Raw genomic sequence first — 144179 nt, 5'->3', positions numbered from 1 at the left:
CACTGACACGGAAGACAATCACCCACAAACAAACGGTGTGAACAGCCTACCTTAATATGGTTCTCAATCAGAGGAAACGTCAAACACCTGCCCCTGATTGAGAACCATATAAGGCTAAATAACAATGAACCTAAACATAGAAACAAATAACATAGACTGCCCACCCAGCTCACGTCCTGACCAACTAAACAAAGCTAAACAAAGGAAAATAAGGTCAGGAACGTGACAGATGGTCATACTAAGTATTATTTAGCTATTTGATGGAGAATGTTTAATTATGTTAAATGGATTTCCGTGGTGCTACGGACATTGTAGGCTAAGGTTATTTACACTTCCTAATAAACTTTAAAATGGTATTAGCTAAATGATACCTACAGTGCCTTACAAAAGTATTAATCCCCCATGGCGTTTTTCCTATTTTGTTGCATTACAACCTGTAATTTAAATGGATTTTAATTTGGATTTCATGTAATGGACAAACACAAAATAGTACAAATTGGTGAAGTGAAATGCAAAAAATTACTTGTTTCAAAAAATTCACGGAAAAGTGGTTTGTGCATATGTATTCACCCCTTTGCTATTAAGCCCCTAAATAAGATCTGGTGCAACCAATTACCTTCAGAGGTGACATAATTAGTTAACCCTTTCATGCGCGAGTTCCAAATACCTCTAATGGTCGCCCCGGCATGAGTTTTTTTATGCACGTGATGTTAGAACTTTCTCTCCATTCCAGAATGTGATTGTTACGCAACAGTACATTTAATCCGCGCTGCCTTCAAACCAAGGCACGCAGCCTTTTTTTATTTATAGGCCGTATTCAACTTGTCAATTTCAAATAATTTTAAAACAAGTTTTTTATTGTCTAAGAACAGTTTGAATTGAGGTGTGTTCCGCCTCATTCATTCACATAAAAGTAGTCATTTTTACTTTTGCGGACCAATTTTTTTTTTTTTACGTTTCTGACCCGGACAAAGTTCCCCAAACACTTCCCAATTGTTTTTGCAGTTCAAGTCTGCAGACATTTGTCATCTCCTGTCCTGCACACACGTGTTCCACATTTCCGTCTGTTGCCTTCATCGCAGTCATAGTTGTTTTCGCAACCAATAATAACTTGTGTGAAATGTGTGCGTTTCTATCAAAGTAAGTTCCTTATTACGTTATAATAGTTTCTGCATGTTGTGTTATGTCGTTTCTACTGTAGCATAATATTTTCGTGTATATTCCTTATAACCGCGGACACGCAAGGTAACGTTACTCATTTCATAACCTTTATGGTGTTATACTCAATGCTTAGGTAGCTAGCTACATTCTTCTATTAGCTCTGGAAAACAATGCTAATTGCGTCAGGGAAGTATTAGCATGTGTTGTATTTTGAAGCTACCCTGGCCTTATGACTCCCAAGTGGCACAGCGTCTCAGTGCTAGAGGCGTCACTACAGACACCCATGTTCAAATCCAGACTACGTTTCTATCAAAGTAAGTGCCTTATTACGTTATAATAGTTTCTGTATGTCGTGTTATACCGTTTCTACTGTAGCTCACTGTGTGTATGGAACATAATATATTTGTGTATATTCCTTATAACCGCGAGATAGCGTTACTCTTTTCATAACCTTTATGGTGTTATATTCAATCGTGCTCATGTAGCTAGCTACATTCGTATATTAGCTTTGTTAAACAATGCTAATTGCGTCAGAGAAGTATTGCCTTGTTGTATTTTGAAGCTACCCTGGAAAAATAGAAACATATCTTCTTATACCACTTGGTCATTTTCTGAGTGCATTCCACAAAGCTGTTTATCATGTCCGCCTTATTCATTGCCCCCATTTTGAGGTCAAGCACGCAGTCTGGTTTGATATTTCTTTCTCCCATCATGTGGTCCACCTTCCCTATCGTCGACGTGGTTGCTGTATGGACAGTGGAGAGGACATGGATGTCTCGTTTGTCATGCCACTTTACTGCCAGCTGTTGACATTTCTTATTTTGTTTAACGGGTCATTTAGGATGGCAGTAGCATTGTTGATGAAATGCAGTCATCGCAGCAGAACTAGGAACCAGACTTGGGAAAAGAGGGTGGCAAAGAAGGGAGTTGTAAACATAGGATCTGTGCTCCAGTATTCTCTTAGGGAGTTATTCTTTACTATCCCCATGAGAAGGACTGTCACCAGGAAGGTATACATTTCACTAATTGTGATTGTCCCCCCCACTCCTGGCTCTCTCTTCTCCTGTAGCTCCAAGGCATAGCGATTGGTCTCTGCTCTGTCTCCCACCAGCTACTCTGTCAGAAACAACTTGAAGCACTGCCTCAGATGGAAATGGGAGGGGCATTGCACTCCAGACTGGGACTCATCAAAGCAAACAGCAGGGCCAGGAGGGGTGAAATGGCTGGCAGCCTTCCAGCTACCACAGAACTCCTGTACTTTATCTACTGTCGGTCTGCCTCCATCACCACCAGCATCTTCAAAGGGAACTGGGACTTTGTCAGTGGACAAAGGGTCCTCAGATTCAGGGTTCTCAATGGTTGGGGGGCAGCTCCTCACTGTCACTGTCAGAATCTTATTCCTGACTTTCAGACTCATTGTCAGAATTTTTTAAATCTCATTTGTGAGTTGTCTCCTTTTGAAAGACATTGCTAATGCTACAGATTAGCTCACTAGCTACATACAAACAACACCACTGAATGGCTCAGAGTGGGAGTTAGAGGTTACGTGATTGACTGCCTGCATGCGTCATTTGTATCAATAAATCACTATCAGAAAATGTCTTGTGTGGTAATTATTGATAAATTGACTGTTTAATTCACATGTTTTTCAATTACCGGTGATAAATCATGCATTCCGATTCTTGCAGAAATTGTAATGGGCACGTACTATGTGTATAAAATACTTTTTTGAAGGTTGTACTGATTATGATGAGCTAAGCTAATTCCAGCTATGTGTGGAGCCATGTTTGTTGACATACAATGCATTCTGGGTTTCACGTAATCGTCTGTCGGACCAAAGATGCTACAACAAAATGAGGATGTGAACGATGGTAGACGACACACACCTTCAACATGCATACTATAAACAGACCAAACTCATCTTGTCTTCTCTTATTATCTTTGGTTTCTGTGAGGAAAAAAAGCATGGCTGCGAGCTGAAACTAATCATCGTTGGATTACTTTCGATTTCTAGAAAGTGTTTTACTCAATTATTTTGATCAACGGTGAGCTCACCCATGATGTGTTTAATTACACATAGTAATTGCTATTAGCTAATTCATATTGTAGTTTGTCAGCCGAGAGTTAGAAAATATGACCGCTTGTGTCAATCTTTCTTCAGTTGGCACTAGATCATATCTAGCCTACATTTTTCCGGTTAGGATGATTGTGTTATGCTATAGATACTTCTGTGAATATCTGAACATGGCATCCAAAAATAAACTGCTCACATTCTGGACATAACTTTGTAAGGACTGTGTTTGTGTAAATAGTTTCTGAAAGAAGTGTGGCCAGCTCAAATGCTGATTGTTGCGTCATTCGAAACTGTCCGTTCTAAGTAAGCATTCTAAATAAGCGTTCTAATCACACGAGTGTGATCGTACGCTTCAGGGACCACTGTAGAACCATCACTCACACCCATGTGATGGTATATGTGAAAGGGTTAAGTAAAGTCCACCTGTGTGCAATCTAAGTGTCACATGATCAGTCACATGATCTCAGTATATATACACCTGTTCTGAAAGGCCCCAGAGTCTGCAACACCACTAAAGAAGGGGCACCACCAAGCAAGCGGCAACATGAAGATCAGGGAGTTCTCCAAACAGGTCAGGGACAAAGTTGTGGAGAAGTACATACAGATCAGGGTTGGGTTATACAAAAGTATCAGAAACTTTGAACATCCCACGGAGCACCATTAAATTTATTATTAAAAAATGGAAAGAATATGGCACCACAACAAACCTGCCAAGAGAGGGCCGCCCACCAAAACTCACGGACCAGGCAAGGAGGGCATTAATCAGAGAGGCAACAAAGATAACCCTGAAGGAGCTGCAAAGCTCCACAGCGGAGATTGGCATATCTGCCCATAGACAACTTTAAACCATACACTCCACAGAGCTGGACTTTACAGAAGAGTGGCCAGAAAAAAGCCATTGCTTAAAACCTCTTAGCGCTAGGGGTCCGAATTTTTTATTTTCTTAAAATATCGTTCCCAAGGTAAACGGACATTTTCTCTGGCCCAGATCGTAGAATATGCATATAATTTACAGATTAGGATAGAAAACACTCCAAAGTTTCCAAAACTGTCAAAATATTGTCTGTGAGTATAACAAAACGTAATCTGCAGACGAAAACCTGAGAAAAGATATCCCGGAAGTGATATATTTAAAAAAAAGAATCTGTGTTTCCTGGACCGTCTTTCTTCCATTTAAAGGGGTATCAACCAGATTCCTTTTCCAATGGCTTCCTCAGGCTGTGACCAGGCTTTAGACATAGTTTCAGGCTTTTATTTTGAAAAATGAACGAGATTTTTCAAAACTAGTCAGGTGTCCACCGTATAGTTCCTGCGCGCACGAGAGGAGCTGTCCATTTTCCTTTTGTCCCTCAATGAATAGGTTATGGTCCGGTTGAAATATTATCGATTATGTTTGTTAAAAACAACCTGAGGATTGATTATAAAAAACATTTGACATGTTTCTACGACCATTACGGATACTTTTGGGAATTTGTCGAACGGAACAAGGCTTTGGTTTTCTGAACATAATGCCCAAATGGCATTGTGATAAAAGTAATATTTATCGAACAAAAAGAACATTTGTTGTGTAACTGGGAGTCTCGTGAGTGCAAACATCCGAAGATTATCTAAGGTTAATTATCTAGATTAATTTTATTGCTTTTCTGACTTTCGTGACCATGCTAATTTGGGGCTAGCTGTTGTAGCATTGATTGCTACACTCACAAAAGCTTGGATTTCTTTCGCTGTAAAGTATATTTTCAAAATCTGACACGATAGGTGGATTAACAACAAGCTAAGCTGTGTTTTGGTATATTTCACTTGTGATTGCATGATTATAAATATTTTTAGTAATATTTTTGCATTTGGCGCCCTGCAATTCTAGCGGTTGTTTAGGAAAATGATCCCGTAAAAGGGATCCGTAGCGCAGAGAAGTTAAGGTGTTCGCCAAAAGGCATGTGGGAGACTCTCCAAACATATGGAAGAAGGAACTCTGGTCAGATGAGACTAAAATTTAGCTTTTTAGCTATCAGGATAAATGCTGTCTGGCGCAAACCCAACACTTCGCATCACCCCGAGAACACCATCCCCACAGTGAAGCATGGTGGTAGCATCATGCTGTGAGGATGTTTTTCATCGGCAGGGACTGGGAAACTGGTCAGAATTGAAGGAATGATGGTTGACACTAAATACAGGGAAATTCTTGAGGGAAACCTGCTTCAGTCTTCCAGAGATTTGAGACTGGGACGGAGGGTCACCTTCCAGCAGGACAATGATCCTAAGCATACTGCTAAAGCAACAATTGAGTGGTTTATGGGGAAATATTTACATGTATTGGAATGGCCTAGTCAAAGCCCAGACCTCAATCCAATTGAGAATCTGTGGTATGACTTAAAGATTGCTGTACACCAGCAGAACACTTCCAACTTTTATATAACTAGGCATGGCAGTTAAGAACAAATTATTATTTTCAATGATGGTCTAGGAACTTGTCAATGATTGGGTGCAGAGATGTAGCGGAGTCAGGCGCAGGACACAGTTTAGAGCAAAACAACTGAGTTTACTCAGTAAAACAAACAAGCAATATTCCAATAAGGAAAATACAAACTAACACCTACAACAACCACTAAGACACCAACAATCACGGACAGAACAGAAAGGTATGCGAGAGGGTTAAATAAGGAACATGATATGGGGATTGAAACCAGGTGTGTGTAATACAGAAAAAACAAAACGAAAATGAAACATGGATCGGTGGTGACTAGAAAGCCGGTGACGTCGACCGCCGAACACCACCTGAACAAGGAGAGGGGCCGACTTCGGCGGAAGTCCCGGAGGACGGGACGCAGGATCCGGGTGGAGACGGTGAAACTCCTGTAGCAATGAAGGATCTAGGATGTCCTCCACCGGTACCCTGCATCTCTCCTCCGGGCCGTACCCCTCCCACTCCACGAGGTACTGAAGGCCCCTCGCCCGACACCTTGAGTTCATGATGGCTCGTACGGTATACGCCGGGACCCCTCGATGTCCAGAGGGGGCGGAGGAACCTCCCGCACCTCAGACTGCTGGAGGGGACCAGCCACCACCGGCCTGAGGAGAGACACATGGAACGAGGGGTTAATACGATAATCAGGGGAGAGTTGTAACCTATAACAAACCTCGTTCTGTCTCCTCAGGACTTTAAATGGCCCCACAAACCGCGGACCCAGCTTCCGGCAGGTCAGGTGAAGGGGCAGGTTTCGGGTCGAGAGCCAGACCCGATCCGCCTCACTGCGGTGGCGGTCGGCACTCGCCTTTTGCCTCCTTACAGCTCGTTGTAGCCGCACATGGGCAGCGTTCCATGTCTCCTCCGAGTGCCGAAACCATTCATCCACCGCAGGAGCCTCGATCTGGCTCTGATGCCATGGTGCCAGGACCGGCTGATAACCCAGCACACACTGAAACGATGATAGGTTGGTAGAGGAGTGGCGGAGGGAGTTTTGGGCCATCTCCGCCCAGGGGATGTAAACCGCCCACTCCCCCGGCCGGTCCTGGCAATAGGACCGCAGAAACCTACCCACACCCTGGTTGACTCTCTCCACCTGCCCGTTACTCTCGGGGTGGAAACCTGAGGTAAGGCTGACCGAGACCCCCAGGCGTTCCATAAACGCCCTCCAGACTCTAGACGTGAATTGGGGACCCCGATCAGAAACTATATCCTCAGATACCCCGTAGTGCCGGAATACGTGGCTTAACAGGGCCTCCGCAGTCTGTAGAGCCGTAGGGAGACCGGGCAAAGGAAGGAGACGGCAGGATTTAGAAAACCGATCCACAACGACCAGGATCATGGTGTTACCCTGCGATGGGGGAAGATCTGTCACGAAATCCACCGATAGGTGTGACCACGGTCGTTGTGGAACGGGAAGGGGTTGTAATTTCCCTTTGGGCAGATGTCTAGGCACCCAGACATCTGCCCAGAGGGAAATTACAACCCCTTCCCGTTCCTCCGAACAGGAGGGAACATAAACCCTCACGTCCTTAGCTAAAGTGGACCACCAGTACTTCCCAGCAAGGCAGCGCACCGTCCGACCGATGCCAGGATGACCAGAGGAGGGTAAAGTGTGAGCCCAACAGATCAAACGATCGCAGACATCAAACGGAACGTACAGACGCCCAGCTGGACACTCAGGGGGAGTGGGCTCTGCATGTGACACCCGCTCGATGTCCGTGTCCACCTCCCATACCACCGGTGCCACCAGGCGAGAAGCTGGAATTATGGGAGTGGGATCCGTGGACCGCTCCTCTGTATCATACAGCCGGGACAGTGCGTCTGCCTTAACGTTCTGGGAACCTGGTTTGTAGGATAGGGTGAAAACAAAGCGGGTGAAAAACATGGCCCACCTTGCCTGGCGAGGGTTCATTCTCCTCGCCGCCCGGATGTACTCCAGATTGCGGTGGTCAGTCCAAATGAGGAAAGGGTGTTTAGCCCCCTCAAGCCAATGCCTCCACGCTTTCAGAGCCTTGACAACGTCCAACAGCTCCCGGTCCCCCACATCATAGTATCGCTCCGCCGGCCTGAGCTTCTTTGAAAAGAAAGCACAGGGGGTGGCGCTTCGGTGGCGTACCCGAGCACTGAGACAGCACAGCTCCTATCCCAGCCTCGGACGCGTCCACCTCTACTATGAATGCCAAGGAGGGATCAGGATGAGCCAGTACGGGAGCCGAGGTAAACAGAGCCTTCAGGTGACCGAAAGCCCTGTCCGCCCCAGCTGACCACTGCAGTCACACCGGTCCCCTCTTCAGCAAGGAGGTAATGGGAGCCGCTACCTGACCAAAGCCCCGGATAAACCTCCGGTAGTAGTTGGCAAACCCTAAGAACCGCTGCACCGAGTCGGCCAATTACGCACAGCTGAAACGCGGTCATTTTCCATCTCCACCCCTGACACGGAAAAGCAGTACCCTAGGAAGGAGACGGACTGTTGGAAGAACAGACTTTTCTCCGCCTTGACGTATAGGTCATGCTCCAACAGTCGACCAAGCACCCTGCGCACAAGGGACACATGCTCGGCGCGGGTAGAGTATATTAGAATGTCATCTATATACACCACTACACCCTGCCCGTGCAGGTCCCTGAAAATCTCAACCACAAAGGATTGGAAGACTGATGGAGCATTCATTAACCCATACGGCATGACGAGGTACTCATAGTGCCCAGAAGTGGTACTAAATGCCGTCTTCCACTCATCCCCTCCCCGGACACGCACCAGGTTGTAAGCGCTCCTGTTTTGTGACCAATTTTGTGAAAAAGCGCGCCCCGTGCAAGGACTCTGTCATACTGGCGATGAGAGGTAGCGGGTAACTGTATTTTACCGTAATCTGATTTAAACCTCGATAGTCAATACACGGGCGTAAACCTCCATCCTTCTTCTTCACAAAAAAGAAACTCGAGGAGACAGGTGAAGTGGAAGGCCGAATGTATCCCTGTCCCAGAGATTCGACGACATATGTTTCCATAGCCGCCGTCTCCTCCTGTGACAGAGGATAAACGTGACTCCTGGGAAGTGCAGCGCCTACCTGGAGATTTATCGCACAATCCCCCTGTCGATGGGGTGGTAACTGAGTGCCAAATCGGCATATTCGGGAGGAATGTGCATGGTGGAAACCTGGTTTGGACTTTCCACCGTAGTGGCACCTAAGGAAACACCTACACACCTCCCTAAACACTGACAGGACCATCCTTTGAGAGCCCTCTGTTGCCACGAAATAATAGGATCATGAGAGGCCAACCAGGGAAGGCCCAACACAACAGGAAACGCAGGAGAGTCTATCAGGAAGAGACTAATTCACTCCTCGTGACCCCCCTGCGTTATCATAGTAATGGGAGCTGTGACCTCCCTAATTAGCCCTGACCCCAAAGGACGACTATCTAAGGCATGTACAGGGAAGGGAACATCAACAGGAACAATAGGGATCCCTAATCTATGTGCCAAGGAGCGGTCAATAAAGTTCCCAGCTGCGCCTGAATCTACTAGCGCCTTATGCTGGGAATGCGGGGAAAACTAAGGAAATTCTATAGGTAACCACATGTGTGCAACAGGGGGCTCTGGGTGAGTTGTGTGCCTACTCACCTGGGATGACCCACCAGTGCTACGCCTGCTACCTCGACTTCCTGGAGAACCACCCCAGCACCGACCAGCAGTGTGCCCTCTGCGGCCACAGCTGGTGCAGGGAATGGTCCCCCCTCCGGCCCCCCTCATAGCAGCCCCTCCCAACTCCATCGGTGTTGGATCCAAGGTGCTGGGAAATGGAACGGACGGACCCCGATCCGGACGTCCGCGGGAGGCCAACAGGTTATCCAGCCGGATAGACAAGTCCACCAGCTGGTCCAGGTTGAGAGTGGTGTCCCTGCAGGTTAGCTCCCTACGAACGTCCTCTCGTTAACTAGTTTCTTATGACAAATGTCAGGAGTACTTCAAGACTTAGGTGTTAGCCAGACAGACTAGTGATTAACTGCAATGGAAAAGTAATTATTTGTCTGGCTACAACATAACACAATTTGAAATCATATGGGGCAGTCTCACAAGCATTAAAAACAGCATTGGGTGTGAATACGGTGGGAACAATTGGATCTGAGCAAGTGTTTGTGGATATGTATGTAAATATTAATTGTCTATTGTTTTTGTCAATGCATGTTTATGTTTTGTTTACAAAAAAGTAATTGTCTGATTTACTACAGATTTCTCTGGACTTCTACATTTTAAACCAGACTGCTCGGGGAAACTCACTGATAAGGACAAAAAACGTTGTTTTGCCAGCCCAGAGAGAAGCAGGCCCAAGAGCTTCTCTTCGAAGTGCAGGTATAGTTTGAAATGATACTGCTGTTGGTGCCTCAGATGCTCATTTCTTTTTTAGCTTTAAACAATAAAGTTATTCACAACAACAACAACAAAAAATCCCTAGATACACAAGGTGACATCGCTACAAGACTTCTGCAAGCGGTCCTCCCAACATCAGTCTACAAGATAGGCAGGAAGACATTTCCCGACCCAGCTTCCCGACCCAGCTTACTGATTTTCAGCCAGTAAATTTAAATGGTGGATAGGCATAGGGAGATTGATGAGGAAATTAGATTATGGCATTTTGTAAATCCTGAATGAAAGGAACAGCGTTCCAAAATCTGTTACTTATAACTGCAAACTCCAAGACATCAGAAAGGTTTCCATCCAATTTGCAACAGATTTTCATGCAAATATTCTAAAATCTGCATAAAACAATGTGTATTTTTCCACCAGAGATGTTTCCAGCAAACTTATTTTTTGTGGATAAAAGGCTGTACATGATGACGTAGTGCACATGATAATTACTTTTGACGTTAAATTCCCATGTACCGAATAAAAAAATACAGGTTTCCATTGCATTTTCAACTCTACTGATGGTTTTGTCACAAACTGTTACATTATATAGCAAATGTGCCCACTTTGGTCTTGGCACATGCACTCTAGCCAATATCTCGAACATACAGTAGTAGTAGGCTATCTACATTATGAAATTATTATGGATCAGAGCGATATTGTTTGTATATGTCAAACGGCAGCCAAGCATCGATCATCAGAAGACCCTAAATATTTATTTGAAAGGAGAATCAAGCTCATCACCTTGCACCTTCACCATCCTGTGAAGTTCATCATAATTGTTTTAATCTGTAGTCTATAAACTAATACATGACATGCTTTCCCGAGTCGTACTGGGAGCACCACACAACATATCATTGTGTGACTCCAAGTTTACTTTGATATGATGGTTATGATATCAATATTTGTGCACAAAGGAGTTTCCACCACCATTTTTAGCATAATTAACGACACAAAAAGATACCACCAAAAATTGTCTGTAGGCCTTTATAAAATTGTACCGGCATTTCATGTTTCCATCAGCCTGGTTGTGACTTTTTTCATGCGTCAGGTAATTCATCTATATGAAATGGTTGGATGGAAAGGTTAGTGTTGTGTAAAAAAAATTATGAGTCCCAGCCCCAAATGGAAGATGTAGGCATCAAACAGAGATTGGGTGTTGATTGATGTAAATGGATATAAAATTTACAAAATAAATTGTGTGTGTGATGGTATTGTCAGTGTGCTGTCGTGCAAATTCATGTATACTGAGAGAGACTTTGTCATTTCTTCAAACAATCATCTTTATTTAATATTGATTAATTATTGCAATAATGAAGCCGGTCGACCACAAACTCCGAAGTGTGTGTTGCCGAGAGCCTAACCTTACAGACATCGCAGAGTTCATGGCTTGTTCCACCCCTCCCATGCAGATCGGGGGGCATCACAAGCCACCTCGGGTTCATCTCGTCGTTATCTGCACCTGATGTTGTTTTGACCCCCCCCCGGCTTAGTTTCGCAAATACAAGAATGATTAGGAACAGGTAGGGATTGCTCTACTCTTATACTATCTCTATCTTGGTTTCACCCACCACATCTTGTCTATGGAATGCAGTGGTGTAAAGTACTTAATTAAGTAAAAAATAATTTAAAGTACTACTTAAGTAGTTTTTTGGGGTATCTGTACTTTACTATTTATATTTTTCACTTTCACTTCACTACATTCCTATAGAAAATAATGTGCTTTTTATTCCATACAGCCACACATTTTACCTACATTTTGAGTGCTTAGCAGGACAGGAAAATGGTCCAATTCACGCACTTATCAAGACATCACATGGTCCTCCCTTCTGTCTCTGATGTGACGAACTCACTAAACACACATGCATCTTTTGTAAATGATGTCTGAGTGTTGGAGTGTGCCCCTGGCTATCTGTAATGATGTCTGAGTGTTGGAGTGTGCCCCTGGCTATCTGTAATGATGTTGGAGTGTGCCCCTGGCTATCTGTAATGATGTCTGAGTGTTGGAGTGAGCCCCTGGCTATCCGCCAATGTTAAAAACAAGAAAATGGTGCCGCCTGGTTTGCTTAATAGAAGGAATTTGAAATGATTTATACTTTTACTTTTGATACTTAAGTATATTTTAGCAATTACATTTACTTTTGATACTTAAGTATATTTATAACCAAATACTTTTAGACTTTTACTCAAGTAGTATTGTATTGGGTGACTTTTACTTTTACTTTTACTTGAGTAACTTTATATTAAGGTATCTATACTTTTACTCAAGTAGGACAATTGGGTACTTTTTCCACAACTGATGGAATGCAGGCTCAGTCAGACCGGAGACATCTTCACATGCATCACAAATCATAGAATGGAATGTGGCTGTTAGGTTTTATCACCTAATCATCACTTAATCAGTTGCCAGCCCAAACTTAAGAGGCTCTTCTCAGTTCACACAGACAGATGAGAGGGTTCTAAGAACCCTATTCTATAGCATAAAACAACCATTCAATGGTATAAACAGTATTATAACATACTCTTGTAATTTGTCTACCATAGTGCCTCCATGCATTGCGCAAGTCCTCATATTATTTTAAATACAAATATGACATTTTGGGGATTGTAAAATGTGCTTTGTGAATTAAGTAATGAGTCATTAGTCCATGGCTTTAGTAGCGTGACCTTCAAATGTAACATTTTACACTTGTTCTGTGTAACAATGTTTTAACTCGCCCCAAATTTAGACCATTATTGTATGGCAAAACAGCATGGTCTGTTTGTGTGTGCTGTCACCTAAGATAGACAAAGTGTGTCAGTGAATGTGAATACCTATTGATTAGCTCTGGCACTGTCTGATAGACAGATCTGTGTGAATAACACTTGAGACAGACGCACGCAGGCTTTGTTTTTCTCAGATTGCAATCAAATATTATTAAATAATATGAATAAATTCTAATGTTCAATCTTATTTTATGAAATCTTATCTTGTGAAATAATACATATTTAGACTAGGGCTTTGTTTCAATGTGCTATTTCAATTTTTTTTTATATTGTATGTTCTGAAATGCAGGCAATATAAATCATTATTTGAAACACAACATTGTATCTTGATTGTGTGTGTAGGAAAGGGAGGGAGGGGGGGTGGTGTCGAAGGCAAAAATATGCAAAACGAATTGAAATTAGGATGACACTGAAAATAACTCAAGGATTACATTAATTAACCAGCTGCTGGGTCAATTCCTCAACCCAATGTGCTGGGTTTATGTCACAACTGAACACACTGGGTTGTTTTAACCCAGCTTTTTACTAAGCAGTTGGGTCAAGCGCTCAGCCCAAGGCACTGGGTTAGAAGCACAACCCAAACCTGCTGGGTTTAATTAACCCAATGCTGAATTTGTCTAATATTGACCTGACCCAGTGCAGGGTTGTCAAAATTACCCAAATTGGGTTATTTTTAAGCCAGCATTTTTTAGAGTAACAATAATTCATTTGGAAAAATAATATGAATTGCCATATAAGGCATAACTCAATTTCTGCCTTTTAAGATTACAAAATTGTCACGCCTGCTCCCGCTCTCCCTCCCGCCTCGATCAGTACGGACACCTGCCTTTCCCCGTCACGTGCATCAGCATATTATTGGACTCACCTGGACTCAATCACCTGTTTATTACATCCCCTATATTTGTCAGTTCCTTGCCCCGGATGGCTCGGTAGGCGTCCATCCCACGTCGGGCCTGAATTTTGCAGGTATTTCTGATGAAGAAACAATGCCATGCTGGTGGGTGGTAACATTCAAATAAAATCCAGCCTAGAAAAGAAAGGTAGACTGAAAAGTATTACCACATCATGTCATAGGGGAAAACACACAGCATTGGCACAGATTTCCCACTTTAACCCCAAATATACAGTATCATACTTTGACTAAAACGATGACTAAAGGACTTAAATGTTAAAATGGCGCCGGAAGAAATGGCAACAGTTTTACGGGCGCCCAACCAATTGTGCTATTGTGTTTTTTTTTGCGTTATTTGTAACTTATTTTGTACATAATGTTTCTGCAACCGTATCTTACGGCAAAAAAAGAGCTTCTGGATATCAGGACAGCGATCACTCACCTTGGATTAGACAAATATATTTTCTTCAATAATCAAGACGCACAGGACATTCTCCAAACACCCGACACGGCCAACATCCATGTTATTTGCAAGAGGAAGCGACACAGGTACAGAGGACAAAAGCCAGATACCTGTTTAGGACCCAGAAAAGGCGAGTGGGAAAGCTGCCGTTACCGTCAATACTAATCGCCAAAGTGAAATCATTGGACAATAAACTAGACGAGGTACGATCACGAATATCCTACCAACGGGACATCACAAACTGTATTATCCTACGTTTCACGGAATCGTGGCTGAATGACGACATGGATATTCAGCTAGCGGGATACACACTGCACCGGCAAGATAGAATAGCACACTCCGGTAAGACGCTGGGGGGCTGTCTGTGCATATGTGTAAACAACAGCTGGTGCACGAAATCTAAGGAAGTCTCTAGATTTTGTTCGCCTGAAGTAGAGTATATTGTGATAAATTGCAGGCCACACTACTTGCCTAGAGGGTTTTCAGTTATACTTTTCATGGCTGTTTATTTACAACCACAGACAGATGTTGGCCGCACTCAGGCAGCTGTATAAGGAAATAAGCAAACAGGAAACCACTCACCCAGAGGCGGCGCTCCTAGTAGCCGGAGACTTTAATGCAGGGAAACTTAAATCAGTTCTACCAAATTTCTATCAACATGTTAAATGTGCTACCAGAGGGGATTTTTTTTTAGATCACCTGTACTCCACACACAGAGATGCGTACAAAGCTCACCCTCCATTTGGTAAATCCGACCACAACTCTATCCTCCTGATTCCTGCTTACAAGCAAAAATATAAGCAGGAAGCACCAGTGACTCGGTCTATAAAAAAGTGGTCAGATGAAGCAGATGCTAAACTACAGGACTGTTTTGCTATCACAGACTGGAACATGTTCCGGGATTCTTCCGATGGCATTGAGGAGTATACTATCAGTCACTGGCTTTATCAATAAGTGCATCGATGATGTCGTCCCCACAATGTCTGTACGTACATACCCGAACCAGAAGCCATGGATTACAGGCAACATTCGCACTGAGCTAAAGGGTAGAGTTGCCGCTTTCAAGGTGCGGGACTCTAACCACGGAAGCTTACAAGAAAACCTGCTATGCCCTGCAACGAACCATCAAACAGGCAAAGTGTCAATACAGGGCTAAGATTGAATCATACTACACCGGCTCCGATGCTCGTCTTATGTGGCGGGGCTTGCAAACTATTAAGACTACAAAGGGAAGCACAGCCGTGAGCTGCTCAGTGACACGAGCCGACCAGACAAGCTAAATCACTTCTATGCTCGCTTCGAGGCAAGCAACATTGAGGCATGCATGAGAGCATCAGCTGTTCCGGACGACTGTGTGATCACGCTCTCCGTAGCCGACGTGAGTAAGACCTTTAAACAGGTCAACATACACAAGGCTGCGGGGCCAGACGGATTACCAGGACGTGTGCTTCGGGCATGTGCTGATCAACTGGCAGGTGTCTTCACTGACATTTTCAACATGTCCCTGATTGAGTCTGTAATACCAACATGTTTCAAAGAGACCACCATAGTCCCTGTGCCCAAGAACACAAAGGCAACCTGCCTAAATGACTACAGACCCATAGCACTCACGTCTGTAGTCATGTAGTGCTTTGAAAGGCTGGTCATGGCTCACATCAACACCATTATCCCAGAAACCCTAGACACACTCCAATTTGCATACCGCCCAAACAGACCCACAAATGATGCAATCTCTATTTCACTCCACACTGCCCTTTCCCACCTGGACAAAAGGAACACGTATGTGAGAATGATATTCATTGACTACAGCTCAGCGTTCAACACCATAGTACCCTCAAAGCTCATCACTAAGCTAAGGATCCTGGGATTAACTTCTTGCCACTATAGGGGGTGCTGTTTCGCATTAGCATAATTTGCTCTCCAGATTAAACTGCCTAGTACTCAATTCTTGCTCGTACAATATGCATATTATTGTTATTATTGGATAGAAAACATTCTCTAGTTTCTATAGCCGTTTGAATTATGTCTCTGAGTGAAACAGAACTCATTCTACAGCACTTTTCCTCCCAGTGTGTGAGATTTCAGCTATCTTGGCCTCTGGTTCCAGATCAGTTTTAAAGTCCCTGTAAATCCTATGAGGATACAAACACTGCCCACGCCTTCCTCTAGATGTCAGTAAGTGGTGACAATTTGAATGGAGTCGATTGCGCAATCAGTGCCTGTATAAAACGGCAAAGACCGGATGTACCGTCCCTTTGCTCCCTGCGCCTGACGCAGGATGGACGTTGGACCTCCTCTCTTTCCAAGCTGTTGTTTAGCCACTTATATATCGCCGGTCATGTTTTTACTCGTTATTGGTGTTAAAAACATCATAAGGTAGTTAATTTAAACCGTTTTATAGCAATTTATATCCGTTTAGTGCGATTTTGAGGCAGTTCTATGTGACGCCCATCCAAGAGCTGGGCACGTTTCGGGGTCCCGGTCGAACGTTAGTGGGCATTTCGACGGACAGAAGACATCTTTCGACCAAAAGAAGATTAGACCCAAGAAAGGATACATTGCCCAAGATTCTGATGGAAGATCACCTCATAGTAAGAAATATTTAAGATGATAAATCGTTGTTCTGTCGAAAAATTTTAAACGCATATTCCGCCATTTTGTTTGGTATAGCTTCGCTTGGCGAACCCTGTATTGCACAGTAAGGATAATTTTAGAAATGTAATTCAGCGATTGCATTAAGAACTAATTTGTCTTTCGATAGCTGTCCAACTTATATTTTTTTAGTCAAGTTTATGAATAGTTATCCATGAGACAAGATCACTGTGAAAGATGGCGTCCGACATTTTCAGGCTAGTTTTGCTAGTATTGTCATTGTATAACCACAGTTGTTTGTGGCTAAATATGCACATTTTCGAACAAACTCTATATGTATGTTGTAATATGATGTTACAGGAGTGTCATCGGAAGAATTCTGAGAAGGTTAGTGAAAAAATTTATATATTTTGGCGATGATAACGATATCGCTCTCTTTGGCTTGAATCAATGGTCGGGTAACGTTTGCATATGTGGTATGCTAATATAACGATTTATTGTGTTTTCGCTGTAAAACACTTAGAACATCTGAAATATTGTCTGAATTCACAAGATCTGTGTCTTTCCATTGCTGTGAGTTGTGTATTTTTAAGAAATGTTTTATGATTAGTAATTAGGTAATACACGTTGCTCTGTGTATTTATTCTAGTCGAGTTGTGATGGTGGGTGCAATTGTAAACTAGGATTTATACCTGAAATATGCACATTTTTCTAACAAAACCTATCCTATACAATAAATATGTTATCAGACTGTCATCTGATTAGGTTTTTTCTTGGTTAGTGGCTATCAATATCTTTATTTGGCCGAATTGGTGATAGCACCTGATGGAGTAAGAAACTGATGGAGTTAGGAAAGTGCTGTCTTTTGCTAACGTGGTTAGCTAATAGATTTACATATTTTGTCTTCCCTGTAAAACATTTTAAAAATCTGAAATGGTGGCTTTATTCACAAGATCTGTATCTTTCATTTGGTGTCTTGGACTTGTGATTTAATGATATTTAGATGCTACTATTTAATTGTGACGCTATGCTAGCGATGCTAATCAGTGTGGGGGGGGTGGGGGGTGATCCCGGATCCGGGGTTGAGAGGCGGTAAAAGTTAAACACCTCCCTCTGCAACTGGATCCTGGACTACCTGACAAGCCACCCTCAGGTGGTGAGGTTAGGTAGCCACACATCTGCCACGCTGATCCTAAACACTGGAGCTCCCCAGGGGTGCGTGCTCAGACCCCTCCTGTACTCCCTGTTCACCTACGACTGCATGGCCAGGCACAACTCCAACACCATCATTAAGTTTGCAGACAACACAACAGTTGTAGGCCTGATCACCTACAACGATGAGACAGCCTATAGGGAGGAGGTCAGAGACCTGGCCGGGTGGTGCCAGAATAACAATCTCTCCCTCAACGTAACCAAGACTAAGGTGATGATAGTGGACTACAGGAAAAGGAGGACCGCGCACGCCCCCCATTCTCGTCGACGGGGCTGTAGTGGAGCAGGTTTGAGAGCTTCAAGTTCCTTGGTTTCCACATCAACAACAAACTAGAATGGTCCAAACACAAGACAGGGGTGAAGAGGGCACGACAAAGCCTATTCCCCCTCAGGAAACTAAAAAGATTTGGAATGGGTCTTGAGATCCTCAAACGGTTCTACAGCTGCAACATCGAGAGCATCCTGACTGGTTGCATCACTGCCTGATACGGCAATTGCTCGGCCTCTGACAGGGGGTAGTGCATACGGCCCAGTACATCACTGGGGCAAAGCTGCCTGCCATCCAGGACCTCTACACCAGGCGGTGTCAGAGGAAGGCCCTAAAATTTGTCAAAGACCCCAGCCACCCCAGTCATAGACTGTTCTCTCTACTATCGCATGGCAAGCGGTACCGGAGTGCCAAGTCTAGGACAAAAAGGCTTCTCAACAGTTTTTACCCCCAAGCCATAAGACTCCTGAACAGGTAATCAAATGGCTACCCAGACTATTTGCATTGTGTCCCCCCCAACCCTCTTTTTACGCTGCTGCTACTTTCTGTTTATCATATATGCATAGTCACTTTAACTATACATTCATTTTTTAAATTTGTTTTATTTCACCTTTATTTAACCAGGTGGGCTAGTTGAGAACAAGTTCTCATTTGCAACTACGACCTGGCCAAGATAAACCAAAGCAGTTCGACACATAAAACAACACAGAGTTACACATGGAATAAACAAACATACAGTAGAAAAATCTTTATACAGCATGTGCAAATGAGGTAGGATACGAGAGTTAAGGCAATAAATAGGCATGGTGGCAAAGTAATTACAATATAGCAATTAAACACTGGAATGGTAGGGTGTGCAGAAGATGAATGTGCAAGTAGAGATACTGGGGTGCAAAGGAGCAAGATAAATAAATAAATACAGTATGGGGATGAGATAGTTGGATGGGCTATTTACAGATGAGCTATGTACAGGTGCAATGATCTGTGAGCTGCTCTGACAGCTGTTGCTTAAAGCTAGTGAGGGAGGTAAGAGTCTCCAGCTTCAGAGATTTTTGCAGTTTGTTCCAGTCATTGGCAGCAGAGAACTGGAAGGAGAGGCGGCCAAAGGAAGAATTGGCTTTGGGGGTGACCAGTGAGATATACCTGCTGGAGCGCATGCTACGGGTGGGTGCTGCTATGGTGACCAGTGAGCTGAGATAAGATGGGGCTTTACCTAGCAGAGACGTGTAGATGACCTGGAGCCAGTGGGTTTGGCGACGAGTATGAAGCGAGGGCCAGCCAACGAGAGCATACAGGTCGCAGTGGTGGGTAGTATATGGGGCTTTGGTGACAAAACGGTCAGCACTGTGATAGACTGCATCCAATTTTATGAGTAGAGTGTTGGAGGCTATTTTGTAAATGACACCGCCGAAGTCGAGGATCGGTAGGATGGTCAGTTTTACGAGGGTATGTTTGGGAGCATGAGTGAAGGATGCTTTGTTGTACATACTACCTCAATTGGGCCGACCAACCAGTGCTCCTGCACATTGGCTAACCGGGATATTTGCATTGTGTCCCACCCACTACCCCCTCTTTTACGCTACTGCTACTCTCTGTTCATCATATATGCATAGTCACTTTAACCATATCTACATGTACATACTACCTCAATCAGCCTGACTAACCGGTGTCTGTATGTAGCCCCGCTACTTTTATAGCCTCGCGACTGTATATAGCCTGTCTTTTTACTGTCGTTTTATTTCTTTACCTACCTATTGTTCACCTAATATCTTTTTTGCACTATTGGTTAGAGCCTGTAACTAAGCATTTCACTGTTGTATATTTGTACTGTTGTATTCGGCACACGTGACAATGATTGTGCAACATCATGGGCAAGCTATGGGCATCTTCTTTCAGCTGAATTATTATTTTTTTCCTTATGTGCGTTTAAAACTCCAAAAATGTCTCCTCCACCCAATGGCAAAAAAGGGTAGAATTGCAGGTGATTAGCTGTGAAACTGCTACTTTTTTCTCTCTTCCCCAAAATGAATAGAATAGTAGTAAATTCATTACAAAAATGCTAAATTTTATCTCAGCCCCATGGTAAAATGTGTAGAATTGAAGGAAATTAACTTTAACCCTTTGACATGTAGGAACATACGGGTGTGATCATTCTACAATGGTCCTTGCAGCATACGCTCGAAACGGTGTGATTAGATAACTTATTTAGAATGTTCAGTTACGATTGAAGCTACAGTCAGCGTTTGAGCTGGCCACACTGTTTTTTCACAGAAAGATTTTGAACAAATTCAGTTTTTACAACATTATGTCCTCAATGTGAGCAGTTTATTTTTGGATGCAATGTTCAGACATTCACAGAAGTGTTTTACAGCATAACACAATTCTCACCCAAACCGGAAAATGTAGGCTACATTAGTCGTAGCGCTAACTTAGGAAAAATTGACCTGACATAAGCTGTCATACTTAGCTATTATTTACAGTTTATCACATCACGGGAGACCTCACCAGTGATCGAGAATCTAAATTAATCCGACGACGGGTCGTTTGTGTGCGCCGCTGTGTTTGTTTCTTTGCTTCACCAGAAGATAAGAGGTTACACGATGAGTTGGGTCTGTTTTCAGTATGAATATTGAAGGGGGTGTGTCGTCTACCATCACTCACATCCATCATTCACTTCCGGAAGTTTACTCGAAAGACGAGTGAACCATCCCTTCACTTCGTTTTGTAAAAACATCTTTGGTCTGACAGACAGTTATGTGACAACCAGAATGCATTGCATGTCAACAAACATGGCGCCAGACATAGCTGCCAATTAGCTCATTGTATTTAGTACAACCTTCAAAAAAGTGTTTTACAAACATCAAATGTGTCCATTAAAATCAATGCAAGAATCGGAATGCATGGTTTGTCACCAGTACTTGAAAACATGAATAAAACAGTAAATACATTTTGCCCCATACATACATACAGTTGAAGTCGGAAGTTTACATACACTTAGGTTGGAGTCATTAAAACAAATATTTCAACCACCACTTAACAAACTATAGTTTTGGCAAGTCAGTTAGGATATCTACTTTGTGCATGACACAAGTAATTTTTCCAACAATTGTTTACAGACAGATTATTTCAATTATAATTCACTGTATCAAAATTCCAGTGGGTCAGAAGTTTACATACACTAAGTTGACTGTGCCTTTAAACAGCTTGGACAATTCCAGAAAATGATGTCATGGCTCTAGAAGCTTCTGTTAGGCTATTTGACATCATTTGAGTCAATTGGAAGGGGTACCTGTGGATGTATTTCAAGGCCTACCTTCAAACTCAGTACATCTTTGCTTGACATCATGGGAAAATCAAAAGAAAATCCTCAGAAAAATAATTGTAGACCTCCACAAGTCTGGTTCATCCTTGGGAGCAATTTCCAAACACCTAAAGGTACCGTGTTCATCTATACAAACAATAGTGCGCAAGTATAAACACCATGGGACCACGCAGCCGTCATACCACTCAGGAAGGAGACACGTTCTGTCTCCTAGAGATTAATGTACTTTGGTGCGAAAAGTGCAAATCAATCCCAGAACATCAGCAAAGGACCTTGTGAAGATGCTGGAGGAAACAGGTACAAAAGTATCTTTATCCACAGTAAAACGAGTCCTATATCGACGTAACCTAAAAGGCCACCCAGCAAGGAAGAAGCCACTGCTCCAAAACCGCCATAAAAAGCCAGACTACGGTTTGCAACTGCACATGGGGACAAATATCATACTTTTTGGTGAAATGTCCTCTGGTCTGATGAAACAAAAATAGAACTATTTGGCCATAATGACCATTGTTATGTTTGGAAGAAAAAGGGGGAGGCTTGCAAGCCAAAGAAGACCATCCCAACCGTGAAGCACAGGGGGTGGCAGCATCATGTTGTGGGCGTGCTTTGCTGCAGGAGGGACTGGTGCTCCTTCACAAAATAGATGGCATCATGAGATAAGAAAATTAATTGGATATATTGAAGCAACATCTCAAGACATCAGTCAGGAAGTTACTTCCAAAGGCAAAATGGCTTAATAAGGACAACAAAGTCAAGGTATTGGATTGGCCATCACAAATCACTGACCTCAATCTTATAGAAAATGTGTGGGCAGAACTGAAAAATGTGGGCGAAGAAGGAGGCCTACAAATCTGACTCAGTTACACCAGCTCTGTCAGGAGGAATGGGCCAAAATTCACCCAACTTATTGTGGGAAGCTTGTGGAAGGCGAAATGTTTGACCCATGTTAAACAATTTAAAGGCAATGTTACCAAATACTAATTGAGTGTATGTAAACTTCTGACCCACTGGTAATGTGATGAAAGAAATAAAAGCTTAAATACATAATTCTCTGCTATTGTTCTGACATTTCACATTCTTAAAATAAAGTGGTGATCCTAACTGACCTAAGACAGGGAATTTTACTAGGATTAAATGTCAGGAATTGTCAAAAACTGAGTTTAAATGTATTTGGCTAAGGTGTATGTAAACTTCCGACTTCAACTGTACATACATACATACATACATACATACACACGGTGTGCTACAGTTGAAATGACAACACGATATACACTATAATGAAATCGTAATAAGTCACTTTCTTTGATAAGAACGCACACATGTCCAAAGTTATTATTAGTTGTTAAGGCAATGCGGGTGCAGGCGGAAAATGTGCCAGGGAGGAAAAGGTTTGTGCTTGGGCTCTCATCGAAGAGAGAAGTTTCCAGCACAGTAATACCACAAATGTAAATTGTCCGCAACAGTGAAATGTGTTTCTTCTATGTGAATTAATGACAAAGTGGAACGACACCTCAATTCAAACAGTTATTAGAAAATAAAACTTGTTAGAAAAAAAAATCAAGTTCAAACATAGCCTATAGATAATTAGCAGGCAGCGTGCCTTGGTTTGAGGGCAACGCGGGTTAACTGTCCTGTTGTAACAATCACATTTTGGAACAGTGAGTACATTTGGACATTTACGAACATAAAAAAACTCCCACTGGGGTGACCGTTAGAGATTTGGAACTCACCAGTGAAAAGGTTCAAATGTATTTAAAAAAAAATTGCAGTCAATAGAGGGGCCACTAAAATGCTTTGCCTCGAGGTGGCCCCCCATCCAAATCTCAGTTAGGGCCCCCAAAAGGTTAGAGCCGGCCCTGAGTATAGCGAGACCTTCCATGCCTGGATAGAGGTACTGTACGTTTTCAAAACACTTCACTTGAAGTTCCCCGAGGTGCACATATATTGGCAAGTGTTCTTACGATTAGAAGGAAGACCATTCCATTTAGTTGTATTGTTACGGCTAGTGTTGTATGTACCGTCTGTCAAAGCCAATTCATACAACTACAATCTGTACAATATAAGAAATAGAGTCAGAGAAATGACCTGACAATGGCACAGTGATTTAAGTTGTTCCTTGAAATTAGAATCTAATGTTATCCTACTAAACAACATCCTGTAAGATGTCAAGTGGAGAGGACAGCCAACAAAGAAAGTAAACAATCAAGCAAATGCATGACATATTATTGTCACTGGTCCTGAAACCTGTCCTCCCACTCACTTAATATGCTAACTCGCCTACTCATACTGTACACGGTTACCATGGATACAGTGGAAACATTGCCGGTCTGCATCTCGCTTGGCCAGAGCAAGAGCCCAGTTCGTTGCTTTAGCCAGACCTGGGTCCTTCTGGAAATTTCTGTGATGAAAAAAGTGACCGCTCCCTGACTTACCTCGCCAAATAGTGGAAAAAAGGAAAAGAAAATCAACATAGAAGTGTAAATGATCCTGCTCCAGTATAACTCCAGGGATGTGTTAATTTAGGGCACACCCTAGCAAAATGTTTTGCAACGGAAAACAATTGTTTCTTGTTGGAAAAGCACATAGTACTTGCCTGTTTCACTCCGTTGCGGCGCGTTATCGTCCATTCCGTGCCTACTAATCACAATCCAGTATAATATGATCTGGCCCTTTGTGCTTCTCTACTTCTGTTTCTCTACAGTCAGTGTAGTAATACGCTGGAACTGAGACAGAACTGACCAGAACAGAGGCTATTCGTCTGAGGGTCACAGCTCATCGCCTGCTCTGTCACTTAGTCCTGGACACTGGGCAAGTCTGTCAGTTCCTAACAGCTGGAGGTGGCTGAGGTAATGCTATGTTGCCAGTAGAGAATTCCAGCGAAATACCGGAAAAATACAGGAAGAAAACAGGTTTCAGTTGGGGAATGACAGGTTCATTCCAGGTAGAGACTGCAAGGCTCAACCTAAAAAAGATAATTGTAACAGTAGTATACTACTACTATAGAATATATGTTAGCATCACTATTGCTACGTTTTGTAGTTGTGGTTGTTAATGGTGTTAGTGGTGCAGTAACACTGGTGGTACCATAGGAAGTGGTAATGATTGGAAAATTAGTCTTAGTGGCTGTTGTGGGGTACACTTAATCTTTGTCTGGGAAACTGGCCCATAAAGTTTATTGAGTGAACCTTCTAACTGCATTCTATCACATTATTAGACAGTAAGCGTTAAGTGCTAGAACCAAGTTATTGCCACTATAGGGGGTGCTGTTTTCGCATTAGCATAATTTCCTCTACAGATTAAACTGCCTCTTATTCAATTATTGCTCTTACTATATGCATATAATTAATACCATTGGATAGAAAACAATCTATAGTTTCTAAAACCGTTTCAATTTTGTCTCTGAGTTAAACAGAAGTCATTTGACAGCACTTTCCCTGACCAAGAAGAAGAATGCAAGATGTGTATGCTCGCTTCAACGCTCTGCCTATATATGGTCACGCCACCTATGACCCGAAACACACTTCATTCGTCTTCCTCTGGGTGTCAAGAGGACGTCAGAGGAGAAATTTTTTGTTTACCTTGTACTGACGTGAAATAAGACCTATTTCTTTGGCGTGACCGACAACTTCCGGTTCTCTGATTCGCGCTATTTGGAGGTGCGATTGTCTACTGTTTTGCTGCCGTTACGGATGAAAACTATCTCCGTCTCGAAGTTTGTTTGATACATGTGACCATATCATCTTAATGTATGTTTTTTCAATATAGTTTAATCAGATTATTTAAATTTTTTCGGGAGTTTTGCCGTGTTCCGTTCTGTGACTTTTTTTACTTTGGCCAGTCGACCAGTACATATGCTAAATGAAGAGGGAAAGTTGCCATTATGAATGGATTGAACGACTCATCAGGACTAAGGACACATTGATCAACATTCTGATGAAAGATCAGCAATAGTAAGACCCAATTTACGATGTTATTTCATATATCTGTCGTGCATGTGAACTGGTCGGGGGCGCCCAGCTGGTTCTGGCTGGCGTGGCTATGCTAATTTAGCGCTACATTTTGTTTTCGCTATAAAACATTTAATAAATCTGAAATATTGTTTGGATTCACCAGATGTTGGGCTTTCAATATCTGTACGCTGTGTATTTTTCTGAAATGTTTTAAGATAAGTAATTAGTTATATGACGTTGGTCTCTGTAATTGTTCTGGCTGCGTCAGCACTATTTCAGATTGCAGCTGCAATGTAGAACTGTGATTTATACCTGAAAAATGCACATTTTTCAAAAAAAAACTATGCTATACCATAAATATGTTATCAGACTGTCATCTTATGAAGTTGTTTCTTGGTTAGTGGCTATATATATTTTTATTTAGTCGAATTAGTGATAGCTACTGACGCAGGAAAAAACTGTTGGAGTAAAAAAATTGTGTCTTATGCTAACGTGGTTAGCTAATAGATTTACATATTGTGTCTTCCCTGTAAAACATTTTAAAAATCTGAAATGGTGGCTTTATTCACAAGATCTGTATCTTTCATCTGGTGTCTTGGACTTGTGATTTAATGATATTTAGATGCTACAATTTACTTGTGACGCTATGCTAGCTATGCTACTCAGTGGGGGGGGAGTGGGGGGTGATCCCGGATCCGGGTTGGTGACTCGTTAAAGGTTAATGTTCTGTAATCATGTCTGGCATACGGAGAAGTGTAGGGCACAACATCACCCAATAAACTCAACAAGCCCTGTACAGTACATGTACATACATACCGGACAGTACAAATAAATGTACATACACATTTAGGCCTACAGTATGCCTTCTCATGTTTGGAAAACTGTCATAATGCTATAAGACGATATGCTGATATTGTGATTATCGATATTGTAGCGACTACGATATGCTGGTTCATTTTGTTGGAGTACTCTGACCACCATGATAAAATCAAGTCACTCCTTCATCCACAGGTATACGTGCTACAGTTACCTCTGCTGTCTGAAGCAATGTAGTCTAATGCTGTGTGATATGGCCAAAATATCATACTGTATCACAATATTTTTAAATTTTTTGACAGTATTTTATGTTTTTGAATACTAAAAGTTCTAAATATGCTTCATGAGTATTTTATTCCCTTAGGGTGGCAACACATATAGTATGAGTTAAATCCAACTTCAACCCAAAATTAGTTTCAGTGTTTTTCATACATTTCTGCATTTCCTGCACTTTTGTTGTGATTTCCACACTGTGCCAGGGCTGCATAATACGGGCAAATAATCTAGGCCTAGATAATTGGTGAACTGTTAGAATCATGGAAATAGAATGATTATTCAAATTCTATAGTGGGAAGCACCTTGAATAGATTTTTGTTTGACATAACAAGGAATACCATCACGGTCACTGTCGTGTCGTTGACTATCATTAAATGTGAAGACTATATTTTCAAATCAATTCTCTGTGTAATTTCATTACGTAATTAAACTAGTCATGTAACTTTAGTTAACTAGGAAATCGGGGCACCACAGGAACTGGTTGTTTAATAGATTGTCAATTTCCCGAATATAACTCTTCAGATATTTTCATATCTTATCGAAACAGTTGCTTATTAATGAATTTTACCTCATCAGTTTCATTATTGAATGTCGCAAACTCTTGGATATCTGCATGCTGTCTGGTCTAATGGCCTATAAAATTGTAGCCATTCCAATGTGGGGACTCAAGTCCCGGTGTTCTCTGACTTAATGTACATTTTGTAGGAAGTGGGTTTTATACTCTGTGAAAGAAGGGGGCGTTCCATGACACCGACCAAGTCTACGCTCACGTGGGCGTGGCCACTGACTAGTTAAAACTTTACATCTTAACAAGTATCTTGTTTAGAAGGCCAACATCACATTACATTACATCTTCTCACAAATAGTTTCGTATTCAATCATATATTTTATACAACATTTAGATGTAAACTCCATAATTGAGAAGTGGACACAACCAAAGACATTTACATTACATTTACATTTACATTTAAGTCATTTAGCAGACGCTCTTATCCAGAGCGACTTACAAATTGGTGCATTCACCTTATGATATCCAGTGGAACAGCCACTTTACAATAGTGCATCTAAATCTTTTAAGGGGGGGGCTACAAAGACACAGTATATATTGTTCCACTGTCTTTCCTGGTGTCACACAATCAAACCAATTCGACAGGATTGTTCTTTAAATACCCACGGACCATTCCCACATTCAATTTTTTTTAATATTGTTTAATTATTCAAACTTTTGATTGTCCAAATGTCTCTCTGTGTTCCACAGTTTACATTCCAAACTCAAACACTACAGAGCATAGAGATCCTTCAGATCGTCACAGAAGAGTTACGACAGTCCCCCTCTGGTGGGTTCAATCTCGTAATTATCCTGCAAATTGCAAACCAACATAAGAATAATGACCACGTGATGTCCTGGTTGTGGATCATCATTGCAGTCCCCCTCTGGGGGTTGATCTTGGTAGGCTCTCTGAAAGCGGAGCAGTCCACCACAAGGATGGGCAGTGGATGTCTGGTTGGTGTTTGCCGTTGCGGTCCCCCTCTAGTGGTTTACCTTGGTAGGTTTCCTGGAAGCTGCAAAGTACCACAGGAATGGCCAGGGGATGTTCTGGTTGGTGATTGCCGTTGCGGTCCCCTGGTGGTTTACCTTGGTAAGCTCTCTGAAAGCGGAGCAGTCCTACTCAAGGATGGGCAGTGGATGTCCGGTTTGTGATCGCCGTTGCAGTCCCCCTCTGGTGGTCAACCCGGTTAGGATATCTGCAAATAGAATAGGCCGCCACAAGGATGGGCAGCGGATGACCGGATTGGGATCGCCGTTCCGGAACCGTCGTCTGGTCGTCCAGACAGGAAGATCTGGGCAGTAATTCAGGCAGATGTTAAAACTTCTTATGGGCAGGTGGGATGGTAGCGTCCCACCTGGCCAACATCCGGTGAAATTGCAGAGTGCGAAATCCAAACTACAGAATTATAAATATTTAACTTTCATAAAATTACAAGTGTAAGACATCAAAATAAAGCTTAACTTCTTGTTAATCCAGCCGCTGTGTCAGATTTCAAAAAGGCTTTACGGCGAAAGCACACCATGCGATTATCTGAGGACAGCGCCCCACATACAACATCATGAAAAACATATTTCAACCAGGCAGGAGCGCCACGAAAGACAGAAATAGCGATATAATAAATGCCTTACCTTTGATGATCTTCTTCTGTTGGCACTCCAAAAGGTCCCAGATACATCACAAATGGTCCTTTTGTTCGATAATGTCCTTCTTTATATCCATAAAAACTCAGTTTAGCTGGCGTGCTTCAGTCAATAATCCACCCAGTTTCCCTCCATCAAAATGCATACAAAATGAATCCCAAATGTTACTAATAAACTTTTCCAAACAAGTCAAACAACGTTTATAATCAAACCTTAGGTACCCTAATACATAAATAAACGATCACATTTAAGACGGAGAATCGCTATTGTCTTTACCCGGAGAAAAATACCAAAGAACGCACTTTCTTCCACGTGCTTGGAAACACTACAGCCAAAATGGGAGCCACCTAGAAATACTACAATTTCTGGCTAATTCTTCCAAAAACCAGCATGAAACTCTTTCTAAAGACTGTTGACATCTAGTGGAAGCCCTAGGAACTGCAATCTGCGAGGATTTCGCCTTATAATAAAAGTCACAACCATTGAAAACAGTGGTAGGCTGAAAAAATAAATAAATTGGGATGGTTTGTCCTCGAGGTTTCGCCTGCCATATCAGTTCTGTTATACTCACAGACAAAACCTAACCCTAACCTCCAAAACAAATGGCAAAAATAGTAATGCCTTGCCAAGTGTAGGTTCAACTACAATACAACTAGTAAAGTGCTCTAATCATCTGTTCCGGTAGGATAATATTTCAGAATAAATCGGTAGGATAACTGGTCCCCTTGAGTACCAGTATCAATGTCAGCACAGTCAGTCCAGCAGCAATCAGTAAGAGGATTAGAGACCTCACAAGTCAAATTGCTATTGATAACAGCGACAAAGGAGTTAGTAGTCACTCAGACTGCAACACGTGCAAGGGAATCTCCGGAACATTCTTCTGATGGTCAACACATATGCCACTAATAAATAGAACCCTACATTCATGAGGACAGTTATTAGAAGTCATGAACCATGATCACAATGCTTACGGCTGGTTCAGTGCTTAGAGAGTACTTCCGTCGTGAGGTTTGCACCTCCATGGATAACATAGCGATGAAATAGACTCATTTTATACCTACCACCGCTACAATGGTGTAAGACACATTGACGTGTAGTAAAACTACTACATGTCCCCTTAACATATGGCTTGAGGTTGACATAAATTCTTACTGACCTCAAGGCATTGACCTGGAAATTATCTGATGACGTCAGACTCATTCTGAACAGGTTACAGCCTACCAGGATAATTGGTTTTCTTTCCCTTGGCATGTGCGCTTGTGTAAGCATAAGTGCACACGTACAACGGAACATTTAATAAGGATTCATGCTTGGATCACTTAAGGGTCCGAGCAAAATACCAGCCTCAGTAAAGTTGAACATTTACTTTCAGACCTTTGACTCTACAGCTACAGCACTCACCAGTTTCTCCACAGAGGTCAATAGGTCATCCCTGTAGACTGCACTAAAGCTGGTGCCTTGCGCCTGTAGACTTATCATGTAGTTATCAACTTAGGATATTGTCCTAAGCAACACACTGCAAATTAGGAACGCCCTAGATATGACATTAGACAATGCCATGATAGGGTAATTTTGCCAAGACCTTGAACGTATGTAGAATACAGTCCAATTGGATGATTAAGGTGTGATAACTATATTTTATATATCTTTTGTTTATGCTTTTATTCCATTTAACTTCCTTTGACACTTAGGAAGTGATAGAGCCATAAACAAAGTCCCCATACAACCATCACTTAGCGCCACAACACTGCTTATTTGAGAATAAATATAATTATGTATTTCGTGAGTGTGTGTGCGTTGTTAACCTCTCTTGGGTAGGGGGCAGTATTTTCACGTCCGGATGAAAAGCGGGCCCAAAGTAAACTGCCTGTTACTCAGGCCCAGAAGCTAGGATATGCATATAATTGGTAGATTTGGATAGAAAACACTCAAAAAATTCCAGAACTGTTAAAATAATGTATGTGAGTATAAAAGACCTGATATGGCAGGTGAAAACCTGAGGAAAATCCATCCAGGAAGTGGGATATTTTTGATGTGGGTATTTTCAATTGAATGCCTATACAGTATCTAATGGGTTAGGACCCAGGTTGCAGGTCCTATGGCTTCCACTAGATGTGAACAGACTTTAGACATTGTTTCAGGCTTGTTTTCTGAAAAATGAAGAAGAATGAGACCTTTTTGCCAGTGGACTGAGGAAGAATGCAGAGCTGGTTTGCGCGCGTGACCGATTGCGCGCCCTTCGTTGTTTTTTCTTTCTATTGAATATGCTATTGTCCGGTTGAAATATTATTGATTATTTAGACAACTGACAACCTGACGATTAATTATAAACATCGTTTGACATGTTTCGACGAACTTTACCGGCACTATTAGGATGTATTCGTCTGCATGTTTTGACCGCCTTGAAGCCAGTGGATTACTGAACAAAACGCGCCAACAAAACTGAGTTTTTGGGATATAAAGAGGGACTTTATCGAACAAAATAAACATTTATTGTGTAGCTGGGACTCTTGTGACTGCAACCATATGAAGATCTTCAAAGGTAAGTGATTAATTTTATCGCTATTTCTGACTTTTGAAATTCCTTTACATACATAAGGGAAGTCTGGGACGGGAGCCGTATGGTTAGTGAAGAAAGTCCCATTGCAAATGTACGGTCCCTTACCTGACGTCTTAATACGTCGCAGAAAATCGCGGACGGCGTCGGGCCGTGGGCGGCGGAGAGCTCTTTCAGGAAGTCACTCAAAAAAACGTTTCGGAATTTCGGTTTCCGTTTTATAAAAATGACAAATTTTTGACTTTTTTCTGCATTCTCGAAAATTCCCACAAGAGGGAAAATAAATCATATTGCAGGCGCACGAGCACGTGGCAAACGAGCGCGGCCTTTTCTCCTAAACTGAAAATATTTCGAAGACGAAACTCGGCGAGCGTAGGTTTGGAGTAATGGGCAGTTGGCCCCGAACAAGATGGCGTCGAGACCTCGGCGCTTTTTGAGTTATGGCCATTTTTCTGGGATTAAAGGGTTAAAACGCAAGTAGGGTGCTAATTTGACCGCTTCATGTCAAAGTACATAAGCATACGGTGTCAGGAAAAAAAGAACCAGCCATTTATCTATCGTAATTTAAGAGAAATCGTACATTGACCGTTTGGTGATGTTCACAAAGAGGATTTTTTTTTTCAAAAAAATCACAGATCCAGTTGCAGTGTGTTCAGACGTACATTTTTAAAGTGGGTCTCGAAGCTCTGCGAGAATCCTGTGATTTTATATGATTTTATGAAATAACACACACTCATTTAACCCTCTTTAAATAAGTCAGTTCTTAACATAAAGACTTAAAACTCAATATTATATAAGAGCCTACACCAAGGAGGGTATGTGTTCAATTTCAGCTTCCTATGTCAACTGGAAGTACCTTAAAATGGTGCCACAGGGTCAGGTTTGAAGGGTAATAAAGGTCAGATCTTTTCAACACTTCACTTGTGTGATTAGACAACCCTCATGAACTGTAATCAGTCATTTTTCCCAACAGATGTCAAAGAAAATCTCTCTCACACAATCACACACACACAAAAAGGAAAGATGGAGTAAAAAAGTACGGTGCTTAACGACACACAAAGCCCACAATGGCATTACTATTATCTCTAGGCCGTGCCGAGTTCAACGAGATGCCCCGCTTGACCGTAGCTCGCTCGGTTTGAGCACAGCGACCGTTACAAGAGAACGGACACAAATGACCTTTTGACCTCAATGTCAATTTCATTTGCTTTTGGGACACAGAGAGAGAACCGTTAAGGTTAGAAACACAATTTCACCTCAGGAGTGTTCTTAAGGTCCTCCCGATCTGTGCAAGCCTAACCCTGACCTTGTGGCATTAACCCTTCACAGTTAAAAGAAGGTGTTTACATCAAATAGTTTACAATGAAATGTCTCCCCATTGGAATACATTGACTGCACCTCTAAATTCAACCTAAAGCCTATGTGGGTTATGATTGTCTTATGAACCTGTCTTTGATGTCAGTCCATCAAGCCACCATGAGGTCTACCTGTGTCGATTCTAAGCTTCCTGGAGCAACCGGAAGTGGTTAAATCACCCTAAAAGTGTTTGCCATAGCCAACCTGCAGTTTGAGAGAAATAGTGCATTCAGCCCTATGTAAATCAGTCAATTTTTAACATACAGACTTAAAACTCAGGATTCTGTAACAGCCTACTCCAGTGATGATATGTGTTTATTTATAGCTTCCTGTGACAACCGGAAGTGCCATAACTGGTGTCAAATGGGCTGTTTCGAAGGGTTAAAAATGTCAAATCTTTCCAAAACTTCATATATGTGAATAGACAACCCTCCTGAACTGTAAATCAGTTCTTGATCCCATCAGATTTCAACAAAAAAAAATACACACCGACACAGAAATGATGGAGGGACACACTGAGGGGCTAAGAGGCAGACAGTGCCTGCAGTAGTTACTTTTGTTCCAACTTTTAAAGAACCGTCAGACCTAGAGTTCTGAAAATTTACAAACCTGTTCTAGACCTCAGGTCGATTGTGCACGGTGAATTATATGACTCTAGAAGGTTCTCGGATCGATAAAAAGCCTCGTGTATTTGCCATGTTTTCAATTCATTTTGACCTCAACGAAACGGACGACCTTTAGAAAAGTCCCAGAGTCTCAAGACTAGGTGCGTTGAAACCGGCTCGGCCCATAGAGACAGACCCCAACGAGCCTGTTTGATTGCTCATTCAAGGACCCCGTAGCAAGGCAATGAAAAAAGTGGAATTTCAGCACCAATTAGGGTTTTGCTCGGGCACCGAATGACCTATCGAGGCGAAACTTGGGATTCGAGGTCGCTTCACATAGGGCTAAACATAATGTGTGAACTGGACCCGCAGCTAGAACATAACTACGTATTATTTGTTTTATTATGGTTTAAATAGAAGGCGCTGTGAATTTTGGGCCTGCTCTGAAATATGTTATAGTTGGCATCTAAAGGAGTTGGAAAAAGTGAGTTTGGAGTCAGATGGTATCAGTTTGGTGTCTGAAAATATCTATTTGACTGATGGACACTGACTTGCTCGTTGACTTTTGTACATTTGCAATATGTTTCAACGGGGAGGTACCATGAGGAAAAAGCGACATGATGAAATTTCACGAAACGAGCGATGGAGAGGAACCACTATCACTGCCCGGCCATCCTGAGGTCATCAGACCGTTGACTTTTGCATTTCTAAAGTATTTAAGAGAATGTACGTTACATTTGCAATATGATTCAACATCACATCATATTGCAAATGCACGTTAGATTTGCAATATGATGTGATGTTGAATCATATTGCAAATGTAACGTGCATTCTTTAAATACTTTAGAAATACAAAAGTCAACGTCCTGATGACCTCAGGATGGCCGGGCAGTGATAGTGGTTCCTCTCCATCGCTCGTTGCGTGAAATTTCATCATGTCGATTTTGGTGATGGTACCCCCGCGTTGAAACATATTGCAAATGTACAAAAGTCGACTAGCAAGTCAACTAGCAAGTGTCAACAAAAGTCAACTAGCAAGTGTCCATCAGTCAATTGGATATTTTCAGACACCAAACTGATACCATCTGACTCCAAACTCACTTTTTACAACTCCTTTAGAAGCCAACTATCACATATTTCAGAGCAGGCCCAAAATTCACAGCGCCTTCCATGAATGCACCAAAATAGCATTCTGAAATCACCACTAAAATGACATTGCCATATTCTCCAGGCCGTGCCGAGTTCAACGGGATGCCCCGCTTGACCGTAGCTCGCTCGGTCTGAGCGCAGCGACCGTTACAAGAGAACGGACACGAATGACCTTTTGACCTCAATGTCAATTTCATTTGCTTTTGGGAGACAGAGAGAGAACCGTTAAGGTTAGAAACACAATTTCACCTCAGGAATGTTCTTAAGGTCCTCCCGATCTGTGCAAGCCTATCCTTGAGCTTGTGGCATTAACCCTTCACAGTTAAAAGAAGGTGTTTACATCAAACAGTTTACAATGACATTTCGCCCCATAGGAATACATTGACTGCTCCCCTAAATTCAACCTGAAGCCTATGTGGGTTATGAATGTCTTATGAACCTGTCTTTGATGACAGTCCATCAGGCCACCATGAGGTCTACCTGTGTCGATTCTAAGCTTCCTGGAGCAACCGGAAGTGGTTAAAATCACCCTAAAAGTGTTTGCAATACCCAACCTGCAGTTTGAGAGAAATAGTGCATTCAGCCCTATGTAAATCAGTCAAATTTTAACATATAGACTTAAAACTCAGGATTCTCTAACAGCATACTCCAGTGAGTATATGTGTTTATTTTCAGCTTCCTGTGCCAACCGGAAGTGCCATAATTGGTGTCAAATGGGCTGTTTTGAAGGGTTAAAAATGTCAAATCTTTCCAAAACTTCATATATGTGAATAGACAACCCTCCTGAACTGTAAATCAGTCATTCATCCCATCAGATTTAAAAAAAAAAATACACACCCACACAGAAATGATGGAGGGACACACTGAGGGGCTAAGAGGCAGACAGTGCCTGTGGTAGTTACTTTTGTTCCCACTTTTAAAGAACCGTCAGACCTAGAGTTCTGAAACTTTGGAAACCTATTCTAGACCTCAGGTTGATTGTGCACGGTGAGTTATGTGGCTCTAGAAGGTTCTCAGACCGATAAACAGCCTCGTGTATTTGCAGTGTTTTCAATTCATTTTCAGCTCAACGAAACTGACGACATTTAGAAAAGTCCCAGAGTCTCAAGACTAGGTGCATTGAAACCGGCTCGGCCCATAGAGACAGACCCCAACGAGCCTGTTTGATTGCTCATTCAAGGACCTCGTAGCAAGGCAATGAAAAAAGTGGATTTTCAGCACCAATTAGCGTTTTGCTCGGACACCGAATGACCTATCGAGCCGAAACTTGGGATTCGAGGTCGCCTCACATAGGGCTAAACATAATGTGAGAACTGGACCCGCAGCTAGAACATAACTACGTATTATTTGTTTTATTATGGTTTAAATGGAAGGCGCTGTGAATTTTGGGCCTGCTCTGAAATATGTTATAGTTGGCTTCTAAAGGAGTTGGAAAAAGTGAGTTTAGTGTCAGATGGTATCAGTTTGGTGTCTGACAATATCCAATTGACTGATGGACACTGACTTGCTAGTTGACTTTTGTGCATTTGCAATATGTTTCAACGGGGGGGTACCATCACCAAAATCGACATGATGAAATTACCACGCAACGAGCGATGGAGAGGAACCACTAACACTGCCCGGCCATCCTGAGGTCATCAGGACGTTCAATTTTGTATTTCTAAAGTATTTAAAGAATGCACGTTACATTTGCAATATGATTCAACACATCATATTGCAAATGTAACACTGTGTGTTATGTTTGCAATATGATTCAACACATCATATTACAAATGTAACACTGTGTGTTATGTTTGCAATATGATTCAACACATCATATTGCAAATGTAACACTGTGTGTTATGTTTGCAATATGATTCAACACATCATATTACAAATGTAACACTGTGTGTTATGTTTGCAATATGATTCAACACATCATATTGCAAATGTAACACTGTGTGTTATGTTTGCAATATGATTCAACACATCATATTACAAATGTAACACTGTGTGTTATGTTTGCAATATGATTCAACACATCATATTGCAAATGTAACAGTGTGTGTTTGCAATATGATTCAACAGTGTGTTATGTTTGCAATATGATGTGATGTTTTTCACTGTTGAATCATATGCAAATGTAACGTGCATTCTTTAAATAAACCCTATGTGGGTTATGAATGTCTTATGAACCTGTCTTCAATGACAATCCATCAAGCCACTATGAGGTCTACCTGTGTTGATTCTAAGCTTCCTGGAGCAACCGGAAGTGATAAAATCACCCTAAAAGTGTTTTACCCAACCAGCAGTTTGTGATATATAGTGCATTCAACCCTGTGTAAATCAGTCAGTTCTTAACGTATAGACTTAAAACTCAGGATTCTGTAAAAGCATACCCCGATCAGGATAGGTGTTTACTTATAGCTTCCTGTGCCAACCGGAAGTGCCTTAAAATGGGGTCATAGGTGCTGTTTCAAAGGGTTAAAAAAGTCAGATCTTTCCAAAACTTTAAGTGTGTGATTAGGCAACCCTCATGAAGTGTAAATCAGTCATTTCTCTAATCAGATGTCAAAGAAAAGCTCACACACACACACACACAGACACACACAGCAAGGATGGAATGAAAAAGTATGGTGCTTAAAGACACACAGAGCCTTAAATGCTTTTAGGGGGGATCCAGACTTCCATACCCGCTCTGGGAGCACTATACTACGGGCAAAAATCAATGGGTGCTGGCCTGAGTGATTTATGGAGGTTTTCAAAAAAAGTCAAAAAATATTCTGTTTCATGTTTTGGGTTACCACGCACGATTTTCAATACAGTTTTAAATGCTTCATTTTGGCCTTTTAAAAAAAAATGTTATTTTCGACTATGAAGGGGTGATACGTTTTTTCCAAATTTTTGACATTTTTGACTTTTGACTTCCTATGAAATCACATTCCAAATGCACAAAACATATTCCTTAAGTACAAGTAAACATTTATAAAAAATTATGATAATAAATGTGACTAAAGTATTTTCATACAGTTCTTACACATGTGTAATTGACATAAAACTCGAAAGAATTTCAAAAAACGGTCCAGAAAGCACTTTTTTAAAGGGGGTGATACGTTTTTTCCAAATTTTTGACATTTTTGACTTTTGACTTTTGACTTCCTATGAAATCACATTCCAAATGCACAAAACATATACCTTAAGTTCAAATAAAATTTCAAAAAAAATTATGTTAATAAAATTTGAAAAAAGTATTTTCATATAGTTCTTACACATGTGTAATTGACATAAAACTCGAAAGAATTTCGAAAAACGGTCCAGAAAGCACTTTTTTAAGGGGGTACAAAGGGTTTGCCAAAACTTTCAAAATCTCAAAATTTTACTCTTGGGTCTTGACTTGCGTTACATAAAGCCTATGAAAAATTTAGATAGAACAAACTCGCCCACTATAGGAATTTTGGAGTGTTACACAGCTCATTTGCAATATGGCATTTGCCATCAACTTTGGATGAAACACCGCCAGAAGTAGTGTACTTGTCCATCGTGTATATGCTGCGCTCGGTGCCAATAAGTTGCCATGTTATTTTGTACAATTGGGGGGGGACTTCCCTTACTTGGTTGTAAAATGTTTATATGCTTTTGTAAGCGAGGCGCTGTCCTCAGATAATCGCATGGTATGCTTTCGCCGTAAAGCCTTTTTGAAATCTGACAAAGCGGCTGGATTAACAAGAAGTTAACCTCTCTAGGGTATGTGGGACGGTAGCGTCTCACCTCGTCAACAGCCAGTGAAACTGCAGGGCGCCAAATTCAAAACAACAGAAATCCCATAATTAAAATTCCTCAAACATACAAGTATTTTACAACATTTTAAAGATACACTTGTTGTAAATCCAGCCACAGTGTCCGATTTCAAAAAGGCTTTACGACGAAAGCACACCAAACGATCATGTTAGGTCAGAGCCAAGTCACGGAAAAACAGACATTTTTCCAACCAAAGAGAGGAGTCACAAAAAACAGAAATAGAGATAAGATTAATCACTAACCTTTGATGATCTTCATCAGATGACACTCATAGGACTTCATGTTACACAATACATGTATGTTTTGTTCAGTAAAGTTCATATTTATATCCAAAAATCTAGGTTTACATTGGCGCGTTATGTTCAGTAGTTCCAAAACATCCGGTGATTTTGCAGAGAGCCACATCAATTTACAGAAATACTCATAATAAACATTGCTAAAAGATACAACTGTTATGCATGGCATTTTAGATCCACTTCTCCTTAACTTCTTTGGGGTAGGGCGCAGTATTTTCACGTCCGGATGAAAAGCATGCCCAGAGTAAACGGCCTGCTACAAAGCCATAAAAGCTAGAATATGCATAGTATTAGTAGATTTGGATAGAAAACACTCTGCAGTTTCTAAAACTGTTTGAATGATGTCTGTGAGTATAACATAACTCATATGGCAGGCAAAAACCTGAGAAAAAATCCAACCAGGAGGTGGGAAATCTGAGGTTGGTCGATTTTCAACTCAGCTCCTATTGAAGATACAGTGGGATATTGGTAATGTTGCACTTGCGAAGGCTTCCACTAGATGTCAACAGTCTTTAGAACCGTGTCTGATGCTTCTACTGTGAAGTGGGGCCGAAGGAGAGGGTAATGAGTAAGGTCTATCATGACCTGAACATGCCCTGACCATGCGAGTTCATGTGAGAGCGAGCTCTGTTCCATCGCACTTCTGAAGACAAAGGAATACTCCAGTTGGAACATTATTGAAGAACTATGTTAAAAACATCCTAAAGATTGATTCAATACTTCGTTTGCCATGTTTTTACAGACTGTAATATAACTTTTTAAAACTTTTCGTCCGTACTTTCCGCTGGACTTGCCCGCGCATCGTAAGTTTGGAAAGTGTACTGAACGCTAGAACAACAAGGAGGAATTTGGACATAAATGATGGACATTATCGAACAAAACAAACATTTATTGTGGAACTGGGATTCCTGGGAGTGCATTCTGATGAAGATCATCAAAGGTAAGTGAATGTTTATAATGTTATTTCTGACTTCTGTTGACCTATGTTGTTAATTATAGAATGCTTGTGGAAACCAGCATGTCACCAACATCTTGTGCATCTATCTACCTCCAGAAGGCGAAGTCAGTACAGGTGCATCAAACCTGGGACCAAGAGACTGAAAAACTGCTTCTATCTAAAGGCCATCAGACTGTTAAATAGCCATCACTAGCACAGAGAGGCTGCTGCCTACATACACAGACTTGAAATAACAAATGGAACACTCGTCACTTTAATAATGTTTACATATCTTGCATTACTCATCGCATATGTATATACTGTATTCTATACTATCTACTGTATCTTAGTCTATGCAGCTCTGACATTGCTCGTCCATATATTTATATATTCTTAATTCTATTCCTTTACTTAGATTTGTGTGTATTTGGTGTGAAATTGTTAGATATTACTTGTTAGATATTGCTGCACTGTCGGAACTAGAAGCACAAGCATTTCGCTACACCCGCAATAACATCTGCTAAACACGTGTATGTGACCAATACAATTTGATTTGATTTGATCTGACAATGCAGACTGCAGAGTAAACGGCAAGAAAGTGCTCCATGGTGACTTCATTGTTGAGCAGCTGCTCTCCTTGAGTGACGGGGGCAGGGCTTAGTTTGGGAAGCAGCGTGCAGCAGCAGGAGCGGGAAAAGATGACTCAAGTAGCAAACGGAATAAACTATAAACACTGACATTACACGTGCCGGAGTTGCTTATCACATTTAACAAACCAAATATTGAAATACCGTTATAGAAGGTCAAGTAAAATCCCAAACCGGTCTGTGCATCAATACCAGTATATAGTCAAATACAGTATACTTCCCATCTCTAGTGGTGTACAGTGTTGCCGGTGGAGATTAGAGATTAGCTGAGAGAACACTAATATGTATCAGATTAAACAGTACTGTCGAGCTGGATGGTTTTGACAGGATTTGAGGCCCTGTGAAACAAACTACTGAAAACACATCCAGCACATGCAAGCCAGCTCCCTATTTTGGTGGGGAATAGCTCTGTAGTAGGGAGGAAGAGGAGTGGAAAATATTTTCAGGGCTTGTGAAGGTTTTCAATCCCCATCACCCCCCATGCTCTGTCTCCATTGATCACCTAACGCGACGTTTCTCAATCTTGGTCCTGGGGCCCCCAGGGGGTGCACATTTTAGTTTTTGCCCTAGCATTATAACGTTACACCTGATTCAAATGAACAACTCATCAAATGTTCATTATTTTAATCAGGTGTGTAGTGCTGCAATTCGGGAACTGAAATGGGAAACTCTGACCTAACCCAATCTCATGTATTTCAAAGCTGAAGCGTCTGTGTTAGTCGGCACCCTGTGGAAGTCTAAAGGAGAGGTGGTGAGTCATTTATAAGGTGCTTTGAGTGTGTAATTTATGATGTGCTGTATCTATAACATATTTACTTAACTGCATCCTGCTGAGCTTATTTGATTCTGTCCAACACATGAAAGAAGCAATGGCACACCTTCAGCTTTGAATGCTTTGTATTGATGTAATTTTCATTCCATGATTCTTTTAGTAACCATAGCTTCGTTTTTGGTAGTAAGCCTACACCGCCATGTGCACAGTCATATGAACTTAAAAGGTTTTTCAATTATGGCCAACTGGACATATTCTTGTCATCTTTCGCAGACTTTTGTTGAATATCTTTCTTTTCCATAACTCTTTCAATGTGTCATCAAATACAATAGGTTCCTACTCACAACCGATGCAATATATATGTCCCTGCATCAGAAAAAAATACTATAGATGAGGAATTCTGAGTGAATAAAGAAATAATCACAAAACAAATCGGACTGTGCTTGCTGGTCGTGTAAGAATCGGAAACTTATAAGACTACAAAGACTACGTGAGATCCTCCCCCCAGAAACATCAAATAGAGGCTATGGTTCCTCTCTGATCAAGGGCATTTCTACCTACATGAATAAATAATAGTGTCTTGATGATCTACTAAGAGCTTTGAGGCAACGTGACCTTGCACTTATCCGAGTTAACATTTAAAGACAGAGCGTCTGGAAAATGTGTGAAGAGACAACATTTGCCCTAGTACTTTTCAATCTGGTGTGCCGCCGCTGCAGCAGCACAGAACGCGTTTACCAGACATATTCATTAGTTCACGTATTACATTGGAAAATAATTTCTTATTGGACAAGTTATTATAGTACCTCCCCCAATTTCAGCCCGTTTTCCTCTGTTTTGTCTAATGAATACAACCCTGTTCCTGGGATTTCACATGGTAACCCCCACACTCGCTGAAACAGGTGGATTCACTTGTCAGTTACAGTTGTCTCCTAGCTACAGCCTACAAAACCTCATCAACAATGCCTATCAACAACTATGTTTGGTTGCACCAACACCTCTTTGTTTGACTCTGCTCTCTGCACTTGGTTTCTTTCTTCGCTCACGCTCCTCTACTGCCTGCCTGTTGAGAGAGCGACACAAATGTTAATGGAAAACAAGGTATGTGTAAATAAAAGCAGTTAATAAAAGCAGCTTAGTCATCCTCTAAAACTAGCTAGAATGATCCAATCTATAGCTAGCTAACAAAACTACTATCATTAGCTTTAGTAGCCTAGCTAGATAGCTAGCTAACATTAGCTAGCTAGTTAGGTTTATGCAATCATGCAGCCAGCAGCTAATGTTACTAAGTTACAATCACTGAATATATGTGTTTGGCAGAATATTTAATGACGTGCTGCTGCTACCCAAGGCCAAGGGATATGGAAGTTCCTGAAAAGGTTAGTTAGCCAGTTTGTTAGTCCAGTAATGTTGACACAATATTATTTTATTTCCACTGCTGGTGGAAAATGTTGTGTTTGTGATGCAAATTCCGCCACAGAGCCATCTACACAGACAATATTAACACATTTGTGTAACCGTAAGATGGATGGCTAATGCAGAAAGAGAGAATTTATTAATTCTATCCCCACAATAACTTTCACAAATACAGAGATAAGCAGCCATCATGGATGAGCAGCCATAAGCAGCCATCATCGTCTTTTTTGACTAGCTAGTGCATAGTGACACCTACTGATATGAACTGGTAATGAAGGTTTGGTTAGAATACCAACTTCTGGTGGGCCAGATGGAGACCAGAACAACACAAGGTTTAATTTCTTTATTTTATTCTGTTTCTTTATTTTTTGTTCTTTATTGAAGAAACACACATGTACAGTTGTGTCAATGTGGGCATAATTGGGACAGTTTACTATAAGTGCAAGATAAATATTAACAAGCAAATGAGAAAAATAAATAATAATAACAAAGGTTGGGGAATAAAATAACATTTCTTGACACTTTTGTTCTGATTCCCTAGTACACTGAGATCTTTGGGACCAAGGACTTTATTTAGTCATTGCTCTGCTGCTACCCCCTGCTATCTCTGGTGTGGGGCCACTGTGCTGTAGATCACATCATCTGGTTCTGCTGCATTTAGTTGTGTCTTGTTCTTAGTGACCACGGTGCTGTATGTCGCTGCATCATCAGGAAATGGGTGCTGTACAAGTCACCGTGGGTTTCAGGGTTCAGGCCCTGTTGTGCTGTTCCTCTAGTGCAGTCCTTCTCAAATAGTGGGGGGCTCGGAGCGTGTGACCCCGGAGAACATGCTTTTTTTTGCCTCAGGGAGTAGGTTTGTTTTGCACCGAACAAGAGCACACAGCACAGAACAGGAGATATGAAGTGCAGATAACAAACCCTTAAGAGACACCATGGAAAAATATTTAACAGGGATGAAAAGAAAGGCGGAGAGAGACAGAGATAATGAGACAAACGTAAGTCTCCCGAAAGCTAGGACGAGGAAATATGATGAAGCGTATGTAGCGCTTGGCTTCACTGTGACTACGGTGGGAGTCGAGGAAAGACCGGTATGTTTACTGTGTCTAAAAATGTTGGCAGCGGACAGCATGAAGCCAAATAAATGAAGGTGTCACTTAAAGACATTGACCGAATATTGACAACAATCATCCTGCTTTGTGAATGCTACTTCAGTAAACCAGCGAGCACTGTTAGCATCATATAAGGTGGTGTACCAAATTGCTCAGTGCAAAAAAAAACACTCCATAGCAGAGGAGCTGATACTGCCTGCAGCATTAGACATGGTCTCTGTCATGCTGGATGACGCAAGTGCTGCAAAAATAAAAACTATCCCTCTGTCCAATGACACGGTCACCAGACGTATAAATGACATTGCTAACGATCTTAAAGAACAGCTGGTAGATAAACTCAAAGACAAACATTTTGCCTTACAGTTCGAGGAAGCAACTGACAGCAACAAAGACTGTTTGTTTATCGCTTATGTACGTTTTGACATGACAAACTCCCTGTGTGAGGATCTACTGTAAATATGTCAGAGACAGAGCCACAGCTGAAGAGCTATTCAAAATGCTGGACTGCTTCCTGACTGAGAATGGGCTAAAGTGGGAGAACTGCATTGGTGTTTGCAGTGATGGTGCACAGACCATGGCAGGGATGAGAAAATGACTTCGGGCGCTCATCAAGAAGGCCTCACCTAATGCTGAGTGGACACACTGTGTTATACACAGAGAAGCACTGGCATCAAGGCACCTTTCCTCTGAATTAAGTGAGGTTATGACTGACATTGTAGGTGTAGTCAATTTTATAAAGACCAGACCACTAAAAACAAGTCTTCTCTGCTATCTGTGAGGAGATGGGAGCTGAACATCAAGCTGTGCTGTTTCACAGTGAAGCAAGGTGGCTGTCACGAGGAAAAGTCTTGTCCCGAGTTTTTGAGCTCAGAGAGCAGATAAGAATGTTTTCGGAGCAGGAGCACAAGTATGACCTCGCAGAAAACTTTTGTGATGAGAACTTCCTGGCAAAACTGGCCTACCTGAGTGACATATTTGGAAAGCTAAATGAACTAAATCTACAGCTTCAAGGGAAAGATTAACACCTCCCTCAGGTCACAGACAAGATCAGCTCTTTCACTCGAAAGCTTGCAATGTGGGGCAGGCGACTTGATGAAGGAAATACTGATTCATTCGAGAACCTGCATGAATTTGTTGACACTACTGACTATGATGCCACCTCAGTGATTCCATATATTAAGGAGCATATTTCATCACTGATGGGATTCTTTAAAAAGTACTTCCCTGAAAACAGTTCCCAATATGACTGGGTGAGAGATCCTTTCAATGCACCAGCTCCAACTGGTTTCAGCTGAGGAGGACCAGTTCATTGATATGACGTCTGACTCCACATTGAGACTGAGGTTCACATCACAGACACTGAGTGAATTCTGGCTGAGTGTAGAGAGGCAGTATCCACTCTTAGGGCAGAGGGCCATGGGCATTCTTCTTCCTTTTGCAACATCTTATCTTTGTGAGACTGGCTTCTCTGCTGTTGCTGCACTGAAGACCAAGTACAGGTCCCAGCTAAACATTGAGCAGGAGCTGAGAGTTGCAGTATCATGCTTCAAACCCCGCTTCGAAAAGCTGTGTTCTGCAAAACGTGCTCATTGTAGCCATTAATCCTGACTTCCTCATTTTGATAAAAAAAAATCAGCACAAATTGTTTTATTCATTTTTGTTTTATAGGTCAAAGTGTTTCATATATTGTGCTCCTGAGTTAATGTTGCTGATCAATTTGAATGTATTATTATTTATTGATTATATAAAATTTTATTTTTCAGTATCAAATGGTCCCAAAAAATTTGCAGTTTAAATAAGGTTTGATTTTTTTAAATTTTAAATTTCAGGCAAATTGATGCACAGACTAAAAAACAATGTTAATAAAGTTATTCTTTGTTGTAAGTTGATCTATATTTCTTTCTTTTTTCTTTTTCTGTTTTCTTTAATGTTAATAAGGATACCATGTTATGCAGAGGTGTACTTATAACAATTGTATAGACAAATTATACTATTTACAGTCGCGGCGGAGAGTTGGGGGGCGCGAAATGTTTACTTCTTCCTAGGGGGGGGCGTAACAGAAAATAATTGAGAAGCACTGCTCTAGTGTGACTCACAGTGCTGTAGGAAATGTCCTGCTCAGGGTCAGCCGGCTGTACTTTGTGGCGACAGGGTAGCCTAGTGGGGTAGCCTAGCCGCCCCGGCAGGGTAGCCGGGGCGGCAGGGTAGCCTAGTGGTTAGAGCGTTGGGCTAGTAACCGAAAGGTTGCAAGTTCAAATCCCCGAGCTGACAAGCTCTGTCGTTCTGCCCCTGAACAAGGCAGTTAACCCACTGTTCCTAGGCCGTCATTGAAAATAAGAGTTTGTTCTTAACTGACTTGCCTAGTTAAATAAAAAAAGGTTAAAAATGTAAGTCGCTCTGGATAAGAGTGTCTGCTAAATTACTTAAATGTAAATGTAAATGTACTAACCCTAACAACACAAGGTTAGAGGTTTTAAGTCTACTGTGTATAGTGTTAAATATAACCCTGCCTTGTAATAAAGTCTACTGTGTATAGTGCTAAATGTAACCCTGCCTTGTTACAAAGTGTACTGTGTATAGTGTTAAATGTAACTCTGCCGTACACTGTAATCAGATGAACAAATAATAGGTTTTATGACATACAATTTAAATACTTTTCTACATTCAAAACCTATCATATTCCTTATTTTTCAAAGTCCAATACTTAACATTGTGTATGTATAGAGTGAAATTAATATTTAAAGGTCCAATGCAGTCGTTTTTATCTCAATATCAAATAATTTCTGGGTAACTAGGACTGCTAGGACTGCCTGGGAGTGGTCTGTGCGGAGAACATAACACTAGCTGTTAGTGGCGAGAGGTTTGGAACCATAGCGATCCTAATCCTATGTTTGGAACTCTCTTTCTTATTTATCTATTAACTGGTGATGTCACCAGGCAGGTCAAAACTACATCTCACCAAAACAGTTTTTAGGCGGTCTTTTCAAACAGCTCTTACACTAAAGGCATTATCAGAATTTATTGTTTCAACTTCATAGTGTGTAAATATATATTAAAAATACGGGAAATCAGGTTTTTGATTGCACTGAGCCTTTAAAGACATTGTAACCATTCTTTGCATCATGCTCAGCCCTGCAATAGTAGTTCACTATACTACAGAGTATGTTTTCTATTGAAGTTGTTTTCTCTGGCTCCTTCAATATCCGATTCAGGAATGGTTTGATCCACCTTAGGCCAGGAGTGTTTCCAATTCACATGACCTGACAAGAAAAACCCCAGCCGTATACTCATAGCACAGATGAAAAGGGAAGCTATCTACTATAATAATAATATTTTGTCATAGCCTACGAATAGGACCCAGAGTTCTGCCTGACCAGGTCATGAGATCAGGAAAAACTCTGCAGAAAAGACACATACACATTTTGACAAACCAGTGGTACCACCTATGCTTAAAGATGTCACCCAGTACTGTTACTATAGTGCTTAAAGATGTCAACAAGTGCTGTTACTATAGTGAAGAGTGCCGCTTTGTAGTGGCTCATTTTCATTGTCCTTCAAGCCAAAGTTTAACTAAAGACCTTGTCTTTTTTCAGTTGTTCCTTCCACCTTTCATCAGCACTTCTTTCAGGTCCCCCCTCTCCAGGTATCACTATTTAAATGCTATCCATAGTTATATTCTGTTGTGAAACATCTCATACAAACATGAAATGCAAGGTAGCTCAGTATTCTGTGCAGGAACCATTCTCTAGTGGTCTCACAATGTTCTTTGTATGTGGACACTTGTCCATTGAACATCTCATTTCAAAATCATGGGCATTAATATGGAGTTGGTCACCCTTTGCTATTATAACAGCCTCCACTGTTCTGGGAAGTCTTTCCACTAGATGTTGGAACATTGCTTCCATTGGGCACTGATGTTTGGCGATTATGCCTGTTTCACAGTCGGCGTTCCATCCCAAAGGTGTTCGATGGGGTTGAGGTCAGGGGCTGTGTGCAGGCCAGTCAAGTTCTTCCACACCAATCTCGAAACTAATAATTCCTGTATGGACCTCACTTCGTGCACGGGGGCATTGTCATGCTGAAACACGAAAGGGCCTGCCCAAACAATTTCCACAAAGTTGGAAGCACAGTATTGTCTAGAATGTCATTGCATGCTGTAGAGTTAATATTTTCCTTCACTGGAACTAAGGGGCCTAGCCCAAACCATGAAAAACAGCCCCAGACTATTATTCCTCCTCCACCAAACTTTACAGTTGGCACTATGCATTGGGGCAGGTAGCGTTCTCCTGGCATCCGCCAAACCCAGATCAGTCTGTTGGACTGCCAGATGGTAGAGTGTGATTCATCACTCCAGAGAAAGCGTTTCCACTGCTCCAGAGTCCAATGGCGGCAAGCTTTACACCACTCCAGCCGATGCTTGGCATTGCACATGGCTGCTCGGCAATGGAAACTAATTTCATGAAGCTCCCGACAAACTGTTCTTGTGCTGACATTGCTTCCAGAGGCAGTTTGGAACTTGGTAGTGAGTGTCGCAACCAAGGATAGACGTTTTTTAAGCACTACACGCTTCAGCACTCGGCGGTCCCGTTCTGTGAGATTGTGTGGTTTACCACTTTGAGGCCGAGCCATTGTTGCTCCTAGAAGTTTCCACTTCACAATAACAGCACTTACAGTTGACTGGGGCAGCTCTAGCAGGGCAGAAATTTGACGAACTGACTTGTTGGAAAGGTGGTATCCTATAATGGTGCCACATTTAAAATCACTGAGCTCTTCAGTAAGGCCATTCTACTGTCAATGTTTGTCTATAGAGATTACATGTCTGTGTGCTCGATTTTGTATACTATCAACAATGGGTGTGGCTGAAATAGCCGAATCCACTAATTTGAAGGGGTGTCCACATTCTTTTGTGTAAATATAGTGTATATCTCATAATACACATTGTACTATGAATACCCTATGAGCTAACATGGCTGTTTTTTTAGTATTGTCATACTAACCACAATTCTTCCAATATTGTCCCTCTGATGAGAGGAGATACGAATATATCAGATTATCTGTGTCTGGTTAGGTCTTCAATTTGATTCAAATCAGGTCTGAGGATGCTTGCAAAACCCTTGGGTGACTCAGTCTGGAAAGAATGCTATGTAGGTCTCGTTCCCTTACAGAACCTAGGCTTTGGGGTAAAAACACAGACCCGTGATGTGGGTTTATAGCTTTGGGATGCGCCTGGATCAGCATTTCTGATTTATTAGGGCCAGAACATGTACGTGGAATGGATTCAGCTGAAAATAAGCATTGTATATGCGTTGAAATGACCCTACACTCCCTTTATTAACAGATTCTTCAACAGCAGCCGACATCCATTGTCATTAAATCTTCCACCTACTAATATTCATAGGCTGTACAGTTTGTGAATCTTTTCACAATAAACAAAGGCTCCAAAATAATTCCACGTTTTTAGGTCATATTTCAGGAGGTCTGATGATAAGAATAACATCTGAGTGGAAACATTTGAGCATCTCCCAGGAGACACTGCAGAATGTAATGATTTCCTCCTATCAGAATGTGTTTTTAAACGCTTTCCCTGGCTCTAGAGATTCAGCAGGATTCTTCCCTCGATGACAAGATACGATACCTTAGTCGAAGCTCAAGGTTCTTCAGGGATAATACTTGGTATGGTTGATACAATTCTCTCTCTTTCTCCCTCTCGCTGAGCTCTACTCAACAGGTGAATGAATACCTGTACTTTTGCTCACCCCCGATTTTGGGGCAGTACACTGTTTCAAAAACTTAAGTGAATACGTATCCTGCTATGGTGAAAATCTCAGGATGAATCAAATGAAGAACAGACAAAACATCTGTTCTTCATTTTATTCAGCCTGAGATTAAGTTTTTGAAACCCCCCAAAATCGGGGGTGAGCAAAATTACAAAAATGTTACCATATTTTGACACAATAACAAAAAGTGTCACGGTTACATATCATTCCAGGTGTGTGGTTGCATTGTGTTTATGCAAATATTCTTACTATTACAAAGTGGTACGTTCACAAAGGAATATAGCATTCCTTTTCTCTGTATGAAGTTTCTAGTCAGAATCTTCTTTCACTTGACTTTTAACAGTACAGTGGCCCTCGCTGCCTCTTGTGCCTCAGATCTCTAAGCCCTCCCCACATCTTACTGTTTTACTTGGCAGAGTTATGGCAGTGGCCAGTCCTGGGAGATTTGCCGACTTGCACACTCAGCATCGGGGAAATCCAGGAGGAGAATGGCGGCTGATCGACTGTTTTCAGTTGTGCCACAGGATGCCTGGCCTCAAGGGGATCGATGAGAGAAAGAAACAGTTTGGAGTCTAGAGAGAGTTTCCACTGTGACTCAGCCCTGCAGATAAATTAAGTGTATTTACAGCTAGGTTGCTCAATGTGAAACCCATTAATGGTCCATGCTTTTATGGCTCCTTTGGAAAGACGGCTAGCCAGAGGAATGAATCACCACCGACTGTTGTAGCTTTGGCATGTGTGGTGCTGCTGAGCACAGTGGTGGAGATCTCTTCCTTTCTTTCTCTCTTTCCCACTCCCACTCAACCACAGACATTACTACCAAGGCAGAATATCTCTTCCCACACTCTCAGTAACCTTGACAAATTCATCATCTGGAGCACGGACTGACACTGACATACCACAAGTGCACAAGGACTTTTACCTTGATGCTGCATGGTATTGCTTAATGGCCTTTGACGCAAGTTCCTTCAGTGCGAAGACATTGCTTCATTCCACTTCTGCGCCCTGGAGGAGTGTTATGTGGATGCTCCAGCCTTAATCAAAAAGTTGAGGAAAGACACTGTTTGATCGAACCTTAGGTTTGCACAAGTCACGCAGCCTTAGAGATCTGCTTCAGTACTGTAAGTTCTTGGCCTATAACTGAAATATCATTGACCCTCTAACAATGTCTATATCTACACAGTCTCATGACACTCTATGACTCATCAGGCTGAGCAGAGGGGAACAGACCACTGTGTTGGCATAGCCAGCATACTGCAGAGCCAACAGAGTCAGTTTGGTAAAGCAGACTCGCTGAGATCTCTCTTATACTCAAATGGTTTCAATAAAGAACACATTCATCTGTCACGGTGAACAAAGGGAAAACGACACGTGCAGACAGAGCACTGAGCATACTTATATTTAGGTGCCATCATTTTTCCTGGTCAGGTCACATGGTCAGGAAAAACTTGGAACCATACTTATACATAAAATAATTCCCTTGCTTCAACTGAATGACCAATGTAATTTCTTTGGTTCAATTTGTGAGAAAGCCCTGTCCTTTCCTAGTCTCAGTCATGTGACATCACAGCTGAGCCACACGTCTTCAAACACAACATAGTAATGAGGCAAATACACGTGGTTCACAAACCCAGAAATGTTGTTCCACTGATCTGTGCTCTCTTTACTTGACTTGAGTCTGTTCATGCCAGGTTTGTATCATTACAGGACTTGCCTAGCGACTGCCTCTGTTGATTAACCAATAGGTTGGTAACTACTTAGTAGCCTAGTGTCATTTGTCCCCTACAAATGTTAATCATAGCATTTACCAAAATACCAAAATGTGGAGCTCTGTGACCGCATGATGACACAAACTCACCACACCTACCTTTCCAAATAAGGTTAACAGTAGTATAACATGGTTTTAGACATAATTTTTTTAACTAAATGTATGGTTTTTAGACAGGGTTCTTTGTGACCCCGGTCACTTTCATTGTTAAATGGAAACCAATACCGTAATTTGTGTGGTAAATGGAGTTAATTAATTCAGCAGACGGTGGTGTCATAGTGGCAAGGAAAGGGCCGTTTTCTTTGGCCCATGCTGAATGCCCTGCAGTACGCCACTTAGTCACTCTTCGCGCCCAAAGGAAACTCTGACACAGTTGGTGCCAGTCTGGCCTGGCCCTCGTTTCTGTTGTACATGGACGGCTGACAACTTAGAAGTTTGCACTGCCAGAGTTCATCTCTCCCAGGATGAACCACACCTCTTGGAGAATCATGGAGAAGCTACCTAACTCGGCTGTGGCAGCAGAGGAGAAGATGTTAAAATCCACACGCCGCTTATCAAGTTCACATAACCGCACTGGGAGCCATGTTAATGTTAAGCTACGTGAGCCCCTCTTAGATGAGTGATGAGAGGTGACACTTGGAATGTGTGCCGGTTATTTATCACAGCTGAAAGTGTCAATCAATGCAAACAGTGGATTGCAGGTTAATGGGTTGTAATTGTGACGGGGATGGATATGTTGTGATCGTTTTACAAACACAGAGCATGCCGAGCAAGCACGGAAGCTTGCATGATATATCCAACTGTAAAACAGAATGGGGCTTGTATCCAGTATGTGTGTATGTGTCAGAGTGCATCGCGGTTTTTGTGAGTGTTCGTGTATTTGTGCAAGTCTGATTCCGTGCCATTAGACTTACACACTTACAGACACAAAACACAGCTGTTTAAAACGCCGTCTCAGATTATTGCATGGTGTGCTTTTTCCGTAAAGTTTTTTTGAAATCTGACACAGCGGTTGCATTAAGAACAAGTGTATCTTTAATTCTATGTAAAACATGTATCTTTCATCAAAGTGTATGATGAGTATTTCTGTTATTAGATGTGGCTCTCTGCAATTTCTCCGGATATTTTGGAGGCATTTCTGAACATGGCGCCAATGTAAACTGAGATTTTTGATATAAATATGCACGTTATCGAACAAAACATACATGTATTGTGTAACATGATGTCCTATGAGTGTCATCTGATGAAGATCATCAAAGGTTAGTGATTCATTTTATCTCTATTTCTGCTTTTTATGACTCCTATCTTTGGTTGGGAAAATGGCTGTGTTTTTTGGACTTGGCGGTGATCTAACGTAATCATATGTTGTGTTTTCGCTGTAAAGCATTTTTTAAATCGGACATGATGGGTAGATTAACAAGATGTTTATCTTTCATTTGCTGTATTGGACTTGTTAATATGTGAAAGTTACACATTTCTAAAAAAGGTTTTTGAATTTCCCGCGCTGCCTTTTCAGCGGAATGTTGTGGGGGGGGTTCCGCTAGCGGAACGTGTCTCCTAGAAAGGTTAAACCCTTACAATGAAGATCTGTGAAGTTAATTGGATTTTTACGAATTATCTTTTGCTGAGTTTATATAGCTGAGAATCTTACAGAGAACTCTATCGTTTTTTAGAACAAACATGTCATTGACTACATTTACATGCACACAGTATTCCGGATAGTAGATCATGTCCCTCTTAAGGTCTTATTCGGGTTAAGCTTTTTAAATGTACCTTTGATATCCTGCTCAATAGTATCCCTGTACCATGAATAAACAGAATATTCCTAATTTAAGTTCATATGGGTGAAGTGGAATAGTAACTGAAATATGTACACTGACTGAAGGGCTCTCACATGTAGCCTAATGTAATAACAACATGTATTGTGTAACATGAAGTCCTATGAGTGCCATCTGATGAAGATCATCAAAGGTTAGTGATTCATTTTATCTCTATTTTTTGTTATTTGTGACTCCTCTCTTTTGCTGGAAAAATGGCTGTGTTTTTTTGTGACTAGGCACTGACCGAACATAATCGCATGGTATGCTTTCGTCGTAAAGCCTTTTTGAAATCGGACACGGTGGTGGGATTAACAACACGTTTATCTTTAAAATGGTGTATAATACTTGTATGTTTGAGGAATTTTAATTATGAGATTTCTGTTGTTTGAATTTGGCGTCCTGCAGTTTCACTGGCTGTTGACAAATCGATCTCGTTAATGGGATTTCACCCGTAAGAAATTAACTCCTGCAGAATTATGCATATCTTGCAGTAAATATGGAGAAATATGATTACTTTCTTTCAGCGTCTCTTGAGGAAATGCAAATGTGCGTGTAATGTGTTATCTTTGACACTGTTATGCAAGCAGACAGTATTTCAACCACATAAAATATGCAACCAAGCCTAACTGATGAGAAATGTGTTTCATAATTTTCTCAGCTTTTCATTCCTTCAAACTGATGACATTTGTGTACTTTGCACAGGACCAATATTTCCACTGTTTTGGAGTTATTGTGTACGGGATAGGATGTTTACAAGCGTCAACTCAAAAAATTAATACGTGAGTAATAATAACGGGATATTGGTGTGCATGTAAATGTGGTCAGTGAGAAACTCAATTAGATCAGATAGATGTGTTGTAACTGTTGCCAAATAATGACATTAACATACAGTTGAAGTCGGAAGTTTACATACACCTTAGCCAAATACATTTAAACTCAGTTTTTCACAATTCCTGACATTTTATCCTTGTAAAAATTCCCTGTCTTAGGTCAGTTAGGATCACCACCTTATTTTAAGAATGTGAAATGTCAGAATAATATGATTATTATAATAATTATTTATTTCAGCTTTAATTTCTTTCATCACATTCCCATTGAGTCAGATGTTTACATACACTCAATTAGTATTACCTTTAAGTTGTTTAACTTGGGTCAAACGTTTTGGGTAGCCTTCCACAAGCTTCCCACAATAAGTTGGGTGAATTTTGGCCCATTCCTCCTGACAGAGCTGGTGTACCTGAGTCAGGTTTGTAGGCCTCCTTACACTCACACGGTTTTTCAGTTCTGCCCACACATTTTCTATGGGATTGATGTCAGGGCTTTGTGATGGCCACTCCAAAACCTTGACTTTGTTGTCTTTAAGCCATTTTGCCACAACTTTGGAAGTATGCTAGGGGTCATTGTCCATTTAGAAGACCCATTTGCGACCAAGCTTTAACTTCCTGACTGATGTCTTGAGATGTTGCTTCAATATATCCACATACTTTTCCTCCTAATGATGCCATCTATTTTGTGAAGTCCACCAGTCCCTCCTGCAGCAAAGCACCCCCACAACATGATGCTGCCACCCCCGTGCTTCACGGTTGGGATGGTGTTCTTCGGCTCGCAAGCCTCCGCCTTTTTCCTCCAAACATAACAATGGTCATTATGGCCCAACAGTTCTATTTTTGTTTCATCAGATCAGAGGACATTTCTCCAAAAAGTATGATCTTTGTCCCCATGTGCAGTTGCAAACCGTAGTCTGACTTTTTTTTGGCGGTTTTGGAGCAGTGGCTTCTTCCTTGCTGAGTGGTCTTTCAGGTTATGTCGATATAGGATTTGTTTTACTGTGGATAAAGATACTTTTGTACCTGTTTCCTCCAGCATCTTCACAAGGTCCTTTGCTGTTGTTGTGGGATTGATTTGCATGGTCCCATTGTGTTTATTCTTGTGTACTATTGTTTGTACAGATGAACGTGGTACCTTCAGGCATTTGAAAATTGCTCCCAAGGATGAACCAGACTTGTGGAGGTCCACAATTTTTTTTCTGAGGATTTTATTTTTATTTTCCCATGATGTCAAGCAAAGCTGCACTGAGTTTGCAGGTAGGCATTGAAATACACCCACAGGTACACCTCCAATTGACTCAAATTATGTCAATTAGCCTGTCAGAAGCTTCTAAAGCCAAGACATACTTTTCTGGAATTTTCCAAGCTGTTTAAAGGCACAGTCAACTTAGTGTATGTAATCTTCTGACCCACTGGAATTGTGATACAGTGAATTATAAGTGAAATAATCTGTCTGTAAACAATTGTTGTAAAAATTACTTGTGTCATGCACAAAGTAGATGTCCTAACCGACCTTCCAAAACTATAGCTTGTTAACAAAAAATGTGTGGAGTGGTTGAAAAACAAGTTTTAATGACTCCAATCTAAATGTATGTAAACTTCCGACTTCAACTGTATATTGCTAAGAATGTGAGAGTTGGGGGATTCCCCTAGCAACCCAGGCACCAATGACAAATGCCCTAACCACATTCCCAATAAGGGATATCTCTAGGTGATGTGCTTATTGGGGCAGTATAGTTAGGCCCTGTCCAGAAGAAACCCTAACCCCTCATCCCTAGGCACTTATGTACATATAACTACTTGATAGGTGTAAGCAATAGGGTGAATGCACTTTGAAGTACATCTCTGCTCTGTTAAAGTACACTGAAGAAAAGCTATTTTATTGATCATAGTGAATTAGGAGTATAAATTAAACAGGTTACCATTTCCCACCAACATTAGACAATCATAAAGAAAGCCCTTAAATTGCTGAAATAAATAAATCAAATCAATTATGAGAATAATCAGATTAACCAATACCTGACACAGACATTGTGGTTTATTGGGAAAATTGGAGTACCTTGAACCAAGTGGTTTTGATGTTCAAATCCCAGGTGAGGATGTTGAATAATAATTACTGTATAAATGCACAATGTAAACATGTACATCAAAGTGTGTCAAATATATAGCACTGTGTGTGAGAGTATCCCTAACCTTGCCAACAGACAAAGAGATGTCACTGGTTCACCAAACAGGGCCTTGATTGGCTTAGCAACAGCCTCAAGGTGTAATGAAACACTTCTTGGTGGGAGAACGTGTCTTTGGGACCATTAGGCGACGTCCTGACAACTGATACACAGAAATGTTCCCATAAAATGTGTGAACATTTGTATTTTATCTTCTGTGTATGTTTGGTGGAATAATCTCCTAACCCTCAGAAACCTGGACGCGTGAATGTTCTTGCAACGTTCCCATGAAATGTGTCTAGAACATTAATATCGACTACATGTTCTGACAACATGGCAACTATGTTCTGTGTATATTTGGTGGGGCGTCGATGGAATATTCTCCCAACCCACAGAAAACCCACAGAAAACTGGACACATGAAAGTTCTTGCAACGTTCCCATGAAACGTGTCTAGAACGTTAATATCTTAAATTCTGAGAACATGGTAACCGTGTTTTGGATAAGATGTATTTGACCTTAAGGGGATGGTCTCTTGGAAACATTCCTTGTACATCATGGAAACATTCCAAAGATAGCGTTATTAAATGACCTACTGTAATGAAACTCTTAAGGGAATGTTCTCTAAAGTTATGGGAACGCTTCCCCCAAAAATGTATTCACTCACTGTCCCACAAAATCATCCTGTTGTCCCACATCCGGGTAGTTTAAAGGTGGTCATCCTAGTCAAAAATCATAATCAAACATGGGCTTGCCTTGACAGTCTTGCATGGCCCAATCAAAAAAGCGGTTATCTTTTGATACAGCAATACTCCCAAAGGGGTTCAAGGAACGTTCAGTCAAAAAGTTGGGACACTGTTGCTTGTTGATTCGTGTTAGCATGGCGATCAACATGAAATAGATTGGGGTAGTTAAATGCTTTTCCCTCCTTGATCCAAATGTCTCATTTGCATATGACTTTAGGAACGTTTTTGTGAAGGGTACAGTCCTGTCTTGGCCATCAAAACTACTGCAGAGGCAGGACATCTGGAGTTACTGTGCTGAGTTGGAGAAGGGGGCCAGTGACTCCCCTTACAGTACTAAGCTCAAATTCATAATTCACCTCTTCCTCCACAGTCCCCAGAACAGTTTGAGCTCCTTGGACGTGACCTGTGAATGTTCAGGGTAATCTTTGTAGCCAGCATGAAAGTGCAAGACAAAATGTGCAGACTTAGTGTTTCAAAGGTGAGAGGCGCACTGTAAACTATTTGGACGAGGCCACCATTATCCCTGCCTATGAAATGAAAGGGTCAGTGTCGCTTTCATCCACATAAAGGGATACTTCGGGATTTTGGCAATTTTTATCTACTTTCCAGGAGTCCAATGAAGTCGTGGATACCACTTTTATGTCTCTGTGTGCGGTTTACTAACTAGCATTTGCGCAGTGACTGGAAGTCTATGGGTATCTGCTCATTGCTCTAATGCTAGTTAGCATTAGCTTGCGAAACTACCTCTAACTCCCAGTCCTACTTAGCGAGACAGGTCAAGACAAGTTGATGTTTGTGATGAAGATCAATAATAGACCACAGATAAATACTTTCTCGTCGCAATGAACACGAATTTGATCACTTAGAAGATGAATGCATCAACTTAATGAGTACAGTAGTAAGCCAACCATACCATGGCAATTCTATTTTCAACAGTGGAATATAATACTTAAATGGTGCTAGTAGTCCCATCTCAACTTTCTACACTGGTTAGATGATCAATCCCTAAACTCATGTGACTTATGTTCGCCGGTAAGTGCTTTGCTGGACCTTTTCCTAGTCCTCTCACAAATTATCAAAAATGTATGTTGTGTCAGTATCAGATGCACACACACACACACACTGTTAGTACAGGATCTCTCACTCTGTTAAAGATGCACGCTCAAACTTTTGTATAATTTCAGACAGTCGTTTTGAAAATGGCACTCACGAGCCAAAACTGGCCCCCTTTGTTTGTTTACTATGTCATCCATTTGTGTACTACACCATTCATTTGGTGTGATATGCTACGAATGTAACAGTTTGTATGATATCATACACATTTTGCAATTTGTGTGATATGTTACGAATCCAATTCATGCAATATGTTACGAATTTGTTGTGCTTTAAGATCTTCCTTTTTCACTTTTGGCCTGTGTCTCTTTCTTGGTCACTCTGACATTTCCCAGGCCCCAAGGAACAGTCAGTACTTTACAAGGGCTTTGCTCTCAAACTGAGTCCTCTACCAGATTTCCTCCAGCCTTACAGGCCCAGACCCTGAATTTCCTCTTTAACACAGTACTGTCCATTTGATTCCCATGTTCAAAAATAGAGTTTCATCGGTTTAATTCCTTCCCTCTGAATTTTCTCCAGTCTTTTGCTCTTTGATTCTATGTTTTGATGTTAGATACACAGCGTGCTGCATAGATGGTGATTCAAGAGATCAAAAAGAAGAAATTCAATGCTCGAGCTTATTAGAAAGTCTAATTCATTTTTATTTCCCCCCGTTCCCAGATGAAACACAAAGTTCAGTAAAACAAAACAAAAAACAGCTTGACAAGTACATTCCATCTTCAAAAACTGGAACATGTGTTTGAGGCAGTGGTTCCAGAAGTGCATTTACGTTACAGGATGAATTCCTTTCGACGCTGAGAAATTGGTTGAACTCATTATATACACACTGCCAGGTAGGACTTGTGTTAACATCAGCGTGAACTCTGCAACTAGGAGAGTATTTGGCATGGTGAGGGAAAGTAAATTGGGGGATATATCAAATCAAATGTTATTCATCACATGCTTCGTAAACAACATGTGTAGAGTAACAGTGAAATGCTTACTTGCTTATTATATAGTGAAGTAAAATAAACCTATGATGACCCTTTCAAAGTCATTGTGGACCTGTGTGTGAATGTGAGTGTGTGTGTGTGTATGTGTAAATAACAATTTATTGATCATCTCTGTCCCAAGATGTTCATACACATACATTTTAATTATAAAAACTTATTCTCATGAGTTTATTATTTTATGAAAACATATGGTGTAACTGTTGCAGAATTTTACATTACAAACACTGGACGTACTCTGCAATTCCATCAGAGAAAACAAAAAAACCCTATGTAGCACCAGTAGGAAATATCATGCAGCAAAAATTGTGTTGCTTTCATTTTGTGAAAAAGACTACTTCAAGATTGTTTTTGATCAAATCCTGTTCATGGAATCCAGTGCAGCCACCTTTCCTTTGGTATAGCTTTTCTTTGGCCATTTTAGTTTGATTTTCTTCCGAATCTCAGAAGAGGAATGCGTTGACAATGAATCAAAGTCCTCCTATGTTCGTATTGCGGCAATGACTCCTTGGTTGACAGGTGCTGTCGGTGAAAAGCAGGGAAGAAGACAAAACATGATTTCAAAAAATAAACCAATTCTCCCTGCATTTTGGAGTTTCCCTTATTTGATCTTGTTCTGAGGGCAGGTCTACCTCGACTGCAGAAATAAATGTGATTGGTTAACGTTAGTCATGAAATGTGACTGGTTAAGTTTAGACACGTAATCCCAATTGGCTAAGGTTAGGGTTAGGTGTTGGGTTAAGTTTATAAAATACATGTTATTGGTAAAGGTTAGGGGTTGTGGTAAGATTCGAAAGAGCAACTTTGCATATAGAACACTTTGTTACGCCCCCATTCTACCACCAACCTACCACCGAGCGAGCCTTTTCTTCTCTTTCCTTTCATTCTCACTCGTCGCTGTGAGTGCCGCTCGGGGTTTGCACGGCTTTCATCCAACCAATCCCATGCCTTTTGCCCTCGAGGCAGAGCTGCCCTCAGGACAAGATTGAAGGAAAACTCCACTGAGCATTTATTTACACATACAGAATATTTGCAATAGCATGTCTGTCCTTGAGAAATTAGTTTTAGGTGGATTGACAGATGGAACATCTCTCAGCAACGGGTATGGCTGAAATAGCCGAATCCACTCATTTGAAGTGGTGTCCACATACTTTTTTATATATAGTGTAGATCTAACTACAAGGAGGTGAGTAGACAGTCAACGGTTAGATTACTAGATAAATACACAGAGTATACGAAACATTACGAACACTTTCCTAAAATGGAGTTGCATTTTGGGTGGTGGACCAGTCTTGATACACACGTGAAACTGTTGAGTGTGAAAAACCCAGCAGCGTTGCAGTTCTTGACACAAACTGTTGCACCGGGCACCTACTACCACACCCGGTTCAACGGCACTTAAATCTTTTGTCTTTCCCATTCACCCTCTGAATGGCACACATACACAATCCTTATCTCACTTGTTTCAAGGCTTAAAAATCCTTCTTTAACCTGTCTCCTCCCCTTCATCTATACTGATTGAAGTGGATTTAACAAGTTCTTAATGTTTTGTATACTCAGTGTTTACAGACCGACGACTAAATAGATGGACATAGACAGTTCGACAGACACCAGCAACTAAATATAATTATTGTAAAAATAGACGGACTAGATGAATGAATGGAAAAATAGATGTACAGGCAATAGCAGAGACAGACAAAGGCACACACAGATATGATGACTAGCTAGACCCACCTGCTTTTCCACAGGCCTTCTCACACTCCTCTTGAGTTTCGAAGCGATTCTGGTTGCCGCCACAGCCTCCGTACCAGAAGCGTGAGCAGCTCCTGCTGAGTGCATCGTAGTGCCACTTGAGAACAAACTTTGCGCATGCGCCTTCCTCTTTGGGGAGCTGACAGATTTTCACTCCTGTCAAGGCCGCTGTGAGGGAGACGAGAATAGGCAGGCCAATGAATATGTGTCCGACAGGGTTCGAAAACCAGGGTTAAGCCGTTTAGCCAAAGCCTATGCATTGCGCACATAGCAAAGCAAGGACACCGCAGAACACGTGCTCTGAAAAGGTACACTGTTAGGATATAATACAATGGTGTAGCTAAGGACATGTTTTTGCAGGTGTAGTGTGTACAGAACATGTTTCATGCAGTGGGAATGAAAATCGAATGACATCCAACGTCAATAAACATGTTGTCAGTTTTTGTTTGTGGAGACATGTTGGAATTCATTTCAGGATAACACAAAACAGTGACATCTGTTATCCATTGACGTGACATCTGTTTATGTTGAATATTTGTCCACGTGTTTTTGAGGATGCCTGTATGATCCAATAGTTGATCCAATAGTGTATTAATTGTAACATAATAGAGGTGAATATGATATACAACTTGAGAGAAAGTACTCCCCACCACAAGCCATTCCTTCTACAAACTCAAGATCTCAAATATAGTTTACAGTACTACAGATCATAATAAGAACTCTCTGCCGCCCATTTAGGCCAAGACCTAGGAAAACTAAGTCTGACAGTGAACCACATAATCAGGCTCATTGATGCAAAGTTCACTAGTCCAAAACACAATGAACCCTGCAAAGAATAGCCCTCTTCATTAATTTGCTCCACGCTTATGACTTGGCCCAGTCTCAGGGAAGACTACAGTTTAACTTTCCCTTTCTCCATGCTTGGCTTTTCACTCATTCCATACTTCATTCAGAGGCAATGGAGGGTTTTTTGCCAGACACAAAGGGGATCTTTGTTTGCAAAGTGAACACAGACCGAGGAAATTGTGTTACGCAATGTATATGACCTGCTACAGTAGAGTTTATATATCAGGGTTTTCCACGGATCTGGGCAAGAGGACCGAATTTAAATCATGTTTCAGTTGAGAATCAGGGTTGCCTGCCTGAAACCTAGACATGTTGGTTTAGGAGGAAATGCTTTCATGTTTATGTCAGCTGAACCGCAAAGCATTTGGATGACGCACTAAACAGCGATCAAAGACGGTCATATGTTCTACAGAGGTAGTTGGAATGGATCAGGCTGTAATGTATTAAGATGAGAGACCACAACTAAATGTGAGGCATGTTTTTTCCACCAAAGTCTGAGAATAGTGGTCCTTTGTAGCTCAGTTGCTAGAGCATGGTGCTTGTAATGCCAGGGTAGTGGGTTTGATTCCTGGGACCACCCATGTGTAAATTGTATGCACTCATGACTAAGTTGCATTTGATAAAAGCATCTACTAAATGGCATATACACTGAATGTACAACACATTAGGAATATTGAGTTGCACCCCCTTTTGGCCTCAGAACAGCCTCAATTCGTCGGGGCATGGACTCTACAAGGTGTCAAAAGCATTCCAAAGAGATGCTGGCCCATGTTGACTCCAATGCTTCCCACAGTTGTGTCAAGTTGGCTGGTTGGATCTCTACTCCGAATAGCTCGTTCCATCTCATTCCACAGATGCTCAATTGGATTGAGATCTGGTGACTGGGAAGGCCACTGCAGTAATCAAAAGTCACTGTCATTTTCATGGAACCATTCCTGGACAATCCTAGCGTTGTGGCATGGGGCATTATCCTGCTGAAAAAATCGATTTGTAGATGGGTACACTGCTGGCATGAAGGGATGCACCTGGGAATGATGTTCAGATATCCTGTGACATTCAAACGTTGCTCCACTTTTATCAAGGGGCCCAATGTGTGCCATGGAAACATATCCCACACCATCACACCACCAACTTGCAATGTTGACACACGGCATGACGGATGCATGTACTCATGTGGTTTTCTCCATACCCTAGTCCTCCCATCAGCATGAAACAGCAGGAACCGGGATTCATCAGACCAGGCAATGTTTTTACAAAACTCCAGTGTCCAGTGTTTTCGTTCCTTAGCCCACTGCAACTGCAATTCCTTGTTTTTTGCTGAAAAAAGTGGAACTATGTAAGGTCGTGGGCTGCCATACTGCTTTTGTGTCAAGGTAATCTTCTAAGGGTCTTTGGGCACCAATGTTGTACTGGACTGTCAGTTGACTAACTGTCTGTTGCTTTGTCAGCCTCTTTTGTCCTCTTTCATCAATGACCCTCTTCGACTACTGGCCTGCTGTTAGCTGGGTGTCTTTTGGGTGGAGGACCATTCTTGATAGCAGATGGGAAACTGTTGAGTGTGAAAAACCCAGCAGAGTTGCAGTTCTTGACACAATCAAACCGGTGCGCCTGGCACCTACTACCATACCCTGTTCAAAGGCACTTAAATATTTTGTCTTGCCCATTCACCCTCTAAATAGCACACGCACAATTCCATGTCTGAATTGTTTCAAGGCTTACAAATCCTTCTTTAACCTGTCTCCTCCCCTTCATCTACACTGATTGAAGTGGATTTAATAGATGACATCACCATCAAGGGATCATAGCTTTCACCTGGATTTACCTGGTCAGTCTATGTCATGGAAAGAGCTGATGTTACTAATGTTTTGTACACTCAGTGAATATTATGTACTGAACGAAAATATAAACGCAACATGTAAAGTGTTGGTCCCATGAGCTGAAATAAAAGATCCCAGAAATGTTCCCTACTGTACGCACAAAAAGCTTATTGCTCTCCAATTTTGTGCACAAATGTTTTGTTTACATCCCTGTTGGTGTTATCTTTGCCAAGATAATGTATCCACCTGACAGGTGTGGCATATCTTAAAGCTGATTAAACAGCATGATCATTACACAGGTGCAGGGGACAATAAAAGGCCACTCTAAAATGTGAAGTTTTGTCACACAACACAATGCCACAGATGTCTCAATTCTTCACAGAGCATGCAATTGGCATGACAACTCAAGAATGTCCACCACAGCTGTTGCCAGTTAATGTAATTTTAATTTCTCTACTATAAGCCGCCTCCAACATCGTTTTAGAGAATTTGGCAGTATGTCTAACTGGCCACACAACCACAGACCATGTGTAACCACGCCAGTCCAGGACCTCCACATCCAGCTTTTTCACCTGCAGAATGTTTGAGACCAGCCACCCGGACAGCTGATGAAACTGTGGCTTTGCACAACCAAAGAATTTCTGCACAAACTGTCAGAAACCATCATCTGCATGCTCGTAGTCCTCACTAGGATCTTGACCTGACTGCAGTTCGGCGTTGTAACCATCTTCAGTGGGCATATGCTCACCTTCGATAGCCACTGGCATGCTGGAGAAGTGTGCTCTTCACAGATGAATCCCGGTTTCAACTGTACCGAGCAGATGACAGACAGCGTGTATGGTGTCATGTGGGCGAGTGATTTGTGCCCCATGGTGGCGGTGGAGTTATGGTATGGGCAGTCATAAGCTACGGACAATGAACACAATTGCATTTTTTCGATCGCAATTTGAATGCACAGAGATACCGTGACGAGATCCTGAGACCCATTATCGTACCATTCATCCACCGCCATCACCTTATGTTTCATCATGGTAATGCACAGCCCCATGTCGCTAGGATCTGTACACAATTCCTGGAAGCTGAAAATCTCCCAGTTCTTCCATGGCCTGCATACTCACCAGACATGTCACCCACTGAGCATGTGTGGGATGCTCTGGATCGACGTGTATGACAGTGTGTTCCAGTTCCCGCCAATATCCAGTTCGCACAGCCATTTATTAGGAGTGGGACAACATTCCACAGACCACACTCAACAGCTTGATCAACTCTGACTGGTTTTCTGATCCACGCCCCTACCTGTTTTTTTTAAAGGTATCTGTGACCAACATAAGCATATCTGTATTCCCAGTCATGTGAAATCCATAGATTAGGGCCTAATTAATTAATTTAAATTGACTGATTTCCATATAAAACCAGTCAGTATGTGGTGTGACCACCATGCAGCACAACACATCTTCTAACTCAGTAAAATCTATGAAATTGTTGCATTTATATTTTTTTCAGTGTATATTAATAGCTTTACTTACCGGGAGCTGGAAGGATCTCAGTCTGAAGCTGTTCCACTTGTTGCTGAGGTTCTGGTGATGTAGAATAGGAAAAAAACAAGAGTTTTTGAAGTCAACCTTTTACCAACTGATCTACAACAACCCATAACACTTTAATTGAACGATATTTCATAGAACTGTTTTTACACTGATAGCATGATATAATAGATGTTGTGTACAGTCATGATAGGTGACTTTGGTGTATGTCACATGAAATAACACTCAAGTAACAATATACAAAAGTACCACGGTTAGCTTATCAGCTAGCTAACCAGGTAGCATAGCTTATCAGCTAGCTAACCAGGTAACATAATATGCATTCACTTTCAAAAGCATGTCATTAGCTATCAGGACTGCTTAAAACAGCTGTTATCAAGCAAAAGACAGTCTACAATTGGCTACTTAGTTAGTTTGTCAAATTAGACCAGTCAGGTGCAAAGAGCCTCTACAAGCGTTCAGAAAACCTGGCAACAAGGACCACTCACCTGACCTCATGCAGCGTTTCAAGCACTGGGCTTCAGTCTCGAACCTATTGCCATTGCCTTCACAACCACCGTACCAGAACTGGGTACAGATCCCATTCTTTCTGTCAAAGAACCACTTAGCCTGATGGTTTTTGCACGCCAATCCAGGGTCAAAGTCAAGAGAGCATGGGTCTGTGAGCTCGTTAGCTAGAACATGCAAAAACAAGACCAGTCACAAGAGGGGTAAGAGAGAGGAGAGAGGTATTAGTATGGTTAAGATGAACATCACCCATCTAAAAGCATATTTGAGTTATTGTGAGCCAGTTGTCAGCCATCACTAAACAGTAAGTAATTCATATGTAATGAAATTGTTAATGGCTAGAAGTGTTTGAAAAGTGAAAGCAGAACATTTGTTAGGAAATTAAATGTATCTCATTGCTGGTAAATGAAACTCGTGAAAATCAATTAGTAGGACTAGTGCACATTACAGTGGTTGAACATCTGCAATTAATATTGTGAGTAGTTTTGAACAGTAAATTGTTCATTGTGAGTCGAGTGGAAAAGGTAGGAGTTGTACAGTAGCATAGGTTTCTATTGGTGAATTGTTGAGATGAAAGAATAATAGCCATATTCAATAAACTGCTCTTCCATTAACGATGTTGCTATCAGAGTTAATATATGTTAATGTTAGTACATTTTAGTAATTTATTAGGTCTGTGGCTGTGCGATCTCCGTGATATGCAGCGAAACCACCATCTGTACTTAATCCTGTTGAGCCAACTCCACAAGTACCTCTCGGGTAATGCTGAGAAAGTACATGAATTGATCCACAGTCTTGGACTCAAGCGTACCTGTCAAAACCACCCTACGATAAAGTCCTTTCTGCTTTGCACATTACATAGTGCTAGTATAGCATGTCCCTATTGACAATCAGCACAACAGTTTTCAGCTGTGCTAACATAACTGCAAAAGGGTTTTCTAATGATCAATTAGCCTTTTAAAATGATCAACTTGGATTAGCTAACACAATGTGCCATTGTAACACAGGAGTGATGGTTGCTGATAATGGGCCTCTGTACGCCAATGTAGATATTACATAAAAAATCTGCCGTTTCCAACTACAATAGTCATTTACTACATTAACAATGTCTACACTGTATATCTCATCAGGTTGATGTTATTTTAATGGACGAAAAAAAAGGCTTTTCTTTCAAAAACAAGGACATTTCTAAGTGACCCCCAAACTTTTGAATGGTAGTGTATTTATATAATATATACAGTATATATCATATGACATGTACATAGATCATGAATATATACAGTATGTCTATAATCAAAATATCAGCAGTCACTATGACAACTATTGTAGATGACCTCACCTCTTAGCTATTACTACCTTATGTTTCTACCATATGGGAACGCTTGCAGTGGCCTCACGCCAAGGCTCAACATGTGAGCAATAAATCTTCATCAATGGAGTTATTTTCCACAAGACATTTTAGACTTTGTAGGTTTTGCACTGAAAAATAGCCTGCAGATATTGCAGGTTTACAGCTCTGATGGCCCTGCAACCTATTTATTTTAAGACAGTTTTCGGGTCTCTCACTGTAAAAGCTACAGGCACTAAAATAACACTGACGATATTGTCTTGTCAGTGAACAGTTCTGTTGTTTATCAAGTAACATTCTCCTCTGGACTTCTTGGCTCCACACTGAGTTTGCACAATTTGATTTCCATGATATAGACTGACCAGGTGAAATCTATGATCCCTTATCGATGTCACCTGTCAAGAACTACAACGCTGCTGGGTTTTTCATGCTCAACAGTTTTCCATGTGCATCAAGAATGGTCCACCACCCAAAGGACATCCAACCAACTTGACATAACTGTGGAAAGCATTGGAATCAACATGGGCCAGCATCCCTGTGGAACACTTTCGACACCTTGTAGAGTCCATACCCCGACGAATGGAGGCTGTTCTGATGGCAAAAGGGGGTGCAACTCAATATTAGGAATGTGTTCCTCATGTTTTGTACATTCCGTGTATATTAAAAGCACATTTGTTATTTTCTTTAAGGCCCACTCTGATATTTACAGACGTATTTCATATTTTAAACGAATTATATATGAGTGGGCTTTTAACTTGAAAATGATGGAGCATCATGTGTGATAAAGCTTAATGTGCTTTGAAGAGTGATGCTGCTCAATACTGTTGGATTAATTGTGGTAACAACAATGCGGTCAATGAAAATCCAAACACAATGAATTCTCATTAGAGACCATTAGATAGAAACAAAGGGGAACGCTTCTCAAAAGTAGAGGCGGGCCCTTTTTGAGTTTGAATTGCAAGTTCCCATGGGGCAAATCAATTGTCCTCAATGCCTAATAAATCAGCTAACTGTTTAAAGAAAACCTGGTTTAAATCACGCCGACCATCTTTCTCGCTCACACACACACACAAATACACACATGCACACACACACACACGACAGGTGTCACTCACCAATCTCTGGTTTGTCCAGTGGTGCAGTGGCTATGATACCAGTCACCTCCATGGGAGCAGCGACCTTATGCTCTGCTGCTGCTTCTGTCCAATCAGACATTACATAACAATGGTCAGTGGATTCAGTTAAAACAATATTTATGGATGTTGTGTGGCTTGTCTGCCAACAGGTGACTTGTTTTGTTTTGTCTTACATTACAAAAAGGAACAAATTCCAATGAAATATATGAACGCCAAGAAGATATTGACGAAACAGCAAAAGCCCCTATAATCATTGCTTGGATGTTCCACAACAATAAACCAATAGTCATTTCATTATCATAATAACAATGAATTTGAAATTTTATTTTTCCGAATAATAAAGGCCTACTGTACAGTATACACATAACTATCAATCACTCTGGCGAAACTGTGATCATTGACTATGGATTTCAGGTTGACATCACCATTGCAGAGTAAAACAGGTAACCTAAGCACACCAGACAATCACTGTGGTGTGTTCATGGACTTACTGGTGGTAATAATGCCTTTGTGTACGGCCGCAACGTGGCCCTGGGCGGTGTGTGTGGTCACCACGGCGTGGTAGGTCTGGGCGCTCTCCAGGCCGCCTACAGTGAGCTCCGTGCCTGTCACATTCCTCCTCAGCACCAGTGTGTGGTCGCGCAGGCGCGTCACCACCACCTCGAAGTAGGCTATGAGCTTAGGGTCCGGGCTGGCCCAGCGCAGGGTCAGGCCACTGGAAGTGGCATTGGCTACGTGCAACTCCTCTTGGTCTAGTGGTCAAACCCGGTGGTATTTACACACACGCAAAAATAACACACAAGCAGACAATAAAATCACAGTCAAAAAACAAAACACACACATTGACAATTGAAATAGTCTTTGAACCACCACGGGAAATGGGGATTGATTTATTGAACTGGATGTAAACCCTGCTATTTCATTTTATATTTCATGTCTTACCTTTGTGCTTTCTTGGATGGACTGCCTGGTGATTTTCATGGTGTTTTTGATGTTTCCTACACATAGAGTGGATTATTGACACAGAATATATAAGATTCTACCAGTGGAGGCTCCTCAGAGGAGGAAAGGGAGGACCATCCTACTCAGTGAATTTCAGAAACATTTAATATAATGAAACTTTAAAAAAGTTATCCTTTTTAGATAAAACTATACGAAATATATGTTGCCAAATACCTGATTAAAACACACTGTTTTGCAATGAATGTCTACAGTAGTCTCAACAGCACCCTCTAGGGTAGCACCAAGTTGTAACCGGAGGACAGCTATTTTCCATCCTCCTCTGGCTACATTGACTTCAATACAAAACATATTTTTCTCATGCTGCTCACCCCCTTCCACAGACCTATGGTAATTAGACGACTTCCAGACGACATCCTCCAACCAATCAAAGCCTTTGCAGTATGAACTGACATGTTGTCCATCCAATCAAAGGATCAGAGAGTGAACTTAGTTCTATGCATGTGTGGTTAAGAAGCTTGGGTGAGTTGGTGACATTGTTGGACAGATTGAGAATGAGAGTTGATTTTTGGGGGGATATTATTCAATTCAAATTAGGAGATGGAGGAGGTAGATTATATATTGTTTTCTTGGTTTTAGAACTTTATTTTTGTAACTTTAGTAGCAAGTAGTTAGCTAGCTAGCTACCAGAGTGCAGTTTTCTCTGCCAGAATGGCTAGCTAACGCTAATGACAATGAAGTGGATTTCTTATTGAAGAACCCCTTTCGTGCCCAGATCAGTTTCAAGCTTCTGGAAAAAACCTGCATTGATCATGTAATGGATGAAGGTCTGCATATTCCAACAGCGCAACACAACAAGAAGGTAAGAAGAAACAGGGATACAGCATTTTGGGGCATGTAAGAGTTGGCCATTGTAAACAATGGCTCGTTGCGGGATGAAGCAAGGGGGCACAATGAGAGGGAAAGTTCCGCTAACAAGGGCAACGATAAGGAGCTTGCAAAGATAATTGCACATTACGATGCTTTACTTGGTGAACATATGGACGTTTCTACTGTCTTCTCTGGATTGTCAAAATCAATTCAGAATGATTTGAAAGCTTCCATTGCATCAACTATTGAAAGTGGCAAATGGATGAGACCACAGACATCAGCTGTCACTCACAGTTAGTTATCATCAAGTATGTGGATGATCAGGGCTTCATTCAGGAACGTTTGTTGGGCTACTTTCAAGTGTCAAGTGGGTGAAATATGCAGTCTGTTTGACTTTGTTAATTCTTAGATGTCTGCGTTTAACTTCATGGAGAACCTTGCTGCCCAAACCTATGATGGCACTACTGTAATGGAATTAACTAATCTTCTATTTGTATTTACTTCTAAGTTCCTCCTGTTCCCTGATTAAGAGGGCATGACCTCTTTGATATGAACAGAAGCCATGTCTCATATGCCCTCTCATCCACTGGCACATTGAACGTTTCCATTCCAAGCCCTGTGAGTAGCCCTGTCATTTTTCTCTCGTTACTGTACGTAGAGTCAATTACATAGACAAACACATTCACATTATTACACATCAATGCGAGACACTTCGGAGGATCGTGTCTGTCTCCTGGTGCACCTGTCTGTCTGTCTGTCTGTCTGTCTGTCTGTCTGTCTGTCTGTCTGTCTGTCTGTCTGTCTGTCTGTCTGTCTGTCTGTCTGTCTGTCTGTCTGTCTGTCTGTCTGTCTGTCTGTCTGTCTGTCTGTCTGTCTGTCTGTCTGTCTGTCTGTCTGTCTGTCTGTCTGTATGTTAGTCTATTAAACATTTTAAAATATAGAATTTGTTCACCTAATCCTTGTATCCAGCATTTCCACACCTTGGGCAAATTCATGATTCCTGACATCATTCACATCAATGATTTTACTCCTTGCTTGGACAAACTCATTCTTAGCTCTTTTTTCTAACTGTGTTGTGTTATTGTTGTTTGCCTTCTCAGTCAAATCCTGTCCTGCCCTCAGTGGAAGAGTTGAGCTCTTCTCCAACACCACCCATCCGTGATGAGCCTGTCCTGCACTGAAGCCTCTGAACACCTCAACCCCTGCCCTACACTGAAGTCATGCCTCTGAACACCTCAACTCATGCCTCATACCCTCATTCAATCACCTCTGTGATCCCTTCCCAACACTGTAAGGAACCTTCTCATTCCCTTTCCCCATTATATTTTACTACAAATGTCTTTATTAATTGTTTTAGGTTAAAATAATTGGTCTTTGACGATGCCGTGGGTCTCCAGCCTCTGACTTCTACCAATACATAAACTATAGTGATTTACATGACAATCATGATGAACAATGTCATAATATGATACAAATGTATCATGTAACATGATCTGAATACTCACTCTTGGCTGTGGTGTGATTTGGGGAAGGGGAACTTGGGGAATGGCTGGTCACTCTGGTACCAATGACAGTTTTTGGAGACTTCAGGGGACATGTAGAAAGCGTTCTCAACTGCAGACACAAGAGGAAAAGGACAATCTTCACCTATGGTGTCAACCTGACTAAAAGGCCATTACAACATTTGTAAGTGGTTTCCACAATGTCAACCTGAACGACTGTCAATGTGTCAACCAGTATGTGCATTCAAACTAATTATTGAATTAGCTTTTTCTATGAAAAGCCTGTTATCAGTGAATAAAAGGTGGGCATAAGTCTAACAGGTACTCAAAAGACGGCAACAGTGTGAAATAAAGCACTTACTGCTGAGATACTTGGGCAGCAGTCGGCCAAAGTTCTGAATGTGTTTGTCGTAGAAGTGCGAGGTGCTGGTCAGCCTCTTGAAGAAGACGTCGGACGGCTCACTGGCCATGCGCATCATCACGCGGGCGTCCCTAGCACTCAGCTTCTCGCCAACGCCCAGGATGACCAAGAAATAGCCCTTGCACTTGGCCTCGGTGGCCACGGCAACCAGCCGCTCCTCATCCTCCTCCACTGGGCCTGTCACGAACAAGGTCAGCACCTTGAGGTCACGCTGGTGGGGCGCCCTTTCAAACACCTGCTCCACCGTGTGCTCGATGGCTGCCGCCAGCGCCCGCCCACCCTCCAGTTGGGGCGTTTTGTCCAGGAGGAAGTTGCGGATGTCTTGGGCCGAGCGGTGGTCGGTCAGGCCCACGTCCACGCGGATTGGCGAGCCGCTACTGTTGCGCAGGAACTCGTAGGGTGCCTGCTGGATCACAGCCACACGGGCGTGGTGGATGGATGCCATAGGGTCTGACGAGACTTCAAGCTGCTCTACGATGTGCGCAACGTAGCGTTTAATCTCGGTGAAGACAGTGGGGTAGGTGGTCTCGGAGCTGTCCATGATGAAGGCCATGTCAATGTCCACGTCGGTGGTGGAGGACCTCCTGTCTCTCGACTGCTGAGGGGGGACGTAGTCACAAATTTGGTCTGGAGCGCAGGAGTCTGGAGAATAAATGAACACAGAAATTGTCTCAGGCGTTTTGGCTTTCATTATGTCTTACTGGATTTGTTTGGAAAGCTACTTTTGTTTGGTATGCAACTGTCAATGGCACCAAGAGGCAATGTGCATCCAATAAGCTTACAATAGAAGAACTATGATCAGAAAGAAAGTGTGGACAAATCAGTTACACCATCATAAATAAATTCAAAATGTAGAACACAAGAACACAAGAACACACGTCTTGGGTGTTGAATATAAATGTAAATAACAATTCAATGCAGCATTTGTGTGAAGTCAATCTCTGAGGATATGAGAAAAGCTCTTACCCAGGCAGATGTGGCAGCTCATGACCTTTTGGATAGCCGAGTTGTACTGTGCACTTCCGGGATTAGGCAGTACGATCACCTGACCCAGTGCTGACCCAGTGTTGTTCATCTGACACACAGGGAGGAGGCAATGACAATTCAAAAACATGGCCAGGTCAGCTGACAATAAGACATCTCTGTAAATTCATGTTTAAGTGTTATACACTGATTTCAGGTACCAGAGCAATAGCTACATTCCAATATCTATACTTTCACATTGCATGCCAATATATTCGTTTCTTCTAAATACTATGGTAGTGTAGATAATGGAGCACAGCCAAAATGATTCCCTACTTTGTATTATGGTATCAGAGCAAAACTTTACCCTGTGTAAGAGGGGTCTATTTCTACATCCTTTATATTACCTTCAGGGCTCTGGTGAGCTGGCCATCCTCTTTGTTGACCAGGAACACCGAGGCGATGCCGGAGTCGTAGAGACGGAGGGCCGCGGCGCTGACCGCCCGCTGATCCTTCACTGGCCCGTTGACAAAGAATATGGCCACCTTCCTCATGAGGAAGCCACTGCGCACCCTCTTGAAGGTGTTCTGCGCCAGGAAGTTCATGGCCGTCTCCAGGCTGCGCTGTTTGCGCGTCTGTAATGCCTGCAAGCCTTCCACGCGCTGCACCAGGGAGCGGCGCTTCAGCGCATCGGCAAAGCGGATCTCGGTGGTCACCTCATTGTTGTAGAGGGTGAGGGCCACGCGGGCACCGCGTGGGCAATTGCTCTCGGAGATGGTGATGTTGCCGACCAGGCGGAGCACGGCGTCACGCATGTTGTTGAATGCGGGCCGACCCACGCCATCTGAGGCGTCCAGGGCGAAGGCTAGCTCAGTGGGGTAGAGAGGGCACTCCTGTTGACCATAGCAGCAAGCTGAGAATAAAATGAAAAAGAAAACAAGTTTAGGGCCTTTCGTACTCATATGTCAATTTTTTTTAACGTTTTGGGGCTAGGGAGGGAGGTCGGTTATGCAGTGTGTATCTGAGGTGGTTTTACATGACATACGGTTGTGGGTGCCCCGACCGCCCCTTCCGACCGCCCCTTACATGGTGATCAGTGTAAGAATTTTATACTTACGACAGTTGTCTCTGATTTTCTTCACAAGGTCACATTGCTAAGGAGAAAACGGACAATTTCAAACCGATGTTAAGACATTGTACAGTACATATTCCACACATGTAAACTTTGGTCAATTTTCCTATACAAAATGTCTTCTGTCTGATAAATGGATTCCTACCACAACGCCAGGTCCTCTCGGTCCTTTCTGGCCCTGTGGGAAGACAAACATTAGAGTTGAACAGATGGACACAGCTGGAAGGAGACAAAGCACTAGGCTACTTTCTCAGGCCTGGCACCACTCCAGATAACAACACCATTATTTGTGTCCATTTATATAAACAATGAACGGTTTGTAATGACGTTATATACAATACATGTGCTACTTGGCAAACCTCCAAAGACTGTGAATGTTACAAAATTACGTATGGTGATGTTATAATGTGACATTATGTGGGAGGTCATGATATTTAATTTTATGGGTAAATATAGATAGCCTCTTCCTAGAGCTGAATTAAACTGCTAACAATGTCTTAGACTATAAAGTCATGACTATGAATATCTATACAGTTAGGGATTATTATGCAGAGCTAAGGAGAGAATATATGGTTTATAAAGTGTTGTGAACACATGCGGCTGGTTTCCTGGATCCAGATTAAGCCTGGACTAAAACGCATTATAAGTGGAGAATCTCAATTGAAAGTGCTTTTTAGTCCAGGACCATGATTAAATATGGGTCTGAGAAAGGGACCCACTGTAAAAGTCAGTGCTTACATAAGGCCCGGGGTATCCAACCTCTCCTTTTTGACCCGGAGTACCGATTTCCCCTGAAACACCCTAGAACAGCAATACAACAGCATTAAAAGTCAGATTTAAAAAATGATTTTGTATGATTTCATTCCAAATGTATGCATCAATTTACCCATACTGTATGGTACACTCTACCTTGATATTTTTACATTTCTATTTGGTAATTTAGCAGACACTCTTAGCCAGAGTGACTTACAGTCAGTGCATTCAACTAAGGTAGGTAAAACAAATACATATCACAGTGGTTGTTTTAGTTATATTATCAGTTAAGAAACACCCATAGCACACAGCACCCCTCATCCCAGTCTTCCACCCCAGCTAAAGCACTCACCCTCTGGCCACGGTTTCCTATGGGTCCTGGTCCGCCATTGTTTCCTCCATCACCTGCCGCTCCCTGCATGGTGACAGAAACATCAGTGTAGGAACTGTCACATGGAACACTAAGACAGACACCTATCTGAATTTGACCAATTTGAAATGCTAATTTTCATTTTTGTTGCAAAACAAATTGGAGAGGCTACTCTCTACAGACAGATCATATTTCCACCTGAGATCATTTGAGTGAAACAGTGCGCTTCTCTTCATTTCAGCAATCCTTGAATTGAACTGAGTAAGCTGTGACAGTGATGATGTACTTGACATTACCTTTGGTCCTGGGAATCCTGGGAAGCCCTCATCACCCTGTAAGGAAGACACTTGTCAGTTCATTTGAGCATGGGTTGATAATGGCAATTTAAGATAACATCATGCAAGCTCATTAAAACATAGAACATTGATGTATTGATTGATTGGTTGAATTTGTTGGATATTAGTGATTGCATTAATGATGTAGGTGCAGATGGGACTAGTACAGATGAATATGAGGGACAAACAGACATATTGTATTTTGTCACATGTATGATTATTTACCTTTCTTCCTTTGGGCCCTGCGATACCAAATCCATCTCGACCATCTTCGCCCTGTAAGAAGAGAACACTGAGCTTACTGCAAAGCGAATGACCCAATCTTAGTTAACAGTACCATGTGTGCTAAACAATGAACAATGTCACTATGTACAAGCTAACCGGGGTTCAAATAGTATTAAAAATCGTTCAAATACTTTAGCTGTGCTTGATTGAGCTTGCCTGGCACAAATGAACGGTCCAATGGTATGGTTCCAAAAGTGCAAACCCCACCCATCTGGCACTCCAGGCAGACACGAGCAAACACTCAATGAAAGCTGTGAAATACTATTTGAACCCAGGTCTAATGTACAGACTGAGATAATAGTTGAGAAGTAGAGCTGTATGCACTGATCTAAACTGATCAATACAGTACCAGGACACTATGCACCAGTACCGTGTACTAAGTCACTGCATTGCGACAGATCACGTAAGAAGCTAATGAAACGAGACAGAACTTACGAGCCCTTCAGTAAAATGATACCAGTTAAGAGATTAGAGACACATTTTCCAGGTTCTAAGAAGTGAGAGGTGTTCAGAGACGGACATAAATCTTGCTGCTCTTTGAACTGGCCGTGAGTATGACGTCCAGATTGCCATCAGAAGGCCCAAGAGACTGGAGCATGTCTAACGTTCACTACTTGCACATTCCCTCTCATGGATTAGGTTAACAAAACGTAAGCATGGATTTCTGTCTTACCTAGTCCATAGACTGCTTACAGGGTAAATAAACCAATGTATACATTTGTAATTTGGGTGAACTATCCCTTTAACATTGATGGACACTCCCTACAACCAATGTTTATTCCTTACTTACACGATGCTCAAATCTGTGGTGGGGAGTGTGCAAGTGCACACTTCAGGAGAAGAGTAGAGAATCTGTGTCTCACACTGTCACAAGCCTGGGCTCATAGTAACGAAATGTCATAGGGCTACAAGAGAAACAATTCATCTCAGAAATGTATCCACTAAATAGGATAAGAAGGGGAAAAGAAGATTCAAACTCCAATAACATACTGTAAATTATGATATATAGCACTTGTGTATTTTTATTGTATCATCTCAATGTATGTAGACCTCATGTAGTCTACGATCTGATTAATAGTCAGTCTGTTTGTTAATCTTCCCTAGGTGTCAATTGTGTTGAGCTGACAGAATGTAATGTAATGACTTACAGGCTCACCACGAGGTCCCAGAGGTCCCACGATGCCTTTTGGTCCGGGCTCTCCTGGCTCACCCTATAACGATACAGATATACAAAGAATGAGAAGCAGAGAGAGGGAAAGAGAGAGAGGAGAGAGAGAGTTAGAGAAAGAGAGAGAAAGAGAGAGAGAAAGCACACTTCGAAAAAACATTCCTTCTGAGTCGCGCAGAGATTTCCTCCAGATTTAATTGCATTCACCCCCGTTACTTGAAGTAAATTTGACACAGGGCCTGGAAGTTTTGTTAGGGATCATTCTGTGTTGACTCTAATAGGCCGTGTATGTGTGTCCAGTAACGGGAGAGTGGGAGGCTTAGGCCATTGTGAATATACTGTAACCTAAACAAGGCTGGGATGACTGTGAGGCATAGGCTAGACTAGAGCGATGCCAATGATGAGAATGCACTGATCTAAACTGATCAATACAGTACCAGGACACTATGCACCAGTACCGTGTACTAAGTCACTGCATTGCGACAGATCACGTAAGAAGCTAATGAAACGAGACAGAACTTACGAGCCCTTCAGTAAAATGATACCAGTTAAGAGATTAGAGACACATTTTCCAGGTTCTAAGAAGTGAGAGGTGTTCAGAGACGGACATAAATCTTGCTGCTCTCCTGGCTCACCCTATAACGATACAGATATACAAAGAATGAGAAGCAGAGAGAGGGAAAGAGAGAGAGGAGAGAGAGAGTTAGAGAAAGAGAGAGAAAGAGAGAGAGAAAGCACACTTCGAAATAACATTCCTTCTGAGTCGCGCAGAGATTTCCTCCAGATTTAATTGCATTCACCCCCGTTACTTGAAGTAAATTTGACACAGGGCCTGGAAGTTTTGTTAGGGATCATTCTGTGTTGACTCTAATAGGCCGTGTATGTGTGTCCAGTAACGGGAGAGTGGGAGGCTTAGGCCATTGTGAATATACTGTAACCTAAACAAGGCTGGGATGACTGTGAGGCATAGGCTAGACTAGAGCGATGCCAATGATGATCAGTTCTGTACCTTGCGACCCAGAGCTCCTCTCCTGCCCTTGTCTCCGGGGGTTCCCTGGGCTCCTCCTGGACCCTGGAATAAAACATAAACAAATCAGAGAAAATCTTCTCACCATTGACACCCATGGCACTGTCAGGTTACATCGATGCTGAAGCAACGCGTGTTGTCGTATATCATGATTACAAAGCAGATTCACTCCTACAGACACTACATGTGAAATGTGCTCTAACAGTGTCAAGCATTTCTTTCCTGTATGTCGGCTGGGAGGCACATGCATCCATTTTGCCTGCGTTTCCTACAGAACATGTGCTACTTCTATCCAACAGCACATTGCTTGTGTTTACTGTGATTCCCAATTAGATGCCTTTTCATCAAGTTATATGGCGCTGTGCAGTACATCTCAAAGTCCAAACTTAAATGTCAACAGACAAAAAAAACGTCTAATATGACTGGTTAGATAGTTTAACTATAACTAGGACCAAAGTTTTAGGGGGTAACATTGGTACTGTTCCTTTGAGAACCCTACATATGTCCAATCTTTTGTTGTTGAGAATTTTTAAGTTCGTCATTTTCACTTTAACACGTCAGACTTAATTTGCCCTAACGACAAATGTATCAACCCCTACAAAAAATGTCCATTAATTATAATCCACATAATAATTCACATTTCCTGTTGCTAAAGGATTATTTTTCTGCTGTAGCAAACTGAGTCAAATTAAGATCCTACATCTATCTGTATGTCTTGATACAAAGAAGAGACTGAGGTCTTAACATTGCTGCAGAACCTGCCATCACGGCAATATCAGAAGTGTGCCACATTTAAAATGGCGCTGGTAGTTCACGTACCCTTGGTCCAGGGTTCCCGTCCTCACCTCTGGTTCCAGGTGCACCGATTGGTCCAGCTTGGCCCTGAGTAGGACAAAGCATCACAAACACACGTCTACATCAGAGACTGGTCTCCTGTAGAATCAAAGTGACCAATAGATTTGGTGGATAAAAAATTGTGTTTCATTTACAAAGTGAGTGTGATTTGAATCTGAAGTTCAACTGCCTGTTGGACTTAGTTCAGCCCCTTAGCTTCAGTATAAACATGGCTACTATGAAAGCCCATGTAATGACTGATACCAAAAAAAGTGTAATGACAGTAATAGATTTTTTGGCAAGGGACGATAAACATGCACAACGCAAACTACACAATGTTCTGTCAACAAGTATAGAAACACAGTGTATGGAGGCACTTACTCTGGATCCTCCGATACCAGGCTCTCCTTGCACACCATCACCTCCGGGTTTGCCAGGGTTTCCCTATGACATAGGAGAAACCCATGTCTCGGTTAAATACGGTATATGATTAGACCTCAGTAAACATGATCAGTTTATTGAGATTAGATGAAGTGAGTTTACTGCAGATAATTGAGTAGCGTATGTAAAGGACAGTCGCTAGCTAGATATGCTAAGTTTGATCATAGAAAGTAATGGAAAGGGGGATGCTAAGTCTGCTAATTATGATGGCCCCACACTACAGTACATGTATGTGTATTATGGGGGTGTCGGGTTCACCTAGGGGTCATGATAAGGGTTGTACCAAAATGTTTGATGTATTAGAATAATTGATTATACTTATGTTGTATTAATAGAAGGGGGAGGGGTTATAAAACCCCTCCCCCTTACATTTATAAGGTCCTAGACTACAGATGAACAATATATATATACATGATGAGGTTTTAATATTGTTACACTGTTGTTTTCTAATTCTCTCTTTCTGCCTCATTATAAAGAGGTCCCTCTGAGAAATTTGTGACTGTGAAGAAGGACCTCTGCAGGGGAGTGAAGGAGATAAGACTAGTCAAACATTCCACAATAAATCAACTTTGGGGAGTGGACGTTTACTGCTAAGTTTTTAGATGACACTAAAAGCCATTGTTTATATGCCTTGGTAGGCAGGGTTTTGGTCTCAGGAGTAAAAAGGTAATGACGTAGGTATTGACATCACCAGGCTAGACTAACAGTGGCCATGATTTAAGTCTGATGACTGCATGGGAAGTGCTGTCAATATGCAGATAGCAATGGGTAATTTGGTGTGGAAGGGCTGGCTACCCTGATATCAGGCACAGTAATGCAGCCTGGTTATGCAACAATTAGGCCTGCTAATGCAAGGCATCAAGACTGGATATGTTCAGAGGTAAGGTTCAGGGTTCACTTACAGCTTGTCCAGGTGGGCCTCTTCTACCATCAGAACCCTAATACAATCCAAACAGGGAATAAACACATCATACAGACACAGTTATTACTGAGTTACCTCATAATGTGGTGGTGCATAGATAAGTGAACTATTCGGTAGAAAGAAATATTAAGCCAAATATCAGATAACACCTTTTTTAGCAATAGAGAAGAAGAGAGAGAGTAGTCATACCGTCCTGCCTGGTTCACCGGGGCCTCCCTTCTTACCATCCTCCCCTGACTCTCCCTAGGATTCAAGACAAAGTACATCATCAATGACAATAACAGGAAGTGACACCAGTGAAAGAAACATAGTGACGGCTTAAACAGGAAATGAGGTGTGAAGATGCTCACTCCTACTCACTGCACTGTGCAATTGCAAATCAGCACACAAAACATTAAGAATACAAGGAAACTGTATAGTTGATTTCCTATACAAACACTGTAATCCCCACAGGCAGTTAACACACTAGCTTGGTGAGAGGAAGATATTACCACTGGGCCGACATCGCCTGGGTCTCCTTTAGGTCCAGCCACATTGTTATCTTGACCTGTGGTTCCCTAGCAAACACAAAGCAAATGGAATCAGATTCAGAATCAGTTTGGCTGTTAATGATGTAGTACAAAATACTTTGTTGACTAGTTTGGTTGGTTTCTCTGTTATATCTACCATATGAATCCCAATGATTGGGATTCCTGCTATCATTATAAGGTAACACCAACTGAAGACTGAACCAGTATCAGTTTTTCCATCCCTGAACTAAATAATTCTGTAATGAAAACAAGCACTGATCTGTTGAGCAAGGCACTTAAAACTAATTGCTCATGTAAATCGCTAAATTACTGAAATGTAAAATGTAATCTGGAATAAGGCTGTACTGTATTTCAGATGTTAACAGATTCTTACAGGATCTCCTCTGATTCCTGTATCCCCGATGTCTCCTGCATGTCCTTTAGTTCCTTTGGGTCCCTGAACACAGAAACAAACATTTGTGAGTGGTAAGCACATCCGAATAATTAAAATGAATGAATGCATGGAAAAGTAGCCAAAAAATGATGTTTATGAGGTTGCAATGACCACATGAGGACTCACCATTCTCCCAGGGTTCCCTCTGTCTCCTGGGGGTCCAGCGACTCCACTCTTGCCCTGGTGGAAAGCAGTAAATCAGTCAGCCACACATTCAAGCGTGGTCTAAAAGTTAATCATAAGTCATTATATTCGCCTTTACTACTGTGGGTCTGTCTTGTCAGCGTAAGCATTCAAAGCTAGATTTACTGTACATTTTGCTTTGTAAAGTCGTGGACTAAAGGGAGGATTTCAAAAGCACTTCTGACATGAGGCCAATATGTCAAAAGCTGTAACTGTTCACGTAAAGTTCTGTATGACCTTCCAACTTTAGGATACATTTTCAGCACATGCCATAGAAAAACAAATCTTATTGTAAAATAAACTACGCTTTTCTTACCTCTTCTCCGTTTATGCCATCCAGGCCAATCTCTCCATATTCCCCCTGACAGAAGACAAGGGTTATTGAGGGTAAATCTCATCACTAACATTTAAACAAGCTATTATGTGATCAACATATTATCAATTATCATTTGAAGTAAAGTATTGATTTTTCTATTGAAGAAAAACCTCACCTTTTCTCCAGAGTATCCACGACCACCCTGATCAATTGAGAAAAAGGAGATACATTCTTACATATTTTATGCAAAAAAGATATTACATTCTGTTTTGATTTCACATCAGTTAACCTTTTGATTGATACAGTAGTGCTAAGTGGGTACTGACCTTGATGCCCCTCTGTCCAGGACAGCCCTGGAAACCTTGCGTTCCATTGACACCAGGAGGACCTCTGTCTCCCTGTCACACGAGGAGAAGAGAGAGAGATGTCCTGTTACACAACATTTACACTATATTGAATAGCATTGAGGTTGATAATGGTTGCCGTTCATCACCCTAGGGTGCTACCCATTGGTGGTGCAATGTGTAGCAATGTGTTACAGCACTTTGAGCACCGGAAAGGCTCTATATACTGTAAATCCAACTATTATTATTTTTAAACTTCAGAGCAGGCGCATAGTGTGGCCTGAGGGTACAGTCTTACTAAAGAATACAGGAAGAAAGCTGAACAGATATTTGTGAGTTTAAAGTTGTTTCAGATATGAACAGAAATCTGACTTACGGGTCCTCCCTCATCCCCGGGATGTCCTGCTCCGCCTGCTCCACCTGGACCACCCTGCAAGATAAGAAGCATATTACGCATAAATCTGCAGTGTATAACTAACTCATCGCAATAGTCTTTCACAAGGCATTTATATTTTCCTAGGCATTTTTACACACTTAAGTACACTCTTCGAAAAAAGGTATATTTAAAACCAATAAGGGTTCTTCTGCTGTCCCTATAGGAGAACCCTTTGAAGAACTATTTTTGGTTCCAGGTTGAACCCTTTTGGGTTGAATGTAGAACCCTTTCCACAGAGGGTTCTACATGGAACTCAAAAGAGTTCAACCTGGAACCAAAAATGGTTATCCTATGGGGTCAGCTGAAGAACCCTTTTGGAACCCTTTTTCCTAAGATTGTGCATTAGTATACAGTACTTAAGTTCAAGTAATAATAACAAAGCACGTTAGTAACCTTGGGTCCTCCAAGCCCGACTGCTCCTCGGTCTCCCCTTGTGCCGGTGCATTTACATGGTACTGCACAGCACTCCCTCTCAGCAATGTTGTCCTGCAAATTGGAATATATATAAAGTTGGAATTTAACAAAACATTTTCTGTGTACAGCCAAAATTGGTTGATTATCCACTCAATCCAAAACTGCATATCTGTGACTTGACTACGACTTCAAGTATCTTCCTAATGTTCAATGTGTTCATACTGTACAGTAGATTAGTCCTTAGACTTTCTCCAGGTTCTTTCCTAAAAGCATTTGTGTGGCAAAGTTGGGTTACATGGCTGAGTTGGACTGTATGTTACAGGTACAAGTACGAGAACATGTAACGATTCTGTAGTGAGTGACAGCACTCACCAGTTCCTCCAGAAGCTCGTAGTCCAGGTCCATGACATTGAGTCGGAGGGGTCTGGTGTACCTGAAGCCTCGGCCAAACTCCAGCAGCACCGCCTCCTCAAACTTGGGTACCCGCTCCAGACCCACCAGGATGAAGCTGTTCACACCTAGCATGGCACAAAACACATATTTAGTTCTCTTTGTCCAGGATCTTTCTCAGTAGTTTCAACAGCCATAGCAATCCAATAATCCAGCCATAAGACTTATCCTCACCTGAAATCTTAAGTTCTTCAACCCGTCTCTTCATTTCGTTATACTGGCCATCCAGACCGTCAGTCAGATGGATCACAACCTGTGTGTGGTTGGGGGGGAGGCAATCATATAATTTCATTTGACTAATAATGAATGGCATTTATTTCAATAGGTTTGCTTCAATCTCAAGTCAAACTTAACCAAAAAAGATAAATGACGGACTTCAATCTACTCTACTCACACCGTTCCCTGTGGGTGAAGATATTAATTACATTTATAAAAAGAGACAGGCAGACACACCTTGACTGCGTCCGCGGCTCGGCTTTTGAACCTCGAACCGTATGCGGCGATGGTCTTGGCATTGAGGACATAGGGGCCGCGATTGCGCAGGGCCCGGAATGCCTCAAACAGCGTGTCGGCGTTGTCCGTGAACTCCAGGTGGACAGGTTCCGAGGCGGTATCCATGGCCAGGATGCCCACCTGGATCGAGGGGATCTGTCCCGACGAGCAACTGATGCCCGTCATCTTGGTGATCCTCTGGAGGATGGCACCCATCTTGGACTCCAGGATCCTCTGGGCCTGGAAGATGTTCTGCGAGGACACGTCGAATCCCACCAACACCTCCAGGCTGCAGGCTGAGAGAGAGAGAGAGAGAGAGAGAGAGAGAGAGAAGATATGGGGAGGTTGATTGGTGGTTGGTGTTTGGTGCTTCTCTGTACTATGACTTGTAATGTAGATGTTTACCAGATGTTTACAATCCATATGCGGTCTGCTATTACCTGAGTCATTCTAAAGCATAGCAATTTTTTTATCAATGTTCTATATGAAAGTAAAGGATGTAAGCAAAACAAGCATGAGGAAGTGACGTAGATCTGCCAAGATATGTCCTCCTAACACCAACACTAGGGGAAAGATAGGGTAAAATATCTGTGATCCTCACCTTTTGAGGGTTCCTGGCTCACGCCAGTGCACAGCTTGATTCCCTTCACCTCGTCGTCCAATGTTTCCAGGATCTGCTCGTTGAGCTCAGAGAGCTCCATGAACGTGCTCGCCCTGGCCACCGTGGAGGCCTCGCTCGCCAGGTTGTTCAACTCATCCTCAATGTCGCCCACGCCAACGGCGTAGATGCGCACACCGGTGGCCTTCAACCCCAGAGCGGCAGTCTTGCCATCGTCGGATGACTTTCCGCCAGTGACGATCATCAGGATCTGGGGGATGCCCTCATCCTTCCTGCTGCCTTTATCTTTGATGAAGTGGTTCTCCTGCACGTGGCGAATGGCAGCACCTGTGTTGATCCTGCGGCCACCCTTGTACTCTGTGCGACTGAGGGCGCTGATGATGTCGTCCTTGGTCTTGTAGGTGTTGAGGTAGAAGACGTCGGTGACGTCGGTGGCATAGTGGGCCAGGCCAATCTGCAGGTTGTCACGCTCGGTGAAGAAGAGGTCTATAAGGTTCAGGATAAACTCCATCACTTCCTTGAAGTTGTCCTTGCCAAGGTTGATGGAGCCATCCACCAAGAACACGATGTCAGCAGCCTTGGCTTTAGGGAGTCCTGAATCTGAGAGAAAGATAGAAAACAGAGAGAGAGAGCGACGGAGAGGTATAGAGAGAAAGAGAGGTGCCATGTTGAATCCTATTCACAGTATTTATTTGGCTATTATTCAATATTTATCAGTACATTTCTTACACAGAATAAGGCGAGAATGCATTGCTTTGTGGTTTCACTTACTTGGGTCATCAGTTTCTGTAGGGGCCTCCTCGGGGATTGTCCCATTGAGCCTGGCAATGAACCTCTCCTTAATGGTAGGCAAGCCGGGGAAAGTAGGTACCTGAAGAACATCGGCAGAGCTGGTGGCAATCTGGTTAAGCTGCCTGGAGTCTGCTCCGCCAGCCCCAATGCCAATGCAGTTGACCCGAGAGCCTTTGAGCAGAGGGCCATACACAGATACGTCAGTGGGGGACCTTCCGCCTGTGAGGACCACCAGATGCTGGGAGGCCTCCACAAGCCGGACACCTGCCGAGGATTTCAGCTCGTTCCTGATCACATACTCGATGGCTTTGGCCAGATCGGCCGATCTGCCACCCTGCTGGCGTAGTCTTTTGATGGCAGAGAGCACAGCTGGCTTGTTGTTGTGGGAATTGAGAGAGAAATCCGTCTTGACCTTGTCAGAGTATTGGACGACAGCGACCCGAACCTTGTCAGGTTGCACATCCAGCTGCTGAACGATGTTGAGGATGAAGTCACGGATGTGGGCTATGCCACTGGACCCTGTGGTGTCCGATCCGTCTATGAGGAAGATGATGTCCTTCCTCCCCATGTTGAGGTTAGCTGAGAAGTAGAACAGAAAAACAAGTCAAGCAAGTGGGGTTTTACTTTTTATGTTGGCAAAAAAATGTATTTAAAAATGTAAACAAAAGAGAATTGTAACAGTTGAGGCGATATCATACAAAACATAAAAAACAGGTTTCCATTCAACCTTTTTATTCAAGGAAAAGTACATGTTGGATAAAACATGTCACAACAGGCCTGATGGAAACAGCTATTTTGTTGGTAGACTTTCCAAATATTGACAAAACAAAATACGCTAATCAAGGTGGGATCTTTTTGTGTCTGTAAAATTAATTATGTGAGAAAAGGAGGTGGAAGTTGACCTTTACGCGCAAGTATTGATATAATAACCATCATACCAAAAGTAAACTTGGAGTCACGCGATGGTATGTTGTGTAGTCCTTTCACTACGACTCGGGAAATGTAGCATGTAGTTTATTAGGCTACAGATTTTTTAAATGATGATGAACTTCACATGGTGGTGAAAGTACACCGTGATGAGCTTGATGCCCCTTTCCAATAAATATTGAGAGTCTTATTCTGGTGACATGATGATCGAGGCTTGGCTGCCATTTGAAAAATAAATAATCTCATCATGTAGGCTATACCCGCACTGTATCTGGGAGCTGTTGGCTAGAGCGCACGTGCCAAGACCAAAGTGGGCACATTCACTATATAACGCATTTTGTTTTGTTACATAACAATACAGCCTAGGATCAAACCAGGGTCTGTAGTGACGCCTCTAGCACTGAGATGCAGTGCCTTAGACCGCTGCGCCACACTCGGGTGTGAAAATGTTCATATTGTTTTATGCAGATTTTAGAAAATTCAAATTCAAATCTCTCACCAATTGGATGGAAACTTAGCTACATTAAAAAATATATTTGATGGGTCATAACTACATTGGGTTACATAATGTAGAATCTCTTACCAATATCCAAAACAGGAGGAACAAAACTACTGGAGATGTCAGTGGTGGTCATGGTGTTGACTGAAGCAATAAGCTGCTGCTCCACTGTTGGAAGCTGCCCAAAGTTGTTAATGGAGTAGGCGAACTCTGGCTTCAGGGAGATCTGCCTCAGTTCGTTGGGGTTGGCATTCTTTGCCCCGATGGCAAGAGGGGCAACCAGGTTGGTCTTCAGCTGGTTGGCTGGTCCAGAGACGTCGTCGTTGGACTTTCCACCCGTGACTAGAATGAGGAACTGAGGCACACCCTCCTCGATGCGGCTACCGGCTGATCTCTGATAGATGTTCTTGGAGACCCAATCGAGGGCACGGCCAGTGTTTAGACGGTTTCCACCCCTGCTCTGAATCTTCCTCGTGGCCTGGCGGACCTCGTCTTTGGTGGAGTGCTCGTTCAAGAGGAACTCCATATTGGCATCGTCACTGTACTGCACCACTGACACCCTGACCCGATCCAGACCCACGTCCAGCTTTTCCACGACCCTCCCGATCATGTCACGGATGGCGGGGAACTCGCTGCGCACAGCTGTTGTGCCGTCAATGAGGAAAACCACATCCCTCTTTTCTCCGCCAGTGGATACTATGGTGGTGGTGACTGTGGGAGAAGACAAGCACATCAAATGTGTTTGTTAGCAACACAAATTGAGCTGCATTAGGGCATAGATATTAACCAAATTCGTTATGGGGATATTTTATGTTCTAATTGTACTTCATTATAACTATGTTTTCACCTTGCATCGACCCTTTTGACTACTGATCTGTTTGTATGAGTCAAACGATATAATCTAGTTTTAATCTATCATTATTATTAATAATACATTATTAATGATGAACATTTGAGAAACAGTTTTTATTGATATTCAACTAGACTACAGTATCACAGGTGGTGATGCCGATGACTGAAACCCAGTTAACAGTGAATCCGAATGAAAAACAGCTAGCTTTGTAGTGCTGTTTTGACAAACTCCCCAGTAAAATAACCTGTTGTTTTCCTTTTTACCCCACTGGTAGCTAACATCAATCAAAGCTGTAAACACTACCACATGAGCACATTTAGCAGAATTGTTGTTTTTGGTCTCCGGAGACTGTATTGCCTTCAAGAAATATTATTGTACCAGCACGTTGTTTGGTTGTACTTGTGTGTTAGCTAAGAGATAATTATTTTTGTGCCCCTGCAGTAATTAGTGGATTAGGGTTTCCCATGCAAAAATGTAAAACCTCCTCAGCTGACCACTTTGAAGCAATTATTCGCCTATATTTGCTATACCGGGATAGAAGTCAATAGTATGTGTTATGAAGTTATGAGTGGTGGTAAAAAAAATAATAATCGCCAAATGGTACAATTTCTGTACTACTCCATGCATGAATTTCACTGTGGCGTTGGCCCCCTCTGTCAGACATGAAAAAACAATACAGCAAAAGACATAAGTAATGCTAAAGTCAGTGTAGGTCCATTTAAACCAGTTAAAATGTAGCATGGGCGGTGGGGTGTAGTACCACTACTATCCACTGGAGGGCAACTAAATTGTATTCATTCGAAGCACAAGACCCAGGCATTTCCAATAATACCTTATACACTCAGATGTAAAGTGTTTGTTTTAATTGGTAAAAAATCTAATATACAATATATATATATATATATATATATATATATATATATATATATATATATATATTTTTATACAGCTTAGTCCCCGAAATTGGGCACTCGTTAATTCAGTCAAATCAAATCAAATTGTATTGGTCACACGCACTGAATACAACCCGAATAGAACACCTGTGGACTTTACAGTGATATGTTTACTCATGAGGTTTTAAATAGGCCTCTTCTCAAGAAAGTTTGAAAACTTGGCATATAACATGTTTGATTATGTACAATCCCATCTAGCCTATTCATAGAAGCTAACATCCGTTAGCGACTATTCATGAAGACATCTTCTGACCGCATCGCTTGCAGTACAGTTTCGGAAGCATAAGGAACATATCTTTCATATCATTGAGAAATAGTCTTCAAAAAACAAAATACTAAATCACACTTTTATAGGTTTAGTGTTCCCACACTGCCATGTTACAGCGTTTGTTTACGGAAGACAGATGGAAGACAGAGGCAACCACCTGTGCTAATTAGTTATCTAGCATGCTCAAACACCTGTGTGTAAGTCTAACTGGGGAGGAAGTGTAGCGGAAGTGTAGTTCGTCGGATGGAGAGACACAGCCGTATGGATCTGTGCAAACCTGCTAAAGTAAGTGTATGTTTTTTATTTTAAAGATTATTTCTCGCTGATATGAAAGATAAATTACATATGTTTTAAAAACTATCGCAAGTGATGATTATTGACGTTTCTAAATGAGTGTCGGGATTGTAGCTCACATGGTCCCACCGGTAAGAGGTGCTTATAGCTGAGAACCCTTGGGATAAGGCAGATTGCCTTGGGTCCTTGAGAGCAACAATCAATCATGATGCTTTTTTGACAATTTGACACATACGCGACCAGGTAATTAGCCAACCACTGGCCACTACTGTGAAGTGTTGTCCAAATATTCCATAAAATGTGCTAAAATATTGTGAATGAAATTCAAACAGACATTAATCCTATAAAGCACATTAATGATAGCAAGAGAGGGCATTACCATCCACAGTTGGGAAAACAGGGCGTAGCCTGGCAATGTCGTCATCGGACAACTCTGTGAGCGTGGAGATCAGCGTGTCCTGGACTGTGTACAGGCCAGGGAGGTCATCCACAGTGTACGCAAAGTTGGGAACATAGGACACAACCTGAAGCTCCTGAGGGTTTACATCTCTGGTCCCGATGCTGAAGGGCAAAACGCCTGACTTCTTCAGTGATGTCGCAGGTCGACTGATATCATCTGTGGACCTACCGCCGGAGACGACAATCAGGAACTGTGGGACACCCTCCCCCTTCCTGCCGCCACGTCGAACATTCAGCACTTCACTACTGACAAACTCCACTGCCTGACCCAGGTTACGTTCCCGGCCGCCTCGCTGCCTCAGTCCATTGACAGCGTTCATAACCCCCTCCTTGGTTGTGTGGGAGTTCAGGTAGATATCTGCATTGGGGGAGTCGCCATACTGCACCACACCAATCCTGATCTTGTTCTCGCCCACGTTGAGGTTCTTCACGATTGAGCGGATGAACTCCTGGATGATGGGGAACTCCCTTCCGACGCCATCTGAGCCATCAACAAGGAAGACGATATCCTTCTTGGGACCCCGAGACTCAGCTAAAAGGAAGGGAGAACATACATTTTTAATTAACCACTGCTCCTTTTGTAGTAGGTAGGCTAATATATTTCAAAAGCATGTTTCACAACGATGTTCAATATCCTTTTGCAAACAATGATTGAACACTTCAGCTGAAGGACTTTGCTTCTAAGTGTCTTACCTCCCGAGCTAATGAATATGGTAGGATCGGGATACCTGGCTTTGACAAGTCTTGACAAAACAGAGAAGAGCTCTGTCTGGATGTTTTCGAGGTTCCGCATGTCACGGACAGAAAATGTTTCGTTAGGGGAATTTGAGATTAACTGCTCCTGTAGTCAGCATTTCTAAGGCCAATACTGACAGGGACCACACCAATACGCTTTAGCGCGATCGCTGAGAGTTCAACACTATCACTAGACTTCCCACCACTAATCAAAATTAGTATTTGTGGAACACCCTCCATGTGCCTGCTACCAGAGGAAGCGGTAAAGACATTGTCCCTGACATACTGAAGAGCTGCTCCAGTGTTGAGGGGTCTCCCTCCTTTAAGTGTGATGCCTCTGATTGCATGTATAACCTTGTTTTTGGATGCATAAGTGTTGAAATAGAAATTGACCATGGCATCCTTACTGTACTGGACCACAGAAATTCGGTCTTTGTTCTCATTCACATTGAGCTTCTCAACAGCTCTCAGTATAAAGTCTTGTATAACTGGGAACTCATTTATAATGTCATCAGATCCATCAAACAAGAAGACAACATCCTTCTTGGTTTCTTCAGGTTGAGCTAGAAATTACAATACATGTATGCTGTGTTTTGTATAACGACTCATAAAAGCATTTAGACATTTAGTCATGTTTTATTTTCAAATTAACTCATTGACTAACTTTCGATTATTCCATAGTTCTTTGGATGTCACCAAATTGTCTTTCCACTATGAAAAGAATAGACAAGTGACACTTAGAAAAATAAGGTTACTTACCAATACGAGTGGTACGCTTTAAAGTGAACAGTACATCTAATAAGATGTCTGGAAGCTCTCCAAAGTCAGTGATTGGAAAAACAAAATTATGAGCAGCGGTGGGAAGACCAACTGAGTCTGTGCCAATACTGAAGCTCAAAATGCCAAGATCTTTAAGTATCGAAGCCGGCTGCCTAGCACTATCGCTGGACGGTCCTCCTGTGAGCAGTATCAGTACTTGTGGAACACCTTCAAGATGTCGGCTTCCCGAGATGGTGCTAAAGACATTGTCCTTAACATACTGTAGAGCTGTCTCAGTGTTGCGCGATCTTCCTCCCTTGTGTCTTAATGTTCGTATCTTGCTGATGACAGTGTCCTTGGATGAGAAGGAACTCAAGTAGAAGTACACTACAGCTTTACTGCTGAACTGGATCACTGCTACCCTGTCTCTGTCTTCGGCAACGTCAAGGTTTTCCACAACTCTTCGTACAAAATCTCGCATAGCAGGAAACCCACTCCGACTGCTGTCTGAGCCGTCGATGAGGAACACAATATCACGTCGTCCGATCCGCGATTCCACTAGGGAGAATAGTACATGTGGATTGAACAAGATGCAATTCGTCATATCAGTACTAAAGGGGGACAGGGGTTTGACATGCTATAACCATTTGGCATAGCAAAGAAAGAACCAGTGAAACAAAAGAAGAAGAAAAAAAAAATCCATCATGGAGTGGTGAGAGTCAAGCGAAGATTGACACTTTAATAAAAGATGAGATGCACGAATCTTAAAATACGCAGCATTTTGTTTTAAAATGCAGCAAAAAATTCAAGCAAATAAGAAAGGAGCACAGATGAATTTACCATCACATGCTATACATTGCAGGCGAACAGAGCACATTGTCCTCTGTGTTGAGGACAGTGGCAAATTAAGTCTCTAAATACACCACCAAGATTCTACAATCTTGTCTTCTCTTAGGAAAAGTGATATCATCAAACGAAAATATACAATTTACGGTTATGAGCCTGCTTTTCCTAAGGAGAAGAAAAGGACTCATTGTTCTTAGTTGGAGAACAATGCCAATCAACGGCGGGACAATTACATTATGCACATGGGATTCATGAGTTTCAATAAGTTATTATATGAAAAGTGTTTCTGACATCCCTTACCCAAAATGCCAGAACATTTCAAAGTAGTGATTCTCATTGAAGATAAAAGCTGATTCTCCAATCTATAAAGATCAAAGTATTCTGAAAATGTAAATGCCAAAGAAGGATTGAAAGAAAGAGTTTGCAGCTCTTCAATGTCTGTAGCTTTTGAACCGATGGTGATGACCATGATACCCTGTTGTTTCAGAGCATGAGCGGCATTGCTAATTGGGTCTCTGGATCTTCCTCCACTTAAAATGACTAACACCTGTGGAACACCAAGCAAGCGTCTACTTCCAGCTGAAGCAGTGAAAACATTGTCCTTGATGTACTGGAGGGCGGCCCCGGTGTTGAGAATTGCCCCTCCTTTGTGCTTCAGACTTCTAACAGTGTCTAGAATGTCCTTCTTTGTTGTATAAGTGTTCAGATAGAAGTGGACCTCTGGATCTCTGCTGTACTGGACCACCGAAACTTGATCTTTGGTTTCCTCCACATTGAGTTTGTCCACAACTTTTTGTACAAAATAACGCATCGCTGAGAATCCACTCCTGGTGCCATCAGAACCATCCAGAAGGAATACAATGTCTCTCTTTGGTACTTTATTTCAGGTGGGGAACAGATATTCAATTAATGTAAATATAACTTACGAAGGAATAATGATTTTATAAGATAATGCATTAATTTACTATATCTCTGGTAAGCAACTGCAGCTGATTGAAGCAAATGCATTCCAGAGAGTTGAAGTAAATGACATTGCTGCAAAGAAGAGACCCTTAGTAAGACTATGCTGAAAGAATTTGAAGAGAACAATGAAATGAAGAATGAAAAAGTTTTCTAGGAAAAAAGGTCGTAATAATACCAAGCATAAGCATGAATGCAAAGTGGAAGGATTCACTCTGAATATTGAAGAAAAATCTTTGAAAGAAAAATTTAGAAGCAAAAATAAATGAGAGCAATATGAAAGAAAGGGTTAATCAAGATGTTGTACGATTTGACAAATGAGGTGAGGATGCTATTAAACAATCCATGGTCACCCATTTTCATTGATGACACTTTAATGAATGAGCAGCTTTAATACTTCTAAAACTGTTCAAATATTTTAACACATTATTTTGTAGAATGTAGCAAATATCTTGCTAGGAAAGAGTAGATGACTATACCAGTAGATCTAACAGATTTTAACATCACAGAGCAATCAACTGGTTAAATAGACTGAGAGAACGAAATAAAATTTTTACCTATGAAACCAGGACTGGAAACTTGAGCAATTGATGATAAAAGCTCCAGATGCAGTGCTGACAGGTCTGAAAAGTCTCGTGCCATAAGGATGAGCTGTGAATTGGACGTAATTGACTGCATTTCTCTAGTGTCGGCCTGTCTGATGGCAATGCCAACACTCTGAATTCCTTGACCTTTCATATCAAAGGCAGCTTGGCTAACAGCGTCATTTGACTGTCCACCACTCAGCAAAATCAATATCTGAGGGACACCTTCATAACGTCTGCTTCCAGAGGTGTCTCTAAAGATGTTGTCTTTAACGAACTGGAGTGCTGCCCCTGTGTTGAGGGGTCTACCACCTTTGTGTCTCAGACGTCTTATGCTGTCAAGAATGTCCTCCTTTTTGGTGTATGTGTTCAGATAGAAATGTACCTCTTGATTTCTACTATACTGAACCACGGAAATGCGGTCTTTGTTTCCTCCCACATTGAGATTCTCCACTACTTTCAGTACAAAAACACGCATTGCTGAGAATCCATTCCTTGTGCCATCAGAACCATCCAGAAGAAATACAATATCTCTATGTCCCATCATAGTTTCTCCTAGTAAAACATGAATAAAGACGTTATTTCTAAGGATTACATTTGTGCCTAATGAAACAAACCTTGATACACGTGAGATAATAAAATATGTATGAATAGCAATTATGATCTTAAACTAAAGGTTTTAAAAACAAAGAATAACAGTGTAAGGTATTAATAATGTAAAATATGCAGCAAGTGATTTTTGACCATTTTAAACAGATTCCCTGGATTCATATATCAGAAAAAGACATTTGGTATATTTTCCAGAAATATTAAAATTGCAACTATGAATTTGGCTTCATGTTCATTTATTTAATGGATCTTACCCATAAGGCTAATATTGAAAGTTTCGACCCTTGTGAGTAGCTGCTCTTGGATGTTTGGAAGATCACTGAACTCAGACACTGAAAGAGCATAACTTTGATCAAAGGAAATGCGTTGTAACTCATTAATGTCTGAGGCTCGAGATCCAACACTGAATATCACAACTCCTATTTTTTTCAGAGCAGAGGCCGGTGTATCAACATTATCATTGGATTTCCCACCACTCAACAGTATCAACAACTGAGGGACACCCTCATGCCGTCTGCTTCCAGAAGAAGCGGTAAGGACGTTGTCCTTTACGTACTGGAAGGCTGCCCCAGTGTTGAGGGGTCTACCTCCTCTGTGCCTCAGACCTCTGACGATGTCAAGAATGTCGCCCTTCGTGGTGTATGTGTTCAGATAGAAATTCACTTCTTGATCTCTACCGTACTGGACCACAGAAACGCGGTCTTTGTCTCCTCCCACATTGAGTTTCTCTACTACTCTCTGAACAAAATCACGCATTGCTGGGAATCCATTCCTTGTGCCATCAGAACCATCCAGAAGGAATACCACATCCTTTCTGGCGGTGTCATGATCAACTGAGAAAATAAATAGATTATGTCAATCAAACTGATCAAATGTGGTGTTTTTGGCCAAATGATATAGTCGTTTCTAAGACTCAGCGGCCATTTTGTTAACACATCCTGACTCTTCATTCACAGTGATAACACATACCTAAAACTGTTGGTGATTCTGGAGTAACATCAATAACCACTGCCTCCACCGAGGACAGAAGTTGCTGCTGGATGCTCGGAAGGTCAGTAAAGTCTGAGACAGACAGAGCGTAACTGGGATCATGTGATATCCTCTGCAATTCTCTGCTATCAGAGCTCCTTGTTCCAATTCCAAAGACCAAAACCCCAAGCTCCTTCAGAGCAGAAGCTGGCGTGTCAACATTGTCAACGGACCTTCCACCACTCAACAGAATCAGTAGCTGTGGAACGCCTTCCAAGCGTCTGCTTCCGGAGGAGGCAGTAAAGACATTGTCCCTCACGTACTGGAGAGCTGCTCCAGTGTTGAGAGGTCTCCCGCCTTTGTGTCTCAGACCTCTTACAGTGTTGAGAATCTCTCCCTTTGTTGTGTATGTGTTCAGGTAGAATTGGGCGGCTGGATCTCTACTGTACTGGACCACCGCAACGCGATCTTTGTTCTCATCCACACTGAGTGTCTCCACCACTCTTTGAACAAAGTCACGCATGGCTGGGAATCCACTCCTAGTGCCATCAGATCCATCCAGCAAGAACACAACATCCCTCCTGGGAGCCTGACTCTCAACTAGGGAATGTGAAGGTTCAGATAAAGAGTCATATTACATGTGGCATAGGTAAGGGAAAACAGGACAAAGCTGCTTCTGTCACATGAAAGTCATCCCTTTCACTTATCACAAACAACTATTCAAAGAAAGTGACAATTTGTGCATTGGCCTGAGTTATATCATAGGGAACATTGGTACAGAGGTATGAAATGAAACCACATGAAAGGCCTCAGGGGAATCTACACAAGTGTTCTAAGCTATCAACTACTCTATCCTAATGTAAAAGATGAACTGGAACAGATCAAAACCATATTTTTCTTACCTACTATTGTTGGTATTAGTGTTGGTGTCATGGTTGTGTCCTGTATAATGGCAGTGTTCATGGCAGAAAGAAGCTGCGGTTGGATGTTGGGGAGGTCAGTAAATTCAGACACGGAGAGAGCATAACTGGGGTCATAGGATATCTTCTGTAATTCTCTGCTATCAGAGCTCCTTGTTCCAATTCCAAACACCAAGACACCAAGCTCCTTGAGAGCAGAAGCTGGTTTATCTACATTGTCAAAGGACCTTCCACCATTTAGCAGTATCAGAATCTGTGGAACACTTTCAAGGCGCCTACTTCCAGAGGAGGCAGTAAAGACGTAGTCCCTGACATACTGGAGAGCTGCTCCAGTGTTGAGGGGTCTCCCTCCTTTGTGCTTCAGCCCTCTTACGGTGTCAACAACCTCTTCTTTTCTTGTGTAAGTGTTCAGATAGAAGTGGGCCTCTGGTTCTCTGCTATACTGTACCACAGAGACTCGATCTCTGTTCTCCCCTACAGTGAGTTTCTCCACTACTCTTTGAACAAAGTCACGCATTTCTGGGAAGCCATTCCTAGTGCCATCAGAACCATCCAGCAAGAATACTACATCCTTTCTGGCGATGCTTAGGTCCACTAAGAGTATCAGAAACAAAACAGAAAATGTATGTCAACATTGCTTCATCAAACCTGAAATATGTGTTTGTTGCTTTAGTTTTCCTAGATAATGCATCCGGTCTTACCTATGACTGTTGGGGAAATGGGTGTGGCGCCAACGTGTACAGTAATGAGTGAGGAGAAAAACTTATCCTGGACGCTGGGGAGATCAGAGAATTCAGAAACAGACTGGGAATAACTGGGGTCAGAGGCAATCCTTTGAACCTCTTTGCTAGAATTTCTGTTTCCAATGGCAAAGATCAAGACCCCACTCTCTTTCAGGGCAGAAACTGGTATATCAACATTATCATTGGACCTCCCGCCACTCAGCAGTATCAGCATCTGAGGGACACCCTCTTGGCTTCTGCTTCCCGAGGAGGCAGTAAAGACGTTGTCCCTTACATACTGGAGGGCTGCCCCAGTGTTGAGGGGTCTACCTCCTCTGTGCCTCAGACCTCTGACGATGTCAAGAATGTCGCCCTTCGTGGTGTATGTGTTCAGATAGAAATTCACTTCTTGATCTCTACCGTACTGGACCACAGAAACGCGGTCTTTGTCTCCTCCCACATTGAGTTTCTCTACTACTCTCTGAACAAAATCACGCATTGCTGGGAATCCATTCCTTGTGCCATCAGAACCATCCAGAAGGAATACCACATCCTTTCTGGCGGTGTCATGATCAACTGAGAAAATAAATAGATTATGTCAATCAAACTGATCAAATGTGGTGTTTTTGGCCAAATGATATAGTCGTTTCTAAGACTCAGCGGCCATTTTGCTAACACATCCTGACTCTTCATTCACAGTGATAACACATACCTAAAACTGTTGGTGATTCTGGAGTAACATCAATAACCACTGCCTCCACCGAGGACAGAAGTTGCTGCTGGATGCTCGGAAGGTCAGTAAAGTCTGAGACAGACAGAGCGTAACTGGGATCATGTGATATCCTCTGCAATTCTCTGCTATCAGAGCTCCTTGTTCCAATTCCAAAGACCAAAACCCCAAGCTCCTTCAGAGCAGAAGCTGGCGTGTCAACATTGTCAACGGACCTTCCACCACTCAACAGAATCAGTAGCTGTGGAACGCCTTCCAAGCGTCTGCTTCCGGAGGAGGCAGTAAAGACATTGTCCCTCACGTACTGGAGAGCTGCTCCAGTGTTGAGAGGTCTCCCGCCTTTGTGTCTCAGACCTCTTACAGTGTTGAGAATCTCTCCCTTTGTTGTGTATGTGTTCAGGTAGAATTGGGCGGCTGGATCTCTACTGTACTGGACCACCGCAACGCGATCTTTGTTCTCATCCACACTGAGTGTCTCCACCACTCTTTGAACAAAGTCACGCATGGCTGGGAATCCACTCCTAGTGCCATCAGATCCATCCAGCAAGAACACAACATCCCTCCTGGGAGCCTGACTCTCAACTAGGGAATGTGAAGGTTCAGATAAAGAGTCATATTACATGTGGCATAGGTAAGGGAAAACAGGACAAAGCTGCTTCTGTCACATGAAAGTCATCCCTTTCACTTATCACAAACAACTATTCAAAGAAAGTGACAATTTGTGCATTGGCCTGAGTTATATCATAGGGAACATTGGTACAGAGGTATGAAATGAAACCACATGAAAGGCCTCAGGGGAATCTACACAAGTGTTCTAAGCTATCAACTACTCTATCCTAATGTAAAAGATGAACTGGAACAGATCAAAACCATATTTTTCTTACCTACTATTGTTGGTATTAGTGTTGGTGTCATGGTTGTGTCCTGTATAATGGCAGTGTTCATGGCAGAAAGAAGCTGCGGTTGGATGTTGGGGAGGTCAGTAAATTCAGACACGGAGAGAGCATAACTGGGGTCATAGGATATCTTCTGTAATTCTCTGCTATCAGAGCTCCTTGTTCCAATTCCAAACACCAAGACACCAAGCTCCTTGAGAGCAGAAGCTGGTTTATCTACATTGTCAAAGGACCTTCCACCATTTAGCAGTATCAGAATCTGTGGAACACTTTCAAGGCGCCTACTTCCAGAGGAGGCAGTAAAGACGTAGTCCCTGACATACTGGAGAGCTGCTCCAGTGTTGAGGGGTCTCCCTCCTTTGTGCTTCAGCCCTCTTACGGTGTCAACAACCTCTTCTTTTCTTGTGTAAGTGTTCAGATAGAAGTGGGCCTCTGGTTCTCTGCTATACTGTACCACAGAGACTCGATCTCTGTTCTCCCCTACAGTGAGTTTCTCCACTACTCTTTGAACAAAGTCACGCATTTCTGGGAAGCCATTCCTAGTGCCATCAGAACCATCCAGCAAGAATACTACATCCTTTCTGGCGATGCTTAGGTCCACTAAGAGTATCAGAAACAAAACAGAAAATGTATGTCAACATTGCTTCATCAAACCTGAAATATGTGTTTGTTGCTTTAGTTTTCCTAGATAATGCATCCGGTCTTACCTATGACTGTTGGGGAAATGGGTGTGGCGCCAACGTGTACAGTAATGAGTGAGGAGAAAAACTTATCCTGGACGCTGGGGAGATCAGAGAATTCAGAAACAGACTGGGAATAACTGGGGTCAGAGGCAATCCTTTGAACCTCTTTGCTAGAATTTCTGTTTCCAATGGCAAAGATCAAGACCCCACTCTCTTTCAGGGCAGAAACTGGTATATCAACATTATCATTGGACCTCCCGCCACTCAGCAGTATCAGCATCTGAGGGACACCCTCTTGGCTTCTGCTTCCCGAGGAGGCAGTAAAGACGTTGTCCCTTACATACTGGAGGGCTGCCCCAGTGTTGAGGGGTCTACCTCCTCTGTGCCTCAGACCTCTGACGATGTCAAGAATGTCGCCCTTCGTGGTGTATGTGTTCAGATAGAAATTCACTTCTTGATCTCTACCGTACTGGACCACAGAAACGCGGTCTTTGTCTCCTCCCACATTGAGTTTCTCTACTACTCTCTGAACAAAATCACGCATTGCTGGGAATCCATTCCTTGTGCCATCAGAACCATCCAGAAGGAATACCACATCCTTTCTGGCGGTGTCATGATCAACTGAGAAAATAAATAGATTATGTCAATCAAACTGATCAAATGTGGTGTTTTTGGCCAAATGATATAGTCGTTTCTAAGACTCAGCGGCCATTTTGCTAACACATCCTGACTCTTCATTCACAGTGATAACACATACCTAAAACTGTTGGTGATTCTGGAGTAACATCAATAACCACTGCCTCCACCGAGGACAGAAGTTGCTGCTGGATGCTCGGAAGGTCAGTAAAGTCTGAGACAGACAGAGCGTAACTGGGATCATGTGATATCCTCTGCAATTCTCTGCTATCAGAGCTCCTTGTTCCAATTCCAAAGACCAAAACCCCAAGCTCCTTCAGAGCAGAAGCTGGCGTGTCAACATTGTCAACGGACCTTCCACCACTCAACAGAATCAGTAGCTGTGGAACGCCTTCCAAGCGTCTGCTTCCGGAGGAGGCAGTAAAGACATTGTCCCTCACGTACTGGAGAGCTGCTCCAGTGTTGAGAGGTCTCCCGCCTTTGTGTCTCAGACCTCTTACAGTGTTGAGAATCTCTCCCTTTGTTGTGTATGTGTTCAGGTAGAATTGGGCGGCTGGATCTCTACTGTACTGGACCACCGCAACGCGATCTTTGTTCTCATCCACACTGAGTGTCTCCACCACTCTTTGAACAAAGTCACGCATGGCTGGGAATCCACTCCTAGTGCCATCAGATCCATCCAGCAAGAACACAACATCCCTCCTGGGAGCCTGACTCTCAACTAGGGAATGTGAAGGTTCAGATAAAGAGTCATATTACATGTGGCATAGGTAAGGGAAAACAGGACAAAGCTGCTTCTGTCACATGAAAGTCATCCCTTTCACTTATCACAAACAACTATTCAAAGAAAGTGACAATTTGTGCATTGGCCTGAGTTATATCATAGGGAACATTGGTACAGAGGTATGAAATGAAACCACATGAAAGGCCTCAGGGGAATCTACACAAGTGTTCTAAGCTATCAACTACTCTATCCTAATGTAAAAGATGAACTGGAACAGATCAAAACCATATTTTTCTTACCTACTATTGTTGGTATTAGTGTTGGTGTCATGGTTGTGTCCTGTATAATGGCAGTGTTCATGGCAGAAAGAAGCTGCGGTTGGATGTTGGGGAGGTCAGTAAATTCAGACACGGAGAGAGCATAACTGGGGTCATAGGATATCTTCTGTAATTCTCTGCTATCAGAGCTCCTTGTTCCAATTCCAAACACCAAGACACCAAGCTCCTTGAGAGCAGAAGCTGGTTTATCTACATTGTCAAAGGACCTTCCACCATTTAGCAGTATCAGAATCTGTGGAACACTTTCAAGGCGCCTACTTCCAGAGGAGGCAGTAAAGACGTAGTCCCTGACATACTGGAGAGCTGCTCCAGTGTTGAGGGGTCTCCCTCCTTTGTGCTTCAGCCCTCTTACGGTGTCAACAACCTCTTCTTTTCTTGTGTAAGTGTTCAGATAGAAGTGGGCCTCTGGTTCTCTGCTATACTGTACCACAGAGACTCGATCTCTGTTCTCCCCTACAGTGAGTTTCTCCACTACTCTTTGAACAAAGTCACGCATTTCTGGGAAGCCATTCCTAGTGCCATCAGAACCATCCAGCAAGAATACTACATCCTTTCTGGCGATGCTTAGGTCCACTAAGAGTATCAGAAACAAAACAGAAAATGTATGTCAACATTGCTTCATCAAACCTGAAATATGTGTTTGTTGCTTTAGTTTTCCTAGATAATGCATCCGGTCTTACCTATGACTGTTGGGGAAATGGGTGTGGCGCCAACGTGTACAGTAATGAGTGAGGAGAAAAACTTATCCTGGACGCTGGGGAGATCAGAGAATTCAGAAACAGACTGGGAATAACTGGGGTCAGAGGCAATCCTTTGAACCTCTTTGCTAGAATTTCTGTTTCCAATGGCAAAGATCAAGACCCCACTCTCTTTCAGGGCAGAAACTGGTATATCAACATTATCATTGGACCTCCCGCCACTCAGCAGTATCAGCATCTGAGGGACACCCTCTTGGCTTCTGCTTCCCGAGGAGGCAGTAAAGACGTTGTCCCTTACATACTGGAGGGCTGCCCCAGTGTTGAGGGGTCTACCTCCTCTGTGCCTCAGACCTCTGACGATGTCAAGAATGTCGCCCTTCGTGGTGTATGTGTTCAGATAGAAATTCACTTCTTGATCTCTACCGTACTGGACCACAGAAACGCGGTCTTTGTCTCCTCCCACATTGAGTTTCTCTACTACTCTCTGAACAAAATCACGCATTGCTGGGAATCCATTCCTTGTGCCATCAGAACCATCCAGAAGGAATACCACATCCTTTCTGGCGGTGTCATGATCAACTGAGAAAATAAATAGATTATGTCAATCAAACTGATCAAATGTGGTGTTTTTGGCCAAATGATATAGTCGTTTCTAAGACTCAGCGGCCATTTTGCTAACACATCCTGACTCTTCATTCACAGTGATAACACATACCTAAAACTGTTGGTGATTCTGGAGTAACATCAATAACCACTGCCTCCACCGAGGACAGAAGTTGCTGCTGGATGCTCGGAAGGTCAGTAAAGTCTGAGACAGACAGAGCGTAACTGGGATCATGTGATATCCTCTGCAATTCTCTGCTATCAGAGCTCCTTGTTCCAATTCCAAAGACCAAAACCCCAAGCTCCTTCAGAGCAGAAGCTGGCGTGTCAACATTGTCAACGGACCTTCCACCACTCAACAGAATCAGTAGCTGTGGAACGCCTTCCAAGCGTCTGCTTCCGGAGGAGGCAGTAAAGACATTGTCCCTCACGTACTGGAGAGCTGCTCCAGTGTTGAGAGGTCTCCCGCCTTTGTGTCTCAGACCTCTTACAGTGTTGAGAATCTCTCCCTTTGTTGTGTATGTGTTCAGGTAGAATTGGGCGGCTGGATCTCTACTGTACTGGACCACCGCAACGCGATCTTTGTTCTCATCCACACTGAGTGTCTCCACCACTCTTTGAACAAAGTCACGCATGGCTGGGAATCCACTCCTAGTGCCATCAGATCCATCCAGCAAGAACACAACATCCCTCCTGGGAGCCTGACTCTCAACTAGGGAATGTGAAGGTTCAGATAAAGAGTCATATTACATGTGGCATAGGTAAGGGAAAACAGGACAAAGCTGCTTCTGTCACATGAAAATCATCCCTTTCACTTATCACAAACAACTATTCAAAGAAAGTGACAATTTGTGCATTGGCCTGAGTTATATCATAGGGAACATTGGTACAGAGGTATGAAATGAAACCACATGAAAGGCCTCAGGGGAATCTACACAAGTGTTCTAAGCTATCAACTACTCTATCCTAATGTAAAAGATGAACTGGAACAGATCAAAACCATATTTTTCTTACCTACTATTGTTGGTATTAGTGTTGGTGTCATGGTTGTGTCCTGTATAATGGCAGTGTTCATGGCAGAAAGAAGCTGCGGTTGGATGTTGGGGAGGTCAGTAAATTCAGACACGGAGAGAGCATAACTGGGGTCATAGGATATCTTCTGTAATTCTCTGCTATCAGAGCTCCTTGTTCCAATTCCAAACACCAAGACACCAAGCTCCTTGAGAGCAGAAGCTGGTTTATCTACATTGTCAAAGGACCTTCCACCATTTAGCAGTATCAGAATCTGTGGAACACTTTCAAGGCGCCTACTTCCAGAGGAGGCAGTAAAGACGTAGTCCCTGACATACTGGAGAGCTGCTCCAGTGTTGAGGGGTCTCCCTCCTTTGTGCTTCAGCCCTCTTACGGTGTCAACAACCTCTTCTTTTCTTGTGTAAGTGTTCAGATAGAAGTGGGCCTCTGGTTCTCTGCTATACTGTACCACAGAGACTCGATCTCTGTTCTCCCCTACAGTGAGTTTCTCCACTACTCTTTGAACAAAGTCACGCATTTCTGGGAAGCCATTCCTAGTGCCATCAGAACCATCCAGCAAGAATACTACATCCTTTCTGGCGATGCTTAGGTCCACTAAGAGTATCAGAAACAAAACAGAAAATGTATGTCAACATTGCTTCATCAAACCTGAAATATGTGTTTGTTGCTTTAGTTTTCCTAGATAATGCATCCGGTCTTACCTATGACTGTTGGGGAAATGGGTGTGGCGCCAACGTGTACAGTAATGAGTGAGGAGAAAAACTTATCCTGGACGCTGGGGAGATCAGAGAATTCAGAAACAGACTGGGAATAACTGGGGTCAGAGGCAATCCTTTGAACCTCTTTGCTAGAATTTCTGTTTCCAATGGCAAAGATCAAGACCCCACTCTCTTTCAGGGCAGAAACTGGTATATCAACATTATCATTGGACCTCCCGCCACTCAGCAGTATCAGCATCTGAGGGACACCCTCTTGGCTTCTGCTTCCCGAGGAGGCAGTAAAGACGTTGTCCCTTACATACTGGAGGGCTGCCCCAGTGTTGAGGGGTCTACCTCCTCTGTGCCTCAGACCTCTGACGATGTCAAGAATGTCGCCCTTCGTGGTGTATGTGTTCAGATAGAAATTCACTTCTTGATCTCTACCGTACTGGACCACAGAAACGCGGTCTTTGTCTCCTCCCACATTGAGTTTCTCTACTACTCTCTGAACAAAATCACGCATTGCTGGGAATCCATTCCTTGTGCCATCAGAACCATCCAGAAGGAATACCACATCCTTTCTGGCGGTGTCATGATCAACTGAGAAAATAAATAGATTATGTCAATCAAACTGATCAAATGTGGTGTTTTTGGCCAAATGATATAGTCGTTTCTAAGACTCAGCGGCCATTTTGCTAACACATCCTGACTCTTCATTCACAGTGATAACACATACCTAAAACTGTTGGTGATTCTGGAGTAACATCAATAACCACTGCCTCCACCGAGGACAGAAGTTGCTGCTGGATGCTCGGAAGGTCAGTAAAGTCTGAGACAGACAGAGCGTAACTGGGATCATGTGATATCCTCTGCAATTCTCTGCTATCAGAGCTCCTTGTTCCAATTCCAAAGACCAAAACCCCAAGCTCCTTCAGAGCAGAAGCTGGCGTGTCAACATTGTCAACGGACCTTCCACCACTCAACAGAATCAGTAGCTGTGGAACGCCTTCCAAGCGTCTGCTTCCGGAGGAGGCAGTAAAGACATTGTCCCTCACGTACTGGAGAGCTGCTCCAGTGTTGAGAGGTCTCCCGCCTTTGTGTCTCAGACCTCTTACAGTGTTGAGAATCTCTCCCTTTGTTGTGTATGTGTTCAGGTAGAATTGGGCGGCTGGATCTCTACTGTACTGGACCACCGCAACGCGATCTTTGTTCTCATCCACACTGAGTGTCTCCACCACTCTTTGAACAAAGTCACGCATGGCTGGGAATCCACTCCTAGTGCCATCAGATCCATCCAGCAAGAACACAACATCCCTCCTGGGAGCCTGACTCTCAACTAGGGAATGTGAAGGTTCAGATAAAGAGTCATATTACATGTGGCATAGGTAAGGGAAAACAGGACAAAGCTGCTTCTGTCACATGAAAGTCATCCCTTTCACTTATCACAAACAACTATTCAAAGAAAGTGACAATTTGTGCATTGGCCTGAGTTATATCATAGGGAACATTGGTACAGAGGTATGAAATGAAACCACATGAAAGGCCTCAGGGGAATCTACACAAGTGTTCTAAGCTATCAACTACTCTATCCTAATGTAAAAGATGAACTGGAACAGATCAAAACCATATTTTTCTTACCTACTATTGTTGGTATTAGTGTTGGTGTCATGGTTGTGTCCTGTATAATGGCAGTGTTCATGGCAGATAGAAGCTGCTGTTGGATGTTGGGGAGGTCAGTAAATTCAGACACGGAGAGAGCATAACTGGGGTCATAGGATATCTTCTGTAATTCTCTGCTATCAGAGCTTCTTGTTCCAATTCCAAACACCAAGACACCAAGCTCCTTGAGAGCAGAGGCTGGTGCATCCACATTGTCTCTTGACCGTCCACTACTGAGGAGAATTAGCATTTGTTTCACCCCCTCCAAGTGTCTACTCCCAGAGGATCTTGTGAATACATTTTCTTTCACAAACTTCAGAGCTGCTCCAGTATTAAGGGGTCTTCCCCCTTTGTGCGAGAGTCCCCTCACAGAATTCAACATGTCTTTCTTTCTCAGAAATGAATTCAAATAAAAGTTTGCCACTGCACCGTTACTAAACTGTACCACAGCCACTCTGTCATTCTTTTGTTCCACATTGAGATTTTCAATGATTTTGTGGAGGAACTCCTGAATAGCTGGGAATCCTTTTCTGGTGTTATCTGATCCATCCAGAAGAAACACGATATCCCTCCTATTTCCATCACTTTCCACTGTCCAACACACAATAAAAAAAAATATATATGTAAAAACATATGACCTGTTATGTCAATAAACTATCTTGTTCTTTATTAATAATTCTAATCGGAAATCAACATTTCCAGTATAAAAGTTTAATATTTTCTTACCAACTCTAGTTACCTCCTGTGGTCTTACTTGAGCAATATTTGCCTCCAAACTTTGCTGGATGTTTTGAAGGTTTGCAAAATCAGGGACTGAATAAGAATAATTTGGAAGAGATGATATTGATTGCATTTCAACCAAATCGGTCGCCCTTGATCCAATAGCAAATGTTACAACCCCCAAAGTCTTGAGGGCCCTGGAAGGACCTCGAGGAGAATCTCTAGATCTGCCACCAGTCAGTAGCACTAGGATCTGTTCAGCACCCTCATGACGTCGACTTGCAGCATTATTAGTAAAGACATTGTCCTTCACAAACTGGAGGGCTGTGCCAGTATATTGAGGCCTCCCACCCATTGGCCTCAGATTTCTGACTGCTGTAAGCACGTCATCTCTTGTCTTGTGCGCATTCAGGTTAAAGTTCACTGCTGCACTGTTGCTGTACTGCAGAACAGCAACTTGATCTTTTCCCTTGTCCACATCAAACTTTTCCACCACTTTCGCAACAAACTCTCGTATATCTGTGAATCGACTCCTTACATCATCAGATCCATCAAGGAGGAAAACAATGTCTCTTTTCACACTGGAGCCTTGAACTAGGATGAAAATTGAACTAAATCAGCACATTGTGCATGGTACATTATATGCATTTCAAGCTACAGTATAAGCTGCATATTTTGAAAATGATTGAAAAATATAACTTCTCTTGTATACATATTTTCAATGAAATTGTTTATCATTGTACTCTTTTTCACTCACCTAAGCCCCGTCTTACTGTGTCTTTATGAGAGACAACTGCTGAGAGCAACTGTTGTCTAACAAGAGAAAGGTCAGAAAACTCTCTTAGCAAATATGTATGATTAGGACTGTATGCAATGCTCTGCATCTCCGCTCCATCTGCGTATTTGACCGCAACAGTCAAAAGCACAATTCCAGCCGCCTTCAGACTCTCAGATGGAACCAGAACATCATCTTGTGATTTCCCCCCACTTAGCAGTATCAGTATCTGAGGGATGCCCTCTTGGCGTCTACTTCCTGAGGAGGTATTAAAGACATTGTTTTGAACATAATCAAGAGCTTCCCCAGTGTTGCGGGACCTTCCTCCTTCAAGATTGATATTGCGTACTTCTGCCATGATATCCATCTTCGATGAGTACGTGTTCAATAGGAAATGAGTGGTAGGTTTGTTACTGTACTGGATCACAGCAACTTGTGCTTTGTCTGGCCCGATGTCAAGATGTTCAACAAATTGGCCAAGAAAATCACAGATTGATTGGACACCTTTTCGCATGTCATCAGATCCATCAAGTAGAAATACAACATCAACCCCATCCACCCTCTGGATATCTGATGTCAACAAAGTGGAATTGTCTGAAATGAGCAAAAATAATAATTGCACAACCAATAGGTCCTTATATACTGCACATCTGTACTGAAATCACATCATTTTGTATTCAATTGTATGACAATGTTGCTCTCTAATAGTAAGATTTGGAATAGATTCTCAGTGAATGACTGTGAATTTGTGATTTTAAAAAGCCTTAAGTGATATAAACTGTTATCTTAATAATCTTACCAATGACAGTTGACATTTCAGGTGTTTCCTGAACTCCATTTATTACAGCTGTCACTGAAGAGTGTATGCTGTCAAGGTTGTTAAAATTGGCAACAGAAAAAGAGTCTCCTGGTTTAAAAGATATCATTTGTAACTCCAACGTATCAGCATTCCTTGTTCCAATGCTAAATGTTCTTACTCCATCCCCTCTCAATGACTGTGCTGGTCCCATTATATCATCGCTAGATCTCCCACCACTGAAGACAAATAGATATTGAGGCACACCCTCAGCACGTCTGCCTCCAGCTGAAGCAGTAAATACGGTGTCTCTCACAAACTGCAGGGCTGTGCCAGTGTTGAGAGGTCTTCCAACTTTGTGCCTCATGGATCTTATTGAATTAAGCACATCATTTTTAGAAGAATATGAGTTCAGATAGAAATTGGGTGTGGCATTCCCACTGTACTGAACAAGGGCCACCCGGTCGCCATTTTCCTCCACATTAAGAATCTCCACTACTTTCTCTGCAAAGCGACGTATCCCCTCAAAACCAGTTTTAGAGTTGTCAGATCCATCAATAAGAAATACAACATCCTTTTTGTCAGATTCTGAAATGAAGGCAAAGAAAAGTTGCAAAGGGAAAGGAAAGGCACTTTTTTTCAGAGCGGGCACCGAAAGCAACTTCAGTGATATCAAGGTCATTGCTAGCATAAAACCATGGTCCAACTGAAATCTCAATAATCGTATTCTCTAAAGGTGAAATATCTTGGACACAAGTATATGGTTTCTTCAAAAGACACCACACATGACACTACAGCAAAATACAAATGGCCACAGCTTACCAACATGCATGGTAGGAGCAGCTGGCTCTAGTTGATGGGATGCTTCTGTTAACAATGACAACAATTCTTGCTGAATTCTGGGGTCTTCAAAATCAGTAATGGAAAGGGCATAATTGGGTTCATGAGATATTGTTTGCAGTTCAAGTGTGTCTGCATCTCCTGTGCCAATACCGATTGAAATGACTCCCATTTCTTTGAGCTTTGTGACAGGGGTTCTGATATCATCTCTCGATCTTCCACCACTCAGCAGTATCAGAATCTGTGGAACACCTTGCAGGCTTCTACTTCCACTGGAGGCAGTAAAGACATTATCCCTCACATACTGGAGAGCTGCTCCAGTATTTAGAGGACTTCCTCCTTTGTGCCTCAGACCTCTAACAGCATCAAGAACGTCATCTTTTGTCGAATGCATACCCAAGAAGAAATGAATCTCTGCTGTGTCACTGTACTGAACCACAGACACATGGTCTTTGTTCCCATCTACATTGAGTTTCTCCACTACTCTCTGCATAAAGTCTTGAATATCTGGGAATATTCTTCGGGAATCATCAGAACCATCAAGTAAAAATACAATGTCCCTCCTGTTGTCAGTTGTTGCATCTATAACCATTCATAAAATGGGTTAATGGTAAAGAATATCTTTTAAAATATACATATAAGGAATTCAACAAACACCTCTGTGTTTTGTGAAATGAAATACATCAATATTATGCTAACTCAAATGACCAACTACAGCATAACTGTTGCCATGATTGCATTCTTACCTATTAGTGTTGTTGGCAAGTTATGAGTAGTCATTGCAACTCTCTGAACAGCAGAGAACACTTGCTGTTGAATGTTTGGGAGATCATCGTAATTTGGAGCAGAGAAAGCATAGCTGGGTTTATCTGAAATAGTTTGAAGCTCAAGTGTATCGGCATTCCTCATTCCCACCACTATTGCCATCACATCAATTGCTTTCAAGTTTGTCACTGCATTTCTGACATCATCATTGGACCTTCCCCCACTCAATAAAACCAGAATCTGAGGGATGCCCTCTTGGCGTCTACTTCCGGAGGAGGCAGTAAAGATGTTATCCCTGACATACTGGAGAGCTGCCCCAGTGTTGAGGGTGATCCCTCCTTTGTGCCTCAGGTGTCTTACAGCGTCAACAATGTCTTGCTTTGTTGTGTAAGTGTTCAGATAGAAGTGGGCCTCTGGTTCTTTGCTATACTGCACCACAGAGACTCGATCTCTTGTCTCCTGCACAGTGAGTTTCTCCACTACTCTTTGAACAAAGTCACGCATTGCCTCAAATCCATTTAGAGTTTCATCAGAGCCATCCAGTAAAAATACAACATCACGCTGTTTGGATTCAGTGTTATCTAGAAATGCACATGAATGAAATGAAATTCTCAGCTAAAATGATCAAGAAAGATCATGTGTATATTTGTGACTAGCAAATGATACCAACATTTTTCAAAAGGCATGCATAAAGCAGTATCATGAATGTGCTGAATTTTCAGCAAGAATGTAGTAACCTGAAATGTGACAGATTAAAGTGGTAATGAAGAGAGTTAGAGAAATAACTCCTTACCTACTACAGTTGGTTGATACACTCTTGGCTGACGAGGGACCCTTTTTACAAATGACAAAAGCTGCTGTTGAATGTTTTCAAGGTCATCAAACCGAGGGACAGAAAGGGCATAGGAGGGAATATGTGCTATCATTTGGAGCTCTAGAATGTCTGAATTCCTCGTACCAATACTGAATGGTACAATTCTCTCCTGTTTCAAAGCAGCAGCAGCACCTCCAACATCATCTTGAGATTTGCCACCACTTAGCAGTATCAGTATCTGAGGGACGCCTTCTTGGCTTCTGCTTCCTGAGGAGGCAGTGAAGACGTTGTCCTTTACGTACTGGAGGGCTGCCCCGGTGTTGAGGGGTCTACCCCCTTTGTGCTGTAGGCTTCGAATAGAACCTAGAACACTTTGTTTTTCTGGATATGTGTTCAGTAAGAAATGGGCCTCTGGATTTCTGCTGTACTGGACCACAGCAACTCGATCTTTGTTCTCTCCAACATTGAGGTTCTCCACCACTCTCTGAACAAATTCACACATGGCTGGGAATCCACTCCTAGTATCATCAGACCCATCCAATAGGAACACTATGTCTCTCTGTGCAGCATCTAATTCAACTAAGACAACATTGAAGGACCTATTTAATAATAAAACCACTACATATATGCATTAATGCATTCACAAGGTCAGCATATCAATAGAATATTGTAAAGTAGACCTATACATTGCAAAATGGTCTGAAATATTCTCCATAATATGTTTGAACTATGATGACTATCACGTCATTACATAGCTCTATGCAACATGCAAAGAAATAGCGAGTGAAAATAAAGTGAGTTCAAATGGTCTGAAATGTCAAAACATTTAAGAAAGTTTGTAGATAAAGAGCTTGAGTTTTAAACAAAAAATGTGAGATGTGAAATCAAACACTCCTTCCGTGAAGAAAGGGGAAGATTGTATGCATAAGACAGATGCGAATCTAAACTAGCTCTAAACAACTAGACAATGATATACTGTATCATTGGCTCAAAAAAAAGAGCTTAAGCTGAAAGAACCAGAAAAGCATAGTTTCCTGATTTTAAACAATCAAGAATAGAATTATATTTCTGGAATGAGGAACAAGAAAGAGAGGATTTGGCATTTTTATGCCAATAGAAATGTATTTGATGCAAGTAGAACAGTAACCATCCCAGCACCATCTCTGGTGTTTTGTTTATAAAAGTAGGACTATATAACGTAGCCATTCAAAGATGCTGGCCTCTATTCAAAGCAGGCAATTTGAGGGGATGTAAACTGATCCAGAGATTTTCTTCAAAGAATGATGCAGTTACATAAGTAATCAAACCAGTCAAGACCCCTATTTGATAGAAGAAAAATGAATGACATCTGTGAAAGTCAACTTAATCGTTGACTCAGAGTCATGGTTGTTCTTACCGACAATAGTGGGCGGCTCAATTCCCATTTTTGACTGGACAAAGGCAAGGATCTCTGGCTGTATGGACAAAAGTTCCCCAAAGACTGGTAGGTTGAAAATAAATCTGGAAGAGTAGGCAATGCTCTGCAGCTCCTCTTGCCTGACATGTTTCATCCCAATGGCAAACGAAAGAACCCCAAGGCGTTTGAGATCAGATGCGGCAGCTGTGACGTCATCACTTGACTCTCCACCCATTAACAAAAACAAAATCTGAGGAACCCCTTCCAGATGTCGACTCCCGGACGAAGCAGTGAAAACGTTGTCCCTAACATACTGAAGAGCTGCCCCGGTGTTGCGGGGTCTTCCTCCTTTATGCCGTAGGCTTCTAACAGCGTAGATGACAGCCCTTTTTGTTTTGTGAGCTTTCAGGTGGAAGTACTCCGCAGCGTCGTCACTGTATTGCACAACAGCAACTCGAACATTGTCCCCGTCGATGTCAAGTTCATTGGCCATTCTTCGTATAAACTCTCTAATGGCAGGCAATCCATTTCTGGAGTCGTCTGAACCATCAAGGAGAAACACTATATCCCTTTTGCTGCTCACTGTATCCACTAGGTGGTGAAGATAGATAAAAATGGGATACATTGACAAACAATTATATGATAGAAAAGGAATGTAAAGATGTAAAAAACAACCAAACATTGTTAAGAATGTTTGAAGCTGAATATGTACACAAGGCAGTGGAAAAATATCACTGCCAGAATAAATTAATCCAAGATTATGGTTGTGGTTAGTTGTCTGTATTAATACATATTTGCATGCATATCTGCAAGGGTGAATGAGAAGCTGGAACACAGTAGGCAGGTTTTGGGAGTGCCGTTCTGAGAAAGTATCATCACAAGCAGAACAGCATGGAACCATCTTATCAACAAAAATATGTGAAGTTTGGCATAGTGTATCCATACATGGTTGATGTAAGAGAGGAATAGAGTGAAATAGGGGGAAATTATTTTGGTTTAAGAGAATAAAAAGCCAATAAATGCTCTGAATCAAAGGTTTTCTCAACCATGCAACTAAATACTAGAACGTTTCTACCAAAATGCACAATGTATCGACATTGTAGGAAATACTCTACTGAGACTATATTTCCCAAAGTCTTAGGCATCCATGTATTTATGATGCTTCAATTTCAACATTGTTCCAAAGATAAAGAATACGGTATGCTTCTTGTATTTAGCATACTCATATCCAAGCTGAAGTTCTTACCTACTAAATCAGGAATTCCATGAGTCACAGGAGCCACAGCTTCTTCTGTGTCTTTTGACAGTCTTTTAAGCGTAGCAACAAGCTGTGGATGGATTGAGGGCAACTCAGAGAACTCAGCGACCTGGAATGTGAAACCAGGATGGAAGGAAATCATTTCCAACTCACGGAAATTGGCATCCCCAACTCCGATCCCTATTGACACAATTTCCAGATCTTTAAGAGCTACAGCAGGGCCCTTAACATCATCTCTGGATTTCTTGCTAGTCAAAAGGATCAGGACCTGGGGCACACCTTCCAGTCGTCTACTGCCAGAGGAGGCAGTAAAGATGTAGTGTCTCACAAACTGGAGAGCTGCCCCAGTATTTAGGCTCCTTCCACCCTTGTGCCTCATATTACTTATGGAGTGAATAACGGCATCCTTTGTTTTGTGCGAGTTCAGATAGAAATGGGCCTCTGGTTTGTCAGAGTACTGAACCAGAGAAACTCTTTCTCTGTTTTCATCCACAGAGAGTTTATCCACTACACTTTGAACAAAGTCTCGCAGTGCTGGGAATCCACTCCTTGTGCCATCAGAACCATCCAGCAGGAATACAATATCTCTTTTCTCAGCATCAGCATGAACCGAGGCTGAGACACAACAATAAGGGACATTTAGAAGAAACAAACAGCACAGCACAAAGAGCCTCATCAAGAGCAAAGACAATGACAGGCGTGTCACACAACATAGAACACGAGAAAAGCTTTTGCTTACCTTCCTCCAGGACGACCATCAGCTTTTCCTTGGGAAGGCTCACATAGCTATTGAGCGTTTGTTGGACCGTATTGAGCTGGCTGAATTCCTTCACGTTGAAAGCAAAGGCTGGGTTGTGAGAAATAGCCTCGATTTGCTTAGGGTCTGCATCCTTGACACCAACGCCAAACGGTACCACTCCATCGTTCTTTAAAGCACCAGCAGAGTCCTTCACGCTATCCTTAGACTTGCCTCCGATCAAAACAATCAAAAATTGGGGTACATTTTGAGCCGCACGGCTACCATGAACTGGGGACAGGATGGTGTCCTTCATGAATTTCAAAGCCATTCCGGTGTTCAGACTCCGTCCACCGGCCAGTCTTAGATCATTAACGGCCCTTATAACTTCAGCCTTATCCTTATATGTATTCAGGTAGAAATTGGGAGCTGGCCTCTCACTATGCTGGACAACTGAAATCCGGACTCTATCTTGTCCAATATCAAGAGGCTCAATGACTTTGAGGATAAAGTCACGGATGTAGGGGAAATCTGCTCGGACATTATCAGATCCGTCAATCAGGAACGCAACATCCCTCTCGCCTCCAACGACTGCTGCAAGAAAAGAGGAAAGGGAACACCACCTTCAGTTTTCTCAGTCACTAGCAATATTATGCAGTTTGTTCTATTTAAAATGTTGTAATATTTCATATCCACTGTTTAACCCAACATGTAGCAAGGAAGCTAAAATACAACATAAAGCTCACCAGGTTCCTCGGTTATTTCTGTTTGTGAAATGTCTGTATCTCCGACCACAGTAGTCAAAGGAGTCATGATCTGTTCAACAACACTTGGCAGGTCAGCAAATCTGCTTTCATGGTAAGCCAAGTTTGGGACGAAAGCGACCGTCTTCAAGTAGGCCTCATCGGCCTGGCCAGCACTGACTGTGAAGGTCAGTACACCTGCCACGGCCACTTTGTCTGCAATCCCTTTAACCTCATCCTGGGATGGGCCTCCAGTGATCAGGAGAAGCACCTGTTGGACACCCTGCCTCTTACGCGACCCAGTCGAGGCCTGGAACATGTTGGTAAGTGCGTAATCCATCGCAGCTCCCGTGTTCAAAGCAGACCCTCCCATTAGCCTGAGCTGTCCCAGGCTGGCCAGCACATCTTGCTTTGTGTTGTGCGTGTTCAGATAGAATTCAATCTTTGGGTTCTCTGCAAATTGCATGAGACCGATGCGCACCCTGTCGGGCCGCACGTCCAGCTGGTTTACCACACCGGCAATGAAATCCCGCACGTACGGAAGGTTGGCGCCCCCAATGTAGCTAGAGCCATCCACCATAAAGACGATGTCTCTGACTACTCGCTGGGTCTGCACTGTTGTAATTTCAACCACTGAGGCAAACAGGGGAGAGAAAAAACGTCATTACATATATTCTAATGTTCAAGTCACAAATATTAGATGTCAATGATTTTTAAATGCCTTATGGAGTCTTTGGATAAGAACATTTCACCTTACATGATAGGGTAAATTACATTTAAGTAGCTAGTATAAATCATAGTAACGACGGGATAGGAGCATTACCAGGCTCTGTGGGTCCCTCAGTCACCACAATCCCCGATAGAGTGGAGAGGGGAGAGACAATCATCCTGGGGTTGCGGAGCAATGCGCGGAAGTCCTTCAGCATGAACACCAAGCTCTCATCAAAGGCAATCTGCTTCAGCTCCTGCTCATCGGCAGTCTTAGAGCCGACAGCCAGGGTCAGAACCCCCATGCGCTGCAGTGCCTCAGCAGCCTGCCCCACTCTGTCGCTGGACTTCTTACTGGCCAACAACAGAACCAGCTGGGGCACGCCCTGCTGAATACGACTCCCCTTGTCAGCCCTCAGCATGTTGGTCCTCACAAAGTCCAGGGCCGCCCCGATGTTCACCACTTGTCCTGGTCTTGGCTTGAGTCTGCCCAGGGCTGCACTCAGGTCTTCCTTGGATCCATATGAGTTCAGCTCTATCTCAAGCCTGGCAGTGTTGCTGAACTGGGCCACACCCACTTGCACTTGATCCGGTCCGATTGGCATGGTGTCAACAAACTTTTTGATAAACTCACGAAGAGAGTTGATCATTGTGGCACCCATAGTGCTGTCAATGAGAAAAATGATATCCCTTTTTCCCACTTCCAAGGCTGAAAGAGAAAACACAGTAACGTGTTAGAATAATCTATGTAAAAGCTAGCTATTATTAGCTAAATAAAGCTACTAAAGCTGTGATAGTCTCTTGATGATCGGATTAATTGAATCTGTGCTTAGCCTCTTACAAATGTACTTAATTAATAATTAATGCCATATTTAACATGACTGAATGCATTCACAAAATGTTCCGTGTTTAATAAAGGCACTAACAAATGTCTTATTATTAGGACAGTTATTCATATTAGTAAAGTTGTAACATCTGAAGAAGTATGAAATGGCATCTGAATTGCTGCAAATTATACAAATACAGCTGTGTGGCATTCTGGGAATTAGAGAATGGTGCCAATTTGGAGGTGTTCAAGATTAATTGCATTTTATGCTACTTGTTTAGGAGAAGGGGGTAACTGTAATTTACTTTCAAAAATGAATAGATTCTACTTTACAATAGGGCCCACCAATGAAATGAAAACCTGATGCAATAAAATGACGTTCCTGCTTCACAGGAAGAGATGAAAAGATTAATAATAAATCTAGAAAACCGGACACACAGACATCTACATATAAGTAAGACAGAAAGATAACAAAACCTTACCAAACCTACTATATCATGTTGCTTTTCTGTATGTCAGCCTGTGTAATTACAGATGATCTACAAGTGTATTTTGCAAATTGAATAAACTATTTTCAGTATTCAGTTCGTTTTGTTTGTTTTGTAATACTTGTGCAATTGTTAGGTCTGTTATTTATTCTCAACAAGCTGGTTAATGTTAGAAATCAGGTCAAGATGCTATCTTGTCTTTCTATTGTTATAACTGTCCTCACAATGCATTGTCCTCACAACATATTTGTGAAATATTATCCATTTCAATATTAATATTATATTGAACTATTAGATTGAGATCAACACTCAACCCCCAAATTTCAAGCATGTGCTGTCTTACAATTAGATTAAGTGCAATGATTTATTAACGCCTTACTTGAAGAGGGTATACACCAGTCATGATAACTGTTTTAGTGTTGCAGTATTCATAACGACCAAAACATTTATAACACATCTATGCAAGATATGTTTTTAAAACAAAAGTCAATTGCCATTCCAGTACAAAAATATTTTCCCATCAAAATAGATAAATCAATAATGAGAATCAAAGTGTGTCAGGTAGCCTCAAACCAGTAAGTAGAATGTTGATGGTTCAAATACAATGGCTAATAGAATATCTTGTGGAAGTGAGCCAGATGTTTGTAGATGTTATATGTTTGCCACATTTGGGACTATTCTCTTGGTTCCATTCTGCCAGGATAGCTCAGTCAAGCACAACAAAAATATTTGATATATTTAAAGATCCATTATTCAGCTTTATGTAGGACCTGACAGATTTCAGATAGAAATGTGAGTTAATACGTAATTCTCATTGAAAGCAAGCAGTAGATCCGTTCCATGTGCAATAATCTTTACTGTCGTTTTTATACACCATCTTCCAAACAGCTGAAAATATATTTCACAGCGGTTAAGATATGACAATGATTCCCTACACTTGTGTTGCCATTTGTGGCCTTGAGCAAAGCAATATCAACGGGCAGCCTAATGCTCTGAGGCTGACCCTGTGCTGCTCTCAGCCTGTTGTGTGTGTGGTGCCAGGGGTTTGGCCACTGCGTCGGTAAGTTGAACAAACTAAAGAGCTATTCTAAGGGACTTTCATTTTGAAAATGTCTCTTGAACAATGATGAATGTGTAATTAAGGTGTTATAAAAGTATCACATATACCCCCTTCAAATTAGGTGTCAGCGATTTATTATTCTTACCTCAAGTATGGAATCAGCTAGAAGACACACTTAATCATTTTTTTCATGAACCCCCCCCACCCAATCCTACCTTGCATTGAAGTTACCTACCTTCTGTGAATTCATTCTGAATGACAATGGTGCGCTGGGCTACCCCGTTAACATATGGTAGCAACTGGTCACCCATGCTTGCCACTGCCCTGAAATCGGGGGCCGACAGAACAAAGCTCTTGTCTGTGGCGATAGTCTCCAGCTCGGCGGTAGCCTCGCCGCCGACCACCACGCCAAACGTGATAATGCTCGCTGCCTTAAGAGCCCTGTCACCCGCACTGAAATCGTCATTGGACGGCCCGGCACTGATCACCACCAGAGCTTGGGGCACCCCCTCCTCTGCCCTGCCCCCTGATGCCGGAACCAACAGGATCCCAGGGACTTTCTCCAAGGCGGCTCCAAGGTTAGCCTCATCGCCGCCTGTGAACCGAAGGGCCTTCACAGCATCCAGGACAGCGGCTTTGGTGTCATAGCTATTTAGAAAGAACTGAATCTCTAGGTCCGCGCTGTACAGAGCCACAGCCACCCGAATTGCGTCCCTGCCCACATCGAGGCCCTCAATGACTTTCATAGCCAAATCGCGCACGCGGGGGAAGTTGGCCGCTCCAACGTTCTCAGATCCGTCAATTAAGAGTACAAGGTCAGCTGACTCGTGTGCTTAAAAGGGAGAGAGAGAGAGAGAGAGAGACAAAACAGAAACAAAATGCAACGTGAAAGCGTTAAAACAGAGAAAGGGAGAGAAAGAGAAAGTGCTGGCTCATCATTGCATGTAACATTCATGATGAACACAATCAATCATTAAAAAAACATCACAAAAGCACATTATACTGCATGTAGGCTGAACCAAGGAGTGATTAGATCTGGAGCTAAAACGATGATGGATGCAAATTATTCTGAGCATGACCCTGTAGCTTGCTAAAATACCCCACAAATGTATTTTTCTGCTAAATGTGTTATTTATGATATTTAAAAAAATAAAAAAATAAGAGCAGTGTGAAAAGGAAGTACACCAACAGAACATTACCAATTTAGCACTGTACTCATAATCTACTCAGTGTTTTTTTTTAACATATGTATAACACACTGTATAATATGTATTGTAAAATGTCAGTTTCTCCTTTTATCTGTCTTATATCAGTTTGGGTTCTATGATAATGCACCTAAACATAACCTCCTGCCAACTCCATTGAGTTCAGCCACCCCATGCAGACTCATGTTACAGACCTCAGGGATAATGAGTACCAGTCATGACACTGTGGCCCATCCTTGATGCTTAAGAGCCCTTACCGTCAATCAAGAGAATAATGAACTATTCTATAAAAATAAAAAAAATCATACATTGTGCTAAGCTGTTATCTTTGAAATCTCTCGATCTAGGCTCTGCTGCAAGTCAAGGATGAGTCCAGGGCAGGTTCATCACTGTTTCAGTTGTAGAATAGTAAGCACATGTTTGACAGTTACTGATAAAACATAGCCTCAACACAAACAAACATAAACAAGACACACAAGCAGTGGGTGGGTGGTTAGCCATTGTTAAAAGCTGCGCCGTGTTTCGGGAGGCTGTATTGGAACAGCGTGTCACCGCTATTCATTCGCTTTTTCAAAGATCTACGCTATAAGGCACTGATACATGGATATTTGTTTAAAATCAGACAAAAGCATTTGTGATTTTTTGTAGGGCAAATGTGATGGACTGAAGGTGTTTTGCATATCTGTCTTTATTTGATTATAGAGAAAAAAGAGATGATATAATTAAATATCCTGTTACTGTGTCGTGTAAATAGATGATAATCCTCCAGTAGCAGTCTGTCATGAACGTAGAATTTTTTGAATATCCTGCTTGTAACTGTTACATAGTCAATGTTGTTGTAGCAAACTAAACTGGAAAAACGAAGAGCGATATGTCTTTACCATATCAAATAAGCAATGGATATTCCCATTGACTGAGATGGCATGTTCTCAGTTATGCGCAAGTTTAATACATTTGGTCAATCTGGCTTGGAAGAGGCATAGCAGCCCTCTTCTGATAAGCATTCAGAGTCAATCACATGCAAACCTGGGTGGTGATCTTAAAGTGTTACGGGCAAATAGAATGTGATGAGAAACAGTGATGTTAATGGGTGCCGGACAGTGGATGATAAATGAGGGTTATCGTGTTAAATACCCCTTAATTGTGTTAATACAGGACTCGATCCAGACATGGCCACACATTTGTAGCTACTTTCTTATCTTATGATAATGTGGGCATTAGTATGGTAGTGACACAGGCCCCCTGTTATTACCTGTCACATCTCGAGGCACTTCTTTGGCTTCGACAGCCATCGGGGCGCCACCGGCCTGAGTGACTGCGCCGCACAAGCCCACCACTAAGTCCTGGATAATACCCCCCAGGGCCTGGAAAGAGTCTACGCTGAATATGTGTACGTCCTGTGGCACACTAGCCATCTCCCTGAGCTCCCAGTCCACGGCGTCCTGCACCCCCACCGCAAACATGCTCACCCCTGCTAGCCGCAGCACCTGCGCCGGCTCAGCCACATCATCCTGGGAGCGCCCGTCTGTCAGGATCACCACCGCCTGGGCCACACCCACGCCAGCGCGGCTGCCAGCCGCTGCGTTCATGTGGGCCCGGATGAGAAAGTCCAGGCCCAGGCCCGTCCGGGTGCCACCCCCCCGGTAGGCCATGGCCCGGATATGGGCCAGGGCCCCCAGCGGAGATGGGTATGTGCTCAATTGGAACTCAGTTTTGGGCGAGCCGCTGTACTGGACGAGGGCGAACTGAAATCTGCCACCGCCACCCTCGTGCAGTGCTTTAACCACGCTGTACAGAAACTGTCGGACGTGCTCAAAGTTCTCTTGTCCCATGCTCCAGGACGAATCCACAAGAAAGTATATATCGGCAGCCAGGCCTTGTGCGCAATCTTCAAAAGAAGAAACCTGGTTTTGAGGACTCTCACCGTGCCGAGACAGAGGCAAGTCCAGTGGTATGGCTGTAACCACGACCCTGTTACTGTACCGAACAACAGTTCCGCTGGAAACTAGGCCTATTAACCTGTGCTAAAATATTAAGGAAGTACACCTTAGTTCACCTCATCTGCCAACATGCTACCATAAACTAGGCAGAACTGTGAGGCCAGGGCTCCAACATGACACTGGACTTGCGCTCTAAGGCAACAGTGATTCCTGAGTAGACCCCTTTTCTCTTTCATACCATGAAAATCCCTTTGAGTTCCTGCAGGGAACTAGACACATTTGACTTGTTCCCAAACGTTTATTGTTTCAAGGAAGGCGGAAACTCAACCCATAAATATCAATACAACTCTAGCTTAACAGCAATATTAGCATTGTCATTCCTACTTGTCGTTAAATGTCTGAAATGTTTTGATAATTGAATTATTTGTGCTGAAACCAACAAGGATGATCCGGTAAAAAGTACCTCCCAAAAATACAAAAATAAGCAGGCCTTCCAGGTGTTACTAAGATTAATGGATATCTGAAGTGTGAAATAACAAACGATACTGAGCATGGCTAACAAAACATCATTTTTGAAAAGGGCTTAAGAGAGGGCACCACAAGTGCCTGCAAATTGAATTGAAGACGAAAACAGTAAGTCAAGCTTACCTTCCTGGGCATCAAGTTTGGGCAGAAGTCCTGCGAACAGGACACCCAGAAGAGCGCACAGCGGTAACAGCCGGTGTTTCATCTTCTAGCTAGCACCAAAAAGAACACCTGCAAATGAAATAGAACAGAACGTGTTTATGCTCTTTTCAGCATCACAACAGGGCTTCACAAAATGATCTTTGGCAGGTATAATTCTGAAAATAATGTCTATGACATCACAGTAGGGAAAGCAATGAAAGACTTGAATGTTGCCATTTTGTGAAGGAGTTCTAAATGGGTCAGTTTCCCTTTAACATTTCCATCATCAAAGCTTTATAACACCAGTATTAATTCATGAAATACAATGCAACAGAATCATCCATCATCATTGTGAAATGGGCATATATTTCAAAATGAAAGGACTTATGAAGGCAAATGACTGAGTTATTTTAATTCTGACAGGGACATTATAAAGCTCCTTGAATACTCTAAATTAAGTTGTGACCTTTGGTCTGGCATAGACCACTAACTCACACACAAACTCTGACACGCACATACCATGCCAAATCAGTTTGACCAAAGAATTAAGGCTTGTCTTTACTGTCCTTGCCATATTAACTTTTGGAAGAAGACCTCAGGGCAATTGGTGTAAACTAGTGTAAACTAGTATTTCAGATGAAATCCATTTCACCAGCAAATCCAATCTTCCAGAATTCTGGAGTAGCTCCAAATATCTGTTTTCCTCCTTGTTTTCGTTCTCCACCCTTTCCCACTGTCATCACATGGTTTGAAGTTACATTCCTAATGTCAACAGCATGTTTAGAGTTATTTTTACTCTTTAACACACCATTGGAGAAAAAAATACCTCATACTACCATCACATGGAGCTATGTGCAGAAATATGTGATCCACTGCTACCACAATGTCAGGTAGGGCTTGCCAAGACTCTAAAATTGGAGTTTTCAATGGCTTTCTCCTTTAACCACATCAACAACAGGCACTTGCCAGCAAATACCTCCAGTTCAGGGTTCAAATCAACAGCCACACTTCGGCTAGCTTATGTCTCAGAGTGCTGTCATTGGTGTCTAATTTCTCTCTGTCCAAATAAGTAGCAGCATGGGCGATATTGAGCTCGAACTGGAGCTCGAACTTTGATTGAAACCACCTTTTCAAGAAGCCAGTCCACATTAGTAATGATCTACTGTTGTGTTCAGAGGAGAGTTGTTGGACTGGAAAGTCCAGTTTCACTTAGGGGTTTGTTTTCTATATTTAGTCAGCTTTCCCCCTTATTTTGATGTTAACTGGATTGGTGTCCCTAAACCGGGACGGTTGTTGCTAAAGTGTTCTAATGTGACTAGAATGACGTTGTAAACAGCCAACTTTCTGGGACATAGACATGTCTTATATAGGCAGACATCTTACATTCTTGTTAATCTAACTGCAGTGTCCAATTTACAGTAGCTATTACAGTGAAAAACACCATGCTATTGTTTGAGGAGAGTGCACAACAACAAAACACTTTAATCACGGCAACTGGTTTGATACATTCATCATAAAATAAAAAATCTGAAATGATTTCAAATAGTATTTGAACTCAGGTCTGCATTCTTGTAGCCCATCATGGAAATGCCATGGCTGAAGGACATATGCCAAATTGGCTGACCTCAGGAATTTTTGGGATCTCTGAGAATGTGTTTACAAACACAGTAATCATATGCCTTGTAGGCTGCTGACCAACCCGAGATTCACACACACACACACACACACACACACACACACACACACACACACACACACACACACACACACACACACACACACACACACACACACACACACACACACACACACACACACACACACACACACACATCCCCCAAGCAGTAATCAAGGGCTACGCTTAGGTATTAATTCCAAGTGGTTAAGTCTGTGGTCTGGGGAAGGCTTAAAACCTCATTATTTAAAACCAAACTACCATCAGGTATCATCGGTATTGTCAGTATTCTCGCAGGTTACTAGGGCATTGTGAACTACTGTAGCACAGTGGTCTAAGCAGTGCTCTCTGGCTCTGAGCATCACAAGTTCACTCCCAGTGCTGGGAAGTTGCTTTTCCTTTTTGTGGTGAGCGCAGAGAAAGGCATATCACAGTTCAGTGCATTACGGTGAAGAAAAATGTATTGTAGTACAATACAATAGAATATAGTACAGCATAATGTACTGTATTGAACCCTACTTTACTCTACTCCAGCCTTTCTCAAACTTGTTTTGTGCCAGGGACCAGCAAGGCACACCCATCTCATTGATTGTGCGAGTCAAACATGTACTATTCCATTTTTTAAATAATATATATATTGAAAGAATTAAAGATAATTTTTTCATAAAGATTCAGTTGTTGTTATAGTTTTTTTTTACACTGACAGACCATGAGTACAACAGACAGACCGACAGATAGATAGACAATCTAACGCATAAAGTAGAAAGTAGGCGTAAAAGTTTTTTTTTTTTAAGAAAACGTGATTGTCAGTTATTTTTTACCAAAGCGGTCCCCAGAGGATGAAGGTCAGTGTGCCTGTCTCTTGGACACCATCAGGTCAAACCTCGGACAGAAGGAGGAGAGGGACACTCTCAAGGTGTTTTCAACAGCCAGTCTGCTGCAATATTTAGATTTTGTTGCAGCAAGAGAGGAGAAGCTGGTCTCACATAGAGTAAGTAGGTAGATTGAAAGGGTATTAACAACTTCACTGCCATCTTGCGGTGTCGCGGGTAATCTCTGATGCTGAACAGCCAGAATGTGGAAAGCTTGTCTCATTAAAACATGGTCACAGACCATGGTCATAGTTAATCCTCAAGAACCAGCCTGGTCTCATAGACTAAACGTGACATAGTAAATATAAATCCGCATCACTCAAATTAGTATGATACTGTATGTTACGTTTGGTATGGTTACATAAGACAGATGGTTACTTAAGGCAAAAACAAAAGTAGGGTGGTTGGTCAAGGTGGAGGGGTTGGATCATAACAAACGTCTAGCAACCCAAAGGTTGCGAATTTGAATCTCATCACGGACATCTTTAGCATATTAGCTAATTAGCAACCTTAACTACTTTTTAGCTATATTGCAACAACTTAGAATGTTAGCTAACCCTCCCCATAACCATAACCATTTTAGCTAAGCTTTCCTCTAACCCTAACCCTTTTAGATAACCCTAATCGTAACCCTTTAACCTAACTCCTCAACTAAACCCTAACCCCTAGTCTAGCTAACGTTAGCCAACTAGCTGACGCTCACTACCTAGCTAGAATTTGTAACATATCATACATTTTGCAATTGTGTAACGTATTTTACGTTTTGCAAATCCGTAACACATAATATGAATTGTAATTCGTAACATATCACACGGTATGGGTGATGAACATCCACAAATGAATACATATCATATGAAACATAACATATCATACTAAATGGTTGTCTCAGATTAACATACAGAACAATGCAAAATGCTCTGAGACCAGGTTGCAAGAACAAGATGTGAGTCTCTTCAGTGCTAGTGAATGAATTACAGTTGAAGTCAGAAGTTTACATACTTAGGTTGGAGTCATTAAAACTCGTTTGTCAACCACTCCACAAATTTCTTGTCAACAAACTATAGTTCGGGAAGTCGGATAGGACATCTACTTTGTGCATGACACAAGTAATTTTTCCAACAATTGTTTACAGACAGATTGTTTCACTTAATTCACTGTATCACAATTCCCGTGGGTCAGAAGTTTACATACACTAAGTTGACTGTGTGCCTTTAAACAGCTTGGAAAATTCCAGAAAATGATGTCATGGCTTACACACACACGTACTCCGGACTCCAACATTGGTCATCCTAATATTTCTTAATTCCATTCATTTACTTTTTTAGATTCATATGTATTGTGCATTGTTAGATATTACTGCACTGCTGGAGCTAGGAACACAAGTTTCACTACACCCACAATAACATCTGCTAAATATGTGTATGCGACCACAAAGTGTGATTTCATTTGAGGACCTGAGCAGTTCACTAGCATTGACAATATCAACACTGACTGTTAGACTACACTGTCAACTGTGCAGTGGGGTCTGGATAAACAGTAGGCAAAGTTGAGTGTAAACAAGTTGTCCAGATTCTGCCCTCAACGCTCAGTGTTGCATTTTTTTATGAGAGGGTAGTGTTAATGCTTTCCTTATTGCCGGGTATTGTGGATGGCTTAAATTCTAAACTCTGCTGACTTAGGCTTTAGGTCTCTGTGAAAGGGAGTCTTTTAGCCTATTTTACAATTGCAATTCATTTAAATGGAATTGTGGATCAGATTTTGTGGGATTGGTTGGAAACTGGGTCCAGAAATGAAGATGGCAACTTTTTTCCATGACCAGTGAGAGCAAGAATGGAAACTGGGTTTTCCAGGACTTTGGCCCAGATTTACTTTGTGTTTCTTTAAAGTGTATTTCAGCAATTAGCTCACCCTAATTTTAACCTTTTGAAAGAGATAGGTGCTAAACTAGAGGATATATAATCCTGTGTAACAAAACTAGCCCCACTGTAAGTCTGTCTTCGCATTACCTACTTTGAGTTTCAGGTACTTTATTTGCTCTCCTCAGACTGTCCTCTTTAGCTTCGTGCTTGTAGGTTTAAATTCTTCCATGCTTCAGCAATGAAATGCTTAATGAAATCAAGAAAGGAAACCTGAGTATTGGCATCAGCTGATATTGTACCATTTATATTAATCCCTCTGATTTAGTATGGCGTTCTATTTAGTCATTCAGGTTCTGCACACACATTATCTGATGGATGCGCTTTTGTTCCTGGTAGCATGCTATGGCTGTAACGTATACACTAGGAAGCAGGTGCGTAAGGGGTGTTTAATACAGAAAATAAGCAGCTAAACAAAACAGGAGAAGAGTTCTGAATGTGAACAAAACCCATACTGCCTGAAAACAGAGGCTACTGATTTCTCAATAAAGGGAGAGTAATCAAGGTAATGATGAAGTCCAGGTGTGCATAACAATGGGGAGCAGGTGTGCGTAATGACGGTTGCCAGGTCTGCGTTATGTGGGTTGCCAGGACCAGTGGATAGTAGACCAGCGGCCTCGAAAGCTGGAGAAAGGGAATGGGAGTAGGCATGACACTAGTTACTGGTGTCCCCACACATTGACTCTGTACCGGTACCCCCCCCTGTATATCGTCTCGCTGTTATTTTACTTCTACTCTTTAATTACTTGTTACTTTATTTCTTATTCTTATCCGTATTTTTTTTAACTGCATTGTTGATTAGCGGCTCGTAAGTAAGCATTCCACTGTAAGGTGGAATACCTGTTGTATTCAGCGGATGTGACTAATAAAATTTGATTAGATCACTGTCACCTGCTTTTACATGCAGATGTGCGCAGGTTGTACAGGTGGACATTGATCAACAGGGTTTATGTACTGAGGTGTGAAATCCAGGCATTTCTAACCTAAAAGAAATAAGATCTAGCTCTGCACCTGCATGCAAGATGATAAATGATTTCCGAAACTGGCATATTTCTCTGATATACTTGACCATTTCAACCAACTCAACTTATCTATGCAGGGACATGCAAGTGACATTTTCCCCAAAAACTATAAAATTGGCAATTTCAAGAATAAGTTTTAATAAGTATAAGTCTACTAGGTCTCTCTGGAGAGTAGATAGAGGCATGTTCCCCCTATTCTCAACTCTGGCTGACGAGGGTAATGTGGACCTGGATCACATGCGTAAATTGACTGGGTCACATCTGAGACAAACTCTTCCTCAAATTCGAGGATTACTTTCCATCACAATCTGACCCACACCCGAGGAAAGCAGTGGATGTGAACAGTTGAAGTCGGAAGTTTACATACACCTTAGCCAAATACATTTAAACTCAGTTTTCACAATTCCTGACATTTAATCCTAGTAAAATTTCCCTGTCTTGTCAGTTAGGATCACCACTTTATTTCAAGAATGTGAAATGTCAGAATAATAGTAGAGAGAAGGATTTATTTCAGCTTTTATTTATTTATTCACATTCCCAATGGGTCAGAAGTTTACATATACTCAATTAGTATTTGGTAGCATTGCCTTTAAATTGTTTAACTTGGGTCAAACATTTTGGGGAGCCTTCCACAAGCTTCCCACAATAAGTTGGGTGAATTTTGGCCCATTCCTCCTGACAGAGCTGGTGTAACTGAGTCAGGTTTGTAGGCCTCCTTGCTCGCACACACTTTCAGTTCCTCCCACAATACCTTGACTGTGTTGTCCTTAAGCCATTTTGCTACATTTTTGGAAGTATGCTTGGGGTCATTGTCTATTTGGAAGACCCATTTGCGACCAAGCTTTAACTTCTTGACTGATGTCTTGAGATGTTGCTTCAATATATCCACATAATTTTCCTTCGTCATGATGCCATCTATTTTGTGAAGTGCACCTGCAGCAAAGCACCCCCACAACATGATGCTGCCATCCCCGTGCTTCACAGTTGGGATGGTGTTCTTCGGCTTGCAAGCCTCCCCCTTTTTCCTCCAAACATAACGATGGTCATTATGGCCAAACAGTTCTATTTTTGTTTCATCAGACCAGAGGACATTTCTCCAAAAAGTACAATCTTTGTACCCATTGTGCAGTTGCAAACCGTAGACTGGCTTTTTTATGGCGGTTTTGGAGCAGTGGCTTCTTCCTTGCTGAGCGGCCTTTCAGGTTATGTATTTATATAGCCCTTCTTACATCAGCTGATATGTCAAAGTGCTGTACAGAAACACGTCTCCTTCCTGAGCGGTATGATGTCAAGCAAGAGTTTGAAGGTAGACCTTGAAATACATCCACAGGTACACCTCCAATTGATTCAAATGATGTCAATTAGCCTAACAGAAGCTTCTAAAGCCATGACATAATTTTCTGGAATTTTCCAAGCTGTTTAAGGCACAGTCAACTTAGTGGATGTAAACTTCTGACCCACTGGAATTGTGATACAATGAATTATAAGTGAAATAATCTGTCTGAGAACAATTGTTGAAAAAATTACTTGTGTCATGCACAAAGTAGATGTCCTATCTGACTTGCCAAAACTATAGTTTGTTAACAAGAAATTTGTGGAGTGGTTGAAATACGAGTTTTAATGACTCCAATATAAGTGTATGCTAACTTCCGACTTCAACTGTATCTAAATTACTAAATCCATGAGTAGGTATATGTTATCGTGTGTGTGTGTTTGTGTGTGTATGCATGTGTCTGTGCCAATGTTTGTGTTGCTTCACAGTCCCCGCTGTTCCATAAGGTGTTTTTTATCTGTTTTTTAAATCTAATTTTACTGCCTGCATCAGTTACTTGATGTGGAATAGAGTTCTATGTAGTCATGGCTCTATGTAGTACTGCGTGCCTCCCATAGTCGCTCTGGACTTGGGGACTGTGAAGAGACCTCTTGTGGCATGTCTTGTGGGGTACGCATGGGTGTCTGAGCTGTGTGCCAGTAGTTTAGACAGACAGCTCAGTGCATTCAACATGTCAATACCTCTCATAAATAAAAGTAGTGATGAAGTCATCGCTTTATTATATACAGACTTCTCCCCATCTTAGCTACTACTGCATCAATATGTTTTGACCATGACAGTTTACAATGTAGGGTTACTCTAAACAGTTTAGTCATCTCAACTTGCTCAATTTCCACAATATTTATTACAATATGTAGTTGAGGTTTAGGGTTTAGTGAGTGTTTTGTTCCAAATACAATGCTTTTAGTTTTAGAAATATTTAGTGCTAACTTATTCCTTGCCACCCACTCTGAAACTAACTGCAGCTCTTTGTTGAGTGTTGCAGTCATTTCAGTCACTGTAGTAGCTGACGTGTATAGTGTTGTGTCATTCACATACATAGACACTCTGGCTTTACTCAAAGTCAGTGGCATGTCGTTTGTAAAAATTGAAAAAGCAAGGGGCTTAAACAGCTACCCTGGGGAATTCCTGATTCTAACTGGATTATATTTGAGAGGCTTCCATTAAAGAACACCCTCTGTATTCTGTTAGACAAGTAACTCTTTATCCACATTATAGCAGGGGGTGTAATATACCTCAAGAATACGTAATATAGAAAAGCATATAATAGTAGTATAGAATAGCATACAGTGCACTCGTAAAGTTTTCAAACCCCTTGACGCTTTCCACAATTTTATTCTAAAATTGTTTTTTTTTATCCTTCAGCCTACACACAATACCCCATAGTGAAAACAGGTTTAGACATTTTTCTAATTTATTACAATAAAAAAAATGAAATTTCACATTTACATAAGTATTCAGAGCCTGTACTCAGTACTTTATTGAAGCACCTACTTAATACATTTTAGTATAAGGCTGTAACTTAACAAAAAATTGAATTAAGGGTTAAGAACTCTGTCTACTTCGCAGACAGAGTTCAGTGTGTCAAATCGGAGGGCATGTTGTCCGGTCCTCTGGCAGTCTCTATGGGGGTACTACAAGGTTCAATTCTCGGGCCGACTCTTTTCTCTGTATATATCAATGATGTTGCTCTTGCTGCGGGCGATTCCCTGATCCACCTCTACGCAGACGACACCATTCTGTATACTTCTGGCCCTTCCTTGGACACTGTGCTATCTAACCTCCAAACGAGCTTCAATGCCATACAACACTCCTTCCGTGGCCTCCAACTGCTCTTAAACGCTAGTAAAACCAAATGCATGCTTTTCAACCGGTCGCTGCCTGCACCCGCACGCCCGACTAGCATCACCACCCTGGATGGTTCCGACCTAGAATATGTGGACATCTATAAGTACCTAGGTGTCTGGCTAGACTGCAAACTCTCCTTCCAGACTCATATCAAACATCTCCAATCCAAAATCAAATCGAGAGTCGGCTTTCTATTTCGCAACAAAGCCTCCTTCACTCACGCCGCCAAACTTACCCTAGTAAAACTGACTATCCTACCGATCCTCGACTTCGGCGATGTCATCTACAAAATAGCTTCCAATACTCTACTCAGCAAACTGGATGCAGTTTATCACAGTGCCATCCGTTTTGTTACTAAAGCACCTTATACCACCCACCACTGCGACCTGTATGCTCTAGTCGGCTGGCCCTCGCTGCATGTTCGTCGTCAGACCCACTGGCTCCAGGTCATCTACAAGGCTATGCTAGGTAAAGCGCCGCCTTATCTCAGTTCACTGGTCACGATGGCAACACCCACCCGTAGTACGCGCTCCAGCAGGTGTATCTCACTGATCATCCCTAAAGCCAAAACCTCATTTGGCCGCCTTTCCTTCCAGTTCTCTGCTGCCTGCGACTGGAACGAATTGCAAAAATCTCTGAAGTTGGAGACTTTTATCTCCCTCAACAACTTTAAACATCTGCTATCTGAGCAGCTAACCGATCGCTGCAGCTGTACATAGTCCATCGGTATATAGCCCACCCAATTTACCTACCTCATCCCCATACTGTTTTCATTTATTTACTTTTCTGCTCTTTTGCACACCAGTATCTCTATTTGCACATGATCATCTGATGATTTATCACCCCAGTGTTAATCTGCTAAATTGTAATTATTCGCTCCTATTGCCTATTTATTGCCTACCTCCTCATGCCTTTTGCACACATTGTATATAGATTCTCTTTTTTTTCTTTTTTTTTTCCTACTATGTTATTGACTTGTTTATTGTTTACTCCATGTGTAACTCTGTGTTGTTGTCTGTTCACACTGCTATGCTTTATCTTGGCCAGGTCGCAGTTGCAAATGAGAACTTGTTCTCAACTAGCCTACCTGGTTAAATAAAGGTGAAATAAAAAAAAATAAAAAAATTTAAAAAGAGGTCTCAAAACTTTCCGAATGCACTGTACATAGTCAGCAGCCTCTAAGGTGCAAGGTTGAGTACCGGGTGGTAGCCAGTGAGTAACAGTGAGTAAAGTTCAGGGCAGGGTACTGGGCGGAGGCCGGTTTGTGGTGAGTATTTAACAGTCTGATGGCCTTGAGATAGAGGCTGTTTTTCATTTCGATCCAAACAGGATCTAGGAATTTACTGTACTGACCTATAATATGGGTAACAGAAAAGATGAGTGCTTTGTGATTGATGCTTTTTGCCATACATGCCATCTCACAGAAGTCTAATTTGTTATTGTCCGGTACTAGTGATCAGCCAGTACAGTATTCAACTACAATACATACTACAACTACAGTGTGTTCTGAGGCCTCCAGTCAAAGCAGACAAAGTTGTCTAGACAAGGCCAAACCCTTCCAACTGTCTATCCTACTCATCTACTACCTATCTACTACCTATCCACTTCAAATAAAAATACTGAGAAAAAGGCTTATAAGCTGCTAGATGGCTGTGCTCTCCATTCATGTGCTGAAGTCTTTTCAGGGTCACTCGAGAAGTGTGAGAAGTGTCTCTGCCGAGAAGTGTCTCTGCCGAGAAGTGTCTCTGCTGAGAAGTGTCTCTGCCGAGGCAGCTAAGCTGACCAACATGTCATCACTATGGCTTTCACTCTGCCTAGCTGCACAAAGAAAAACATGGAGCACACTCATTTCCATATTGCACAGGTCGTCATGAGCCAGAAACACAACAAGCTAAATATAGAGACAAAACAGTGTGGGCTAGAAAAAAACACAATTATTGCCTTCATTCACACACCAGTTTCCAAACATGTCTCTGATTCATTCTGCCATGAAACCCATTTTTAGGTCAAAACTGATGTTTAGGGCCGCTACAACTTTTGGAGCATACTTTATCTTCACAACCACTTTACTGACATAATCAGATTGCTCAAATTAGCTTTCAATTTGAGATAAGTGCACCGTATTGTGGAGAGCAAAAAGTGACCTTTCATGTTTTTCAGGATGAGTCAAAGACACCTATTTTTCGGTGGCAATTGACTAGACTGTAACTGACTAAATAGACCCAGAAAAAAACTATAACTAAACAAAAATGATTTTTCATTTAATTTTATTAAAAAGAGTTGAGACTAAATTATCTCTGTGACTAAAATCTGACCGTTAAATGGACTGGACAATCATTTTTGGAGAGATTGAGAGCTTTACAGTGATAAGCACAATAAATATTAGCAGCACAGATGCGCCGTGCAGTTCTGTTCAGCAGAGGGAAGGATCCGACATACACAGCCTAGCCTACATCAGCTGGTGAACTGTGGGGGAGCAAGCGATGAGTGTGGGCAGAGAGGCTCCGTTTCAGCTCTGCCTCTGATTATACACATCGTGCACGCAACTCTCTTGCTTCCCCATAGCTATCCAGTCACCACCAGCTTTCTAGTAAGATTTGTCTGCTTAAGAAACACAAGCCGCTTTACAAAAAAAACAACATTAAAGATGCACTAAATCGCTCAGAACATTTCCTTGTTGGATAAAATTCTAATGGTTTGCCTAATTTCAGTTTATGTGAATAACAAGCAGTCATTGTACCATCTAATCCGCTGTGGAATATATTTACTACAAGCAAAAATATTGTCTATTCAATTGTTTGAAGCTGGTGTACAAAATCGAAAGTAAAAGACGCAAAAATGAAACTTCTGAACGGGAAGCATAAAAATCGCACACACAGATCTACTGCTTCATAGACTTGCTTTCAACATGAATGAAAGATCATTAACTCACATTTCTATTGGAATCTGGTCTGGTCACCCAAAAAGTTACATACAGTAATGTAGCTTTAAGTTTAATAGTAAAACAACAGTCTAGCTATGTTTTTCTCTCCTTTTTGAATTTGTAATCTCGCTCAACCCTCGCACTATCCCCATTGTATTTTGTAGCCAGGTTCTGTAGCCAACGTACTAGCCTAGTCTCCATCTTTCCTCAGAGAAAATGTCTTCAATCTAACTATTACCATAAAAAAAAGTTATTACCCATAATACCAGCACTACATTTTTTTTTTTTTATCGTGCATTGGCCGGTCGCATTTTACATTCATAAAGCATATAGCGTACCGTACTAAAACTAGGCTACTTGCGGACCGGCCCGTTAGGCTACACTTTTTTCATTCATGTTACCTCATTAGCTAGCTATAGCTAACAACCTGGGGCTCGTTCAGCAGGATGCAACATTTTGGAATGTTCAGATAGAAATATGTTATGTAGAACAAACATGCATTTCTGACATGTTGAATAAGGAATAATGTTGGCTCTATTCATGGAATTTCGAAAATTAAAGGCCATTTAGTTGACTAAAATGGCAGACATTTTCAAAACGGTAACACTATTGTGGAATTCAGAAGGACCATTTCCCATTTTTACAGTCTTTGGTATGATTCCGCTGTGGATCGAACTCCCAACCTTCCAATCTCAGGGCAGACACACCACAATGCCACTGAGTTGGTTCTATACTAAACTGTGACATGGCCTTTAATTTGTTCCAATTACAGGATTAGAAGTTCTCATACCTTTGTTCATGAAACAGGTTGAAACTAAAACATTCTGTCTGCTAGGCACAGTTCTAACTGAAACACTTGAGAGGATTTTCCACAGCAATTGTGAACTATTCCAACCTAATGGCCCAGTTACAGCTGTAGTTAGTCCGAATTTTCTCCTTATATGGGCATTGCAAAGTAGCTTTAGTAGCCATTTGTTTACATGCTCATGTAACTGGTAGGATGTGAACCCCCCAGTCTCCTGCTCCATAACCAAACATCTTAACAATTAGACCCAAAAAATATTCCGTCTTTAGCCGAGGGTGGTTTAAGTCGCAGGCAGGGCTACCTCATCAATAGAACATTTAAACTCCCCTCCGCTACACTTAACCCAGAAATTTTACATTTCAATCTGTACTAATTTGAATATACTGTGTGTTATTGTTAAACAATTTTGTTTTCAGGAGATTCATGGCAAGAGGTACTGTACATGGCAGAAATATATTACTTTTAAAAATCAAACAATTATAGGAATTACTTTTTGTAGATTAAAGGTTTGCAATATAGTGGCTCAGGTTGCAGCATTTTAGTAAAATAGCTGATAAGGCCCTCAGGGGCCAATCTGTGGTGGCTCCACATATCTGCCTCTGTGCCAAATATGGTGTGTTAATCTGAAAATATGCCTTCTGAACTGCAAATTATAACACCGTCTATGGCCATTTCATAAGATGACTGCCAAGGACCCCATGGGCCAAATCTCTGGGGGCTCCGTATCTCATTTTTTTCAGGCTATATAAATCTACCTATGTGACAAATTTGGTGTATTTATCTCAAAAAAGCCTTCAGAACTCTAAAATTGTATTACCAACAGTGGCCATTTATGGTGTATTAATCTCAAAATATGCCTTCTGAACTGCAAATTGCAACACCGTCTGTGGCCATTTCATAAGATGACTGCCAAGGCCCCCATGGGCCAAATCTCTGGGGGCTCCATATCTAAATATTTTCAGGGTCCATAAATCTACCCAATGGTCAAATTTGGAGCCTTTATCTTAAACAATACATCTGAATACCAAAATATAGTAGCTGTGTTCGAATACCCATACTAATATACTGTATACTAAATACTTAATGAGTATATACCACATACTATCATTTTAGTATAATGTAAACAAACAGTATTCTTTCAGTTGAGTGTACTAGCGCTTCGCCTGTCGACCGGAAGTAGATGATGTTGCTATGCAACTTCTTGCTAGCATAGCTAACACATTACCAGCTAGACATCTTACAACTTCATTAACAATGTCCATTGAGAACACACCACTTGGCTATGCTAAGAATGACATGAATAATCAAGTCAATAAACGTTGGGTTTATTAGTTAGTTAGATATCATATACAGTAGTTACAATACTGGCAAGTTTGATATATTAATAGCCAACTAACGTTAGGTAGCTAGCTAAAATACCGGTACATACTAGCAACTGCTGTAATGATATGCTATGTAGCCAGCTAGCTAACAATTGTCAGCCAACACAACATGTAATGTAACTTATTTGAAGTCATTACTTTATTATATTCCCAAGCTGGCCCTCAAACCATCACGGTCACCTAATAATCCCCAGTTTACAATTGGCTCATTCATCCCCCTCCTCTCCCCTGTAACTACTCCCCAGGCCGTTGCTGCAAATGAGAATGTGTTCTCAGTCAACTTACCTGGTAAAATAACGGATAAATAAAAATAAATAAAATAAATATTGCTCAACATTTATTTTACATTTGTCATAATTAGTTAAAGCAATGAATTTGTATCCTCTCTCATTGGACTTCAGCTGCATATTTTCCACCATATTCTTCAATCTGAAAATGTTGTGAAGTCATTTTCTGAGGAATTGCATTATCGGCCCTAAAAGCACAGCAATAGTGTCCACTGCTTGTTAACTTCGTATTTGGGTGAATGTAGTATGACATCCGGGATCTTTTGGCATACTAACTATATCCATACTATGACCAACAAGCATACCACATACTCAATATACATCACACATAGTACAGTTAGTATGAGTATTTGAACACAGCTCTAGTTACTGTCGGCGGCCATTTTGAAAAATTGCGGCCACACCCCCTCTGGGGCCAAATCTGGGGTGGCTCCATGTCTAAATCTTTTCAGGGTACATACATCTACATCTATAATTTGGTGCTTTTCACAAAAAAAAAATGATTGTTTCAGATTTTTGGAGCTAAGCGGCCCACTGGGCTCTATTACACTAAATGGGCATGATCTGTGCAATACAGGGCCTAGCTCCCACATGTTGCTTGTCTCCCACAAATCATGATGCAAGGTCAATGTAACGTGGTGTTCACACATTAACACTACACCAGCAGCTATCCAAACATGATCTTACTTTATAGAACCTATAACTCTAGGAGGGAGCCCCATGCTTAATCAGGCCTCTTGGCTACAGAGGTCTACTCTGCTGGCACAACAGAAAATAAAAACAAGAAAAGTTTCAGGTAGAAATTGAGGGTCTAGAATGGACATTGCTATTTTTCAAATTAAATGTCTTCTCTGCATTCTATTTCTCAACATTACCCTCAAACTGTGCCAACTAAGAACGCCTGAAGTCTGTCCCCTGTGAATGAGCCAATCGAAGGGGCACACTGGCCAAAAGGCCTCTCCAACCATCTGGCAGGATATGACATACAGTATGTGCTGCAGATGAAGTATCAATTAAAGTTAAAAGAGGACAGGCGCCAGGCATGCAGGAAGGCGAGTTTCACACAGATGGTCCCTGTTAGCCTGTCTGACACCTAGCAGATGTGTATCCTAATACTTCAGGCTGGCTGACTTTGACCCCTTACACCAGCCATTGCTATTGTACAAACTAGGTTTGTACGAGAAATCGTACAAAGTATGATAGAAAGAAACAGTTCCATCATGTTCAAGTAGGTGATAATCACCAAGAAACTCCATGTTCTTTGCACATTGTCAAAATCTGGGCTCGTATTCCCAAACGGGTGAGTAGGAGAGCTAATCTAGAACAAGTTATGTTTTATGGAGATCATCCGAGATTAACACACCTACTCAGAGATGCTTTGTGAATACAGGCCTTGGCAAATGTTTTCTCAAGACTTTGTGATGACTGCAACGTTTACATGACAGTGACACACCCTTCTACAAGACATAAAAGCACAGCACATGATCTAGAAACTAAATATAGTTTCAAAGAGTTCCAAAGCGTTGATGGAACAACTAATTAGCCACACATGGATCTAGACATGAACCATTCGGCTGAGTTATGGGATCAGTTGTAGTGAATCGTGAAGTCATGAAACTTGGAGAAAATGCTCACTCCAAAAGAAATTATCCTTGGGGACAAACTCTTTCGTATGTGCCTTAAAAATGGCTCCAAAACCCCCCAAATGTCTGTGCTGCAGCGTGGAAAAAAACCTAAGACTTTGTTGGAGAGCACAGAGGAGCAATAAAGTATAGCTAGGCTGATTTACAAAGCAACTCCTTCAAAAATATTTTCCTAATGCTCCTCTGCCAGTGTTTAATGATAAGAGCTTCTCCAAAAGCCTGGCTGTGGGAGTACAACTGTGTAGGGAGTACATTTTCGGGAGTGAAATGGAAAAGATTAAGCAATTACAAAAACATACCAAAGACGAACTTCACTGACTTCACTTTGAAATACAGCGTTGTGTTTTTTTCTTTGCGCCTCTGCTGAAATACATTTTCAACACATATCTTGCTTTTGAAATCATAGAAATGGTCACATCAAACAGCCCTGGTGCAGTAGCGCATAACACAACTATGTATGACTATTTTCAATGTAACTCAATTCTGCATTCACTTGGGGGACGGAAAAAAAGATATTTTCTGACCATATCCCTCAGCAAGTCATTAAACACTGTGATGAAGGCAGTGCTGAATTCCAGTGTCTACACTTGGACAGCCATGGATGTGAGGGTAAAGATTAATGATGTACACCTGGTTTCCCCGACTCTAGATTTCATATGGAAGGACCAAAATCCCCCAGGTTTCTCAGTCCATCTGGCTGGTAGTGTGGAAAACACTCTTTCTTCACACTTTCCACTATCCCATTCGTTACAGAGGGTGTGGTTTGGAGCTGGAGCTGAAAACATGTCTACACTCAACCGCCACGATCGGTGGTGTTGAATCGCCAATGTGGGGACACAATCTATTCCAGTAATAGATTGTGAAATGTATTCCAGACGTTTCTATGTCAAGCCAGTTCTATCAGTCTGGAATACAGTGTATTTATTTATACTAACAGCTATTGGAGGACACTTATGTTACGCTAAATGGACAAATGCTAAAATAATATGCATATTAAAAGAAGCAAACAATGAACAAGTGACTCTGGGACACTTTGACATGAATTTCTTGGAGAACACATTTAATTCAGTGCTGCTATTTTGATATGCCTGTTTACACAGGGCTCCAATAAAGCCTTAAATGAACACTACATTGGAATTAGGTCAAACACTTCTCAAATGCACCACACGTCCGTGGAGGAGAGGGTGACTGGCCAACTTTGTGGAATGCAGTCCCTTATATGTTCACAACTCTGGTCTGATAAATTATCTGCACTTGGATTTCATCTTGATGCTGGTATTTCAGGGGGTTTCCAAAGTGAGCAACAACAAAAAACACATTTGAAACAAGCACTCAATGTCGAGTTGCAGAGATTGTGCATTTTAGCAGTTCTGGACCGGTTCAAAACTGACATTTTGGTGTACAAAGCAATCTGTGAACGTTGTAGGGTCCTGAGCCTTATAGTGCCAGAAAGATCCATCTGGCTGCTCTCCACTACTACTCTCTCAGCGGAGCAGACTTGAAGTGTCAGGTTTTAGACCACACATTTGCATAGGGAGTGCCATATTTTCTGGCCTATCCAGACAAATAATTGTTTTTCTCTTCCTGTGAGTGATGGAGAGACAGCTTGGGAGACAGCATATGAAAGGTGTCAGTCTAGCAAATCCTGGGATATTCACATCTGGTTCTAGAGCTCTCAACATGACAAAATACTCAATAATTTCATAGAATTTAAACAAGTTAACTTTCCCATGGTCACAGATGGACAAAGCTTCAGCTTAAAGCTGAAGTTCTAACGAGTCTGCACTCATTTGAAATGTGTCTCTGCGCCACTCAGTAGGCGTTTGGAAGAAATATATCTGTCAGTTATATGAAATGGTGCCAATATTGTACTAAGTATGATCATATTTATTTTACAGCTACACTATATTTAGAAAGCATTTCAGTCATTTCAAGACCAATTGCTCCACTTTTGATGAATAGAAAAATACATCTAATGATTTTAAAATGTTCATCTTATTTGTACTATAAACTTGAGCTTGTGTACTCAAAAGTGACCACACCTCTAATTTAAATATATATTTTTAAATACCAGAAAGGTGAATTCCAGACTTTTCTAAAACTATTCAACATTACCAGTTATTGCAGTTATTGTTTATGGCCAGCTCATGAACAATAATTATAATTTGTTTGGGTATGTCTATTTAGGCAGAAATCTACATTTTGCCCTATCATTAAAGGGAAACTCCACCACTTTTCAACCTCATTTTCATTATATATAGCACAACACCAATGTCAACATACGTGAAAATGGCGAATTTCAAAGTTTTGTAGAAAAAATATATAAAATTAAAAAGTTCTACCCAATGAGATTCGCGGTGATGTGGAGAACAAGAAAATACACCCCCTTGGGCTGTAAAGATTGAAAATCACCGTTTTTACTTTTAATTCTACCCTATGTTGTCTCAAAAAATGTTTGGACCTTATCTTTTTAACTATAGATCATAGAAAAGCTCTGTTTCCACATATGCAGACACTGGTTTGGTGCAGGAGATGATGAATATGAGGTTGAAAAGTGACGGAATTGCCCTTTAAGCACTCCTCATTTGCCCCACTGTAACTGCAGCTCACCTCGAAACCTTCCCCTCTTCAACCACTCTAAGTGTAGGTATCACTCTGCCTTCAAACACATGGTGTCTGATATTTATGCAAGATGTGCTTGCATGCTCACATGTTATAATGAGGCAACCTACCATGGCCAGTTTTAGGCAAACACAAGTTCAAACTTATCACTTACCCTGAGCTGAAATAGCTGTATTCCACAGCCTTTGGTAAAAACAAAAATCTGCAAAATGACAAAGGTCTTTAGGTCATTATCCTCCTGGTATTTCCTCTCTGTGCAGCTGGCTTGTCCAGCTCCCCCGAAGGAAGGCGGATGAGCGTGGTGGAGATGGGGCTGATAGACCGCAGAGGAGCCTTGGTTATCGGCACACACTGAAACTCAGCACTTCAGAAACAGACGGACACCCTCCCGATCACACTGCAGAGGAACTGTGGCACTGACTCTAAGGTTGAGATGGAACAAACTCCCAACCTCCTGGAGCACTGCCACCCCTCTTTTCCTCCTCCCACTTTCTCCAAAGAGGGAAAAAATGAAAAGATTGAGGAGGGGTAGGGGAGAGAAAAAAGGAGTCTTAAACAAGGACCAGATGCACAGCCCTGTTTGATCTAGATGTGATGTCACAAACCTAGAGCAGGATTCTCCCCTCCCCTCCTTCCCTTTCTTCCTCCAACGCTGCAGGGCCCTCCTGGCAACCTGGAGATCTGGATATTTGTTTCAAAAGGAAAAAAAACACAACACAAAAACAGCATCATTAAGTTATAACTCTACTCTTTTGTTTTTGCTCTTGATGTCAAAGTTGAGTCAAGTTTGCAAGCAGTTGAAGTAACTGGCATGTGGTGGTAATGTGACGCACCCCTGGCGATTCCCTCTCATTTAGCCATGCTCAATGGAATGACAAGGCTCTTTGAAACTTGGGACAGAGGCTTACCTCTGGGTCTTGGTTCAGCTGGTTCTCTCTCTGTAACAGAGAGAGGGTGAGAGGGATAGGCAGAGAGAAGAAGAGAGAATAAACAGGTCCCGTGCTGTGAAAATCATTCCAGGGCCATTGACTGTGCACAACGTCTCAGAATGTGGATGGGTGATTTGTTGGTCTGCCAAGACCTTGGTTTGGAGCCCCTACAAATGAGATGATTACACTTGCTTAGTGTCAAGATGTTCTTCAGGAATGTGCAAGACAGTGTTGAGCACTAATAAAGCAGTTTGGCACCAGATGGAAATGCAATACTGCTGCTAGTGAAAGTCTGCTAAAACAACCACACAATGCCATGGACCTAATTAAAATACAGTCATATACTGGTGCAAAAGTCCCTGATAATGTTTGTAAAGTTTTTGTTGCAACTTCTTGAAACGACAGTACAGACCCTCCAGGGCCCCATTTTGACAATTTAAAAAAGACCGCAATACTCCCAATACTATTTTATAATTTATTCCAACCTCTAATTCTGGGAAGTTTATGCAGGCTGCCAATAATTCACGCAAGGTAAACGTACATATACAAAATACATGATATAATGTAACTGCTTTAATTTCATTCTGAACTTGCATTATGAGAATTTAAGTCATTCTATGATATCGCCCTAACATCCCAAAAATTTACGAAATGTTAAAATCTAAGCCAATGAGAAGAATGGCTACAGAAAAAAAAAGACTGAAAGAGTAGTTGTAAGTAGAGGCCGCAGCATGTTTCTGAATATGAGCAAACCCAGGCGTTCTCCCAGTCACCGCACTGTTAAATTAACATTTGTTCTTCACATTCGTTTAAACATTGCTGCACAGTTCTACAAGCTATAAGCTAAGAAAAATAAGAAATTCCCTACTCCAGCAGACAAAATCAGGCACATATCGTCATGTAACTTTCTGTTTGTTAACTGGTTTTCTGGTTTTCTGGTTGAGAGGACATCACCAAATTACCAACCCAATAAAGACGTAATTTTCTGGTTGCTAAAAAGACATTTACAAAACGTAGATTTACAACCAGTATAAAACCTGACCATGATGTCATGAGATCATTACAATCTGTTTTGCCTGCTGGGACTATGCTAACTGCCTGGAAACCTTCATAGTCTGTCTACTCTAGAGTGCTCCATGATGTGTCTGGGTCCATGTGCTGTGCTGCAGCCTGTTTGTAAGGTTTTACTAGCACCCCCCAATATGTCCTGCATTGCGTTACACTGTTATGATGGTGCTAGGCAACAGCTTCCCAGAAATGTTGTCGTATCCCACTGAGTTACAAGCTGTGTTAAATTCAGACACAACATGCATATTTTAGTGTGCTATCCAGCTAGCTAAAATGAAAATGTTACAATAATGAGGGGTGGCTACATTTAAAAAAAATTATTGGCAAGCGCTAATGATTGTTGCACACCATTAATGTCTCCCTCACAACTTTAAGCAAGTGACCAACATGTCAAGGCAGAGCTCAGCTGAGATCTGTGCTAAGAATCTCATTCAACGCATGCCAACTAAGTGACTTAATTTGGGTGGATAAAAGCATTCTGAGGGTATTCTCATGGTGCTTTTCAGCTCGTTGCGTTCTATAATGAGAGCCAGCTTTCAGATGTAATACTAACAAGCAGGTAGCTGACACAATGCAGACTATGGGACTGATTATTTTCAACTCCACATAGGACGAGGATGCCATTTTCTTTAGCATCCAAAGGATTCTCATCCTGATGATTCTATGGGTGTGGTTCAAATGGTGTTCAGTGCCTATATGGAAATTATGAAATGGAAATGTTGTCCTTATTCCTAGTCAAGCCGCAAAGATATGCTCAGTGTGCTAGTTTATTTTCTATTCATAAGCAACAGAATACTGTCTCTGTCGTAACCAAAGTATTCACACTAGTCTTCCTGGTGGTGCCTCTCCTTGCCTTCCCCCATAAACGCATTATCAAAAGGAACAAACAGTTCAATGACCACCTTTTGGCTTTCAACGGGAAATGTATGTGCCAGTTCTACCAACATGTGTATTGCCCCGTTGGAGTGTAAACGAATAAAAAGGTGGACATGGGGGTGTCTCAGCGCGCTCACAGCATGTCTGAAATATCTTGGCTGCTGGAGAACGTATTAAGTACAGCAGTTATGATGGACAGAAGGCTCTGCAAATTGACACATTTAAAGTGTCCAACTTGGTTCCATCCTTTCTCTTCAAAGCTCTGTTTTTTATCTCATGCTGTGCTTATCATAAGGTGTTAACTTCTGATCGTAAAGAACACATCTTTATAAGCCAGTGAAAAATGAATACTCTGATAAATTAGGCTATCCAATACACCACTCAGCTACAGTGCCCTCTGTAATTGTCTTCTTTTGGCTCTATACTTCAAAAGTTTGGATTTGAAATCAAACAATGAATATGAGGTAAACGTGCAAACTCTCAGCTTTAATTTTAGGGTATTTTCAATCATATCGGGTGAACTGTTTAGAAATTACATCACTTTGTGTACATAGTCCCCCAATTTTAGGGGAGCAAGGTATTGGCAAGGTATTGGGACAAATTCTCTTATGTGTATTTTATTTTATTAGGATCTCTTTTAGTCCTCATTTGGACTAATCATCCAAGAGTCCTTAAACATTAAAATACAATTTATAATAGATCACATTTTCACATATAACACACTGTTACAAACAGACATAATACACTGACATATTGACCAGATAAATACTCTTGATGTCTGAAAATATAGATCGATTCCTTCATCTATCATAGTCCCACACAACCTTCCAATTTATTATACACTGCTCAAAAAAATAAAGGGAACACTCAAACAACACAATGTAACTCCAAGTCAATCACACTTCTGTGAAATCAAACTGTCCACTTAGGAAGCAACACTGATTGACAATAAATTTCACATGCTGTTGTGCAAATGGAATAGACAACAGGTGGAAATTATAGGCAATTAGCAAGACACCCCCAATAAAGGAGTGGTTCTGCAGGTGGTGACCACAGACTAATTCTCAGTTCCTATGCTTCCTGGCTGATGTTTTGGTCACTTTTGAATGCTGGCGGTGCTTTCACTCTAGTGGTAGCATGAGACGGAGTCTACAACCCACACAAGTGGCTCAGGTAGTGCAGCTCATCCAGGATGACACATCAATGCGAGCTGTGGCAAGAAGGTTTGCTGTGTCTGTCAGCGTAGTGTCCAGAGCATGGAGGCGCTACCAGGAGACAGGCCAGTACATCAGGAGATGTGGAGGAGGCCGTAGGAGGGCAACAACCCAGCAGCAGGACCGCTACCTTCGCCCTTTGTGCAAGGAGGAGCACTGCCAGAGCCCTGCAAAATGACCTCCAGCAGGCCACAAATGTGCATGTGTCTGCTCAAACAGTCAGAAACAGACTCCATGAGGGTGGTATGAGGGCCCGACGTCCACAGGTGGGGGTTTTGCTTACAGCCCAACACCGTGCAGGACGTTTGGCATTTGCCAGAGAACACCAAGATTGGCAAATTCGCCACTGGCGCCCTGTGCTCTTCACAGATGAAAGCAGGTTCACACGCACATGTGACAGACGTGACAGAGTCTGGAGACGCCGTGGAGAACGTTCTGCTGCCTGCAACATCCTCCAGCATGACCGGTTTGGCGGTGGGTCAGTCATGGTGTGGGGTGGCATTTCTTTGGGGGGCCACACAGCCCTCCATGTGCTCGCCAGAGGTAGCCTGACTGCTATTAGGTACCGAGATGAGATCCTCAGACCCCTTGTGAGACCATATGCTGGTGCGGTTGGCCCTGGGTTCCTCCTAATGCAAGACAATGCTAGACCTCATGTGGCTGGCGTGTGTCAGCAGTTCCTGCAAGAGGAAGGCATTGATGCTATGGACCGCCCGTTCCCCAGACCTGAATCCAATTGAGCACATCTGGGACATCATGTCTCGCTCCATCTACCAACGCCACGTTGCACCACAGACTGTCCAAGAGTTGGCGGATGCTTTAGTCCAGGTCTGGGAGGAGATCCCTCAGGAGACCATCCACCACCTCATCAGGAGCATGCCCAGGCGTTGTAGGGAGGTCATACAGGCACGTGGAGGCCACACACACTACTGATCCTCATTTTGACTTGTTTTAAGGACATTACATCAAAGTTGGATCAGCCTGTAGTGTGGTTTCCCACATTGATTTTGAGTGTGACTCCAAATCCAGACCTCCATGGGTTGATAAATTTGATTTCCATTGATAATTTTTGTGTGATTTTGTTGTCAGCACATTCAACTATGTAAAGAAAAAAGTATTTAATATTTCATTCATTCAGATCTAGGATGTGTTATTTTAGTGTTCCCTTTATTTTTTTGAGCAGTGTATTTAAATGGTTCTAAAGCATTCTTTAATGTATATATTGAAAGGTTGCTTGTTTTCTCAGGTAAATTATTCAGTTTCTTTATTGCTCTAAATCGAAATGTTATTTTGCCTATTTCTCTTTTATGTCTGGGTAACACAGATGGTGGACAATCTATTCCTAGTATTTACTGAAT

The 144179-nt window shown here is 41.9% G+C and overlaps 1 protein-coding gene across 3 annotated transcripts; it reads right to left on the bottom strand.

Annotated features, from left to right (window-relative positions):
• Positions 1-58305: 58305 nt before the first annotated feature.
• On the bottom strand, positions 58306-139124 carry LOC120064487 (collagen alpha-3(VI) chain-like). Of its 3 annotated transcripts, XM_039015097.1 has the most exons (44): positions 138889-139124; positions 120389-120496; positions 114337-114930; positions 113517-114146; positions 112774-113364; positions 88790-89401; positions 86127-86753; positions 84596-85195; positions 83807-84424; positions 83167-83501; positions 82888-82966; positions 82636-82781; positions 82243-82335; positions 81790-81843; positions 81396-81467; positions 81245-81271; positions 81070-81114; positions 80697-80750; positions 80511-80573; positions 80099-80164; positions 79797-79850; positions 79588-79623; positions 78626-78688; positions 78230-78292; positions 77393-77455; positions 76364-76426; positions 75156-75206; positions 74892-74927; positions 74578-74640; positions 74211-74273; positions 73618-73650; positions 73458-73494; positions 72748-73253; positions 72344-72452; positions 71318-72019; positions 70960-71068; positions 68567-68622; positions 68116-68376; positions 67604-67687; positions 65122-65307; positions 64619-64669; positions 60412-60597; positions 59529-59645; positions 58306-59199 (listed from the first exon to the last, which is right to left on the bottom strand). In XM_039015097.1, the coding sequence occupies exons 2-44, from the start codon at positions 120468-120470 to the stop codon at positions 59159-59161; spliced, it is 8421 nt and encodes a 2806-aa protein (XP_038871025.1). In that variant the 5' UTR covers positions 120471-120496; positions 138889-139124; the 3' UTR covers positions 58306-59158. The 3 variants fall into 3 exon arrangements, with proteins under 3 accessions (XP_038871025.1, XP_038871026.1, XP_038871027.1); XM_039015098.1 differs by lacking the exon at positions 59529-59645; XM_039015099.1 differs by lacking the exon at positions 65122-65307.
• Positions 139125-144179: the final 5055 nt, after the last annotated feature.

The sequence above is a fragment of the Salvelinus namaycush genome, chromosome 19, assembly GCF_016432855.1.
Source record: "Salvelinus namaycush isolate Seneca chromosome 19, SaNama_1.0, whole genome shotgun sequence".
Taxonomy (NCBI): Eukaryota; Metazoa; Chordata; class Actinopteri; order Salmoniformes; family Salmonidae; genus Salvelinus; species Salvelinus namaycush.
Note: the sequence above shows the minus strand (reverse complement) of the source record. Positions and strands in the feature narration are given on the sequence as shown.

What these genes read in the sequence shown, in the direction of transcription:
- LOC120064487 (XM_039015097.1), bottom strand. Translation starts at nt 120,470, where the DNA reads ATGAAACACCGGCTGTTACCGCTGTGCGCTCTTCTGGGTGTCCTGTTC. An exon ending in ATGGCATAAACGGAGAAGAG is followed by an intron (nt 80,751 to 81,069) that starts GTAAGAAAAGCG and finishes GCTTTCCACCAG; the next exon opens with GGCAAGAGTGGAGTCGCTGG. An exon ending in CAGGGCCCAAAGGAAGAAAG is followed by an intron (nt 74,928 to 75,155) that starts GTAAATAATCAT and finishes TCTTCCTTACAG; the next exon opens with GGTGATGAGGGCTTCCCAGG.